At 40.3% G+C, this 121,896-nt stretch overlaps 9 protein-coding genes across 20 annotated transcripts in view; 4 read left to right on the top strand and 5 right to left on the bottom strand.

Annotated features, from left to right (window-relative positions):
• Nucleotides 1-1,585, bottom strand: part of LOC144054981 (uncharacterized) — a 4,489-nt gene extending 2,904 nt beyond the window's left edge. Inside the window, exon 1 of the mRNA XM_077570476.1 lies at nt 1,428-1,585. Coding sequence (XP_077426602.1) covers nt 1,428-1,489 — 62 coding nt within the window. The 5' untranslated portion in view covers nt 1,490-1,585. The remainder of the gene's footprint in view (nt 1-1,427) is intronic.
• Nucleotides 1,586-1,692: 107 nt separating this feature from the next.
• LOC144054982 (uncharacterized) lies at nt 1,693-4,913 on the bottom strand. The gene is made up of 6 exons (XM_077570477.1): nt 4,709-4,913; nt 3,699-3,841; nt 3,578-3,639; nt 3,369-3,482; nt 2,042-2,140; nt 1,693-1,954 (listed from the first exon to the last, which is right to left on the bottom strand). Exons 1-6 carry the CDS (start codon nt 4,820-4,822, stop codon nt 1,830-1,832), a joined length of 657 nt encoding a protein of 218 aa, XP_077426603.1. The 5' UTR covers nt 4,823-4,913; the 3' UTR covers nt 1,693-1,829.
• An 856-nt stretch (nt 4,914-5,769) lies between these two features.
• fip1l1b (FIP1 like 1b (S. cerevisiae)) lies at nt 5,770-11,172 on the bottom strand. Of its 7 annotated transcripts, none has more exons than XM_077570474.1 (16): nt 10,901-11,172; nt 10,497-10,557; nt 10,127-10,193; nt 9,926-10,038; nt 9,765-9,829; nt 9,563-9,673; nt 9,218-9,348; nt 8,973-9,091; nt 8,695-8,748; nt 8,032-8,131; nt 7,794-7,950; nt 7,620-7,701; nt 7,425-7,477; nt 7,165-7,360; nt 6,499-6,645; nt 5,770-6,286 (listed from the first exon to the last, which is right to left on the bottom strand). In XM_077570474.1, exons 1-16 carry the CDS (start codon nt 10,980-10,982, stop codon nt 6,145-6,147), a joined length of 1,680 nt encoding a protein of 559 aa, XP_077426600.1. In that variant the 5' UTR covers nt 10,983-11,172; the 3' UTR covers nt 5,770-6,144. The 7 variants fall into 7 exon arrangements, with proteins under 7 accessions (XP_077426600.1, XP_077426597.1, XP_077426596.1 ...); XM_077570471.1 differs by having other exon boundaries at nt 5,770-6,289; XM_077570470.1 differs by having other exon boundaries at nt 9,926-10,044; nt 10,901-11,171.
• A 6,072-nt stretch (nt 11,173-17,244) lies between these two features.
• Nucleotides 17,245-34,240, top strand: kitb (KIT proto-oncogene, receptor tyrosine kinase b). 2 transcript variants are annotated; one of them, XM_077571692.1, is made up of 21 exons: nt 17,245-17,446; nt 20,421-20,696; nt 21,055-21,339; nt 22,202-22,341; nt 22,996-23,164; nt 24,004-24,193; nt 24,276-24,391; nt 24,472-24,586; nt 25,999-26,186; nt 26,543-26,649; nt 27,594-27,720; nt 28,237-28,341; nt 28,442-28,552; nt 29,009-29,147; nt 29,264-29,331; nt 29,411-29,502; nt 29,646-29,768; nt 31,377-31,488; nt 31,604-31,703; nt 32,168-32,273; nt 32,456-34,240. In XM_077571692.1, the coding sequence occupies exons 1-21, from the start codon at nt 17,377-17,379 to the stop codon at nt 32,597-32,599; spliced, it is 2,883 nt and encodes a 960-aa protein (XP_077427818.1). In that variant the 5' UTR covers nt 17,245-17,376; the 3' UTR covers nt 32,600-34,240. The 2 variants fall into 2 exon arrangements, with proteins under 2 accessions (XP_077427818.1, XP_077427820.1); XM_077571694.1 differs by having other exon boundaries at nt 29,267-29,331.
• A 1,042-nt stretch (nt 34,241-35,282) lies between these two features.
• Nucleotides 35,283-54,580, bottom strand: clockb (clock circadian regulator b). 3 transcript variants are annotated; one of them, XM_077570407.1, is made up of 24 exons: nt 54,424-54,580; nt 52,360-52,451; nt 51,816-51,947; nt 50,633-50,721; nt 48,892-48,951; nt 48,651-48,799; nt 47,612-47,703; nt 47,388-47,477; nt 47,043-47,163; nt 46,623-46,736; nt 46,390-46,508; nt 46,209-46,291; nt 45,976-46,082; nt 45,720-45,867; nt 45,494-45,569; nt 44,993-45,131; nt 43,794-43,891; nt 43,472-43,669; nt 43,188-43,346; nt 42,035-42,217; nt 40,460-40,653; nt 40,240-40,369; nt 40,003-40,143; nt 35,283-39,063 (listed from the first exon to the last, which is right to left on the bottom strand). In XM_077570407.1, the coding sequence occupies exons 4-24, from the start codon at nt 50,647-50,649 to the stop codon at nt 38,797-38,799; spliced, it is 2,685 nt and encodes an 894-aa protein (XP_077426533.1). In that variant the 5' UTR covers nt 50,650-50,721; nt 51,816-51,947; nt 52,360-52,451; nt 54,424-54,580; the 3' UTR covers nt 35,283-38,796. The 3 variants fall into 3 exon arrangements, with proteins under 3 accessions (XP_077426533.1, XP_077426534.1, XP_077426535.1); XM_077570408.1 differs by lacking the exon at nt 54,424-54,580 and adding an exon at nt 53,257-54,333; XM_077570409.1 differs by lacking the exons at nt 50,633-50,721; nt 51,816-51,947; nt 52,360-52,451; nt 54,424-54,580 and having other exon boundaries at nt 48,892-48,983.
• Nucleotides 54,581-60,883: 6,303 nt separating this feature from the next.
• Nucleotides 60,884-63,617, top strand: exoc1l (exocyst complex component 1 like). Its single transcript, XM_077572095.1, has 3 exons — nt 60,884-61,130; nt 61,595-61,776; nt 62,511-63,617. Exons 1-3 carry the CDS (start codon nt 61,010-61,012, stop codon nt 62,778-62,780), a joined length of 573 nt encoding a protein of 190 aa, XP_077428221.1. The 5' UTR covers nt 60,884-61,009; the 3' UTR covers nt 62,781-63,617.
• A 380-nt stretch (nt 63,618-63,997) lies between these two features.
• On the top strand, nt 63,998-73,998 carry smc2 (structural maintenance of chromosomes 2). The gene is made up of 25 exons (XM_077572094.1): nt 63,998-64,417; nt 64,518-64,667; nt 64,834-64,956; nt 65,047-65,085; nt 65,167-65,277; nt 65,358-65,402; nt 65,628-65,861; nt 66,019-66,168; nt 66,257-66,490; nt 66,572-66,731; nt 66,809-66,926; nt 68,581-68,719; nt 68,801-68,920; nt 68,993-69,197; nt 70,211-70,346; nt 70,429-70,553; nt 70,637-70,830; nt 70,921-71,064; nt 71,139-71,213; nt 71,299-71,418; nt 71,490-71,690; nt 71,918-72,034; nt 73,122-73,282; nt 73,363-73,510; nt 73,578-73,998. The coding sequence occupies exons 1-25, from the start codon at nt 64,250-64,252 to the stop codon at nt 73,716-73,718; spliced, it is 3,558 nt and encodes a 1,185-aa protein (XP_077428220.1). The 5' UTR covers nt 63,998-64,249; the 3' UTR covers nt 73,719-73,998.
• A 992-nt stretch (nt 73,999-74,990) lies between these two features.
• On the bottom strand, nt 74,991-89,112 carry ecpas (Ecm29 proteasome adaptor and scaffold). Its single transcript, XM_077570046.1, has 49 exons — nt 89,001-89,112; nt 87,601-87,731; nt 86,837-86,953; nt 86,642-86,760; nt 86,047-86,196; nt 85,746-85,926; nt 85,537-85,676; nt 85,329-85,407; nt 85,120-85,239; nt 84,945-85,030; nt 84,788-84,863; nt 84,661-84,710; nt 84,445-84,511; nt 84,261-84,383; nt 83,876-83,979; nt 83,650-83,773; nt 83,487-83,567; nt 83,190-83,406; nt 83,032-83,123; nt 82,815-82,949; nt 82,577-82,736; nt 82,326-82,498; nt 82,131-82,232; nt 81,887-82,010; nt 81,550-81,695; nt 81,323-81,377; nt 81,095-81,209; nt 80,933-81,001; nt 80,714-80,831; nt 80,415-80,582; nt 80,238-80,317; nt 79,906-80,011; nt 79,762-79,809; nt 79,571-79,689; nt 79,337-79,487; nt 79,175-79,240; nt 78,856-78,945; nt 77,881-77,947; nt 77,713-77,804; nt 77,537-77,603; nt 77,272-77,469; nt 76,947-77,158; nt 76,832-76,875; nt 76,507-76,699; nt 76,293-76,440; nt 76,089-76,194; nt 75,916-76,004; nt 75,758-75,829; nt 74,991-75,598 (listed from the first exon to the last, which is right to left on the bottom strand). The coding sequence occupies exons 1-49, from the start codon at nt 89,020-89,022 to the stop codon at nt 75,459-75,461; spliced, it is 5,532 nt and encodes a 1,843-aa protein (XP_077426172.1). The 5' UTR covers nt 89,023-89,112; the 3' UTR covers nt 74,991-75,458.
• A 1,660-nt stretch (nt 89,113-90,772) lies between these two features.
• kdm4c (lysine (K)-specific demethylase 4C) lies at nt 90,773-121,505 on the top strand. 3 transcript variants are annotated; one of them, XM_077570047.1, is made up of 22 exons: nt 90,773-90,883; nt 93,434-93,600; nt 93,680-93,855; nt 94,279-94,393; nt 95,872-96,065; nt 96,721-96,770; nt 97,073-97,176; nt 97,414-97,551; nt 98,266-98,459; nt 98,608-98,846; nt 100,070-102,015; nt 102,089-102,200; nt 103,479-103,669; nt 104,800-105,031; nt 108,891-108,967; nt 109,288-109,343; nt 109,469-109,577; nt 115,236-115,430; nt 115,787-115,957; nt 117,703-117,822; nt 118,358-118,450; nt 120,507-121,505. In XM_077570047.1, exons 2-22 carry the CDS (start codon nt 93,457-93,459, stop codon nt 120,645-120,647), a joined length of 4,797 nt encoding a protein of 1,598 aa, XP_077426173.1. In that variant the 5' UTR covers nt 90,773-90,883; nt 93,434-93,456; the 3' UTR covers nt 120,648-121,505. The 3 variants fall into 3 exon arrangements, with proteins under 3 accessions (XP_077426173.1, XP_077426174.1, XP_077426175.1); XM_077570048.1 differs by having other exon boundaries at nt 118,358-118,435; XM_077570049.1 differs by lacking the exon at nt 115,236-115,430.
• The last annotated feature ends 391 nt before the right edge of the window (nt 121,506-121,896 follow it).

A 121,896-nucleotide genomic window follows, 5' to 3' on the forward strand; every position in this document is an offset into this window, starting at 1 on the left:
CATGTTTTGTATTTGAGCCAAAACATATAAACAAGTGGTGTCAAACAAACGGCCAGGGGGCCAGAACCGGCCCACCGGGGGGTCCAATCTGGCCCGTGAGGACACAATACAAACAGCATTTTTTTTCATTACAATTAAATGTTGTTGCTAATTTTGTCCACTGGAGGGCGCACTGACGTCACTTAAATGACATTGTGACATTTGGCTGTTAATCGGATTTGATGCAAATATTTTGCCCTCTTTTAAAAAAAAATAAAAATCTGAATATTCTGCAATAAGATACCGGTAATGATAAATGTGAATATTTTTAAGAATGTACTTGCAATTATTTGCACACACACAGCGGTTTAATTAGACAGAAGATGGATGCAGTCAGAGCAGTTGGTCGTCAGGAGAACTTGGGTAGCAACATCGCGCTCTAAAGCAGGGTTATTATAGTTTTGGAATTTCTCATTTTAGTTAGTTTTGATTTCGTTTTGGTCTTTAAATTTAGTTAGTTTTCTAATTAAGTTTCAAGGTAGTTCTGTTAGTTTTTTATTAATTTTAGTGATTCCATAAATGCTTAGTTTTAGTTACTTTCAGTATTTAGTTAAAAAAAAGTGTATTACTTGTGCGCAATATATATATATTTTTTTTTAAAAAACACCATGGGGGCAACGTCATCTGAAGTTGCTTTTCTATTGGCTGTTGCTAGAGACGTCACTTTTGTGTGACACACGTTCCAAATGTCCTTATTGCGGTTAATATCAAAATTAATCTACTTAAAATCACATCAAAAATCATCCACAAAGGTACATGCATTAAATTTATTACCAAAGACTAAAACGAAAGACATTTTTGTTATAATTAGTTAGTTATAGTTAGTTTTGTAAATATAAAATGTAGTTTCAGTTAGTTTTCGTTTTTAAAAAAGCATTTTCGTTTTTATTTTATTTCGTTAACAAAATCGTTTTTTGAATTTTTGTTTAATGTTTTCGTTACCTAAAATAACCTTGCTCTAAAGCAAACACACAAAAGAGACAATATCTGTTTGCACTTTTTGCTAGCTAGTGAAAAAGAATTAACGGGAATGTTTACAGCTCACCCATGTGAAGAGTGTTGTTTAGCAATATAAACTTATAAACATTTCACAAAAAACAATCAAGTACTGGTCATTTATAAGAGAACACATTGCCAGTCTAGTAGGTTATTTAAAATGTCTACCCAACACCAGCCATATATGCTGTACTTTTTAAAAAAAAATAAAATAAACTTGAAACACGTAGAAGGAGTCGCTCTCATTGGCTGGGTAGATTTTCCTCCACGCATTGTTTACAAAAATCATCATCAGGACATCGGCTCCTGGCTTAGCGAACGTCCACACGGCACAAACATCACTTGCTGACAATACATCACATGCATTGATTCATGGAGGGAAAGCATCTCACCTGGTCGCGACTTTGGAGTTGCACCGATTTGGACCCGTCAACGGGTCACAGGAGCCGAACATTGAGGCTCAGTGTGTCGATTTTGGATTTTGCTCTATCAAGAATGTTGACCCCACCGGCTCCCGTACATGTATCAAAGTTCAAACAATTTGTTTACACATGTTTTGTAATGTGTTTTTGTAAGGGAAGGTATAGGTTTAAAAAGTACATACGTCATAACTCTCACATTCACGTTCTCTCTCTTTTTTAAAGGAAATGACAATCATTTTTTTGTGAGTGAACTTTAATAGTAAATCAGAGTAATACACTACCGGTACTTGCAACGGGTTTGATTTGTACGCGTATGCTAGCAGATGCGGGGACTGCCGAACACTGTAAAAGTGTATCCCATGGCAATTTCAATCAGTTGATAAAGAAGTCGAAAAGTCTGTCCAGCAGCCTCGCAACTCGCTGCCCCATCTTTGCCTCTAACAAGGAGTTGAAGGCAGCAAGTCCGTCCGAGGTTGCGATGTCGTCTGGGCAGAGTTCTGTGTACAGAAACGCAAGAACTAATATATATACATAGTGTTGGAAAAAGCAGTGACCAAATGTGTGAGCGAGCTGAGGCTTCTCACCATAGCTTGGGTCCATCATGAGTGGGGAGGGCATCTGGAGACATTTTGCTTGCATCCTGAGCATTTCCACATCAGCGGGTGAAACGCTTCGTTGCTTGCCTGGAGATCAAGCAAAGCGACCATCAACCAAACAACAAGCAACCGTCAACTAAGCAACCATCAGTGAGACTACAATCAACAAAGTTAGTTACTCAACCAACCATCAACTCAACAAAAATAACAACAATCAACTACTAAGCAAGCAAAACTCAACCAAACAAAACTGTCAGCCAATCAACAACCAACAAAGCAAGCACCCCCACCCCCCCAAAAAAAATTGTTAGCCAGAACCAAGCAAAGCGCAATCGAATTAGTACAATTCAACCAGAATAATCAAAGATGCGTCCAGAACTTTCTTTTCTCCGTCTTAATCCCGACAACATCCAGAATTGGCCGGATGATTCCACTTCACAGAAATAACTTCAAATGCACCAAGCTAACAACAATCAACCAACCACTAAACATGTACCCCACCTCGCTTACAAAGTCAGTCCAAGAAAATGCTTAGCACAGTGGTGTCCAAACTCGGTCCTCGGGGGCCGGTAGTCCCGCAGGTTTTGGATATTTCTCTCCTCCAACACAGCTGAAGCTCATCAGCAAGCTCTGCATAAGCATGATAACGACCTTGTTGATTGGAACAGGTGCGTTGGAGCAGGGAAACCTCAAAAACCTGCAGGACTACCGGCCCTCGAGGACCGAGTTTGGACACCACTGGCTTAGCAGCTTAGATATATATTAAAACCCTGGAGAACCCACGGGGTCAAATTTGGCCCCTATAAATTCTGCTACTCAAATAACAAAGACCTTTTTTTTTTATTTTATTTGAATTTTTTTTTACAAATTTTACTTAAAAAGTGCCACTTCTGACCCCTGCATGGGGACATCTAGGGGATGAATATTGCACTTACATGAGCCAGAGTGGTGGTGACAAGATGGCTGGCAACATGCTGTTTTGTTGAGCTGGAAATCAATCCAAACAAAACCATCTTCTCAGCAAACCATCAGATGGTAAAATTTTGTTTTTTTGGGTTAATCTATTTCATATCATGTTGCAGAATGCCTAGGAGTATGTTTTATATATATATTTTGATAAATTAGCAACTCTGAGCTAGTTCAAAAAACAAGGGTTAAAATTGAAAAAACATATATTTTGGTGTTCAGTGAACTTATAGCAGTCATTTAATGTATAATTCATAATTTTCCAAAGAAGAAAAGGGTTCTTGGGTTCTCCAGGGTTAAAAAAATCAAAATAAAAAATCTGTCCATTTATCATTTATGTGTGTCTTACTGAAAAGCATAAGACTCCTAAAAGACTCTTGGCTGGATTTGACTTCTTCATAGACCGCCAGGCAGTCTGAGCAGTCTGTCGGGAGGTACACTTCCTTCAGGTAGAATGGATGCTCTGTAAAAACAAAACACACATGTGGAACTCCTGGAATAAAAATAATAGATGATTAAAAAAAATAAAAAATCTTATCTTGACTCGTGTCCGCTCACCGATTAGCATTGTACTGTTTTCCATGGTCACGTTGTATATCATGCCGGAACACTCGCCATAACTGGAGAGAAAGTTCCCACTTAACAATATGTACGTTATCAAATTTGCGATTGTGTTTACATTCTCTGCGTCTGCAAGATGGTGAGCACGTTGCTGAGGGAGGTGGCGCGGATGTCCAGCAGGATGCTGTTGAGCAGATGTCCCAGGGAACGACTTCCCGGGAGGTCAGAGCTTCCGCCCAGGTATAGCCAGCGCCCCAACATCTGTATCAAGCCAACAATGCAATTTCCACCACACCCCCAAAAAAAATCATGCATTCACCTGTACAGTCTGGTGTCAAACTCAAAGGCTTGACAGCGTGATCTGACCCACCACAACATTTTATAAAAGAAAATAATGTGCATTTACTTACTGGTTCTTGCTAAAATGCGTACCAAAAATTAGTTGGTTCGTAAAGTGTCATAAAATAAGCAAAAAATGTCATCATTGTTTTTCAAAGTAAAAGCCAATGTTTTATTTTGATTAAACATTTAAGTCAGTCCAACTTTACGGAGGACTGGAAAAAATAGCTCAAATTATGAGTACGTATTTGGACAATTTTAAATAAAAATAATGTATCTCAGCAATAATCAATAAAGGGTATTCAAATTCAGTCGTTTAAAAAAATACTATATAATGTGAGGCGATTATACATTTATAAGAGTTTGACATATTGTGTACTCATGAAGCGTCAAAAGTCATCTAGGTTTGAATGAACTTTTTTTTTTTTTTCAAGGAGAGCTCAGTATTGCTCTCCTTTTTAAAAAAAAAAAAAACAATTTTTTTTTATTTGTTAAATATATATACATATATATATATATATACACACACATATATATATATATATATATACACATTTTTTTTTGTATGTGGGTGAGTATGTGCGTGTGTGCGTGCGTGTATTCATCAGTTCACCTAAAGCCCATTAAAAAAAAAATCCCATACTAATAATATAATATAATAATAAATTGCCAAATGCAGAAACATCAATGTAAGTTATCACGATGTAGTGGCTCTCGCTAACAGACACAACTTATGAATGAATGAACTTAACCGCCGATTTGCAAACGAAGCAGCAGGTGTGCACTTACTTGCTCATTGCTGATACTTATTGGCTTCAGCAGAGCGTCGCAGCTCATTGGTGGAGCAGCCCGGCCCACGGAGAGAAGACCCAGCAAAAGAACGACAACACCGCCGCTCTTCATCTTCACGTCTGACGGCTCTTTGAAAATGTTTCTACGCTTCCAGCTGCGGATGTTAGTGAAGCAAAGTGAACCAGGCAGATGGGGTTTTGTGTTTTGGGAGGAGGGGGGGGGGGTGCACTTTGACCTGTATGAGGAATGGACGGAATCTCGATCTAATCGGAATATTACAGAGCAGCTTTGTTGAGGCGATTATCGCCATTAGGTCTAAACCCCCCAAAAGTAACCGAGGTGGATAAGTGTGGATCAAGTAACAGAGTAGTTTAATACGTGCATGCGCTTTGCATGGCTGCTCGTAAGTCTTTGCAACACCGTGAGGTTACTTATGATGACTAAGTGAAGACTGACTGATTAATTAATTTGCTAATTTAACGTTTAAGACAAAAAAGGCCCTTGACGGTTTGTGTTTTAGCTGCCCTTCTCTATTGCACCACATCAGGGGTGCACAACCTTCGGCCCACTGTGCAGTTGGAAAAACAAATAAGAACTCAGACCAACTGTGAAGCGGGTGGGAGGTCTAATAACATGATATAAATATGAGTCTTGTTTATCTTTATCTTGTAAATATCAATATGTATAACGAATGTGGACACTAATCCTTTCTCATTAGGTCGGAATAACATTGGTCACCAACCGCCAGGCCGAACAGATGATGAATTATTCAAATGACATTTTGCCCCTTTAATGTCACCAATTTAGTAATCACGTGAACAAACAGAAAAGTGCTTTTGTTTTCCATCTGTTTTATTGATGCTCACGTTTATACTGTTTAGATGTTATATGGTCATATTGATTTACCTATATTGATCGACAAGACAAAAATAAAGCCATTTAGCTGCTAAATTACAAAATCTGATTCATGTACAAAAACCTGGGATTCTAACCTCCACGCGTGAAACGTCGCTATTTTTAAATGTAAATAGAAATCATATTTAATCCAAGGAGACAAATTATCAAAAACGTGTTCTTTTATTCTTATTGACAAACTCTAGAACTAATGGCTGTCTTCATACATAACATGAATCATTATGACAAACAAAAGAAGAGCAAGGAAAGAAGGAGAATGTTGGGACGACAAGAAAGAGGGTAAAGGCTGAGGCAATGAGGTCATCCAGTGGTGGAGAGATGCAAAATGGCTGCCACTTCACCAACTACTCTGCTGCTACCGCTTTTCCTAACAAGCGATGGCAAAAACGTGGAACGGCCAACAGAGATTGATGTTGGGAAAAGTGACTGTGGACTCCATTTTGTTTCTCGACTTTAGTGAGCGGAACAGAGACAGAGAGAGGGATGGAGAAAAAAAAGAAAAAAGCAGGAGGTGGGGCTCACTCCATGGCCTCCTGGTTCTCTTGGTCTCCTCCCATGTCTTCGCTGGCCTCTTTGCCCTCCTTGCTCCTCTTGCTCTTCTTGTGTTTGTGCCTCCGGTGGCTGTCGGCCTCTTCACTGTCATGCCTCCTCCTGCTGCTGCTGCTAATGGGAGAGGTAGACGAGGTGGACGCCCGAGCAAGTGCAAAGTTAGCAGCACGGTTGAAGGGTACAAAAGGTGAGCAGGAGAGAGAAGAGATACGGGCGGAAATCAATCATGAGAAATGGAGAAAGAACTTGGGAGGCTAAAAGGTGGCGCCGCGACGCCAAGGCTGAAAGACGAGACGTGAGGGCGGGGGTGGTGGTGGGCATACCTGCGAGATGACTTGTGCCGTCCCTCGTCTTTCTCCCGATGCCGCCTCTCTCGGTGTCGGTCCTCCTTCTCGCGGCTCGCACGCTCACGATGGCGGTCCGCGTAACCGCGTTCCTGGTACTCGCGGTAACGATAGCGCTCCTCGTCGCTAATAATGAAATGAATATCACACAGGGGGGGCCTCAATATTTGCTATCAAGTGCAAGCAGTTGACTGAGCAAAAACTATGTTGTGGCAAAGTAGAAAAAAAAGCAAAACCACAATTGGAAAAGAGTTGTTTTACACTTTTTTATTTTATTTTTTAATTATTTAATCCTTTATTTGTTAATTATTTCAGTTTTTTTTTTAAAGTTTCGAATAATACACAGATTACGAATTTTAAGATTTGGCAACATGATTGCTCTTTCTGATAGCCTGTTTGATCACTTTTAACTTTAGCGTTATGTTGCATTTTAGGGTCCAAAGGAAAATGGAAAATCAGTAAACAGGATGCATAATTGTTCAAGCCACTGCTGAAAGATTGGAGAAAAACGTTACAGCGTATAGTCCGAACTTTATGGCAAGTCGTTCAAAAAAAAAAAAGAAAAGTTTTTTAATGTGCAAAAATTAGTTCACACCAATGAAAATCTTTGTCAAACCAGTTCGAAGAGTAAGATTTTCATCTGACCTTGTGTAGCCCATCACTGCGGGGCTGTGATCTCGTTCTCGCTCTCGTTCCCGCTCGTGCGTCCTCTCTCTGGGCCGCTCTCTGTCCTTGTCGCGCTTGTCATCCCGACGGGAATAGTAGTCCCACGGTTTGGAGTTGTCCATCAACGGGGGCCAGGGAGTAGGCACACCTCCAGTCATGGGGGGAGGGTATGCACCTGGAGTCACAGTTACAATGTTTACTGGCTATTGGTGCAGAAAACGAGATTTCAAGTGGTCTACCTTGAGGGAAGGGATACGGGGGGAGAGAGCGTCCGTCGTAACCTCCGCCATGGCTGTAGAGAAAATGCAAGAGATGTAACAATGCGAGTGTGTGTGTATGGTTTTCCACTCGCGCATCACTTGGTAATGTGGCAAAACACAACAAAAAAAAAAACACACTGCCATTAAATGCATATCATGTGATGTCATGTTAACCTGTCCATAGTAGGAATAATTGAAGGCGGTGGACCAGTAGGTGGAGGAGGAAACCCAGGGGGGGGAACAGTGATGGGCAATCCTTAGAGAGACAAAAATAGGAAGAAACCAAAAAGGTCATTAGCCTTCACATGCCATATGAGAGGCGTGTGTGCACAATAGCTTTCAACTCACGGGGCGGCGGGATGAGAGGGGGTGCCGAGCTGACGTTGGGTGGTGGGGGCAGGAAAGGAGGCGGGGGGATGTTTGGAGGCAGTGGTCCAGGGGGGAAGAAGGTGGGCATCTTTGTGGTAGGGGGATCGCCGTCAGATGTGGAGTGTTCAGAGATCACCTGTACGAAAAAAAAAGAAAAAAAGTTTGGAGTGTAAGAATGACAAATGGATGTTTGTGTGTCAGGGTGCGTCTTTACAACCTGGATGTTATTGCCCTCAAGGTTGTGCCTGCGCCGCCCTTCGACCCTGCTGATGGTGGCTGTCCCTCCACCAATTACATCTATGGTACCGCTCGTCTTCCTGGGAAAAGATTAAAAACACACCATTATTCATCAACCTTAATGCTGGCCGATATGGGAAAAAAAAATGTCAATCACGCTATTTTATATCACGATAACGATATGCCACAATATATTTTCAGTTATTCTTTAAAAAATTCTGCAACACACTATGACTGTTTACATTTTCTCATTTTATGTTGAAGTGACATTAAACAGATGTGTATCAAATGAGAAATGCATCCATTAGTAGTGCTGCTATATAAAATTATCAAATACAAACAAAAAAGGCACAGCGACATATCTTTCACAAATTTTATTCATCTAAATAAGAGGGATAAAAAAAATGTTCAGACATAAATTTAATCAAAAATAATGAGCTCTATTGTGCAATGTAATTTCGAGAACATTTATTGCGTATCCACCCTCGTATTGGATATTTCTATCAGGCACTTCCCTATTTTAGTGGAAGGTTTGGATGACAAAATATTTTACCAAAGCTGGGCGGCATGCAAAACGTGAACCGGCAGTAACCCCCTTTCTTTTTTATCATTTCCCGATTGGGACAAGGCCGTGCCCACTTACGGATAATAGGACATATCGGGGACAGGCGGGCCAGTCCACTGAGAGGAAGAGATCCTACCGGGGGTAAAGGAAATGAGAGTAACATACACCAACACACACAAAAGAAGATGTTTTTTTTTGAGACGCATTTTTTTGGATTGTGAACACATCGCTTTCACGAATAATGCATCGATGTTCACCATTTGTTCCCCGTCCCCACCCGAAAACAAAAAAAGGCGTCTACCTTTCTGTTGTCATGGAGACGGAAATATCTTGAGAGTTAAAGGTATACAGGTTACCTGGGGACTTGACTGGTGGTAGACTTGTACAGGTTGGCCGTTGAAGGGAAGTCAGATTTGGAAGTGTGAAGAGAAACATTTGATATCTCCTTTTCGTTGCCTGTCCTGCCTTGTTGGACCTTCTCAAGCAAACAAAAGACGGAAAATGCCAACAACTGATCACATTGTACTGATTCACTTCTTAAAAAGAGCAATAAAAGGACTTTGTTATAGATGGAACTTAAAACAAATAATAGCTCACTTACAGTAATTTTACTCGTCACCAAGCCTATGGTTGAGACTTCCAGGCCCATGCGCAATCGCTTTTGTTTCTCACAGTAAGCCTTCCATGTGTCTTCATTAAAGCCATAGTTGAAGTAGTCGGACAAATCCGCACCTGCAAACAAAACATAACCCTAAAATTAGTTGCAAAGAATTTATAGTGTTTTCACAACTACTTCAAATGTAGGCAGAAATACAAACATTATCACAACGTTACACAATTACTATGAAAGTTACTAAAAAGGTAGATAATCATTAATGTAATATAGTGTGAAAGTTGAACATTTCAATTCTGGCGACTACTGATAGATGAGTGCATGCAAACATACCCGGTTTCCTCCAGGGCTTCTCTTCAAATAATTCCATATCCGCTTCTAGCACCGGGACACCGTTAATGTTACCAGGAGCTTCAAGATCCACTCCTTTCAGTTTTGTGGTAACTATAGGGGAAAAAAGGTAATGGGGGTTGTGTATGGTTGTCTGTGAACAATTTTTAGATTGCTACAACAAAGCCAAAGACGGAGGTCTAACCTTGTCCATAAGGTCTGGAGCCAGGTGTTTTAATGTTGAGATTGACAGGTGGAGCACCATATGGTCTGTAGGAGAAAAACAGCAAATAACATGCATCAAGCAGGTGGGGCCAGAAGATATTCAACAATCGTCTATGTAATAACAATATTTTAAAAGCATACGCGTATTGTGGGGCCCCGGTTTTAATGTCTCCAATGGTGACGCGGACATCGTCATCATCGTCATCGCTGTCGCTGTCACTCTCCCCATCATCGCCTGCAGCGTCCTCAGTGGCCTGTGACTGAAAAAGTTGTCATTGGAGAAACAGAATGATGTGTGAATTCCTACCATCACTGTCACCAATCAATATGCAAGTGGGCTACCTCGGACGCCACGCCGTTTCCTGTGGCATGTTCGGCAGCTTCTTCAGTAGGGGCCTCAGCAGGAGCACTGTAAAAAATGAAAAGGTCTAATTTATATTGAAGACTACACCATCCTTTTAAGTTGGAAAATCTCCCAGGAGATAACTTGCATACTGCTATTACTAATTACAGGGCATCTTTGGTTTACGACGGTTCTGGTGTGTGGTCTGACCCCACACCGGACCACGATTAGCGGTACAGAAACTAGATGACAAACTACAAACTAGCTAGTGCAGTGGACCAACTAAATTTACCAACCAGCGGCTATTTGTCTTCTAGTGGACATAAAAATGCGATTTAGGAAATGCACATCACATCTGGTGTCCGTTACCTGTCAGCAGCAGCAGCCGGCTTGGCTTCTTCCTCCTCTTCTTCTTTGCTCTCATTTTCATCTGAAAACAAAGTAACACAGTGATTAAGTCAACCTCGCATGAACTTGTGCCTATTCAAATATCACAGAAAATATGAAACGTGTAAGCATAAATGCACAACTGATAATTTCGTTGAACTGTGGTAAAAACTTGGAATGAAATCCCAAAGTGTCACGCGGCTAAGCTAGTCATAGAAGCGCAGTCTAGTTAGCCGAGAAAGCTAAGTCCCGGCCTCACTATTTTAGCTTTTACCAGTGTTGTGATAACTTTACAGGGTGGTAGCCTATTACTCACTCAGTTATCACTCAAATTAACACCCGTGTGACACGAGGGCTTATGTTAGAGGCCAAAACAACCCTTTTACCTCCATAGAGCCATTCTTCCTCCTCGTCTCCAGCGCTAGCATCCGTATTGGCCGTTTTGTCCGCTTCTTCGGCGGCAGACATGTTTGCGAACCTTTAAAGCTGCTTTACTAGCGCGAGGCTTAACAATTCTTCTGTGTGGAGGTGCACGCATACGATTTTTCCTTTCAGTCAATAGGCAAGTGTGTGAGAAAAACTACGATTTCATATATTTATCTCCAACGTTGGCGAGCCAAGGGGAAACCGGAAGTAATTGAAAATGCGCTCTGTGTAATGGTCAACAACTGGTTGGCTTTTAGTGTAGGTCAGATAAGACAGCGCCCCTAGCGGCCAATACGCGTTAAGCTCTGTACTTGAACGGTTTGTTGAGTGTTTTTATTAGAGAGAGAGAGAGCGAGAGAGGAGGGTGGTGGGGGGTGTACAGTATTATGTGTCTCCTGTACGTCTTCTAATCTGTACTGTACATTGTGTTCCCCTTTTTTTAACTGCAAAATAAAAACAATTCATAAAAAAGAGAGTGAAAGTGAAATACAGGGGTGACTTATACCTTGATTTACCAGTTTAATTCGTTTCACAACCACGCTCGTAACTCAGAACATTCCTATCACAAATCATCTTTCCCCATTGAATTGAATGGAAATGTATGCCATTCATCAGCCACCCATTAAAACACTCTTAAAAAAACTGTCAGTATTTTGAGAGTTTACGGAGCAATCTTGAGTCTTGTCAACAATAAAGTGGTTTCACGAGTTTGCTGTTGTGGTTGTGGAACTTGTCCGAGTAATGCAACACGCATTGTAAATGCATTTATGGCTTGTGACCAGTTAAGAGGGGCCACTTTAGCAAGTCACTAATTGACAAGGGAAATCTGTGGATTCTCTCACTGTTGTTTTTTCCCCACCACTTTAGCTATTAGCATCTCTTTAATGTGGTGCTTACTCTGCATACAGTTACCATTCCTGCCTATGTGAATGTGGTGCTTTTTGAGATGCTAAATGTAAAGGCAACATTGTCACATAGTGCTTATCGTGTACCACATCTGAATTAACTTAAAAAGTGCAACTCTGTGTGCTTCTATGTTTACTGAGCACACATGCAGTGAAGGGAGGGAGGGGCAAGAAGGTCGCCCAGCTAAACTGATCAGTGCTTAAATTTAATTTATTTCATTCTCTTTGTCTCTCCACTCTCATCCAGCAATCGTTTGTGTTTTTTCTTCATTTCCTCTTGCTTTTTTTTTTTTTTTTAAATTCTCGTTCATATTTTTGTGTCCTCCTCCCTTCGTCTACTATTTAACACCCACTTAAATATTTTGAACAGTATTATAACATTTAAGAACGACAAACAAATGAAGTGAACGCAAGGTTTATAATTCGATGTGCGGTCATTTAGAAGGGAGGAATACACAGAAAACAAGATTATGACACTCCCCAATCTAATGATTCTCAATGAAACATTATACTGAAGTGGAAAAAGCAGATGTGAGAATATGATATACGCTCACTGGACACCACATTAGGTACACCTACACAATCTAATGAGAGAACTAACAGTCCTGCAGTTTATAATAATAGCACCCAAAAAGGAAAGTATAAACTTTTCATAACATTTTATGTTCCCCCCCCCCCCCAATTGTTTGTTAAATAAACATATATGAAATGTCATGTTTAACTAAACAACATTAACATAAACTTTGGGATGGATATGACATGCTAATAAGTACTCAAAGGAAAACTGCCATATTCTCACACGTCGATATGAGAATCTGGGTGGCGTCCAAATAAATGTTATTGTTGCTATGGATATCCACAATGACATTTCACTCTTGGATTTGAAATGCATGTGAAGAGGAAGGGGCATGGTTTACATTATAGCAATATCTGACCCCTTAACCACTAACTCTTCATTGTAAACTAAAATAAACTATAGGCACATAAAGACAACAATAATGCAGGCCTATTGGGTAAGAGTAACCAATCCCTGGTTCGAAAAACATCGTCATTATTATTTTTCAATTTCTATCCATCTATCTATCGATCTATAATTTTTTTTAAATCCATCCTTTCCCCACGCTTGCCATACTCCCTCCTCTTTGCATTCCTTTCTGCGTCCTCGCTGTACACCACGCGCCTCTCCCTGCCCGTATCCCTCTCGCTCACTTTACGCTGGATTAGAGCGCTTTGCAACCAAGTCGATGCTAATCATGTTTATCCTGACCGAGGATGATCACAGGGCTATCAGTATAATTATACACGCTGATAATAGCTTACTCCGATACGTGCGGGCCTGCCTGGCATGTTGTCAATCCACATCATCTCCCTGGATTACGCATGCGGTTATCTCAACACTGTGGTTGTAAACACGGCAGTTTCTCTTTTTGTTTTGCACTACAAAGATCCATCTGTTGAGCTGATCATAAGTGCCCGCTCGTTTCCTGCTGGCAAATTAACATGCTCATAATTTACACTTAATATTCAATATGAAATAGAGTGGAACTTGTAATCCATTGGACTACTTTTACCGTACTGTATAACCTCAAATATAGATCTCTATAGCCTCTATACTCTAATAATGGCATAGTTAGCTAGATAGATAGCTAGATCGATAGCTAGCTAGCTAGCTAGCTAGATAGATAGATAGATAGATAGATAGATAGATAGACAGATAGATAGATAGATATATAGATAGATAGATAGATAGATAGAAAGAAATTGAAATTGTTTGTTAGTTGCTCGACCTCAGGTGACTTCAGAGATTCTATTCTATTGGCCAGTAACAAAGCAAGAGAGTAGTAGATTATTTATTTATTTTTTTACCTGGTGCTCCTCTTTGTCCAGTCTATTAAGTGGGTCATAACAGGGTCATAAAACACCACAAATCAACCATAAAGTGACTCTTAACAACCACAGGGTCTGGAACGATAAAGAAAAGACAACAACATCTACTGTATCCATCCAAGCAGGGGAAGACTGAGAGCTCAAGTACTGATGGGAGAGCGTTGGATTGCATCGTAATAATAGCTTGGCTGGTCGGTGAAACACAAAACCATGAGGTATGATTAGTTTTTTTCTTTTTTTAATGTGGGTGTTTTTCTGGCAGACTCCACGTGGCCGCCCGAGGGTGTGAACTCCATTTGTAGGTGATTGAGTTAGGGTGTGTATGTGTGTGTGTCGTATCAGGAGAAGAAATGAGAGCCATAGAGGAGAGAGGAAGGTGAAAGGGAGCGGCGGGCATCTGGAGAGGAATGCTTGCCATGACGTAATCTAATCGAAGTGGCTATTTTTTCTAGTATAAAACCTCTGCTGGCCTCCACGAGGCTGTCGTCCTCATCTGTCTAAAAGCACTGAGTGACTCATACACACACGCACACACACAAATGCGCACGCTAAGTCAGAGTGAGTCAGCCCAGAGCTACTGCTGTAGACGTACACCTCACTTATGAATAATGAAATAGGCGGAGGCAAATAAACTGCTCGAGTGACATGTGAACTGAGTGGAAATGGACGCATGTGGACGGTCCTGATGAAGAACAACAAGCAGTGTCATCCTCACAGAGACAGACGCTCCGCTCAGGTGTGTGGTACTTTGACACCTTTCCTTTGTTTGGAAGCAGGTGTCTTCCAGCTGGACAATGACGAGTGTTTGACAGCAAACCATTAATGTAAAACAGGTTAATACTAAAATTCATTCTCATTTATTATTTAATTGATAATAAAAAGACTCAGTGGCATAATCCTATTAAGTTTTTGTCATGTTATAGTGTACAAAGCCTAAAAACACTGTGGGAGTGCAGAATGTCTTGCTTATGGACACATGTTCAGAAATAGGCAGATAAAAGATTTACTTGATGTTTCATTTAACACTTAATGGGTGGGTAGACACTCCACAGACCCAACTATTTGTATTCAAAAGTCCGTCCATACATTTTGAAAAACGTTATTAGCTTAGCAGGTAAGCTATAAAGCCTATACCAGCTAACCACCAATCCATTTTCCATAATGTAATACATTACAAACTATTTCAATTCAAAGTAAGCAATCCTACTGTTATCCTTATAAGTGATTATATAGCACACAAAGAAGTCAACTAAAAATAGATCTAATCTCAAGCATTATCATGTTAAAAAAAATCTTTAAAACCTGAGCATTTTAGTGTGTCAAGCCCGGCAAACAACTCAATAGTTGATTAGCATCGACGCTAATGCAAACATAAAATATGTGTCAGATAGGTTATCCGGGGTCAACACCGGATTATTTTTTTTTAACCGCATCTGCAGTAGTCATAGCTTTTGCTTGACCTTGTTGACCCCTTGTACCAGCCCCACTCACATTGCGTAGATTATATGACCATAATCCCATTGTTGCCCTGCCCACACCAAACTGTCAATTCGGCAGAAGTACTACGGAAAAAGGGTGTTATCACAGCAATGGAGTGGATACACAAAGACAATTTAGTCGATCCACTTCATTAAACTGGGCCGAGTTGTTTCACAGGAATAAGATCCACCCTTTTGAGAGGATTTTGTGGCCACACACATTAAGTGTGTCAAGATAGTGACCAAAAAGACACAAAAGCAATCACGCAAACCCTATCATAAGCTCAAAAATGCGCAAACAGCCATAGGGCGATGCAAAGAAATGAGAAATTCATCATGTGCATAAGAAAAGGGGGGCGGGGACACACACACACAACAGAGCCCCACTGTCCGCTCACATGTTTCTCAGAAGCAATCTCAGGATAAAGTGCCTGTTTCATGCCGCCGCCGGAAGGTTTGACGTATCGATAAAATCTCATTAGGCCCAAGAGACTGATGTTTTCTTTGTGAATAAGACGCAAGAGGCTCCACATGCCTTTGGCCTCTTGTGTTCATTAGTTTTTACCATCTCACCGCTTGCAGTGACCACAGATGACAACATGCAAAGCCAAAAAGTCAAAACGTGTATCTTCAATTTAGTGGATGACTATCTCTGAAAATCAACATTTGACATTTGTTTTGTTTTAAAAAAGAAGTCAACTCAATATTTCCTTTATAATTAAATGTTCAAAGCAGCCCAACTAGTCTAAACAAAGCATTCTGATTAATTTTGCGTTTGTGGAATATGAATAAAGCAGTAAAATCCACCTGTTTTTATCTATCTCAGGGAGCAGCCATTTTGTCACTTGATGTCGACTGAAAATGAGATCACAGTCGCTCAGGGCTTAAGTAGCAACCAATCACGGCTAACCTTGTGAATGTCACATGACCAAACTCAGAAAATAGGTGGGCCGTAATTGATCTTTAGCTCTGAGCAACTGTGTTGTCATTTTCAGTCAACATCAAGTGACAAAATGGCCACCCCTTGAGATGGATAAAAACAGGTGGATTTTGCTCCTTAATTCATATTCCACAAACACAACAATAATCAAAATGTTGCGTTTTACGAAGAAAGTTCTTGGGTTGACTTGCTGCTTAAAAAAAAAAAAAGGATAGAAAAATGAAAATAAATAGTATCTGATTGAGAAATTCAACAGCTATACAACAGCAAAAGTTTACTAAACTGTATTGAAATTAACCATCTAAAATCCTTATACTGTAATATTACTCAATTTTGATGGACATATTCAGGGCTGTTTTTGATATTGCTGATCTTTTGTTATTATTATTACTTCTCGAACCATAAACAGTGAGTATTCTTATCTTCGTCATGTTATACAGCTTTTGTAATGGACCTCATTACATTAGGCAAACACACAACTTTTACCCTAAAGTAAGCAAATGCAAACTTGAGAGGTAATAAATTTCTAATGCAAACATTTCCAACCACTTGCCAGTTGTCACCGTTAATTCAATTAACATAGGCCTACTACTACTAATAATAATTTTTTAAAAAAAGAAGGTAATCTAATTAACTAACAAGTATTATTAGGTTTTGACTATTATATTCATCTATTTAAAAGTGTCAAAGTATCGGAAATATCTTTCAGTACGATGCAGTCACACCCACCATAATAAACATTTTATTAAGTCAAAGGCAAAACTGAATGTTTGTGAAGGCAGAAAGTGCCTCGGTTGGCGACAGACTGAGCTCTCAGCAATCGCAGCGGGCAGCACTCAAATGTGAGAAGTGGCACATTTAACACATTAAACTCCTCAAGACAAATTAGCACAAGACAAAACAATTGGACCAGTTATTGCGTATTCTTTCCATAATAATGCGTACAGGCTGGAAATTGTCAACTAAATTTCCAGTAAATGCGCCTCTCATCACTTTTGGCGCGCCTCCAGCCAATGCGGGACTGGGGGGAGGTGCCCAAGTGAGGGAGGGGAGTAGTGAGGAGGAGAGGCTCAGGACTGTCTTTACTAGTCACTGTATCCATCACAGGGAGCTCTTCCTTATGCCCGCATTACATTAGAGTATATCTGTTCTTGCCAGGTTGGATCCAGTTTGGAGTGTTATTGTGACTGTGCAGGATGTCATGAGACACATGGAATAGAGCCAAGATGGAAAACTTCAGCATGACATGCCTGTGGATTGTTTTTGCATCACATTTGATTTTTCTACCACTGACAGGTAGGAAACACATTTCCGTTCACTTACTCTTTTAGAGTATTACAATTCTGTGTTGTGAATATGCTCAGCATGTGTTGTTCTTGTAAACTCTTGTTTGGGGGTTGAATATTTGGGGATTACTTGGACCTGATGGATATATAAGATCAAATCATCACTATTGAACATAATGTAAATAACTCTAGGTTTAAGGCCAATTAATAAATACATTTAGATTCAACTGCACACCTTTTATAGATGCCCTTTTTCTTCCATGTGCCTAAAAAGTGTCAAGAATATTGACACATTATTTATTGAGAAATTATGGAAAAGTGACAAAATATATTACTGAGCAAAGGGTAAAATGGCTTTGCGCTTCATCTGGATGCTCACCAAAATGATCCCAAATTGAAAAGGCTCTTCTCGGTCCCATGCCCCAGCCATCCACAAAGTTTAGTGGAAAGTCGTCACTCCTGCAAACTAACGAGGAACAAAACTGTCAGAGTAAATACAAAATGGAAAATTGTAATGTGATCATTGACTTGCTAACTGGTAATGTGGCCTAACTGGTAATGTGGGCCACATAAAATGACCTGGTACGCGGACCTTGAGTTGGACCATATGTGGAGAATATAGTAGTAGAATACCAAAAATATGAATTTATTAAACTAAATATCATCAACTTTTGTCGTACCGCATGTACTCTTGTATTTGTGGGCACGTTTTACAAATAGTTTTTGATTCGGAGTAGGAACATTCGAAATGTAACGTAGTGAGTAGTTTTTTTGTGATCCTGAAGGAAACATTAAACACCGCTCCTAGAAATCCGCTGGAGTTTGACGGTGCAGTTTAACTCAACCTGTGATCTTAGGTTTACAGATCGTATCAGTCCTTATTTGCATAACCACCATGAAGGAATAGGAGGAGGCAAAGGAAAGGGGGGATTGCGTCTTCTCCCGCCAGGCAACAGGTGTGTGTTGTCGGTTAGAAACCAATCAATTATTCATCAAACTGAAATAATACTCGAGTAAAGCAAACAAAGATCTCAATGCACAAGACGCCTCTTAATGCAAACAAAGCCACGGGGCATCTTCCCGTGACATTTCGCTACTCTTTCTTAAAAGGCAAAACATTTGCTTTTCACCAGAAAGAAAAGTGGATGTTGACATTTCAGAAATGCGTCCTTGGGAGCTTGGTTCGGTTGGGCCTGAAGGCACAACAGTCACGTAAGTGTTCTTGAAAAAGTGCCCAACATGCAGTGAGAAAAGTGCTCACTGGCAGTAAACTAAGATGGAAATGTTAGATTTATATGTTTATCCTAAGCGAAGGATTTTAGAGGCCTGAGGTCATGATTACTCAGCTAAATACAGCTCATACTTATTGATTATTCCATGAAGCAACGCTGGTTAGATAGCATTATATCTTCAGTGGCTGTGTGCCAATCAAAACATGCTATTTAATCATCACATTAAGCACCGTATTTACTGTACTGTACTCTGCTTTGTTCTCCCATCTTTGTTAATTTTAGCTACATGTCGGCATTAACTTAGCTACCAGGAAAACTACAGGGCTTTCTTTTACTTCCAATTTCATTATCCAATGGCAACATAAGACATCACACAGACAATGTCACAGAATTGCTTGGTTTGTTTTTCCTGATCACGTCACATGGCTCCTTGTTGCCTGGCAAATTAAAAGCTCCACATACTAAGCTCCTTCCTGGGCAACTCGAAGTAGAAAAAGAGAAAGGGCAGGTAGAGGTGGCGCGAACACAAAATCAGATCAAATAATATATACTTTTTTTAATCTTTCCACAAACAGCAAATTCTGGCCCTTCACCGCTTACCCTTATGCAAAAGCCTCACTGCTTAATATATTTTGCCAAAACTTTATTGCAACATTTACAACTTTTAGCACAAATCATCACAAACAACAATGCATCCATTTTCTAAAACACTTACTGTATCTGGTTTATGGTCCTGGCAGGGACCGGAGCCTATCTCAGCTGATTTAGGGCCAAAGGAAGACTACATCTTGGACTGAATGCTAGTCAATCACAAGAGGAATGTGAATGCCGCATTGAATGGGAATTGAGCCCACACTGGCTTTATGAAAGTCAGTTCCAGGAACCACTACAATAAACCAATGACAACGTAAATCACTCATTTTCTTATATTGACAAAAATGGCCTATAAGAGATGGTACTTGCTATGTGATTATAATACTATACTACTACTACTACTAAACTTTATTTGTATTTATTTTGTCTCAAAATTTACTTAATTGGTCTTTGTATTACTACAAATTATATATATATATACAATTAATCTGTGAAACCACCCGTTCCCATCCACACAACAGCCTAAGTCACGGCTTCCTGTATTTATATCAGCTTTGTGTTCAATTAAACAAGCCCAGATTTCATACAAAGTAAACCTGAGTAAATTGACACAAGATCACCATTATTTCATTATTCAAACATTTTGTGACGTTTTTGTTTGATGTACAGACAAAAGGTTTGAAATATTCAGATCGTGGGTGATGTTTTAATACACATCCAGCAGTTCAACGATTCAGCAATTTTTGCACAATCTGCTGTGAATTTTTCCTTTTTATTGAACAGAAAGTACGGAAACACTCAACAGTTTAGCTTGTGCATTCAAACTTTTAGAGAAACTCTAATTAAGTTCACCTTTAAAAGTTTTGGAATATTTTAGGTGCATCTTGATATTTCATCCAAAGCTAAATATCAGACCCTTTTTGGAAGTATAGTATAAAGTAAGTAAAAAAGTGATATTACATGCACTCCGTTATTCTGGATGAAAATACCCAAAATGTAAATTTTGTCGAAAGTCTTCCTTGAAGAGCGGCAGCTGTTATAGCTCCAATGTGGCGGTAACTCAATACTTTCTTCCATATTCCCGTCTTGTGGGTGTAATGGCCAGGTGTCCCAAAACTTGTGAGCATGTTAAGACTCATCCTTTGTCTTTTATTCCAGGATGGTGCAAGCCCGTCATCTCTCCCAGTGGGCCTCACATAGTTGTTCCCAAGCGAGGGAGGCTGGAGCTCTATTGCCATGACAATGCCACCACATCTGGCGCCACATCCAGGTTGAGGTGGCAGAGGGAGAACGCTCGTAGACTGGAGGGGGATGCGGAGGACGGCGGTGTGGCTGTTGTCAAGGTGCCTGCAGTGCAAGCCTACCACATGGGCCGCTACGTGTGCATCAATAACACTACACTGGAGAGCACGTCCATCTACGTATATGTGAAAGGTGGGTGTCGGAGGTGAAGGAGAGGCGTGCGAGCGGACCAGTTTTGCCATTGTTGCTGTCATTGGCTATTATTGTGCCCATTATTCTCTTGTCCCTCCCCCGGCTGCTCAACCCCTCTATCCAGCCCCAGAATAAGCTAGACAGCACACAGCAACTCAAATACTAGCACACGTGGAAGCGGAGTGTCTGTAAGTCTGTGTCCTTGGTCCTAGCCGGCACGCCAAAACACTTCGTCTCATTGTCGTGGAGACAGCCTCGTGAATCGTGACAAAGAGAGATAACTTTGAGTTTATTCAAAATAAAACTGATTTGACTTACATTCATAGACTCATGGATGTGAACTCTCCATGTTTTACAGACTCTGCCAATGCCTTCCAGCGCACTATGGTAAACGTCATCCTGGTGCGCGCGGGCGAGAACTGCACCATTCCCTGCCTCGTGACCAACCCGGAAGTCATGCTGCTGGCTTTGCAGACGTGTGATGGGCGACCTTTGCCTTCCGCTATGAGGTACTGGACCCACCACGAGCAAGGCGTCATCATCGGCAATGCAAGCAAAGAGTTTGAAGGCTGCTACGTGTGCGTGGGGAAGCTTGGGGAGGATAAAGTGACATCGAGCCAATACACCGTGGACGTGCTGCTAGGTAAACGAGCTCCAAGTTTTAATGACATCCAACGGTTGTCCTTAGAGCTGTACTAGATCTGTAATTTGGGTGCTAATGAATTGAGACTGTAGCATGGTGGCCTACTGGTTAGTATTCCAGCTTCCACCCACATTCCATGTTGGGTTCACTGAAGACTCTTAATTGTCAATAAATGTGAATGTTGCTCTGGTAACAAACATACGTAGATATACTATAAAGATATACTCAACCGACTATAAAGTACCCACTGGATACATAACTAGCATCCAAAACATCGACATTCTCAATTGTCCCAATGCTAAATGTTGCTGTTGAATGAAGGGCTGACCTTCATGTTTGTACTTATCCCTGCACAGCATCACAATGTCCAAACACAGACACGAGTTATTGGTCTCTTTTTTGAGTGATGGAGAGAGGGAGTAAAACGTGGTTGTGATGAAGGACACAGGGATTAACAGAACGCCATGCTGAACAAAGCTTTGTAACAGTGCATGAAGGTGGCATTTGGGTTAAATAGATTTATGACAACCTTTGCCAAACACAACCGCTAGTGACGTCAGTGGTATTTATTGAAAGCAGTAAATCAGGCAGTTTGTGTGTGCCTAAGGCTATGGATATGCAAATGTTATTCGATATGTGTATGCATGTGCACGTGTGTTCATTTATTTCCAATGAAAAGATGGGGAAGACACACTTGAGGCTCTTTTAGTTGATTGCAAAATTCTTCATTGCTTTTCAGATGAGTTATGTTTATCTATTCAACCAATCCATTAATTGCACGACTAAAAATAATGTTCCAAGGAAAACTAATGACTTTTTTTGAATGCCTTCTTAATATTATCTCCTTTTGCACTTTATGCAGTTCCACAGGTGCTTCCGGTCATCACATTGTCCCAGAGAGATAAGGTTATCTTGCGGAAAGGAGAGAAGTTTGAGCTTACTTGTAGCTCCTCCAATGTCAACCCAGACTTTAATGTCAAGTGGGATTATCCATCAACAGCGGTGAGTTTTATATCAACCACGTGGTTACTCTAAAGGCACACGTGGCGTGCGGAACTAATGATTTAGGTTGGAGAAGGTCAACATTCATTTTCGTTTCATTAATAGGATCCTTATGTCTATTATTTTTTATACAATGTGACACAGACTTAAATTGTGACTGAAATCTGATCATATTGTTACACAGCACAGTCAGAAAGTTTATTGGACAACCCCCAAAATGCCCAACCACATAGCATATGTTTCCTATGCCCCTACGTTGCATATTCATGTCCTAAAAAACAAAGAATGCTTGAATTTCTTCAACCAGACTCAAGGCCTTATTCAGTGTCAAGAGTGATTCGATTTTGATGATCAAAGGTCACATCCATCACATTCTCATGTAATGTGACAAGTCAGAAACGCCCAAAGGGAATTTCATTAGATCAGGCACCAAGACATCAACAAATTCAATGAACTCTGGTGGTTACCTAAAGGTCAAGTTCCATCAAAGTCCTATAAAAAGTTTTTCCCTCAAGATTTGTTAAGCTAAAACAATTACAGTGATGAAACATTATCAAGAGTTGAACTTTTTGTTTCTCAGGCTTCCGGTCTTAAAATTCATATTATGGTGTATGTAAGCGGAAGACGGAATAACACTTAACTTTGCCGTCGCAGCATCCGGAAGAAGCCCACTCCTCACACATCCTGCCCGGCTCTCGTGGTTATCAACGGGCCTCCCGGCTCTCAATTGGATCCGTAAAGCGAACAGACTCGGGGACGTACCGCTGCTCGGCCCACAACGAGAGAGGCAGAAGCTCCACGGCACTGCACCTGGATGTCTGCGGTAAGTATTAAAGCAAATATACAGTACTGAGTCCATTGAGATGGTATTACATCATTGCATCTCGTTATGGAATTTCCAATAAAAGCATGATTGATACAATACACCATCACATATTGTACGGTATGGAACCTTTAAACCACTCTGAAGCAATTTGTCCTCTTCAGCAACCCTATAGAAAGGTTAATGTCACGGTGCTAAAGGAGCTGTTAAAACAAGTATCAATATGATGTCATCCACTTGAATTGTGCATCAGCCAACACTTCTTCTCCATGGGTTCCATATATGTAGACTGTAGACTTCTTACCTACCAAAAATAACTAAAGCCAATGCCTTAAAAGTTAGCCTTCATTTGCATACTATGCAAATCAGGGGCCCTAAAGAAACATCCAAGCCCATATTTCAAAGTTTCTTTGAGGAGCACCCATAACAGCCTATATGGACATGTTAGGACATGACTGGTTGACAAGACCAAGGCAAGGTGGTGCCATGTTTTAGAAGCAAATAAAACGACAGAACAAACACTAAAAAACGGTCTCCTAATACAGCAGGAGCGGCTTTTCTGGTACACCACTAACTGGACTCATAAGCCTGATAACAAAAGGCACATTTAAAATTGTATTGAAGAAGCTAACGGCTCTTTTATTTAATCCATTAAACCTGTCTGGATATGATTGCAGTGTGGTTTATTTTATATGCCCAGTGATATGCAACTGTAAGACCAGAAATTGAAATTGCTTTATAAATTGCATGTGAATTCTTAGTAGTTAGCTTACAAAATAATTTAAGAACCTATAATAGCATTTACCACATATCATTAAAATCCCCCATATGTTGTACAGACAGGGGTTTCATTACCATGTTAAGCCGCCCAAGTCCCATCCAGGCTGGCGTCCGTGAAGGGGAGAGCCTGAATCTCAGAGTGGACTTAGAGGCGTATCCATCTCCCAGTGTTCTGTCTTGGTCTTACAATGACAAACGACTGCTGAACACCACAGAGCATGTCATCACTATCCACCAACACAAATACAGGTATCATCGTAGCATGTAGTGAGACTCCAGAGTGAGAGCACTCGCCCACACGCAATAATAAATCTCGTGACTTTACATTTAGGTTCATTAGTGAGCTGAAACTGGTGAGGGTTCTTGGCTCGGAAGGTGGCGTCTATAAATTCTCAGCCAGTCATGAAGACGCATCCGTCGACCATCTATTTCACGTATATGTCAATAGTAAGTGAATTCTTCTACATTAACACAGTTCCTCAAGGTTTGGGGAGCATCTGATTTATGTTGTCTACTCACTGTACAAGGTAAGCCGGTCATCATCGCCCAGGAAGGGCCAGTCGATGGTCAGGTGCGGTGCGTCGCCGCTGGTCACCCAGTTCCAAAAATCAGCTGGTACATCTGTGACGTTCCCCACACAAGGTATCACTTGCATCCACTTGCATCAATATTTTCTGTATAGCGCAAGAATGTCATATTCTGCCTGTCCACAATAATCTTAGCGTACTTCTTTATGTTATTCTTAATCAATGTTTTCACCCTGAAAATGCAACAAAAATGGAATTTGGTGAGATGTAACCAAGTGTTACTCAAAATTAATCATATAATTCCAAAAGCTAATGACATATTTTTTATGTCTAATGCTAACCAATAAGTTGTTTTATTTAGTAAAGCTACATTTTTTTAGTCAAGAATAGTTTAGTTCCATAAAAATAACTTATTGGTTCAATTTTTTGAATTACTTTACATCCATGAAGCTAAACAAGTAAGCTAAAATGAACCAAGTAACACCTTTTGACTATGGCTAACCAAATATTCTTGTTTCAAGCTAACCAAGTTTTGTAGGTAGGCTAAACCTACAGTACAGTTATTAAACAGAGTAGCAAAATATGTTAATTGCGAAATTAAGTTAAAATACAGTATATTACATGGGTGGGTATTGTATGGCCTGCAGGCAACATACGGTCTGTTCCGTTCTGTAACCCCTTCAGACCCGCGTATATTGTTGTTGATTTTGACTCTTTTCCCACATAACAACAACATGGGAAATTTTTTTGGGGGGGTGGGGGGTTATCTCATGTTTTTAGTTGTTATAGTGGACGCCAGGATAATATGGCTGTAAAGTGTTGTAAACTTACCAACTTCTATACAACATTTTTAACATGAACATCATGCAAATCAACTTGCGATTGTGATTGGTTAGTTATGATCCAATCATGAACCTGACGTGTTGACATCATCCAAATTATGCGTTTTATTGGTTTAGATACGCGAATATGTCATGTCCACTGCAACCATTTATGGGTCTGAAGGGGTTTTAAATCCGGCTCATCGAGCGTTTACATTATTGAGAATCTAATAACACTTGCTGCATCAATTTATTTATTTATTTATTTTAAACTAAAATTGATTAATTAAACTGTCTTCATTCATTCTTCTTCTTTAAAAATATATATTTTTTAATCTAATTTGATAACTAATTGAGTTAAACAATTTTACATGCACAGTGAATAATATATTTGTCTTTATTAATACTAATTAATAATATAACTGATTTAATCTGATTTTGATTGATTTCATAAATATTATCTTATTATTAAAATGTAATATAGTAATATAATACAAAGGATCAAGTAAAGTACGAGTAACTAGGTTAGGTAGCGTAGGTTAGGTCGAGAAACCATAGTAAATTCTAGAATTAAAATTAAAATATTAAAATGACTACATTATAAATCTCACTGCAGCCTGTCAATTGCACAAATGATCATGATTTGCTGAATAGTTGTAAGGGGTGGAATATTACAGAAATGACCTTCCACATGACCTCTCCTCAGGTGCTCACACCTACCCAATGCCACCCAATGGGAGACTGCGGATGTCGCCATGGTGACAGAGTCCACCTTCAGTAGGAGTGAGGTGGAGAGCCGATTGAACATCAGCAAGGAGCATGGCAACTATCATACACTGGAGTGTGTGGCCTCGACAGAGCGGGAGGAAGCTTATACGCTCTTCTCAATCAGTGGTACTACATCGTTAATATCTCTAAAACACACACACACACACATTTTTAGACGACTGCATGGACGTTATTTCCTAAACCCCACCACAAAGATCCACATAAACAAACTCTTTGACCCCATATGTGTGTGTCTGTGCAGGCCAGGTGTGTGGTTATTGGCTACAGATTGAATGAGATTAGCATATGCTGACAATGCAGGCTAGGATTAGATGGTGTTGACACGCTAATCCAAGACACACAAACAAACGCCACTGCTGCAGCTGCCTGTCTTAATCCTGAGGCCGGGGTCGTCTGAGGCCCTGTGTTATGTGTAAAGATGTGTGTGTAACTCCTGGGTTGCGGCTTTGTTCCTCGAACAGAGCGACTCGTCCCGCATAAACTGTTCACCCCACTTCTAACTGGCATGGTGGCCATCGGCGCCTTCCTCTGCCTCATCCTGGTGGTGCTGCTCTATAAGTACATGCAGGTAAGAAGGCAAATACACCCCAAAATGCCACATCATGATTTCGTATTTGAATGGTTTTGATCAGTCATGTTGAGTCACGAAATACAAACTGCCGTTAAAATGACTTGCAAAGGAACTGCACTCATCTCTGATGAGTCATGCCTCCTTTTTTTACGTGTGATTAAAGTCAGCATCAGCAAACGATATCCTGAATATAGCCTTTTTTAAACAATCTGAATGTGTTTTAATGAAGATGAAATGACTCAGTCAACCATTAGAGAGATTCAATTGGCACACGTCGGCAACGGCATGATGACATCTTGCTGTTTTTCCAGTGCAGTGACTCAGGTTCCAAGATAACTGGCTTACATCAGCATGTAAAGTGCACGGAGAGCAAATTATTGTACATGGGGCGGATAAAGGGACACCAAACAAACATACAACTATCAGCTACAATATTAGATACACCTGTACTGTATATAAAACAAATAATCCAATACATGATTAGTATTAAAAAAAAATATATATATATATATATATATATCATCAGATTTTCCCAGACTTTAAATGTATATATATATATAAACATTTTTATTAAGTTGCCATTTAATAAAAATGTTAAAATAAAATAAAGCACTCTCAGAAATTATCAATGAACAAATAAATTATAAACATAACCTTCTTTACAAATATATCATGAATAAAATAATGTTTTTCTCGTATTTTTACGTGAAGTAATCAAAATATGAAAAACAGTTCTCAGTATGATGCCGTCACTGCAAAATAAAACAAAAATAATGCCATTGTTTTTAATAATACCTCTCTGAGAGTGTCAATAAAAATTAAGCATCACTGTCTTTGCAAAAGGATTTTTTTGTTTTTTTGTTAAACTGTACAGGTATTTGGTGGCGGAAATAAATATGAAATAAATAACCTACCTCTTCCTTTCTTCCCCTTTCAAACAGAAACCTAAATTCCAAATCCAGTGGAAAGTCATTGAGAGTATCCATGGCAACAACTATATTTACTTTGACCCCACCCAGCTTCCCTACGACTCTAAATGGGAGTTTTCTCGACAGAAGCTCCGCTTTGGTATGACAATTAAAAGGGAAGTCAACCTTAAAAATTCCTTGACAATAATATATGTTATATGTGACCTCACTAGTCTAAGCATGACATTCTGATTAATATTACATTTGTGGAATATGAGTTATGTAGCAAAATCCAGACGTTTTATCCATCTCAGGGGGCGGCCATTTTGCCACTTGCTGTCAATTGAACATGACATCACAGTTGCTCAAGGCTCAGGTAACGACCAATCACTGCTCACCTGTTTTCTGCAGCTGAGTTGTGATTGGTTGTTACCTGAGGCCTGAGCAACTGTGATGTAATATTTACTTGACAGCAAGTGGCAAAATGGCCGCCCCCTGAGATGGATACAACGGCTGGATTTTGCTTCATAACTCATATTCCACAAACGCAAAAATAACCAAAATGCCATATTTTGACTAGTGGGGCTACATGGAGTTGACTTCCTCTTTAATAATTGTGTTTACACTTTTTATAAAATCTGGATGATGTTAAATGGTCATCTGTGTGAATACACAGGTAAAACTCTGGGTTCTGGAGCTTTTGGAAAGGTGGTGAGGGCCACCGCGTATGGCCTGTGCTCAGCTGACACAGTCACGACTGTTGCCGTCAAGATGCTCAAACGTAAGTTGTCTTATTTTTATTTTATTTTTTTTACCTTGGTTTGCAACATGATATGCAACGTGTGGAGGCCTCAATATCCCCCATGATGATGTCATCGCAGCCAACGCTCACGCCACGGAGAAGGAGGCACTGATGTCAGAGCTGAAGGTGCTCAGTTACCTCGGCAACCACATGAACATCGTCAACCTGCTGGGAGCCTGCACGGTCGGAGGTGAGAGGAACCTAAAAATAAGAGAGTTGAATCAAACTTTCATCGTCTTTCCTTTGCTTTTGCTCGGCTTAATTATTGATTTCTTTATCTTAGTCTTTCAGTTATTATGCTTTTAATAGAAATCAGATATTGGACAGTCAAGTCAATGGCAGCCAGCCCTGACAAGAAGCTTTAGCTGTCTGGGCCTTGGAATTGACCACTCTGCAGCATCTTGATGGATATCAAATAAGTAGAAAGACACTTGGCATCAAAAGTCCTCATTTGAAGCTATTGAATACTGACTAGACTAAATATATTGCTGTTTAGTCACACAGCTTTCATATTATCCCAATTTGTCCATGCAAATGTCTATTGAGTCGACTGATGCGATAATGAACTACTTATAATCACCAACAGCATCTCCATATTTGAGTGTTGCAGTCCAATTGATTTTATGAAATCTCTGCATCCTCCCAGGTCCAATTTTAGTGATCACTGAATACTGTTGCTATGGCGACCTCCTCAACTTCTTGCGCAGAAAAAGAGAGTCCTTCCTAATTTCCCAAACGGGAGACGGTTACTATCGCAACGTCTCCAAGCAAGCAGATCCTGCAGGGTAATCTCGCACTCACTGTAAAATTACATGTTATGTAACATTTCATAACAAATCATGTGATGAACTTTTTTTTCTTCTTCTTCTTCTTATTATTATTAATATGTGTATGTGTGCAGCAGAGAAGTGACGGGTACAGAATATATGCCCATGCGTTCCTCAGACAAAGAAAGGTCCTCACAGTCAGGTAAACTTTTTCCCATCATGCACTGCACACCATGACTTGCTTGCATAATTAATACTGTATAGTTTCTGGTCTCTTTTAGAAGATGCAGATGAGCTTTCTTTGGCAGCTGAAGACCTCTTGAGCTTCTCCTACCAGGCGGCCAAAGGGATGGAGTACATCACATCTAAGAATGTAAGTCAGCTAGTTCACATAATTAAGGATTTAATCACTGGCCACAATATTAGGTACACTTGCACAAGCTAATGATTCATCACTACCAGAACCAGTTCCAAAGTCAATATACACACATCCGTGTTTGTGTTGTGTTCGTGCAGTGCATCCACAGGGACCTCGCAGCCAGAAATGTTCTCTTGACTCACGGCAGGGTAGCCAAGATTTGTGACTTTGGCTTGGCACGGGACATCACTACCGATTCCAGCTACGTGCTTCGCGGCAATGTGAGTTCAGCACGTCCTAATCTTTCAATCCTTCTTTCTATTCTTCCATCTCAGGACATGGAATTCTTTGTTGTTGTTGTTGATACCGGTAGTTTTTGGTTTTTGTGCAACACAGGTCATAGTTATATTTGTACTACATCACAGTGACATGTGTGTCTGTAACGTGACATCTCAACATGGAGCAGAAATTGCATCTCTTTCCTTGAACCTGGAACCTGATTTTATGCCACAGTACTATTCATATATTCTGCACGTACAGGACAATACGGAAGCGTATTGCATTCACTTGAAAAAAAAAAAGTCCTGTTTTTCTGACAAATTTTTGGGGGGAGCTTTGTTTTTTGGGAGTATTTTTTTCTGTTTTATTGAATATTTGTTTCCCTGTTTTTTGGAATATTTTTTTTCTGTCTTAAAAAAAAATCCTCTTTTTTTCCAGAATAATTGTTTTTCAGTTTTTCTGAGTAATTTTTCTCTGTTTTATAAATAATTATTTTTCTGTTTTTCAGAATATTTTTTTACGTTTTTTTCTGAATATTTTTTTAAAAAGGGTTTTCCTTCAGAGATTAGAGAACAAACCACAATACAGTATACACATTCATTTATTTATTGAGAGCTAGTAAGTAAACATGACCATCTTATTGAATATGGAGGTATGCGGGAAAGTGTCTGATTCCGCTATTAGCGAGTCTGCAACAAGTCACTTGGAGTTCAGAGGTTAAAAAAAAAAAAAAATTACTCCGAAAAAAAGACCAGCTCTGTTTTTTAAAATATATTTTTTCTGTTTTTTCTAAGTAATTTTTCATCCTGTTTTTCTGAATATTTTTTTGACAGAAAGAATATATACAGTAAAATAGAAAAAAATATTCAGAAAAACAGAAAATAAAAAAAAATACTCAAAAAACAAAGTCAGAAAAACAGGAGTTTTTTTTTTTTTCAAGTGAATGCAATACGCTTCCGTAGGACAACATGTTAGTAAGCACATCTCTCTAACAGTTCTAAATGTTTGAATCTTGCTTCCGGCCTGTTCACCCTGTGCTTGTGTGGGTTTTCTCCAGATACTCTGGTTTCCTCCCACTTTCCAAAACACAAACATGTTAGGTTCACTGAAGATTCTAAATTCTCCATAGGTGTAAATGTGAGCGTGAACATTTGTCTGTTTGTGCCCTGTGATTGGCTCAGGATCAGTCCAGTGCAAAAGGCAGCTGGGATAAGCTCCAGCTTGACCGTGACCTTAAATAGTATACAGGAAATGAGTAGATGAATGATATTTATTTTGTCTCCAAACTTTAGTGACACCCTGTATTTCACATTAACTTGCTAAAATATTGAGAGAATGCCATCTCCAGTCACTTCTTTCCATAATCCTTCCTCCTCTACTTTCTTCATAAATGATCCCTCCTACTATTATTTTTCTTGATTCTCTGTCCACATTTTATTGAAATAAGAAAGAAAAATAGGCATGTCTTCTGTTGTTTTGGTGTAATCCGTATGAAAAATGGGAACCCTTCCATTCTGCAATTCAAAAATCCGTTTCACTAGCTATGGAATTTTTTTTTCTTTTCAAAAGTTACTCACACTCCATATTGTGACGGCCTATCATCCATGCAGGCGCGTCTTCCAGTCAAGTGGATGTCTCCTGAGAGCATCTTTGATTGTGTCTACACATATGAGAGTGACGTGTGGTCCTACGGCATCTTACTGTGGGAAATCTTCTCACTTGGTAAACAATTTAAAACTGCGGCTCAGTTGTAGAACGTCTGAGAAGCGACTGTATTATTAACCAAGTGAATAGACAGATATGTTTCATGCCATGTAAAAAATACTGTATGATACAGGTAACAGTCCATATCCCGGGATGCAGGTGGGCTCGGCATTTTATCGACTGATTCAAGAGGGCCACAGGATGAGCAAGCCTGTGTTTGCTCCCATTGAGATGTAAGTACTGTATTGACAGGCAGCCATTCACACTCAAATTTACATCGTCGCTGACGTAGATTGAAAGAAACCAGGGAACTGTACAAACAAACTGACGAGGAACACCTTGACAAGACACGAGTGGCTGAGGGAGCTGATTAGACACACAGAAAAAAAAAAAGACAGACATGAAAAAAGGGACACGGGAGAATGATTAAACAAAATCTAATCAAAACTAAATCAACAAGAGCACAGATCATGACAGCTATCAGGACAAATGTCAGGCGAGTGAATCCCTACTCCATCAGCGACTAACTTTTTCTGTGTTTGGTTATGCATACAAAATATGGTTATGCATACAAAATATCATACCAAAGCGACACACTTTTTTTTAATTTCGTAAAAGTAAACAGATTTTAGAATTAGTTAATTTTTAGGATTTGGTTGGTTACATTTCTAATGAAAGGGAATGCGTGCCCCTCCAGGTATGACATGATGCTCTCATGCTGGAATCAGGACCCTTTGAAAAGACCCTCTTTCAGAAAACTGGTCGAGAGGACTGAGCTTCTTCTGTCAGAAAATACCCGGAATGTAAGTAGAGCAAACCATGAATGATTTGGATTGTCTTATAATACCACATGCCTTTCCCTCGTGATGCTTTGTTCATTATAATTCAACTTATTCAGAATGTTGAGATGCGGAATGGAAGTGTTTGCTTGTTGGGGGATGTCAGAAAAAAAAAAAAAATCAAGCTTATGTCTGTCATCTGGCAGGTTTACCTGAGGCTGAGCAACGCTGCAGGTCCCTCAGACCATCAGAGGGCACCGTCGCGGAGGCTGAGCTCTGTGTGCAGCACCACGGCCCCCAACCAGCCTTTACTGCAGAATACCGCGGATGTCTTCATGGACTATGTCTGAAACGCTCCTCACAAGAAGAAAATCATACTAAAAGGTTACACATTACGGTTGAGCTGGAGTAATCTTCAGATGCATGTACGCAGCGAGTCCCGCAGAATCATATCCCACAAACATGGCCGATATGCTGTGTTATATTTTGCCACGGAAATTCTAGATTCTGCCATCATTTCAAAACGTTTCATGCCTTCCTATATGTTTCATCAAGAGAAATACTTAGGTTTTATAATAGTAACAGAACTTATGTACCGAATTCTACTAAATTCTCATAGGAATAGGCTGCATTGATGAACATACCTGTGTTATTTAAATCAAAGGTGTCAAACTCAAGGCCCAGGGGCCAGATTCAGCCCACTGTATCTTTTTATGGGGCCCACTAAAGCAAATAGTGTCTACTTTGTTTCTTGCTTAATAGGAACAAATACTTACGTGCCACAAATTTCACAATTAAACTTTTAATTTCAAATTCAATCTGTTATTAACGTATGTAACAATCAATTGCCAGAGCCATTAATATGATGAGGTGACTATGGTTTTCATAATCATAAGAGTCCTCTATGGGAAACCATAATTATGATATGGCCCATGACAAAAATGAGCTTGACACCCCTAAATGTTCTTAAGTGTATCATTTCCAAAGAGACAAATGCCAAATGTTGCTGAAAAATAAATGTAACAGGCCTTATGAATATGTACCATAAACACTGGATATGACCTGCACTGCTCTCAGTAATGTCCTATTGATCGGTGCGATCCGACTTTCAGCACTTAAAGCACTAACGACCCATCATGTACAACAGCATCAGGGAGGCGTCCAGCCTGTGATCATATCTTAAACTTGCATTTGGGAGTTTGGGATTTATTTCTGTCAGACTACTAAACCATCTTTGAATAGGCATGAGCCAGCAGTTTGACACTATCTATCTTAGCTTAGCATCATGACAAGAAAGACACATTCTGTTGGTTCAATTAACAACTCCCTAGCTAACTTATTTTAGCATCCAATCTTGAAACACACAGCGATCTCTCAAACTATCTTGGTTTAATCCAAAAAGTAGTTTGGTAGCTACCTTAGTTTTGCATACAGAAAACTCTATAATTTTTGTTACTGATGATGAATCTCACCCTGTTGGTTACCTTAGGACCAGCACTAGAAATGTTTTTGTCCTCAGTGTCTTCTTGGTAGCTACTTTAGCATAGCATCAAAACTGTAAATACAGAGGTCGCCAATTTTGTTTATATTTTTCCAATTCTACTGTTGTTTGAAGCCAGTTGCCAAGCTATATTAGCTTAGCAACCAAAAATCTCAGACTATTGGTTTCAATTAAAGAGTCACTTGGTAGTTTACTAGTTACCTTACCTTAGTATCAAGGCTGGGCATATTATTTCCTCTTTAATCACCAATGTGGCTTCTTAGCAAACTTAGCATGAAAAATTAAAACGTGTGTCCCACACCCGCAGCGATAGGTTAGCATCAAAACAGGAAACATTTAACCCTGGAGAACCCAAGAACCCCTTTGTTCTTTGGAAAATTATGAATTATACATTAAATGACTGCTCTAAGTTCACTGAACACCAAAATATATGTTTTTTCAATTTTAACCCTTGTTTTTTGAACTAACTCAGAGTTGCTAATTTATCAAATATACAGTATATATAAAACATACTCCTAGGCATTCTGCAACATGATATGAAATAGATTAACAAAAAAAAACACAATTTTACCATCTGATGGTTTGCTGAGAAGATGGTTTTGTTTGGATTCATTTCCAGCTCAACAAAACAGCATGTTGCCAGCCATCTTGTCACCACCACTCTGGCTCATGTAAGTGCAATATTCATCCACTAGATGGCCCCATGCAGGGGTCAGAAGTGGCACTCTGGACTTTTGAAGTTAAATTTGTAAAAAATAAAATAAAATAAAAAATAGGTCTTTGTTATTTGAGTAGCAGAATTTATAGGAGCCAAATTTGACCCCGTGGGTTCTCCAGGGTTAAATCCTTAAGATAGCTGCTTTTTGGGTACTAAATGTTCTGCTTGATGCACCGTTATGGTTAATGTGCAACTTTTATATTAGCTACAAATGTTCTGTTCATTGTGACAACAATCATCAAACTGGCCTTAAATAAATCAGAGCCACTATGTGATGTGTCCAAGCGGCATGTAAGCATTAACTCCTTATAAAGACAAAAAAAATAATAAGTTAAAAGAAGAAGCTGTATGTTACCAATTCTTACATGTGAGTTGTATATTTGACTAGTATAACTGGCCAAGTGGGAGGAAAAATGTATGTATTTGTGGAGTAGGCCTGGGCCTAATCTTAGTTTAGTGTTCAGGACTGAGTGATGGATTGTTTTGTATGTGTGTGCTCTTCGTTTGATGTGTCACGTCACGTGTATGCATTGTAAATACAATAGAGATGTGCCTTTAGGTTTTGACTGGCTATGTCTGGTTGTCATGAGGGCACACATCTGGTTAGGAGGTCCCTACAGTTTTGATACAGTTTGTTGACTTGTTGTAATAATAAAGAAAGTACCAGTAATGGTAGAGGGAACTACGTGTCCATTTTATGTGTCAGAAATTACACTATAGCTAGTTTTCTAAATAGAATATTTGATTTTAAAATGTGACCAGATATGCTGATGAATCTGTTTTGTTTTAAATGAAGGGAAAGTCATTCACAATGTCACATATTCGCAGCTGTGTTTATTTTCAAATTGACCAAGAGGAGAGAGGGGTTTATAATAACAATAGCATTTTTGCTTCAAAATATTGATTATTATTACATTTGACTTTGGGGTAGATAAAAGGAGCACAGAAATATACATACAGGGTACATACAGTACAAGAAAGCATAGCACCGTTTTACACAAAATACGGTTGTCTTTTGTGTACAGTATTACACAAGCTTTTAAACCAATTTGTGTTTCGGTGGGTCATCTGTGAGGAGGGGGCGCCCATTGTCTTGTCCGTCAAATATTAAATATCATACACCTCAATTTGATTGGGGGTAGTAAAAAAAATAATATTCAGAGCTTCTTTTATAATGTTAAACCTGTCCATTGTTATAATCTAGATTTTTATTTTTTTTGCAACATATTTTGCTTTGTCTTCTCGTGTTTTCCTTCTTTCACATAATCAACAACATCCATTAGTCTCTTTTAAAAATAGGGAAAACACCTATAGGCCTACTGTACATTCTTTGGGCTGGCTCATCAGTGACACACACTCAAGAAAGTAACAGATCAGCATCACGCCTCAGAGTGATGCCTCACACACAAACACTAAAGATGGTCTACAGTATTTCTACTATGTGGTGGGTGGTCAATGTTTGCAAGTAGAATATGTTCTGAGATGAGTTGGATGTGTTACTGTGGTAAGTGTTGAGCTGTCAGTCATTTAACAACAACCCTGCAAGGTGGGTGGGGGGGGAGGTGACTCGTGCTGCACGTCTAAAAACATCCTCTCTTTTTTTCCACTCACACATCTACTTCCATTTGAAAATAATATGGTTTGACAGTGACATGTTTAGCATGCTTGCACAAATACACACATTCTCCCTCACATACACAAACACACACAAACACACTTATTCAAGTTCAGCAGTCCCACACACGGGCTTCCAGAATACTGAGCCCAACCGGTAAGGAAAGTTTCTTGAATATTACAATTTTCTTTATACTGCAACGCAAGAACTGATTGGCTATCGCCAGGGGCAACCAATACTGTTCCCCCTGAGAAATACAAGAACCACTCAGGAATAGGAGACGCGCACACACATAGACGCACACACATAGACACACACACACACACACACTCAAGGATGTACAGTGCAACCTCCAAAGTCAAGCATCCCAGGAAAAGTAAATACCACAAAATATACTCTGGAAAAATGTCATATCAATTGCATAAATGTTAACTTTACTACTTTCTTTTCCTATTCCATGTTATGGTGGAAGACTTTCAATTCTGAGTAAAACAACTGTATTAGTTTTATTATATAGATAACTAGGAATGTTAGTTTAAAAAAAGGCTTGTAGATACAGTTAACGTTTTATCGTGGCAACAGTTTGAGCAAATCCATTTGGTTTGCATTTTTTTTATATGTCGGGGGAGAAAAAGTTTTGAAATTAGGACAACTTGGAAGACGGGGTTCGACTTTTGAAGGTTACACTGAAAGACATCCCCGGAAGAAAAAGAGAGAGAGAGAAAAAAAGACTCCTTTACCAAACGTCAACACTTCCTTCTAACCGAGGCTTTTGCGTTTGATATGGCTTAGTGTAGTGAGGAGGTTCCTATTGACCTGGTCCTGCTTTTTTTTTTTTGTTTACTGCTGCTTGAGAACTGAGGAACAATTGTAGTGAACTGCATGATTATTGTCTGAGGCCCAAAGAAGAAGACAAGGGTTAAACTGTGATGAACCAAGAGACCAGGAGACAAATGTCCTATGTTGAGGTTTACAGGTCCAAATGAGGACCCCTGCCTGTTGAAGAATGTGGGTCATATCATCATCATCATCATCATCAGTCACCACACTCCTTGTGACCGTTTACCTCTAGCCTCTGGTCTTTACAACAGCACAGTTTAACCCTTCCTGGTCTGGTTCCAGACTGAGGCAGAAGCAAAACTTTCCACATTCCTGAGAGTACAAGTACCATCCGGCAATTTCAAACCCTTACTAAGTCAATTACTGTAAGACACACACACACACACACACATACGCACAACCGCACACTCACAAACAAACTTGCTCTCGCGCACACAAGGTAGAATTCTCACACAGAGTCATGCCACAGTTGACAAGCGACTAGGTCTCGGACAGTGATTTACTGTACACAACCACATCAAGTGCTTAAGTTTTATGAGGATATACTGTTTGTTACGTATAGGGCTCTCTGACTGTTCAAAAATAATCCATTCTACATATATATATACACACACACGCGTGAGCATTGTTAGGGGTTAGCTCTTGTTGGAAAATATAGATTTGTGTATGTATGCCTTTACTGTTGGGAATTAAAACAAACAGGACTACGTAATTGGCACTTGGAATCACAAAACCTCTTAAACGCGCAGTGATCATCCCGCAAAAAAATTCAGTTGGACTGTAATCAATATTTTTTGTGTCAAAGAGTTAAAAAAAACAAAAACAAAAACTGACATTTCTGTCAACAGCCTCTTTTACACGGAGATCCTGCAAAATTGCCAGATCAGAGACGTAACAGAAGGCTAGCAGTTGCCTTTTACTGTATCCACTTTCACACGGCGACCCTGCATCTCGCATTATTATAATTAAATGTGTGACATCGACGCACGGTGTGACGTATGAAATACTTTGTCCAACAGCAACAACACACAAGATGGCATTGCAGAATTCCCTTACACACAGGTCGCATACTGCCTCTGTTACGGCTCTGATACTACTTCGAAGACAGAAAACTGGCGGGGGTCGACTTTGTCCTTCCCCCCCGCCATTCCGTGCCTTGCCCTTTATACAGAAAAGTGACTCGGGGGGGGGGGGGAAAGTGACTTTAACAGGCAGTGTAAAAGGGCTAATGTCACAGTGCTTAAAAACACTTGAGTTGCACAATAAAACCTCACTTCACCTTTTATCCCCCAACCAGACTTTTATAAGCTAATTGTGGACTTTTGTGAAAAAATGTGAGGAGGAGGAAGGTTCATTTGAGGGGGGTTTGTCAACACGCCAGGAAACACTTTGAACAAAGTAAAAAAATTTAAAAGCGACTAATAAAAGCTTACACAGTTATTCTTTCCATGCAATCATATAAAATACTACATTTCCATTTCCTGTTAGGCTATATTGGATATTTACACTTTTTCTTAATATCATACAGGAAATTTGTACAAGGTTAGTCCACGTTGACACACCTCCAACAGTCTTCTGTTACCATGGCCATGAGGTGTTTTTTTTTTTGTTGTGTTATATTCCACAGACGCACTAGCCCCCTTCCAAGGGAAAACAGGGAGCTTGCCGGGGGGTTCATTTGTCCAGCTGTTACTGGTGATGCTCTTTCATGAGATCCGCGTGAAGTCGCAGATTTCCTCATTCCCGCCTGATCACACCTTCCAGCTGGAAAGGTTTGCCAACCACACGACTAAAACAAATGTATGTGGCAAGCCCTTGGACTTTTCTTTTTTTCTTTTCCATCAGATCTAAGTGCTGTGATGCGCTCCAGGCCTTACTGCGGTTGGCTGCTGACACTGTCAGTCCTGTGCGACGACGGCGCTTTCTGCTGTTTCTGGGGCTGAGGTTTGAGCTGCTGTGGATGCCTCTGATGGTGGGATTGTTGCTGTTGTTGCCTTTGCTGGGATTGTTGTTGTTGTTGTTGCTGCTGTTGTTGTTGTTGTTGATGAGTTGTCTGGGTAAAGGTACCCTGCTGCTGAAGAGGGAAAGCTGCCTGCAGAATCAGCTGGGTGGAGGGGTTACTATGGAGAAGACGAGTGCCCTAAAAAATAAAAAAAAATAAAAAGGGGACGAATATTAGCACATTTGTGTGATGAAGAAGTTAGTGGGTAGACAAATGTAAATTGAAATAGATGCATAGAAAAATGCAAAAAGAGAAATTCATATAAACACTCAAGGAAAAACAAGGACAATTCCTACCCACTTTCCATTTAAAAAGTAGTAAGAGATTACATAAGTCTGTAAACAAAATAAAATCTAGCAAACATACAGGGAAAAAAAGGCAGATTCTAATATCAGGGATGTGATTTGACCAAAGTGAAATTATCTGAAAATTTAGCCGGGGGTCTGGGGGCCGCTGGCACCCAGCTAGGCTAGCTAGCGAAGCCCCCCGGAGCTCATGGGTTTTCCGTGTTTTAAAGTACTTTCAATGCACTCAACATGACAAAGAAATAGACAAAACAACAGCATAAATTTTCAATGTATATTGAACTATCCCATATAAAATGGCAGTTTTAGTCAACTCAAAATCAGTCACATTCAAAAACATTGGACTGCCTTTGCTTTTAAAAACTATCACTGAGAATATCATCATATCTAACTAATGTGATTACTAAGTTAACACATAAATAATGTTGAAGAGTTCAAATTTCATGAACAAATAATTGTATCATGACCAAATGAAAAGTAACTCATATTAGAGCATACCACAAATGTCTTTGTTATAGCAGAAGATGTTATCTGTCGGAGTCATGTGCATACACAATGAACTACTAAAAAAAAAAATAAAAAATAAAAAAAATAAATAAAATAAAAAATCGGATTTTTTTTTTTTGGGGGGGGGGGGAATAAAAAAAAGAGGAATTCTGCCAATTAGCGGAAAAATCACATCCCTGTAATATGCAGAGCAACAAAACATTTTTTAATTAAATGACAAACAACACCATTTAACTCATGCGCTTTTGCTGCCATCTCATGGTACCTGTAGGAATTGCTGCTGCTGTTGCTGTTGCTGCCCCTGTTGGCCGCTTTGCGCCACCACAGCCGCCTGGTTGGAGGCATCAGTCTGACCCTGGGAAGGTTGAGCTGGTTGGAGAGTCAGTGTCTGCGTTTGTCCTCCCTGCTGAAGAATGGGAAAGTAGAGGAAGATCTTCAAATAAACTAGACGAGTAAAACAGCCTATGCCACAATATGAATCATATGGCAACTTTGTCCTTACCTGCTGCCCACCAAATGGGTTGTATGCAGTGACCACCTGGCCCATGAACATGGAGGTGGGCACCATGACAGCACCACATGCCATTGGAGCGGTTACAAGTTTGGTCACCAGCTGCTGCCCTGCTGGAAAACTGATGAGGACAACGCAGAAAAACAAAATAAGAACGCTTCCATTCCCACACAAATCTACGTTAACATCTTGACTGAATCGACAAATGTACCGGATCTGACGGTCCTGCGTGAAAGTGGCCACAGCTGTGCCTTGCTGCGTGTTGTTCTGCGGCAGACTGGTGCTGATCTGTAGCACGTTGTGCTGCCCCGGCTGGGAGATCATCATGGTATTGTACAGTTGGGCTGGCACAGAGTTTTGGGTCTGTGGCTGAGCTTGAGGGGGTTGCTGTGACTGTCGTTGGCTCTGGAGAGGGGAAAAAGCCAAGAGGGAAACAATAGTCCAGGATCTATTTTAGAGTTTGGGAATTTATTTCTCCATTTTGGAATGTCTTATTTAGCTTCCTCTAGAATATGCAGACAGTATAAAACACAATCAACAAATTATATGCGACAGCTCAAAGCCACAGAATGAGAAAATGACTTACAGCTGCAACATTGAAATGGTTTTATGCAGGGCCAGATATTCGATTGAATTCTAAACTGAAATAAAATCTACAAAGATCCATTTTGGGAATATAAAAATCCGAAACATGCTTCGTTTCATTTTTGTAGCCCAAACACAGACTGCGTGTTGTATACTCAAATTACAGAGCAAACAATAGAAACACAGTGTTTTCCGAAATGACGTCCCGATCTGATCATCAGGGATGTGATTTGACCAAAGTGAAATTATCTGAAAATTTGGCCGGGGGTCTGGGGGTGTATTTAAGTACTTTCAATGCACTCACATGACAAAGAAATAGACAAAACAACAGCATAAATTTTCAATGTATATTGAACTATCCCATATAAAATGGCAGTTTTAGTCAACCCAAAATCAGTCACATTCAAAAACATTGGACTGCCTTTGCTTTTAAAAACTATCACTGAGAATATCATCATATCTAACCAATGTGATTACTAAGTTAACACATAAATAATGTTGAAGAGTTCAAATTTCATGAACAAATAATTGTATCATGACCAAATGAAAAGTAACTCATATTAGAGCATACCACAAATGTCTTTGTTATAGCAGAAGATGTTATCTGTCGGAGTCATGTGCATACACATGAACTACTAAAAAAAAAAAAAAAAAAATCTGATTTTTTTTTTTGGGGGGGTCGATAAAAAAAAAAGCGGAATTCCGCGAATTAGCGGAAAAATCACATCCCTGGATCATGGACAAATGAAAGTCAAAACATCAAAATCTATGTCCACACATTTTTTAAATTTTTTACATGAACCAAAGTAAAGACCACAAATTATCTTATTAATTCAAGAAAAAATCACATCTACAGTCCAACATTATTAATTCTGGCAAAATGCCACTTGGTGACAGTATTGCACTGCTAAAGTGAGACGTGAGTGGCTGCGCCCAGTTTCATTTCACTTTTCTACACATCTCTTTACCTTTGCATGAGTGTTCAAATGTTACAGAATGTTACTTAAAATATTGCCTATGCCGTTAATTAAGGTTTTATGATAGTGGCAGTTTGAGCCTGGAACTAATTAATTCCATTTACATGATTCCCAATGGGAAACATTGAAACGAGAACAACTCAGAAGTCAACATGAGTCACAGTAAGCTATAGAGCTTCCACTGTACATGTGTTGTATTTGTGTGCAAAATGCTTGTGTCCCACCTGCTGCTGAAGGCTCTGCTGAGGAGGAGGAGGCTGCTGCTGGATGGTGAGCTGCTGTGTTCCCGAATGGACTGGGTTGATTGCCGTTTGTGGGACCTGATTGCTCAGAGCGCTCGCCTGCTGGACCGGCGCCACCTGGGGAAGCTGCATGTTCATCGCTCCACCCTGCTGCTGCAACAACATCTGCAATGAGCACACATTTATTTAGTGTAAGCACATTAGTAGATTAAAGAAGAAGAAAAAAACATGATTTAGTGAGAAGTCTCAACTGTTGTCTGTGATGATGGTTTCCGTGATAACTAACAGATAAGGAATGATTCTGCTCCAAGGTCAGACGAAGACAGCTTGCAACTGCACAAATGAGTTTTGGCTTTGTTCAAGTAAGTGTGTGTAATTGCCCAAATTTGGAATATTGGGCCAGAAAATTTCTCCGAGTTACATTTTGTCTGTGTACATTTGACTTTTCTGCAATATGAACAGCAGTTTAACGCATACTGAAGAGGGTATAACCACTGAATTGAAATCAATCGCTTATCTTATTATGGAAAAGTTAAAATGCTGAATGAGGCATTTCAATGGGCTGCTGCCAGTTGAAACTGGGCCAGTTTTGTCACCTGACCTTTCAGTGATAAACAGTAGCTCCTCTCAAGCACATGACAATACGTCAGTGGAGAAACTAGGGTGAAGACGACATTCCGGTTGTGGCTGTATCATTTTAGCTGGCATCACTATTGCCAGTTGTGGTAAACTACTTACTGGCCACAGTCCAGCTGTCACAGATTAAAACTAGTTCCAGGAATCACTTAACAGGCCTAAATGATACATGGCTATTGCCTAGTTGTGACTGTGTGAGTGTGTGTACTAACGCATGATCTGAAGAGTGTGTCACTTTCTGCAGTGTGTGAGTAAGATACATGCAGTGTAATATCGGCCATTCTGAACATGAGCTGCGGCGGTCAGCAGTTCCTGCATTAGTGTGTTCATTGTATTTATATTTTACTGTTCACAGTAAGTAAGCATACTGTAAAAAAAACATAAAAAATGATTGCTTACAAATCTCTGTTATAGCCCAGGCGTGAATGATAAACTGTGTTATAGTGGAAATCCTCTTTCTTAAAAACTACATTATACAGGTATACTGTATTGGTTTTACCTGGATACCCTGGCCCTGCACCCTCTGCAGCTGTTCCTGGATGTTTCTTAGCTCATCCTGCTGCCGCTGAATGTTGACCTGTATCATTCTGGTCCTTTGCTCCAGCTGCTCCTTCAGATGCTGCATAGCATTCACCTGTGCTGAGAACTCCATCACGGGCTGCAGCGGAAGTAAAAAGAAACAGTTCCGTCAAAAAAAGAGTTTTGATGATAGCGTGTACCGTATGCATGCACGATCCATCATTGATTTTCGACAAAAGTGCACAGAATGCAATAGTGAATTACCTGTACGTTTGACTGCAATTGCTGTGGTTGTTGTTGTTGTTGCAGCTGTGGCTGCTGTTGCTGTTGTTGTTGCAGCTGCGGCTGCTGTTGTTGTTGTTGCTGCTGCTGCTGTTGTTGTTGCTGTTGTTGTTGCTGCTGCTGTTGCTGACTGATCATACTTGGAGTAACACTCTGGCCAGTAGTCTGAGAGCTCATGGACTGCAGATACAGACAGACAATTACAACAGAAATCATAATAATGTTGTATTAAAAAACATCTTATAAGTTTAATTATGTAGCGTAGTTTGCTACATTGTTGCTGTCTCAGTTTATTTGGTCTCACCTGGCTGCTAATGGATGAGCGACGCTGTGACGTCACCTCCATGGTTGAAGCCAGAGACTGTCGCGGAGGCGTTGCTGTATCCATATGCAGTTTGGAGGCTGTTGGTGCACAAACAGAATGACTGATTAACTAAACAACGAAAACCAAATGGGGAGATCTTGGTTACATTATTGGAATCAGAGACGATAGATTACGCTGGCTATTATAATGAATAAGGTTGAACACAATAAATGTAAAAAAAAATAAAAATAAAACTGAAAGCCTTAGTTAAACATATGAAAGCGTATTACATTCACGTGGGGAAAAAAACCCTACTATTTTAAAAAAAAATTGGAGGGGAGCTTTGTTTTTTTATTTATTTTTATTTATTTATTTAATTTTCTGTATTTCTGAATATGCCATGTGATTGGCTGTCAACCAGTTCAGGGTGTACCCCGCCGACTGCCCGAAGCCAGCTGGGATTAGGCTCCAGCGCCCCCCGCGACCCTTGTGAGGACAAGCGGTTTAAGAAAATGGATGGATGTATTTCTAAATATTATTTTCTGAATTCAGAAAAACCGGAGGAAAAATTACTCCGAACAACAACCCAAAAAAAAAACAATTCTGAAAAACAGAAAAATATTGCTCCGAAAAACAGAAGCTGGTGCTGTTTTTTTATTATTATTTTTTTAACCTCTAAACTCCAAGTGACTTGTTGCAGACATGCTAATGGCGCATACCTCCAACGTACATTCAACTATACCACTTACTGACTCAGTTAAGGTAAGTATACAAACATGTCAATCGATTAGCATGATACAACAAGTCACTTGGAGTTCAGAGGTAAAAAAAAATTTAATTATTCAGAAAAACAAACGTTTTTCGGAATATTTTTTTATTTTATTTCTTTGGGGAATATTTTTTCCCCCTGTTTTTCTGGAAAAAAAATTATGACAGAAAAAAGGTAATAAAACAGAAAAAAATATGTTCAGAAAAATTGAAAATTAAAAAAAGAAAATTCACAAAAAAAACAAAGCTCCCCCAAAAAATTATTCAGAAAAACAGGAGGGTTTTTTTCCCTTCAAGTGAAGGCAATATGCTTCCGTTTTATGGATATAAACGTGAGTTATACTCCAACATATAAATTGCAGGTGGACATCTTTCATCGCAAAAGCCAATGTTTATACAATGCGGTTTGCAAAAACTAGTGATTCACTTACAAGTGCAAGTGTTGTCCGATACATGCGATGAAGACTTGCGGGAACTTCGTGACGAGGTTGACGCTGTTCGGCTGCGGTCAAACCTTTCTAATGCCTCCTTCAGGCTGGATGTGTTCAGCTCTGAGCCAGAGTCCTGGCTCTGTGTCAGGGACATAAAATAAGAATAAATGATGTGTGATTTTAAGTCACAAAAACATAGTTTCATTTTATATTAACTGAAAATGTTGTATCCACTGGAATCCATGTTATGTAGCCAAATGTTGCTCTCGAAACATGAGTAGACAGTGTATCAGTTAGATGTACAGTATTAATAAAAAAGTAAATAAGATTTGTATTTATAATGTATTTGTTGTGTTGCTGCAATATATTGTTTGTGAACTTGTCAAACATGTGAGTGTTTCTCACTGAATTAAGTAATGCTTTTATTTAATTTATTGTATGTGCTTGAATGAGATGCCATGATTTTTTTTTTTAGAGTGCAAAATAAAAATATCATTTCACCTTATCCACAATGACTTCTGGTTTGGACTCTTCAATGCCCAGCTCCCGCCGCTGTTCTGCCCTCACTTCTGCATAGCTACAGAGACGTTTTTTGTTTGTTTTTTAAGAGAGTAAAGAACAGATTTCTGAGTCAATATGCAGACATTTTTAGTTGTTAGAGTGACCTCATTAAAGTGAAATTTAGTGAAAAGATAGACAGGAAAGAGATACTTTTTGCTCATAATACCTTACTACTGTGTGTGTGCAGACAATAAACTCAGGCCTTGAGTTCCACTGGTGATAGGTGATGTAGTAGTGCGTCTGCAGCCATATCCACTGTTGACCTTTAGTCAGGAAACGGTAGTAACAAGACTTCCCTTTACCGTACTGCATCACTGAGCAGAGGAAAGAAAAAGGGGCCAACAACAGAGCTGTGAGAAGAACCATAAGGAAAGATTTTTTTTAGCAGAGCAGTCAAAGTGAATGTGAGTGTGAGCCCTCACAGTGTTCATGGCACTTAGCAAGCGTCTCCAGGTCGTCCACATGATAATAGTCGTACCCTGAAGTTCCCAGAACCTCAAATGGTAAGTAGCCGATGATTGGTGGTGCTCTGAGAAAAAGAAATTAAATGCATAAATGACAGTACAAGAGTGGTGTTGTGTTAATATAATGTAATTGGAGTATCTGATGAGAGAAGAATCATAGACACATACAGTAATGTTTTTTGTTTTTATACCTGTGGTCTAAAAAGAGGAACTTCCATTCCAAACTGTGCCTCGAGGTGAATTCTTCATTGGGCTCTTCCACTGTACACATCTCCTAATGAGCAAAATAAAAATAATATTTTAGCATTCTTACATATGCTGCAGATTTAATAAAATGTCATTGTGACTGTGAGTGAACATGTCTGAGACTACCTTGATAAACTGAGGTTTAGTGAGCCGTACAGTAGCCACGAAGCACACTTGGTCATCAAAAGCTGGCTGTAGAGAGCGCTGTAACACCCCCGCCAGACCATTCCTTGTCACGTTAGGAACTACAAGAGAACAGCAAATTCTGAGCATGACAAATCATCTGAAAACAGCTGCTTCAAGCTCATTCGGACAAAAGTGCTTCTGTTTTAATTCAAGTCTACTAATATATGTCATACCATTGTTGAGCGACTTGAAATTTCCAATGAAGCTCACGTATTCGTAGATAGGAGGTTCTTTTGGGTCAATTGACCCACGGAGCATATGACAACAAAATTCCATGTAGTTTTTACCTGTAGGAAAAAAAAATTGTTCCTATCAACTAAGTTCTCAAACAATATAATATGATTAATACTAATATTTAGGGGACAAGTTTTTGATATGACGTACAATGTGTACATCCATTTTCTGTATAGCTGTGCTAATCAGTCGGCCACTGTGCCGCCTGACGTACAAATTACAAATATTCTTCAGGTAAAATTAAAATTTCACATTATATTCCAAATTTCTATATTTCTTATGAAGTTGTATGGTATGTATAAAACCTGAAGCCGATCAAGCTAAAAACATTACACATAAATTAGTTCTGTGTTACTTACTCTTTAAATAATCTGACGCAAGGGTCTCTGGGTCGTTGGGGTGTGTGGACAAGGCTTTATACACTTCTGAGTGCTCTCCAACTGGCAGGAAGTTTAACAAGTTCTGGTCCACCAGGTCCGCCTGCCAAGCCAAGAAAGAAAAAAAAAAGAAGCTAAAAAAATCTTTTTATACTGCGCATTCTGGCAACATAAAAACTGTCAAATGTTCTGTGTGTGCTATGGTAAGTCATATATGCAAATGCTGATCTTCCATGCTAGTTACTGGTTGCTAACAGAGGCTGCTAGTGCACAAGTGTAAAAAGATTCTAAATGACTTTAGGATACAGTATAGCCTAGGATACTCACAGGAAGGTGTTCCAGTAATGAGGTGACACTTTCTGACACATAAAGGATATTCCCGTCAGTCATTATTGCTATGAAGAAGCCATCCAGTGCCTGATAATGTCAAAGAAAGACAATACCACACTCTTTACTATTAATCTACAGCTGTGGCAGTACTAGGTAGGTTAAGTTGTGTCCTGTTAACTTGACAAGTATATTTAGAATAAAACTGAAGTTAGATATCTGACCTCCAACATGAGCTGGGTGAACTCCTCATTGCTAAGAAATGGCGGCTTCCAGTCTTGTCTGATCTCACTGGACTCAGACTGAGCAGCGATTTCTAATAAGGAGAAAATATATTATTATAATTTTTGAGAAGGTAAACCCAGTGTATGAACATACAATAAAGATACAGGGAAATATGTGTGTGTGTGTGTGTGTGTTGGTGGTGGTGTGTGGGAGGGGCGGGGTGGGGGGTTGTTGAACAAAACAAAACAAAAAAACAACAGTGTCACAAGACACATCTTTAGAAAATGTATTGATTGTGCAAAGCTCAGAATGGACACAATAATGTATGTAGAATGGTAGCTAGCGCTGTGCAAAGATAACACTAAATAATGTGAGAGTAAGGTTCATCACAGCTAAAGCAGAAATTTCTTTAAAAAAGTGCAGTGGAACCTCCAAATCAAACATCCAAAAGTTTCTCCAAAATATTTTGCTTCAAAAGTCAAAACGTTGGGAGTTCTAAACGTTAACATGCAGGACAAAAGAGAGGCTAGTAAATCTTTCTGAGCATCAAAAGGATCAACTGACCAAGTAATGTACGTTTTGCTTTTTCTTTGGATTGTTTTGTGATGTATACATTATGAGAGAAAATGGGTATTAATAACGGTAGAATCATAAAATGAACTTTCTGTGAGGTCTGGCCGCTCAGTGCATTATGAATATACAGTACTATCAACCAACCACCAATTACAGCACATACACAAATTAATTTTAACAACATGCTATTTTGAACATATTTCCTGTCTGTCAGGAGACTTTCCAAAGATGAGATTTGCTTTTTCTTAGCTTGTCTTTATGCTTTTCTAACAGAAATGTTAAAACTTGCACAACAAAACGGACTAATGTTCTAATGTTCTCTCTGTTTACTTCCATTTTAACAAACTTGAGCGAGACCTGTTCTTATTACAGTGGAAGCTCCAGAATCATAGAGAACATTAATTAAGAAGCAGGAACACATTGCCCTGTCATAGTGCACAGAAACAGGAAGTGAGGCGACCTGACCTTTGTGTTTGCAGAGGAAGTCGATACTTTTCTGCAGGATAGTGGACTTGTCCATCTTCCTGGTGTTGCCAGGCAACATGGTGCCAAGTTCCTTGATGAGGACATTGAACTGGTCTCTCCGTTTCTTTTCAGACTTGTTACGGGACACGCTACAATTCAAAGGAAGGGTTAGTTAAACAGGTGAATAACTCAGGGTGGGAATCTGATTTAGTGCCTAACCTAATATTTTGCGTCAAATTACCGTTTTGCTTTGTCCTTTTCATCTTCTTCCATCAACCCATCAAAGATGCTACAATCATCCCTGTGTGAGGTCAACATGTTTTCATGTTATGAACATGTTATACATTACTTTTGCACTTTTTTGTTTTCCTGCACATTCAGACACTTGTGGGTGGCTTGAAAGCAGATATGCATTGGTAATAATAGCTAATGGAGGATGTTGGCTAATGAGAATTCCTACATGCCAGCAACTGGTTTATTTTTGGGTCAGGCAGAAAGCGAGGCAGACAGAGAAAGATCGAAGGAATGTGTTGTGCTCGCCAAAAAGGTTACCAGAACATTTGTAAAAAAAAAAGAAAAAAAATGAAAAAAGCATTTGTCTTGGGCTTTCTGGCTTCCTTTCTTATAATCGAAGTCAAATTGAATTTTTTAGTTTCTGCTCTTTTAGTTACTGTAATCATAATTTGACACATAAGAAGTGGTGCAGTTTCTTCAGGGGCTTGCATTTGAAAGCGGGAAAGTTTTCATAAACCACACAAAGAATCAAACACAGATGTCAGGAACTACCGTAATTTCTCCAGTATAAAACTTTTTTGTGTTAAAGTACACATAAGATTAGGGAAAAATGGACTCTAAGCATCCACCATTTCCTCGTTTGGGGAATGGTGGCGTGCTAACTTCTGGTCGCTAGGCTGACGCTTGTGATAAGCAACAACAGCGTCCAGTTTTTCAAAGTATCCAAGCCCCACCCAAGCAATCAAAGCATCCACATCTGATATAATGATCTTCAACTCCCCATAAAATATGTTTTGCTGCTCAGTAAGCATGATAGACTGGACTAGAGAGTTAGCACCAGCTAAACGCTCCACACGCATCACATCAGCTGCAAGCTCGTAACTACATTTGAGTGCATTGTTTTTGTCAAATAAGGAAGTAAATAAATGGCCATAAATAGAAACAAACATGTCTTACCTGTTGTTGTGTTTAGTATAAAATAGGGTTCCTCAGACTACAAAAATAATCAGTATTTCCCCCTCAGGCATTTTTACAATGCTCAGTCGCTTCTAGAACACATTTGTGCGTTTGCGGGTCTTTTTCCCCCCTCTTCGTGTTGATTCATGTTGAATGATGATAGAATGCTTGATACGTTAGCACTTTGGCAGCCGGCTAGCGACATGCCTACGTGGCAGCCATGTTGTGGAGGTCGACGTTTCAATCAAATGCAATGCATGGACATTGAAATTAAGTCAGGACTTGCTCATTTCGACCAATTTCTTTTTCTTTTTTTTTGTGTGTCAACACCAAAGCGTGCGCTTTTCACATTTATGAGATACACTGACGACTTAGACCTAGTACTGCTACTAGGTACCGTTACCAGTGTTCGTATTTGTGGGCTCGAGTGTTGACAGTCAAAACTGTAAGCAGTTTAGCAAGGTAAGAGGATTTCTCTCGTCACAAAATAATATTTGTCTGAACATAAGAAATCCTAACCTAACAAATTACTTTGCAGATAATAGTTCAAATTCGAAGCATGAATACCATCAAATTGGGGTAGCACATCAGCTTTTGAAGAACCATTTTGGGGGCGGGGGAAAGAGATATTATATCCGAGCGCATATTATGCTCAAGAAATTACACTTAAGTGGGGAAACTGCAAACAAATAAGAATTTGAGACGAGGGCAAATACTTTTCATGGCTGTTGTGTTTTGCAACATATAAAATATAGCACAGTGTCACAAAGTATATGTATGTTGCAACATACCCTATGCTTGATGTCATGGTGGCTGCTGCTCAGGGCTGTGGTTGTGGTGACTTGCTCTTAAGGCGTGAGGTAGGCATTTGGAAGTCCACCTTGAAGGGAATGGAGGGAAACATGCATCTAACTACTATGACATAACTTTTAGAATATAATTCAGATGATTAAAAAACAGTAACAAGTGCAGTCAAATATATATTGGACCAATTTAGGGGTTTTAGTTATGTACATAACAACAACATCAACAACAACACAGTAAGTGTAGAGCAGTCTCAACTTGGGCAGCCTGCCCAGAATAAACCCAGACGGATAAAATTCTTCACAGAATAAAGTAATGACATGTCAAGTTGCTAGTTAAAAAAAATAATACTTGTTCAAGTCGAGAAACATTCTTATTGGTCAAAAAAGCATAACAAGAAGTTAATTATTGTTAATAGTAAAACATAACTTTTATTTCCTTTATTTTATTTAACGTCGACGTCGATAGACTAAGGTATAGCGCCGAGTGAATATTGATGTATTGTTTTGGGGGGATTATAGCGATATAAATTTGAAGAATCCAAACAAAATGAATTTTCCCACTTACGGCGTAGGTAGCCTGCTGACGTGCACTCTTTACATTGAAGACATGCTACTAAACAGAAATAAGCTCGTTTACTAAAGACGCACTGATTCGTCAGTCAATTGGAATTTGTTCGTGTTTGCAGCATCAAACAATAAGCGGTAAGCAATAACGGTCCATTGCAAAGTATGTTGAAAGTTGAAAGTTCAACCGTAACTCCCACTAACAAACAGACAACATTAGGCAATCATAAAGTCAATCACACTGAATATTGTCTGAGCTATAGACTTGTCTTTCTGTTGGAATAAGTGTCACCCAAAAAAGCTCCAAAAGCCATAGGAAACTGAAACACTTGCAGAGATAATTGTTGATGCTCGCTCTAAGATTTGTGTGACTGTAAAGTATCATTTTTTCCCCCCTGAAAACCTCAAATTACTGATCCTAAATGTGTTTGATTAATAGCATAAGTATACTTTGAAAGGAGACTGATATTTTTCTCAATTTTGACAAATACCACTGTGTAATTATATTTATTTAGCCTGATGTGATCTTCCTAAGTTGCAAACTACTAGTTATTATCAATGAATGACAGTGCGGCATTTTGTGTGTGTCTTTGTGTTCACTTACCCCACTGCAGTTCATGCACGGTGTGAGTTAATGTCTTTTTTCAGGGGCTTAAAGAGGATAGGGTTAGGGGTCAGTGTCAGGGGGTCATCACGGGTCACCAGACCATGGGAAAGCCATGGTGGTCATCCAAACCTGTAGGAAAAATCAGAGCAGGACACTGAAGGTCAGTCTGGGGTCAGCTTTCATCTGATTGTTCAAATGTCAGGATATAGTACCTAAAACATTGGGGAAAAAATGTATACACCATGTAAAAATGAGGTTACCGGTAAACATAAAAACATGAAAAACCTGCCTGGCAAGAAAACTTTTTCCATCTAATTTTGTGTTTGTATCTTATTTTTTCTTCCTATAAAAACAAAATGAATAGACCATAAGTGAGGGAAAAAATATCCGAAATGCCTTTAGGTGCACTACAGTACAAACTGTACATAAAAGCTGGAAATGAATAATTTGTCATGCTTCTATACAGTGCTCTTGAGAAAGTGTTTTGGAGCACAGTGACCTAGTTATGAAAAAAAAGGATGATTCAAAACTGTCAACTTACTCAGTCGCTGGAATGCCCCTTTGAGGCAGAGCCTGTTGTTTTAGAGGCTATCCTGAGAGCTTACAGATCTTTTTGTGTGAGCCACACCTTGCCTGCAATATACACACACACAAACAAACAAAGCCGGTCAAATAAACAAACCATGAGACCCGTGCTCACTGTTTAACATGCATGCAAATGGTACAGGCCAGCATTGGGCTCATTCAAACACACAAACAACAAAGAAACATAAAAAGCTCTGAACATGCAACACGGTTCACATTTTTTTGGGCTAAATGTGACATAAAAATGTTGTATTTTTGAAAATAAACTCAAATTGTGACACCTTTTAAGAATGAAAAGGCCTTCTCATATTCAACCTAGAGATAGAGTGTGTAAACAAGCCCAAAGCGAAACAAACATTCATATTATTAATAGTAGTTTAGAGCGATTCGCAGGACTTAACAAAATCTGAAATGGCCTAATAGGGGGGAAAAATCCCCCAAATCTTCAAACATATTCTCTGATTGAACTATAACGCAAACCTTATGGCTTAATCACCCAAGTCATTTATTTTTAATTTTCAATTTAAAAAATTACCCCCAGAAGCAATTGAAGGCACATAGAGCAGCAGGTACAGTATGAAAATATGATCAGTAATTGAACACACACAATAAGGCTAATAATGCTCAAAATTCTAAAATACAGAAGTTAGCACTACTATTTTCCCCAGAAACTAAGAAAAACAACAAAACTCACAGTGAAGTCCAATTGCCTGGACATAAGGAATATCATTTTTTTTTAGCAAGCACATTGGTGTTTTATTGATATTACGCTAGTAAGTTAAGAAATGACTTGGGTGATGCAAAAATTACGCTAACAAAAATGCATTTCATGACAAAATAATCAAATGCTCACATGTTAAAAGTTGGTTATGCAGAAAACTTGCTGGTAGAAAAACTTTTCCTGCATGATTAAAATCTTTCATTTTGCAGTCAATCACACCATATACATTACTACTGTACAGTAAGTATTAAGCAAGGCCATAGCTTAATTAAAAACCTGACTTCGATAACAATGCAGCAGTCCTATGGAAGGTCAAATTGTGCATACAGTGGCAACAAATAAGATCTTTCAAGCAACGATTTCAACTTCATTGTTGAAATACTGGACGTTTTAGAGCAACCATCTTGACCCTGTAGTGGCTCCACTTTGGGAAGCGCTACCATGACCTACTGTACAGTAATCCTCATGGCTTAGCTTTTATTTCATTGAGCCATTATTTACAACGAACACACACTCAAGAAAAACAGTAGGGCCCAATGGAATACCGCATTAATACCGCAATGAATTTCTCGAAATCGAGTGAATAAAAGCATAAGCATATGTGCCACAGGTGTTCGTTATACAACGGGGAGAGCAACCCACATAGTGTAGCTAGCTAACATGCTAACTAAGCTTTGCTATCGAAACCTGCCAATTTAGCTAACTCGATTCTTCCTCCCGTTATCCCCGCGTACACCTAATGACACCAACGCGACAAATGACGCATTCGATTTAAATGGAGGGGAGGGGGACAATATTGACAGCATATCACAGCAAAAATGGGCTTTGAGCTCCTAGCTGTCACGCAACAACTGAGCACCAAATAATTCCGTAAAATACCACTGCGTCTCATCAAACACTACCCCGCGCCAAGCTCTGCGCTTAATACATTTTTAAACGCCTGGGGAACAACACATACATCCGTTAAAATGCAAATATGGCAATGGTGGAAACATTTACGCGGCAGATATATGTACACACACATCTACATACATTACATACAAACACGCGCACGCGCCAGCGAGCGACCACGCACGTACACACACACGGCAACGAACGCGCGCATAGACACACATCCACAAGGCTGCTGAGAATGTGGGTCACTGGGCCTTGCTCGCCCTCCAGCGTGCGGAAACAGTCCCCGAGCCTCCGCTGCAGTCCGACCGCTTCCGTGCCTCTCTCGCTCTCACTCACACACACGCACGCGCACGCATACGCCGAATAAAACAACATTTATCCGCCGCACCAAAAGAGCCTCACCTCGCAGAGCGTTCGACAGCGAAGCCTTCGGTTGCGCGGTTCGCTCGTAGCCTTGCATCGAGAGGAGGCGGCGGGTGCCAAGAGGACTCCGGCTTGGGGAGAAAAACAGGAGGCCTACTTCATACTACGCCGTACAGTCATGCGCAATAGAGACAGTAGGGCGCACTATTTGGCAAGTACAGTACGCAAGGCAGCAGCCAAGCCGGAGACCACTGAGGATCTTCACTGCGAGAAATGACTGCGTGTTTTTCCGCTCCAATCATTTGTATATGTGTAATTACAGTAACGAACTTAAACCTTAATATATTTTTTACAGAAATATATATGTTTTTTTAAATAAAGAAATACAGCGACATATTCCCTGCAACATTGACAACGGGGACAAATAGGTTCTAAAGGTTAATATTTTTAACGTGACGTTATGTCTCCAGTGTGCTGTGCAAGGCGGGGTTGGGGTGGCCCTGCCGGAGAGAGAGGGGTTTCCCCTTTTAATCGACATCCAATCAAAAGCTCTATAGGGTGTGACGTTGCACCCGTTCTTGTATCGAGGTTCCCCTCACATTATTGATTGATTTGAGTCACCCCCACAGAGAGACAACATTTATAAACACACCATCGACCCATCAATAAGGTACATTTGCACACTTAAAAGCCAATACAAGAGCGGTATCATAATGCTATCTATTGATTGGCACTTCACAGAGGTACGTGTTACTTTATTGGTGTGGTTGGCGTTTTCAATGATGGAAAAGAGCAGCGCACATACCCTCTCCATATATTTGAGCGTCTCAAATACAGCAAGTAATAAGTAAATACCTTATTAGAAACATCTTATAGTCGTAACCTACTGTAAACTGCACTGCTCTTTGAAAATAAGTATCTTAGTATAATCTTATCTTTGTAAAGTCAATGTTTCCATTTAATGATTATATTTGGAAGAGATATTGTAGAGCATAGGCGAACTCGGCGGTCGCCTAGGGCGCCATTTAGTGGAGGGGGCGCCAAATTGCAGGGCAAAAAAAAAAGAAGAAGAAGATAATAAAATATTTTTCCCCTCAGGTTTTCAAGAATAAAATATGTTATATAGCATATATATTTTATATAATAATTCGTTTTTTTGTTTTATTTTGGTGTGGTTTATTGAACATATACATGCAATACAAAATAAAAGTTAAAAAGGAAAATAATTATTAGTAAAGTCAGTATTTACATGTTTAAAGGGAGTAGGAAGAAGTACAAGAACTTATCTAATCCTCCCCCCACTGACTTATATCATGTACAATAAGTTATTATATTTAATAATAAATCATTAAAACAGGAAATAAAGCAAATTAAGAAAAATAAATAAATAATGGATTTAAAATAAAGCAGTCAGTTCAGTCCAGATACCTGCAAATAGATTTGCATAAATCATTGTTTCACATAACCACGTTAATTTATGCAAGATAAGAATTGTGTGCTGGTTTAATGTAAATAAATACATTAAAAAGGCATACTAAAGTTTTTTTGCGCACTATTTGTGTTATCTGTGAATCATCTTGTTTCCACCAAAGTTTTGCTTTATCTAAATTTGTATATATATATATACAGAGATGGGCGCATCAATAAATAGAATCTATACTTTCGCCTAGGAAAAAGTGTTGTAGAGATAGCATGTTTTTATTGGTTTGGTGAAATTGTATGTGGTATCATGGTCCAAGAATATATTATCTTAAAGCAAAGCAAAATGAGCAGATTTTGTAAAATCTGTCTACAGTTCTGTCTGTCCCTATTAATCAATACAGTATACCATGTGAGGATTTTTATATCGACACTGTTGGCAAACAAAAGAAAAGAGAGAGAGAAATCTTTTTTTACTATGTTATGTATACAATTTAATCATCTAAACTGAGACTAGCATGTAGGTGAGTCATACTGAACAAATATTGATGTAGTAAAAATTGAGTCATCTATTAAACATCCTGCCCTTCCCTTGTGAGAATATAGGTAAATGGCTTTGCAGACAGGTGACCTTCCAAATGAACTCAGCAGAGCTCGTTTGGGTGTCTAATTTTATACTAAGGCAGTCATTCACTACCATTGACGGCTATAGACGTCAAAAAATCATTTAAACTATTTCTATTAGTTTAACATTTTTCCTACTTTTGTTAACAAGCGTATGAAAAGCTAGAATGTTGTTTATTGTATTAGAACAGATATAAAATGTTTGATTAATTGTGAGTTAACTAGTGAAGTCATGTGATTAATTACGATTAAAAATGGTAATCGCCTGACGCCCCTAATTTTTAATAATCTTTTTTTTTATAAATAAAGATTATTAAAAATTTGAAAAAAATAATTATAAATATTTTAATATATTTTTTAAAGAAAATATTATTTTTTAATATAATATATTTTTTAAAGAAAATATTATTAAAAATTAGGGGTGTAAGGTGATTATTTTTTTAAATTGTAATTAATTGCATGACTTTACTAGTTAACTCACGATTAATCACAAATTTTATATCTGTTCTAAATTTACCCCAAAAAATTATAGGTTTTCATATTCTTGTTAACAAAAGTGGAAAAAATGTTAAACTAACAGAAATAGTTAAAATGAATTTATGACGTCTAAAGCCGTCAATGGCAGTTAATGAGTTTAACATGGGGGCACGGTGCGATGCCCAGAGGGGTGCAGGGTGGACAGTGGTGGGTAGGGTGGGGCCATGTGACCACAGGGGGCATGCTCTGTTTTTTTTTTTTCTCCGAAATAGAATTGTGTGTAATATTACACATCTACTACAGTAGGTGGCAGAGTGTGCGTAGGGAGTATTAGCTATAATTCAGTATTCAGAATATTTATTGTCATTGTCACAAAGGAACAACAAAACTTTGTTTGGAGCATCCATACAGCAGAGTTGGCAAAGTGCAAAATCTCACAAAATAAATACCCATAAAATAACCCAGTGTAAACATTGGACAGAGTATAGGACATAGTACTTGTCATTAATAAAGTGCAGAGCAGAAATATTCAGATACCTGAGAATGACCTCGCGCATCAGTGCAAAACCTGATCATTTAATCAAATATTATAGTTGTCAAACATTGAGTAAGAAGGGTAAATGAAAAAAGGGAGTAGTGACAAATCATCAGCAATGCAAACCGGTTCAAAGTTATTGTTGTTGTTGGATGCTATTATTGTCTATAAAGGAGGGGGGGGGGGCAGAGAGGGAAAATGGGCAGAATTCAGTAGCCTCACAGCCTGTTGGCCAGTCTTGATGTTCTGTCCCGTATGGACCTGTACCTTCTCCCTGAGGGCAGCAAGTGGAAAAGCTGGTGAGCCGGATAGTGCTGGCCCCGTAGGATGTTGCGCACTCTACTCAAACAGCGAGTGGAGTAGATGGTGCTCATCTCAAGGAGAGTCATTCCAATGATTCTCCCAGCAGCTTTCACCACCCGCTGGAGAGCCTGCTGGTCAGCCTTAGTGCAGCTGGAAGCTTCTCACCCTCTCCACCACATTGTTGCCTATAGAGAGGGGTTCATGGTTGATTTGTTTTTTCCTACAGAAATCCATCACAATCTCCTTGGTCTTTTTTATGTTTAGAGCCAAGTTGTTGTTGTGGTCGAAGTTCAAACCACTAGGCGCTATCCGTCTTGCACAATAGTGCATCAAAGGTCATGTCTTTGTTTCCCGTTACTTCCGGCATACAACTGCCATCTGCGATTTTTTTTTTCTTCAGAAATTGTTCTTACTGCATAACAACCTTCACAGTAAAGATAGACTTTCAAATACAGTTTCCTAATCAGAAAATGTGTCAAGTTTGGGTTGGTTATGTGGGCCCAAGTGCAGGAAAGTAGGGCGCGTGGAAGGCGCTCCAAAAAAGTTTTTTATTTAACAAGCACAGGTGGACGTGATAAAACTTGACAAAGGGAGACAAAAGGAAAACATGACAAAATCCAACAAAACAGACAAAACTTAGATCATGACCAAATGAAGGCGTTCTTTCATTGATTACGTTTTTTAAGCATGCCATTAATAAATCACATCTCTGAATTTTCATAAGTTATGTTTGTGACATATCGAACAGTGTTCGCAGAGGAATTGTTCTATCCGTTAGATCTTTGAGATGCAATTAATCAATTTCATTCTAGTCACAGAATTTTTAACAATCAATGAATTGATTAACTACTTCATAGCAGATGTTTCCATTTAACACAAGTCAAGTCATTGCAGCGGCTATTATTGTGGAGCGTATACCTCCATACCCCTATGCAACTAATAATGACAGGATGAATTGATGGGGTTAAATGTCCTGATAAGTAAGTACAATAAACCTCATGTGTTATTCATGAGAATCAACACATGTTTCCTTCTCTGGCTATACTTCCTGCCTGTACCCGCTCATCTTTCCATCTCAGACGCAAAAAGCCTTTCAAACAAAAACCATCAGGACCAACAACAATAATAAAAGCACTTAGCGGTGGAGCGACTCGTCTTTGTTTTCACAAATGTGACAAATCCGATGGAGCCGCATTGTTTTAAGGCCACAAATCAAATCAGTCCTTTGGTCTGCTTCATTCCAATGGGACTCGCTCTCGTCCAATTCAGGATCATATTTCTCAGAAAGTGGAACTAAAGAAATGATCAATGTGTACTGTTGCGTTCTCTGATTATCGAGCAACATCTCTTGTCCTCGTCAATAAGCATAGCATCATTTATATGCTTGTAAAGGGAGTGCTTCACCCCACACCTGTGCTCAAAGAGAGAGCCAATGACTCGTGAGGTTAATGGGAAGCGTGCAGAGTGCTGTGGGACATCCATTTCCCACACAACAAGCGTTTAATCACAGAGAAACACTGGGCAATCTGCCACATCATGCAGCAACATCGATATGGGAGTGAGCCGAGGGGAGACAGAAAGACCGGGGGAGGAACTTTACAGTGAGTGCTTGCTTGAAAAGGATGGGGCTTAGAGTATTACGTGATACTGTACAGTTCCAATCAGTGTGGGCAGGGTCCGACATTAAGTCTTTTTTGAGTAGTAGCCCGAAGAGCCACTAGGAGCCAAGTTATTGTGGCCCTATCAGAACCGGTACTCGCCCCCATAAATTCATAATACAATACGATAAGCTTCAGTGATTATATAGTATCTTTATTCTGTACAATTGTGTTCATGACCATGACTCTTTACTAACCTCTCTCAAATCTCACCATTGTAATTGCACAAATTAATACTAAAGTGACGTTTCAAATAATAATAATCACAAAATTATTAAAATGCAGTATTGACGTAGCACTTACATTCCAAATGTTTTTCGTTTGTTATTGTTGTTGTTTTTTTTTTTTTTAAATAAAGGTTTGAGCATTGAAGGACTGGTTTGGAAACAAATAAAACAAATTATTTGATGACAAGTGTTACGACAGTAACGACACAGTGTCGTAAACTGTCTTAGTGTGCGTTTTCTATAAAGAATAAAGTTGTCAACCACGCATTACTGCACATATTAATCGCTGCTCTTGTTCCTCGCTGCTAGTATGAATCTATTAAGGCTTGCGGTGATTGAGCTAGCTGAAGCTAGTGACTTGAGGCTAACACCAATTCATGCCCCTATTTTTCTTGCATCATCACATGTTTTGGTCAGGTTGTTTCTGAGATAGAAATATTTTAGTCAGAAACAAGAAACGTTCATTTGGCCCACTTTTGGTGAGTGATTTTCGGAGACTTCGAAATGTACTGGCTCATACGGGCCACCTTCTAAAAGTAGCTGGTGGCCCGACACAGTGTCGCACAAGCCTTGGGCCACTGGGCCAAAATTAATGTTGAACCCGGGATAAACCGTTACCTTCAGTGCAGTCCAACAGAAAGACAAACAGTAATAATATACATCTAGTGCATCATTGTCCTCTTAGTATTATTTTCTCCATGTTTTTCATTCTCTAAACAAAATCATCACAATTTTGTACCACTGATAAAACTGCACTTTTTGTATTTTAAGTAATCTATTTTTATTTTCTATGGGGTTGTTTATTCCATATTTCCTTTAAATTATATTGTTTTATTTCATATAGTGCGTGACATTTTCCTCATGTAATTTTTATTTTATATTAATATTTAGTACTAGTATTTAGAATAGTTTTTCCTTTGTATATTAAATTGTTAGAAAAGTAAAACTTTCCACTGTGTTTCTAAATGTGCATTGGGAATTAACTACTGAATATTTGTAGGAAAACCTAATGATTGTGAGTATGATCAACCTAATGGAGCTTAAGAGACACGATAAAAAGTTAAAGTTATTACTCCCCTTTCTGCTCAGTCCCTCCCACGTTTTTTATGAAGACAGTAGAATAGTAAAGTAGCACGACCTGGACAATCACACCTGATTAGTGCAGAGTGGAGCAGTATGTGTGTGTTTGTGTTTGTGTGCGTATACGTGTGTGTGTGTGTGCGCGTGTGTTCTCAAGGAAGCACTCATTTCACACACCAACCAGAAAGGAAAAAACATCCTGCCGTTCCCACCATCTGCTATCAGGTGTTGTCATTTCATCTTTCTACATTTGTTGCCCACATTTGTTCATTCAGCCTTGCCTGCGGTCCGCTCTCTACGTGATGTCGTCTCTTCTGAGGGAGGAGATGCAAAGGGTTTTATTCCGACCTGCAAAACAAAGACTGATGGAATTTATTGAGATTGAAGAACCGGAGATTGGAAGACATTTTCTCTGCGTCTCAAGTAAGTAACTTTATTTGCTGTTGCATGTAATTGTAGCAGCATCTTTGGACATTATACTCTGTTGTCTCAAAAACATTTCAATGATGAATAAATGCACATATTTATGTCTCCCCAGCCTTTAGGCAAGGCAAGACAAGGCAGCTTTATTTATATATAACACATTTCATACACAAAATAACTCAATGTGTTCCAAATAATTAAAAGAATACATCACTTATAAGCATTTAAAAACAATAGAAGTGGAGACACTTGAAAACAAAGCAATAAATAATGATAATAATAATAATAATAAATGAATAAAAGTAGCTCCTTAAAAAAAAGTTTTAAAATGCTAATAATGTTCAGATTTGTCTGTCAGGGCTATTTATTTAGGACTACAGTATCTTTATACACTGCATTACACTTTGGCTTTTTTTTTTTTTACGAACTCATGTCAACCAAAATGTGTTAACATGTTTCTGCAGTTGAAAACAGCAAAAGGCTTGTGCAGTTATGCATAGTGCGGTGCCAGATGACACAGACCTCCATCAAATCTGGATCCAAAAGGGGTCACACCAAACGCTCCAGCATCCAGGAGTGCTACAGGAGGACAGAAATCTGGTCCCTGAAAGACCTGACTCTGGTAGATGGACGAGACCCTGATGTGGTAATCTATATAATGACTAATACTGCTTCAATTAGCAGCATAACTAAAGTTATATATCTGAGGACATTTTTGCACAGAGGACAAGAATGGCTTGATTAATTGTTTAAAATTTGAAATAAATTTGGTTGTATTTTTTTATTGGTGAATTACTCATTCTCATGTTTGATGATTTAATCCAAACTGTGGAAGATCCATAAAAAAAATCAAACATTTTTGGCAGATTTTTCAGTGTCATAACAATACAGACAGAATAGATTCTACAGAAACACTTTCAATCAAAATGGCATTACTGCATTAAAGCATAGACTATTCTATGCTATCCACTGTTTAGCATGGATTACTCCACAAATTAATTTATGTTATCAGTTAAGCATTTATTTTCCTGTCACAATATTATATTGGCTTGTCGTACAGTATGTGGATGCTATTGTTTTTGCTATGATGCTTTACTCCCAGTGGCAAACAATGATTCTAATCAGCTTGTTAAAGTTCTTTATAAGAGGAGATAAGTTTAGCAAGGCAAGGGCTTCACATCAGAATATTGTACAAGTTAGTCTATGGTGTCAAGTTAGATTTTTCTTTCCAATGTAATTAAAGCTCCAGCCTCAGCCCTACTCAACATAATGCAAAATTTAAAAAAAAGAAAAGCCCAATAAATAAATTACAAATCTGCTTAAATTCTTTAAAATGTCACATGACACTTGAGTCTTAAACTGTATCTCTCTCTCACTCAGGATGACCCGTGTTTCTTGCTCCACTTTGGCAAGGTGCGTACAGTGCGTGCAGTGAGCTGCTCCGCCAAATACGCTTTTGTGCGTGCTCTAGTTGCTGTCAGTGAACAGTACGGTCAGAGGTCACTAAACCTGGACAACTTTGACTGGGCCTACATCAAACCCACGTCCTTCTACTCCAACAGAGGAGACTGTGTGGTGCTATCACAGATATGTTTTTATGCATTCAACTTGGTATGTCTGTCCATGTGTCCTGTGCCCCTGGAAGCATAACAGAGATCCACAATGCTGTATGTGTGTGTGTGTCATTGAGTGATTTTGTGTGTGTGTGTTTAGGTCACAATTATTAAACATGTTTACCACACATAACATGCATTGAGATAGAAGATTTCATTGAATGGAGCCTGTTTTGCATTACTGAGGCTTGGGCAGGGTGATATATTACTACAACCCATTTGCATTCAAACTGAATGCATGCTCATGGTGAATGCAAGTTGTTACTACCTATTTTTTATCAATTGTGTCATATATATATTGTTTTATGTTTATTGCTGTGTTTTCAGACAAGCCAGAGTAATGTGTTTTATTTTATCAGCATGGAATATGTACAGGTACTGTCTAGCCATGCTTTTTTATTTTTTTTTAAATCCCCATTAGGGGCGTGGGTAGATGTCGAGCCAATGATATACCAAGCTGAGTCAGGGAGCACCCTGAGCTGGTCACCAGCCAATCACAGGACACATATAGACAAACGAAACGACCATTCAAAACTACAGTACATAGAATTTAGAATTATTTATTAGCCTATTATACAAGGAGGCCAAAGCCGAGGTTCAAATTCCAACCCTCAGGACTGTGAGGCAGACGTCCTAACCATGAGGCCTACGTGCTGCACTATTTACTGCATTGGCTACAGTACTGTATAGTTTTACACTACAATTTATTTGTATTCTTAGACATTCTTAGTAAGTAACTCGAGAGTTGTAACTGTTTTGTTTATCTATTGTTATTATGTATGACATGATGAATTGTGCTTAAATAACTCACTTTATTGGGGTGGGGCGATTAAAGGTTCCATTATTTTGAGGCCAGAATGAGATTTATTATTATTATTGTTTTCTCTGTTTTTGACATCATGTAACAAAAAATACAAAAAAACAACAAACATTTAAAGTAGTTATAATGCATAACACAGCACAGTGCATTCATTATCACGCATGTTGAATAAACGCCACACATATGAACACAGTTTTGAGCAAGTTACGACTGAATTTCAATGTGAATTTGCCTTTGGGTGAGGACGTTGTCCTTTCCAACATGGCCGCTGCGTAGGCACGTCGGTTAGCAGGCTGCCACAGCGCCCAGGCGTAGCCCTATTAGAAGTCCTAAGATGTGCCTGAAAAATCAAGTTTAAAAAAAAAAAAACACACACACATCGAAGTAAATGAGTCGAAGAGTTTTCTTCTCATACATCTAAGATTTCATTTTAAAAGTGTCAATAATTTTAGCTGTTGTAATCTGAACGGTAAAACGTAATTACTTTTCTTCTTTTTTTTTACTGGCGCAAAGAGGGTGTCTAGTGGCTCTGTTTATACCGCCAAAATTCAAGTTACAAGAGCGCAGTCACAACGGCGTTGTTGTAACTTGATACACATTCGAAACCTCTATTTTGTAGTTAACAATTACGAGTAATCTTAAAAATACACTAACTAACTTTGTGAGGACGCTTCGGAGGCTTTGCGATGCACATCAAGTCAATTATCATCGATGGGTTCAAATCCTACGCACACCGAACTGAGATAAACGGCTTCGACCCGCTCTTCAACGCCATCACAGGGCTGAACGGGAGCGGCAAGTCAAACATTTTGGACTCCATATGCTTTCTCTTGGGCATTACCAATCTTTCTCACGTAAGTGGCATTTGGCTTACTTCTGCACGTCGACCATGTGGCATTTTATGCGTTTTTTCTTTGGCTAATAAATAAATAAATATGTGGTTTCGTTGAAAAGGTTCGAGCTTCCAACCTTCAGGACTTGGTCTACAAAAACGGACAAGGAGGTATCACCAAGGCCACAGTGTCTATCACTTTTGACAACGCCAACAAAAGCCAGAGTCCTTTGGGCTTTGAAACACATGATGAGATCACAGTCACCAGACAGGTGGGTGAAATGAGTACAGTTGTAAGTGCTATATGGGGATATTCAGCTTTGCACTATAATACCCGTAGTGGCGAACTTGATGTAAATTTCTCTAAACTTTAGAATCCAAAAGCCGAATACCCCCCGCTTTGTGGTGAGTAGTGTATAACCGTGTTTTTACTTTCAGGTTGTAATTGGTGGCAGAAACAAGTATCTCATCAATGGAGTCAATGCTAACAATACCAGAGTGCAGGACTTATTCTGTTCTGTTGGTCTCAATGTCAACAACCCCCATTTTCTCATCATGCAGGTCCGTCTTCTGTGCACTTTTTTCTTTGATTCTCTTTATTTTGTTTTGACACAATATAATCAATGGTGTTTTGGTTTTTTTTATCTCTAGGGAAGGATCACCAAAGTTCTAAATATGAAGCCACCAGAGGTAATGTCTGAACATATCCAAACAGTTGCTGCTTTGCCTTTATGGCATAAAGCAAGGAGTGACAATGTTGTGCACTTTCAGATCCTTGCCATGATCGAGGAAGCCGCAGGGACCAGGATGTATGAGTGCAAAAAGATTAGCGCCCAAAAGACCATTGAGAAGAAAGAGGCAAAGCTGAATGAGATCCACACTGTATGTCTGCTCCCAAAACTTTACACCAGTGTGCTGTGAGACACAAACAAGATGTGTCATTTACACTTTTAAATTTTCAGATTTTGGATGAAGAAATTACTCCAACCATGCAGAAACTACTAGAGGTACTGTATGTTGACCCATATGATGCACTCACAAGTTAGACCTCAAATCCTCGGGTTGAAAGTGTTGAATTACCTAATTGGTGTTTGCTTCTTATTTAAGGGTATTCAAACTATTTGTTTACGGTATATCCTTGGCGTATTCATGTGAATTCATTTACCCAGATATGTGCTAAAAGCTTGAACAATTGCATAGATCTGACTGAACAAGATGTATGAACCCCGCAGGAGCGATCGTCATACCTGGAGTACCAGAAACTGATGCGTGAGATTGAGCACTTGTCGCGCCTGTACGTGGCCTGGCAGTTCTTGTGTGCCGAGGAGACCAAACAGAAGTCCGCCGAGAATCTGAAAGTGATGCAGGACAACATCGCTCAGATGCAAGCCGCCCTGGCTGAGAACGAGAGCAAAGTTCGTGAGCTCTCAGTGCAGATTCAGGAACTGACAGAGAAAAGAGACCAGGTATGCGCAGGGCAAATTTGTCATTTTAGAAATATGGCCCAGAAAAAGGAATACATTCTGGGCATTTTTCTTCTCTCTTTTGGCTTTTTGTAGCTTTTGTTTCCCAACACTTCAAAAATAGCGCCATAAACGTCATTCCTGTTTTGCTAATGTTTAGGAAATGCACAATGTATTATCATCTCTGGAGAAAGCGCTGGCCGACGCGCAGCGTGTGGATGCGAAAGCTCAGAGTGCTCTCGATCTGAAAAAACAGAACTTGAAGGATGAAACCAAGAAGCGGGCGGAGCTTGTCAAAAGTATGCAGGAGGTGAGTATCAAGGCGCCGTTTGAAATGTTCCCTATCCACATTATACTAAAAATAATCTAACAAAGCTGTTGCCATCTTTTTTTTTTAGGACAAGAAGATGCTGGTGGTGAAAGAAAAAGAGGTGTCCAAGTTGACAGATCAGCTTCAGGCTCTAAAGGAGGAAGGCCAGAATGACGGCGCGGCCCTTAAGGCTGCCGAGCAGCATTTTAAGGCGGTGTCTGCTGGCCTGTCCACCAATGAGGATGGAGAGGAGGCCACGCTGGCCGGTCAGATGATGGCCTGTAAGAATGACACGAGCAAGGCCGACACTGAAGCCAAGCAGGTGGGGAGACCTCATCACTATTAAGGATTCCTCTTGTTGCCTAGTCAAAGACATCTTACGCGCCCTGTTATTTCCTCTCAGGCCCAAATGACACTGAAGCACGCCCAGGCTGAACTGAAGACGAAGCAGGCCGAGGTGAAAAAGATGGACAGCGGCTACAAGAAGGATCAGGATGGTCTGCAAGCTATCAAAAGCAGCAAGGAGAAATTGGAGGCCGAGCTAGCTAAACTCAAATATGAAGGTACTGCATCTTTGACAAAGCATCTGATGGCCCTTGGCAGCTCTTGTTCTTTTAAACAATGTGATTTGTTTGTCCAGATGGGAAAGAGGAGAGTCTTCTGGAGACGAAAAGACAACTGTCCAGAGAGGTAGCAAGGCTGAAAGAGACATATGAGCGGCTTGTGTCACGCTTCCCAAACCTTCGCTTTGACTACAAGTAAGTCACATGAATATCACTACGTGTATACAACTTGCGTGTCAAATGTCGTCAGTTCTTTTATTTCATTTCTATAATAGAGTGCTGTCACTGTCAAATCTTTTTATAATTGATTATCCTCTCCGATTCCATCGGGTAATCAGACCCAAAATGGGGAGGGGGTTTGAAATTTGTTTCCCTTCCTTTTGTTTTTATTTTATTTTGTTAATCCACTAAAGTTGCACGTAAATTGAATTGAGTGGCTGTATGTACCTTTTTTTTCTTCTTCTATACATATGCATTACAGTAATTGCTGGACTATGAGCCGCTACTTTTTTCACTAGCATTCGACCCTGCAGGTGCAGCTTATCCATCAGATCACAAGGGGGCGCATTATAAAGGAAGCGCAAGAGCGTCAGGCAGAGCAAAACAAGCTAAGTAAGCCCAAATATTAGTAGGAGAGCGAGACAATTTGCGCCCTCATTATGGAAAAGAAAGTAGCGGGAACCCGATAACATTAAAACGCCTACGGTTTATAGTCGGGTGCGGCTTATATGTTTAACAAACTCGAGTATTCCCCAAATTTAGCTAGCGCGGCTTATAGACAGGTATGCCTTATAGTCCAGAAATTACTGTATTTCTCACCAACAAAATGAGCCAATGCTAAATGGTTAGCAATCATACTTAGCATTAGTGCGCTGGCCATTACTGCTTAAGATAAACAAACACTAAACATTTATTTCGCACATATATCATATCTACATAACACCTGGCTCAAATTGAGGCAGAGGGTGCTATCATCCTTACTTACTTATTTTAAGGTATCGGTACTCACGGCGGTGACCGATACCATTATCGCAGGAGGGCGGCCGTTTTACGATCAGGGACAAGAAATTAGAAATTATATGAATACAAAGATGCCATTAATTTCATACAATTTTAAGGAAAAATAATACAGTATATTAGGATATATAGGTCTTTCTTTAAAATCAACTGTCATTTATGGGTGATGAATTTTATTTACTAGTGGTATCAGTAGCGGTGACTACTCAAGAGTTGCGTATCGGTCGGAGAAAAAGTACTATCGAACATCCCTAATCTTGACCATGCGCCATGATGTGCACAAATTCAACTGAGTCGCTTTCATTTTTTACATGCAATGTATAATAACTCCAATAAGAATATGACTATTATCATGTTACAGCATTCATTCATTATCAGTCACTTAGGTTGGAGGTGCTGAGCAAAAAAAGGTGGAGGTGGCCGCCTTTGATTTTTGTACACAGGAAAAACGCTGTAATAGTGTCTTAAAAGTCACTTACACATCATGCTTCAAGTTCAACAATAATCCACGGGTAAGGGTTTTAGGGGAAGCTCAATGTGCTATGTAATGTCTTGAATAAAAAAAAACAGTAACTAAGTATTTAATGTCAGTGAGCGTTTTTTTTTTAAGCAGACCAATAACATCCCCCATTCGGCCACTGCCATGGTTTTGCCCCCCCCCCCCCCCAAAAAAAAAAAAGTCAGTGTATAAAAAAAACATGGATGGCCCAAGCATGGTTCCGGTGGAGCTTCAAGGCAGAAAATAAGATAATAATAAGTCGACCTATTTTTAAAGTCGACTTATCCGATTTGGTTTTTCCCAGCCCTTCTATAATGTTCAAATGTGTTTCAGAGACCCCGAACGCGGATGGGACCGTAGTAAAGTGAAGGGACTGCTGGCCAACTTGATTTCAGTGCGCGACGTCTCCTACGCGACTGCGCTGGAGGTGGTCGCCGGCGGACGACTTTATAACATTGTGGTTGACACAGAGGTGAGCGTGCAATGTGCCGCTTGACTTGAGCCCGTGTCGCCTCTCATTTGATATTAAACTCTTTGTGGCGGATGTTTGTAGGTGACAGGTAAGAAGCTGCTGGAGAAGGGAGAGCTGCAGCGGAGGTACACCATCATTCCCCTGAACAAGATCTCTGCCAAGACGCTGAATGACAGAGTGGTCCATGCTGCCAAAAGCCTGGTGAGCAAACCTGATCTTTGTTGTGTGTCATCATCTAGTCCGGACTTAGAGACTGTCCATCTCCTCTCTCAGGTGGGCGAAGACAACGTCCACGCGGCTCTATCCCTGGTGGGCTATGAGGCTGACCTGCGCAAGGCCATGGAGTACGTGTTTGGCTCCACGCTGGTGTGTGACACTCTGGACAACGCCAAGAAAGTGGCTTTTGATAAACAGGTGACGACCAAGACCGTCACTCTTGGAGGGGACATCTTCGACCCGCAAGGAACTCTGAGTGGAGGTGAGACCAAGGAGGAAGCGCACAGGTTCTTGCTCAGCTACGTGCGCCTTGTTTGGGACTAACCATTATTTTAATAATTGATTAATTAGCCAATTAGCTTGTTGATTAATCACGGAAAAAAAAAAAATTCTATCCGTTTATTTAAAAATGGGACATTATTTCACAATGCACAAACAGTTGTTTGTTTGGCCGATAACAAGAACCTAGGTAAAAATGTTGGTCATCGTTTTCCAAAGTAAAAGTGAATGTTTGTAAAAACAACAAAGGAACAATTTGGAGGGAAAAGATTGTGTTGGGTTAGGTTTTTAGGTTGATTAAGAGTAAAATTGGCATGCCCGATTCCAAAGTTGTTGTCGGTGTTCTCCAAAGCTTACCCTCTAGATCAGCAAAATTAGGCTGATTAGCTGTAGTTAGTATAGTAAGAGGAGCACTTGTAACCGTTTTTTCCCCGTATGTGCACATTTATTTAATATATTTTTTACCAAAAAAAATGGCATCCTATTGGTAAAAAATGTTAAGATACTGTCCGACATGTTTCCATTGTTGTTTGTTTGTAAACAACAATCAAAACTGATGCTCAAGGAAGCCGAGAACACCAGCCAATCAGGAATGAGCAAGAAACCAGTCCACCAATCAGGAGCGGGGGTTCGCACAGTGATAATTTGCATATGCCACTAATAGTAGCTTGCCTCCCCGGCTTGGCTGGGAGGAAAACGTTGAGTCTCTGCCCAGAAACGGGCCAAAACAAATCCTTTAACGCGATAGAGAAAGATTGAGATCAGTTTTGGATTTCGCACCCAAGGATTTGTTAAAAACAGCTGTCAGTCCCAACTGAGTTAAGCAGCTAATCATATTTTTCACATGGTCTTAGTCTAGACAACCATTGTTGAACCCAACCCAAAGGCAGGTGTTTGCCCCAGTTTGTAAAGGCAGACCCATTGATCCAACCCTTGCATTGGAGCCGATTGGATGATGCGGGCGTTCCAAATCTTTTGTTCCTCCCTCTCTCCCAGGTGCTCGTTCCCAGTCCGCATCAGTCCTCAGCAGCCTGCAGGAGGTGAAGGAGGTTCAGAGCAACTTGAATGAAAAAGAAGCCCAGTTGAGGGAAACTGAGCAACAATTGGCCAGCTTGAAGGGAATCGCTGAGAAGTAACGACGCTCCAAATTAGATGAGTCATTTGAAATGGCTTTAAGTTCTCACAATGTTCTGTCACGCGCCCGCTTCCTCCAGATACCGCCAGCTGAAACAGCAGCACGAGTTGAAGGTGGAGGAGGAGCAGATTTTGCAGGCCAAGCTGCAGCAGAGCTCCTTCCACCAGCAACAAGAAGAGCTTGAGAGGCTGCGCAAAGCCATCGGTCAGAAGCATTTCGCCAGATGTACCTTCTCCAGGTGCCGCTACTTGTCGCCTCAACCGTGCACGTACGTCTTGCGTACCCAGAGGAGAGCGAGGAGACGCTGCGTGTCACCAAGGAGGTGCAGAAGCGGGCGGAGGAGAAGTACAAGGTGCTGGAGAACAAGATGAAGAATGCAGAAGCGGAGAGGGAGAAAGAGCTGAACGCCGCCCAGCAGCAGCTCAACGCGGCCAAGGCCAAAGCGGACGCCTTCAACGAGAAGCTCAAGCAGAAGCAGCAGGTGCGTCAACACGCCACTTTTAGGATTTGTCCGCCGGAACGTCCAAAATCCATTTCTCAGCGGCGGGTTGTTTTGTCCGTGCGTCAACAGGAGTCGGACGCCGTGGCGTTAGAGCTGGAGGAGCTGCAGCGCGAGCAGGCGGGTTATGAGCAGCAGATTCAAGCCGTGGACGAGGCCGCCAAGCTCATCCAGGAGCAGATCGACAGCATGGCCGGCACCATGTCGCAGAACAAGGTTCCTTTGATTGCACTCCGGTCATTCTATACTGTGCTCGCACACAACATGCCCATATCGTGTATGTTGTGCAGGAGGCGGTCCGAAAGGCTCAGGAGGACGTTACCAAGAAGAAGGATGCCATCGAGGCTCAGTTCAAGGAAATCAAGGTGGACATTTTGGGTTTGGACCACCAGCCTCCATCGCTGCGTTCCCGTCTTGAATGGGGTTGTTTCTGTGTCATGAATGTTTTAGGGCAAAACCACAGAAGTGAACAAGATACGAGAGCAGAACAATGAAGGCCAGCTGAAGATTAAGGAGCTAGAACACAACATCAATAAGCACCTCAAAGACAGCCAGGATGCAGCAGGCGCGGTAAACAAGCATTCACCTGTCATTTGTTTCAACACACACACTCATGATTGCTCCTCATCCTTCCTAACAAGGTTGCTCGGATGCTGGAGGAGCACGACTGGATCCAGTCCGAGCGTCACCACTTTGGGAGGCCCAACTCCTCCTACGACTTCAAGACCAACAACCCCCGCGAGGCCGGCCAGCGCCTGAAGAAGCTGAAGGAGACCACCAGCAAGCTGGAGCGGAACGTCAACAAGCGGGCCATGAACATGCTCAACGAGACGGAGGAACGGGTGAGACCCGCCACAAGGGAAAATCTATATAAGGTTTCGTTGCAAAAAGTGGAACCCATCTTCATTGTGGGTGGCACATTTCAGACCCGCCTTACATCTAACATTTTGAACATGGAGTTGGGTATTTCTTTTCTGTACCACTAGAGGGAGCGCTCCAGCCACTACTGGTGCTCGCAGCACATTTTCAGAATCACTTCTTTATTGACGTATTCCTCCCTGCGTTGCAGTACAATGACCTGATGAAGAAGAAGAGGATTGTGGAGAACGACAAGGCCAAGATCCTGAAGACCATTGAGGAGCTGGACCAGAAGAAGAACGAGGCGCTCAATGTGGCCTGGCAGAAGGTTTGGCAACCAACACAAATTTGGGCCTAACACGCCGTAGTAGCTAATCTACGCTAACACAGTAATTCAGTGGTGCTTTTATTTAATTAACTCATTCACTGCCATTGACGGCTATATATGTCAAAAATTCATTTTAACTATTTCTATTAGTTTAAATTTTTTCCCCACTTTTGTTAACAAGAGTATGAAAACCTAGCGAAAAAAATAGTGCACATTTAGAACAGATATCAAATTTGTGATTAATCGTGAGTTAACTAGTGAAGTCATGCGATTGATTATGATTAAAAAAAAAAATAATCGCCTGATGCCCCTAATTTTTAATGAACTTTTTTTTTTTAAGAAAAGATTATTAATAATAAAAATAATTAAAATTGCTACTTTTGTTAAAGAAGATGAAGAAAATATAAGAAATTACGGGCGTCAGGCGATTACATTTTTTTCGTAATTAATCACATGACTTCACTAGTTAACTCACGATTAATCACAAATTTTATATCTGTTCTAAATGTGCAATATTTTTTTCTAGGTTGTCATACTCTTGTTAACAAAAGTGGGAAAAAAATGTTAAAGTAATCGAAATAGTTCAAATGAATTTTTGACGTCAATGGCAGTGAATGAGTTAAAAGGAAAGTCAACCTTAAACATTTCTTGACAATATGTTATGTGACCTCACTAGTCTAAACCTGACATTATTACATTTTTTGAATGAGTTATGCGGCAAAATCCAGCTGTTTTTATCCATCTCAGGGGGCGGCCATTTTGCCACTTGCTGTCGACTGAAGATGACGTCACAGTTGCTCAGGGCTCAGGCAACGGCCAATCACAGCTCCCCTGTTTTCTGAAGCTGAGCTGTAATTGGTTGTTACCTGAGCAACTGTGATGTAATTTTCATTTGACAGCAACTGGCAAAATGGCTGCCTTCTGATATTGATAAAAACTGACAATGTTGTTAATTTTTTGGGGTGGGGTGGGTGACTTGCCATTTATTTTTTCTTTGGGCTTGCAACAAATTTGGCAGATTAGTGAAATAAGGCTTCAAGCTGTTTATTGCAACTATCAGAACAAAGAATTCCATTTGCTTCCTCAGGTCAACAAGGACTTCGGTTCCATTTTCTCCAGCCTGCTGCCAGGAGCCTCGGCGAAGCTCGCTCCCCCGCAGGGCTGCGGCGTCCTGGACGGTCTGGAGTTCAAAGTAGCCCTGGGCAACATCTGGAAGGAGAACCTGTCTGAGCTGAGCGGGGGGCAACGGTAAGCACGGGAACTCAAATCTCACAAATGATTAGTAGTTGTTTTTGTTTTCTAATAACGTTAAAACATTTGTCCTTCAGGTCTCTGGTGGCCTTGTCGCTCATCCTTGCCATGCTGCTCTTCAAGCCCGCTCCCATCTACATCTTGGACGAGGTGGACGCCGCGCTGGACCTCTCGCACACGCAAAACATCGGGCAGATGCTGCGAAGCCATTTTACACACTCGCAGGTCTGCAACGTTTTAAAAACGACTCGCTGGTCAAGTTGCATTTGCAAACATCGTTCTCTTCCAACAGTTTGTGGTGGTGTCGCTCAAGGACGGCATGTTCACCAACGCCAACGTCCTCTTCAAGACCAAGTTTGTGGACGGCATGTCCGCAGTGTCTCGCACAGCCCTCAGCCAGAGCGATACCAACCTGCCCCACAAAGGTCGCTGACGACAAGGCGGGGCTAAAAGATTAGGGGGGGCAACATTGTACATTGGTCATTTCCTGTCATGAATGATGCAACCAAACATCCCCATTTTATTATCACAGTTACTGTTTATACATTTTCATGAGCTCTTTGTTGCATTTGACACTTTTACTTCAAAAGTTGTGAATATGTTTAAACCTTTCTTTTCTTCTATTTTTGTGTTCTTTGGCTATCTGTGTTACATGTCTTTTTTTATGCAAATGCATGCATGTAGTTTAGTAAATAAAATTTTTTACGCTATTGCTTGGGACTCCCTATTTAAAGACTGCATTTGATTTTTAAAAGGGAGCGATGGGCCTTGTCATTCTTAGATAAGCAAAGTTAAAATGTATTTACTATGTTATAATATATTTTAATAGATTATGTTTGTATTTATAATTTAATCAAATCAAGCGTGCAATAGTTTAATAATTAATTTGATTTTTATTAAACTGATTTTTAGAAATTATAGTAGCCTATATGAAAACTTAATTTTACTATAGTTGCAATAAATAAGTGATTTTATAAAAAATAATCACAAAAAATAGTACATTAATCATACATTAACGCAGCATAATCATACTATTAATTTTGACCACAGCGGATGGTTACGTTGAAGGTAGCACAGGACTACATACATTAAAGTGAAGCATTTAATATGTTTGTGTATATGACATTAAGAATATTTATGTCAAAATATTGGGAGTAATTTTTTATGAGCATGTGCATTGGATCAAAAAATGTTGACGTCCTCATAACATTAAATGTCGAAAGAATTAACTCATACTATAACAGATGCTCTTCAAATTTGGCAGGCAATTTTTTCTAATTATAAAAAAAGCCTTTTAATTAAACGATTAATCATGATTAATCAAAGTTCTGTGTGATTAATTTGATTTAAAAAAGTAATCGTTTGACAGCTCTTCCAATTTGATAAATTAAAGAAAACATGGAACCACAATCAAGGAGAAGGTGCTAAGCTAGTGCAATAAAGATTACAGAATTAACATGTGAATGCAACACTGTGCACCTTCCTCTTCTCCTCCTGGGCAAAATGTGAATTAAGAGCTTTCTAAGTGAGGCGATTCACATGTAAAGTCCACTTTGCTTTAAAAGTGGCACCACTAGGACACGTTTACCAAATGACTGCATTGTCTGCAGTTTGTTGCCAACTTTCAACATGAATGATACACCAAAAACACAAGATCGATGCAAATGGAGAAAATTATGAAGACATTTCAAGTAAGTCAAAAAAATCACTGTTGGGACAAGGTTGTTTTTATTTCATTTGTGACAAACAAACAACTGAAGCATATCACTTAAACAGGGTTGTAACTTAGTTTCAGGACCTGACAGAAAGTGTCGCCTCATTCATCTTACGAACAAGAGCCGACCAAAGTTTTCTCCTCCACAAGGTAATAAGTCAAGAATAATAGAAGCGTTGTCATCTTTCAACATTCTGGCAAGTCTGCCAAGGTAAAAGAGTTGTCGATATTTAACAAGTAGACAAAACATAAAACAGTAGTAAAAGCCCCTCTTTGGGGCTATAGTTAGACAGTGTCAACCACTCTGGTTCATCACATTTACATGTAGAATTAGAATAACTGTCCAAAGAGCCAAATAGAAAGGACACTACAAAAGACAACTTTCACACAAGTTGTGTGATTATTACTTTAACCACAAAGTATGTGTGGCTGGCTTGTGGTTTATGTGTGTGTGTGTTTTCAAGGCTGGCTCTGGATGTGCCTGCGCAGCTCTTGGGCTTTGTCCCTCAGGTCTGGTCTGCTGTCTGACTGAAGCGTAGACAGAGAACGCTGCAGCTGCTCTCGACTCTTCACCGACACGCAATCCCATTGTTCGCTCTCTGGAACACACACACACACACACACACACACACACACACACACACACATGCGAGTAAAACTACCAGTCGTATAAACAATCAATCACCAACCGGATGACACCCTTAACAAGATGATGTCAAACATAAAAATCAAAAGTTGGGATTGGAAGCTCCCTTTACCTCCAGTTCTCTTCACAATCAGCTCCACTACGGACAAGGCCTCCGTCCTCACAGATGAATAACTTTTGTTTTCTGGTAAGAGAGGAAAACCGCACACGCGCGCAGGTGAAGAGGAAGCATATCCGGTCAGTGTTATGATAGTGACGTGAAATATTTACCTAAAGGATGAGTGAGAGCAGCACAGGTGTCGGTTAAGATACGCGACAGCGTGCTGACGTCGGCGCTGTTCTTTTCGAACAACAATAATCTGCGGAGGGGGGGAAAAAAGAAAAGCAATATTCATGTTATGCAACACCATGAAAGTAATTTGAGGTGTTTTGTATTTACTTACCCCTGTAAATAGGCCTTCATGCAGCGGAGAACGGCAAGCTGCACCTTCCATGTGCTCAATTGCAGCTTCTCGCACATGAGGCTACAAACCTCGACCTGGAAATGAGCTGTCAAAAAAAATAAAAAACACACACATTGCACATCCAGTAAAAAAAAACAAAAACGTTTTCAGATATCAGAACTTTGCAACGTGACGACAACTCACATTGAGTCTGGGGGTTTTTAGGCCAAGTCTTTCCCATGGTGTCAAACGCACAAAGCAAGACTTCAGTCTGCAGTTCTTTCTCTTTGCTGGTGAGGTCAACCTCCTCCTCTCGTGACCTCGGTGACGCTGCGCCGCTCTCTGGACAGCTCTGCCAACGAGGTTCAAATGCCCAAAAAGTCGGCCATAAATGCTGCTAAAAGACATCCCCTTTTACCTTCTTTATCAGAGGGACGAGGATGTCGGTCATGTCGCTGAAGCGGTCCTCCTGGCAGCTGTTCAGCACGTCGCCGGCGCAGCACAGGGCGGCCATTTTGTACAGCGGACTCTCCTTGCGACATTCCTTGAGGACCACCTCCAGCACCTCGGAGGTGGTGGGCTGGCCGGCGCAAGGCTTCTGTAGCTCTGTGCTGCAAACCGTACGTGGAGGGAAACAAAAGCAGGCGTTTTTACAGTGACTATTAAAAGTCTACACACCCCTGTTCAAATGCCAGGTTTTTGTGATATAAATAAACGGGACCGAGATAAACCATTTTAGAGACCTGCATTTGGAGACAACTGATCCAATGGCCTTCAGTAGTTCCTCCTAGGACAAAAAAACAAAAAGCATCATTTTTTTGGGGGTCCTAACTCTCCAATTCTGTTGACGGCCATTACCTTGCCCGCCCACGTGCGTCCCGCCAGGCCCTGCATTAAAGCCGTCAGCACCAAGCCCAGGTGTGGCGCCACCAGCGAGCCGGTCTGTTCCTTGGCAACGGTTGCCATGGCAGCTGCGCCCTGAGCTTTCATCTTCCAAGACTGGGACTGCAGTGCCTTCTGGGTAATGGCGATGAGCTCAGTCAAGTAGAGTCGGATGCCGCCGAAACTTCCTGGGACCCAAGAAGTACTTCATAGTTAGGTTATATTTACTACCAACTATAAAGTGTTACTAAAGGCTAGGACTGAGCTGGCTCGTTTAGCAAAAGATGCTAACGTTTCTCACCGGGGACATTCTCCTGCCACACTTCAGCCCACAGGGTGGCGTCCTGACTCTCTCCTTTCTCCTCGTCGGCGCCGGGCGCCTGATGCATGCCCAGGAAAGCCAGCGGCAGAGCCACCCCGGCGTGGGCCTTCAGCACGTCGGGGCTATAGTGGCTGATGGCGTGCGCGGTCATGGCGCAAGAGGACTTGTACACGGGCTCTGGGAAGAAATCGCAAGGATTGGTTAGTTCGGAAAATGCAACTTGGGTTTTTTACTGCTGCCTCACCTTCTTTCTCCAGGTACCAGGTGTTAAGCTTCACGAGGAGCTTCTCCACGCTGCTGTCTTTAGCGGTCTGATGGGAGCAAAACAAAAGGGCTTGTTAACACATAACTACAAGAGAGATCAATGTGTTTTTTCCAAATAATTAAAAATTAGATGAACGCGGAATTCAAGGTCCCCACCCTGACTAGATGGCCCAGAGCATAGGCGAAGGCTTTCTGAACCACGGCGCTTCTGTCATGGATGCCACTGAGCAGAGCGCTCATCAGTTTACCTGACAACACCAACAAAGCGTTAGTATCGTGCTTGGAGAAGAGGAAACTGGACGAAAGGAGCGGGCAGGGCGGCACCTGAGTATGGCGTGAGGTCCTGGGGACACTGCACTGTGAGGGACACAATAACACTGGCACAACCTCCCTGCAAAAAAAAAAAAAAAGACTCAAGTAGTACATAGCTCATCTAATCCGTAATTTTGTGTAATGCCACAAGATGGCGCCAAAGTAGTGATATGTGCCAAGGAAGTATGTTGGAAGTATTCTGGGTGGGAATCTTTGAATGTCTCACGATTTGATTTGATTCAGAATAGATTTTCGATTAAAACTGCTTTGATTGACAATGATTTTTGCTTCAATTTAAAGATGTTCAAGGAATCGTAATGATTTACTCCAGTCTGACTTGCTCATGCTAATTAGCATATAACTTTTATTGGAATAACTTGATTGGGACTTTTTCCTTCTACTCTCTAATGTGGCTACAACTTAACAGTGTATCCAGACCGCGTGGAACCACACTGCCCCCAAGTGGCCAAATCGGGTACAACATGAACAGCGCTCCCAATCAAAGGCACACACAAACAAAGGGAAGACAATATAAAATAATTTAAATAAAATCGATTTGGGGACATTTATAATAGATTCTGAATCGTATTAAATCAGAATCAATTTTTTTTTTTTTGCACAACCCTAGGAAGTATGTTGCTTTAAAACGGGCCTGAAAACATTTTATTTAGAAAGGTCCATCACTTTTAATTATTAGATTTTAACCCTGTCTTTTTTTTAAATAAAGTGTAGCAATTTGAGATCATGTTGATGAAAAGCACATTATAAATTGAATCTATTATTAAGCGATACATCTTGAGACTGATATTTTCGAGTCAATAACATTGTCGTACATTTACACCTATTAAAATAGCCAATTAAAATTCTTATTGGAGTGGTGGTGGGGGGCGTTTCTTACTTGGGGTTTTTCAATGTTCTCATCAAGGCTCAGTTTCAACCCCCTCAGTATTCAAAAACGTAAGGATTGCATCTGTGAAGGTCCATTACCTTGGTGCCAAGCCCGACTCCACTCTTCAGCAGCTCACACAGCCTTGGAACCAGCTCCCCCAGTACGGTAACGTCAAGGTGCTGCAAACACTGAACACAACACGCATACGCAAACACACTAAGAAAAATGTGACGTGAATATGTGGTGTGTTTGAAAATTTAGGGGTTTGTCCTGCCACAATTGTCACATTCAATAAAGCCAAGGCAGCAGGATCTCTTTATACATAGTTGATCATCTGGTGGACATTGGCGGGCGAAACTCATATTTTGGCCTTGAAAGCTATTTTCTGTAACATACAACATCTCAAAATGTTCTTACCATGTTAATGGTTTCCATCATTGGCGAGGACTTGGCAGCGCTGAGCCTGGCAGCATCCATGGCACTCTATCAAAAATGGAATAAACAACTATTAAAAAAAAAAAAAAAGAGTTTTTAAGCTGCCACACCTGCATGAGGATTCTTCACGACAACCGCTGTTACCTTCTCCTGCTCTGTGGCTCTGAGGCTGAGGTAGTTGAGGACCTGAGGTTCCATGGTGCTCAGGGCCTCCAGGAGGGCCGGGATGAGTTTGGAAGCGTGAGGCTTGAATCGGGCGCCGGCTGTCTTACTGATCTTTACGAGGGTCTGGATGCTGGCACCAAAACAAAAGGACAAACCATTTAGAAAGGAAAGAAAGGCACACTTACACGATGAGAACGCAATACAAGATGTTACCTCAGCGAGCGAACCTCAGAGACATTGCTGACTATACCCTTCTCCAGCAAGGTGGGCAAAAGTGCTGCCACGGTTCTCTGGGCAGTTGAGCCGGTAGACTCGCACATACGACTGCACACCTGCACAGAGAGTCAAGTCACAATGGGTTCACCTTCCATTCATTCGGGAAGGGAGCGATTAAAAGCTTTTACCTTACTGAGCGTTTTCAGTGTTAGATCCGCAGCCTTCCTCACAGATTCCTGAAAAGGCGATAAATAATTGCAGGCTCCAGAATACAGCGGCACGTGTGATGATCTCTCATAAATGACATATTTTGGTGTCTTTTTTTTACTCACCTTGATATCATCAAGGACTCTGAACAGAGTCTCCCACATTTCAGCCAAGTGATCGATGAGGTCATCGGCTTGACGGCCTCGAACCAAGTCGTTGAGGGCCAGACAGCTGTGAGGAAATCAACACACAGGGAGGGATTGACTAAGATTGCAAACAGCGGGCGCTAAACTGCATGATTACTCACGCTAACAGATAACGCTAACTATTAGCATTGAACCACACTGCTTAGCAATTTAGTCGGTTTGGCCGTGCACAAGCAAACCTTTACTAATTCGGGCCCAAATTGAGGACATATTTCAAAATATAAACCAAATAAGACAGACGAGGAACCGACCTGGACTCCCGCACTCTCCAGGTGTTACTGGTGAGGTTGGAAATGACATCATGCAGAATCTCCTTCAGGTGTTTGTCCACCTGAAATCCACCAGAATAAACAAGAATACATTTGAATGAATGTAGCCACATTTCTGAGGATGTTTCACATTTAGGATTGACACGAGGCTTCTCCTACCAGGGTCTTATCAGTAACTAGAGCATCCCAGATGCTGGTCATGGCCTGGCGAATGCTGGGGTTGGGGTCAAACTGGTAGCGGTACAGTCGTGGCACCAGCTGAGGGAGGAATGGAGCCAGCTGCTCTCCGGCTTTGGTGGCGATCATGTGAAAGCCAAATGCAGCGCCCTGAAAAGGAAAGGGCGCAAAACGCGGCCGGTATTGTATTCTGCTCTGTATAAAACGGCAATGCTAAACTCATTTTCAATTGGTTGGTTGTGACCGTCTTAATAGGAGAGGAGAGGGGAGGAGCCAGTCACCTTTCGGGAGTTCCACATGGCGTGATGGTTGGCCAGGTTCATGAATTTGTACACGAGATCGGGCTGGTTCAGGTCACTTGCCAATGAGCAGAGCTCTTTGTAGGTAGACAAGTTGTGGCTGTTAAGCATAACAAACATTACGCAATACATACATCATGAAATTGGCGACATCACAGAATCAAGTGACAGAAAATACGTCCGACATATTGGAATGTTTACCCATCGGGTGTTTTGCCAATTCCCTCTCCTTGGAACACCTGCGTGTCTTCTGAAACTGCGTGCTTTACTCTGTTTGGAAAGACAAACGTAACGTTAATGTAGAGTGAACGTTAGCTCTCATACCTGGAGCAGGAATGGTTATTTTAGTTTGAATCCTCTCACCTTTTGCCAGTCATGAGTGTTTCCACTAGGGTGGACACCAGTTCCTGCTGGTCGACCTCTCCACCCATCTCATAGACCAAGCCGAGGCCTTTCGATGCCACATCCTGACTCAACTCTAAATCAAATAAGAGATTTTTTTTTTTTTTTTAGGTATTTAAAAGCGTACAAAAGGTGCAACAATGCCTGGCTGTTGTTATAAACAGCAGATTTGGGTTAATTGTCTCTCACCATCTGGGTCTGAAAGAACTGAGATGAATGCCACCTGGATCTCTTTCAAATGGGACTGGAAGGGAAAAGAACACCAGAAAATGGAACTTTGGTTTGATTAAGGAGTGATTTGAACTATGTTTCATACAAGAAACATGGACTATTGGTTATGGGAAAAATAATCTGTCTATTTTCCATATCCTGTTTTGACTGTAAAGAGGGGGGGGGGAAGGAAAAAGAACACATGCCTTGATTTCTTTGTGTTGGCTGAGTTTCTTAACCAGGGAGAGAAGCCAGATGCAGGCTGCCTGCCGGACATGAGGGTTCTGGCTAGGAATGTACTTCGCCAACACAGAGTTGAGGACCCAAGGAACCACGTCATTGTTTTTGACATCTGACAATGAAAGCAAACCATTCAATTCATATTTATTTATTTTTTTAATCTCTGCATTGTCTGCTGATTGTCAATGCAATGCACCATTTGTGTGTGCTTGCCTATATTATACACTACTAGTACATATGAAGATGATATGAAAAATCCTTCAAAGTCTGAAAGTGTGACTATATGCCAGCTACACTTCTTACTTGATGGTGGGCTGTACTGGTCTTCAGTGCAGGTCCATGGATCTCTCATAGCTCCGGAACTGGTGCCTATCGCAGCAGTGGTAATTGCTTCTCCCACCGTGAACTGCAACTCCACTTGCTTGGCCTTGGTTTAAAAAAACAAACAAAAAAAACATTAAGTTAACTTATGGATCACTGTGATCCCTGTAAAGGGGATGATAGTCAAAGCCGTAAACTTGCAGTCCCAACAATCTACGTGGCACACCTCTACTGAATCCATAAGTCCTTGTAGCAGCTTCTTTTGATGAGGGAAGTCTCCGTCTCCCACTGGCAGGTAGCCCAAAGTCTGGACTGACCGCTCCTTTATCTAGATCAAGTGAAGAAGATAAACACAAAAAGTGGGTAAGCCAAGTGTTGATGACATCAAGAAGAGTGATTTTGGCAAGTTCCGAAACGTTACCTTTGCACTCTCCTTGCCAGAGGGGATGCGAGCAAGCAGGTTTTCTACAATGGACAGTTTGGTGAGGCCTTCACCGTCCGCTGGAATCAGCAGAGCTCCATTCCTACCAATTTCTCCAAGAGCTGTACATGCTGCTATTGGCAACAATGGACTACTGTTCTCCAGGAAAGAACCTGAATTGCAACACACAAACACTTCACGATAAAGAGCCGGAATGGAAAGAGACGCAAAATACAAAATCACGTACGCACCAACTGTCTTTGTCGCCATGGCGACAATGTCATCCTCTTCCTGAGAGGGGACGCTGTGCTTGTGGGCAGGCTCACTGGATGCAGCAGCTTTCTTTTTGCTCATGTACCTTCCCACCATGTAGCCAAGAGCCAAGATAGCGCCATGTTGGGTCTCAGGACTCTTTTGAGTGGTAAACAAAATGCATTCACAGTTAAGCAAGGGAGACTTCAGGATATCAAATAGTGAAAAGTGGCTTACGCGGTTGTCTTTGGTAATTTTGACCAAGTTGTGCACGGCGGCCTGCAGATCATTGCCCGTCATGGTGGAGACCACCACAGCGTACAGCTGGGCTGCAAGTTCCCTCATGTCCTCCTTATTTGTGTTCATCAGACTCTGGAGAGGAAAACATTATAAGATGAATGGATGAATATATGCAACCGTGTCATATAATTGTATTCATATGAATAACGCTGACCTTAATCCATTCAATTTTATCAACAAACTTGGGAGCCAGTTTCTCTGGGCAAACGGACACCACCTCCAAGAGATAGTACATTACCGGAATTCCTGTTTAGAGAAATCATTTGTAACACATACACAATACAAAGATATTTGATGACTAAGTCTGGCTACCTCCAACGGCAGACAGAAGCTGCTGCAGCAATTCCAAGTAGATGTGAATAGGATTCGTTTCAGCGCCCTTGGATCCTGAAGATGGAGGCTCAGAAGACAAAAGTGTGCGGACGTAGTGGCCGATGGCTGGCGCGTCATCCTGCATGTCTGTAAGTCGCGAGGACTGTGGCGTGGTGCCCGCGCTGTACGCCAGACACATCCTCAGGTAGCGCATAATCTGAGGATAGACGGGAGCAAAAATATGTGAACACTGCACTACAGGTGCAGGTTGAGGTCAAGATCAGTTATGGGGATTACCTCCGCAAAGGCAGATGGATTGAAAGGAATGGCTGAGGTTCCAACAATATATTTAGCTGGAGTCTTGATTCTCTGAGATGCCTGGAAAAACACAAATGTATTCAAAATATATTACAAGATATGAATCTTAAAATAAAAAATAAAAAAAAGACAAGAGTCTCACCTTGTCTTGAATGTAGGCCACCATGTCAGGAAAGGAGGGAATCGCCTTAGGCCCCTCCTTCTCAGCACTTTTAGTCGGAAACGTCCTCAACACCTTCTGAGCCTCCCCAGACACCTCCTCGCGCCTAAAAACACAAAACAGAACCACGTTGTAGTTAGAAAAATGCCTTGAATCATTAAATATATGCACATGGAACATGCCATGACAGTGGGTGGTTGGTACTTACGGGTCTCCAGCAGCAAGCAGCAGCAGGTATCTTGATGGCACATGATCAGGTCCGAACACTGTACTGGCAAACTTCATGGCAACCTGGCGAACTTGGACCTCAGGCTTGAAAACAAATTAATAATAAACATTAGTTGACAATTAATTACTGTGCTTCCTCAAACAAAGTTCTAGATGCCATGCGCAATATATTTGCTGAGTGAATAAATAAATGCTGCACTTTAATTAGCCTCTTATTGTCCCTTATAAAAGATGGTGCTGGTAGGCTGTTTTAATTAAGTGACATAATTATTTGAACACTGATAAAAAATTTATGAATTCATCTTATCACTGTGGAAATACAATCGACTTTAACCAAGCCAAGAGATTCGCCTGCTCACACTCACCTTTGCAATATACGCTGCCACCAATGCCTCCATCAGGTTTAATAGCGCCCCCTGTAGGTTGGCATAAGCTCCAACCATCATAGACAAAGCTTCCTGGATGGCAAGGCGAACATCAGGCTCCTCCTGAAAACATACAAGCAAGACTTTTACAATGTGCTCCCATATGCATAGTTGAAAAACTCACCTTGCACATAGACTCGAAAAATTGCTGCACTAGTGCAATATCCTTTGTGAAGAGCTGTGGCATACGGCTAAGGGGGAAAAAAATGTGAAATTAGAAAACCTGATAGCTGTGTTTATATATATATATATATATATATATATATATATATATATATATATATATATATATATATATATATATATATATTTTTTTTTTTAAAAAGTGTGTTATTATTACCTTGAAAGTTTTCCAACGGCAGAATATGCAACACATAGTAATTTCGGATCCTGTGAACAAATTTTCTATATTTAGTAGGAGCATTAAAACAACAACAACAGTAAATGTTAAAAATTGTTGTATTTACCTCTTTGTATTCATTAATAAGCTTAGTAAGGCCATTCAGCAGCATTAGGCCTAAAGGCTTATTAGTGTCAGGGCACCTGAAAACAAAAGGAAACTCAATTTGTTTACATTTGTTCATCGAATGTAGTCGGTCGACTGAGAGGAAAATGTTTTCTTACACCATACAGATGTGATGGACAAACTGCAGGGTGAGCGAAAGCAACTTGTTGTTGGTGTTGGCTCCAAACAAACCGTCATAAACAACCTATGAAAAACAGGAACAGACAAATTGTATGCATACAAATCTAGCAAAAAATTATAATTTTGTGCAATAAGGTGCCCAATCGAACCCACCTGAATATTAGCTGGGAAGCACTCGGCAGCAAGACGCGAGCGTAAAAGATGCGGCAGGATCTTTAACTTGACTCTTGTGCTTACTGGTTCATGTTTCAGCTCTTGCTTCATAGTGCCACCCTGAAAAATCATCCCACACCAGTTTCAAATACCGCATATGATTCTGAGACCCAATCGCTGCTGGTGAGCATTTCAGCAAGCTCGCAAACCTTTGTTTTCAGAGGAACATCTCCCAGGTACACCTTGTACATCTTGTTAATTATCAAAGGATTATTCCAATCAATAATGCTGAAAGACAAAACAAGACAAAAACAATTGAGTGGACAAATCTTTTGACCTGTTACACAATTAAAATGTGAAATGTTGCATTTTAAAAGTATACATCTGACTTATTCAGTAACATCTCAAATCACTGACCTCTGTTTACTTTTGAGCTCCAGATCAGCTGCAGTGGCCACACTGTGTCGGGTGTCGCTGGACGCCACCACTAGGTGCACCACCGTCTCCACTTCTGGAACTTGCTTTGCCTCAATGAACTTCACTATGCCCAGCTTACACTGTAGAAACAAAAAAAAACACAATGAAGCCTTATACAACGGACAGGCAGCAACCATAAGTGACTGTACCTGCTCGAGCTGTTCAGATGTCCACTGGGCTTCTCCAATGACCCTCTTGGCGGCATAGATATTCATCCCTGGGGGAGCCTGGGGGAGACTCTGCCCGGGCGCAGCCGCGGCCGCCCCATCAGCAGAACCTCCTTGAGAGGAGGGCGGTGAAGGACGAGTAGGAGACTCGTTCAGCACAAACCTAAACAGACAGAAAATCAATAGTGTTGATACATTGCCAACGATTACCTTCACTATATTACATAAGTGGAACTAATGTGCCACGTTCTTTAAAAGTCAGACCCCTGGGACACTAACTCACCCATACGGCATCAGCAAGACGTCCAACATGAACTCCAGCAAGAGCTGTACTGTCTTTGGCCGCTCACTTAAGTTAAAAGGAGAGGCGCTCTTGGAGGCGTCTGCTGGATATTTCATATGGTAAAGAGTAGGAATCAGCAGGTGCATTAGGCTAAGAGAGGATGGAGAAGAGATGCCAAATAATAATTCAGTCAGGAGAGGGGAGGAAACAAAAAGGCTGAAGTCAAATAAAGAGGATTGGTGGGCTTCGTGATCTGGTGGAAAACTTCATGCGAATACTGTACAGTGGAAGCTCCGGGTTCAAATGCCCCTGAAGGTTTGGGAAGTTGAAATTCATTGCAATCTCATGATCACATATTAGCTGAGGTGTCAGCAAGTGATTGTTACATGTAAACAAACAAGTGCAGTTTTCTAGCAGTTGTTAGTTCGTCCATTGAAAAAAAAAAAAAAAAGAGAAAAAAAAAAAGAGAAAAAAAAAAAGAATTCATAAACACATAGTAGCACATCCAGCACCCTCGAACAAATCATGTTCCACCTCAGAAGTTCCACTGTAGAAGTTAAGAAAAAAAATATATAATAAAAACGGGATGTCTTACCTGTCCTGCTGAGGTTGTGGTTTGCCTTCCATAGCGGTTAGCAGGGTGGGGGCCAACTCGCACTGCTTTCCCACCTCCAGGCGAGGGTAGCCCATTTTTATGTAGATGATTGTGAAATTCTGAAGGGGAGAAAAACATTAAATCTGCACCACCACCTGCAGCACAATGTCTTTATTTGAAAATGTGACACCACACCGTAACAAAGGAGGCTGCTGCAGGGTCTTGGTACTGAACCAGCAAAGTTTCTACTGGTAGCTGAATCTTAGGTCTGCTTTTTATCCTCTTGTTCAGGTGGACTAGAAGCTCCATCACCTAGCGCGAGAGACAGATAGTACCCAAAATGATGTTACTTTAAATCAGACGCTCACAAGTTGTAACATTTGGCGCACCTTCATAATTTGTTGAAAACCCCAATGCATCTCACCAAGTTGTTCTACACCACTGCAAGGTCAATGCAAACATCCAATTTCTATAGCACTTGTCCTTTTCAGAGTCACAGGTGTGCTTGGCATATATTGGATGACTTCAAGGCTTCTAAAAAAATTACCACTGTTTCGACACCTCTGATTTAAGCCATACCACTTTTTACACCCTAAAATAAGCGGAACTGAAAATGTTAAAATTCAAACGATGCCCAACTCTAATAATCACCGCTGCGCCGTTTGACAAAAATGACTTTGATGATTTTCAAGAAGGAAGAAATTTGATAGGTAGAGAATATTTGGCATTTATCTATACATTTCCTGATGTCCTAGGAGTCATATATATATACACCGGTAAAGACATACACAAATGGTGCTAATCCAGGTAATGGATCTCATTAGATTACGCCGCATGTGTACCTAATATTGTAAAAATAATGTGCCTTTCAGAATCTGTCTTGATTTAACGGTTTTGACTTTGGAAAAGCATAAAGCAAGGATGCAATATTCAGGCACGAAAACTTAAAGCCTTCTTACTTTCTTCCGCACACCCTCCTGAACACTGGAGAGTTTGAGGAGAACAGGGGGGAGGAATTTGGAGATAATGTCCTGAAGTTGATCATCTGTCTCTGCATGGCCCAGGCGCAGAAACACCCGCTCCAGTTGATCTGTCAAAAACAACTTCATTAATTATTTTTGTTCATGTTATCAGCAGTGAAAAAGATTAGCTATCTTTACTTTAAATTGCGACAGGTGTGTGCTGACTCCCATTTAAGACAATTTTGTGTCCACTGTATGCCCGTAACATAAAGCAACAGGCAAAACAATTAAATGCTCTTGATTATGTCAGAAGGTACAATTTACCAGTTTATACATAAAATGTTTGTGTTTGTTCAACTAAATGGGCCAATAGTTTACTCTTAGTAATTATGTTGTAGTATATTAAGACCAGATCATCATTATTTCCGCCCGGTATGAGTTCACATAAACAGTGGCGATTGTTTTGAAATGATATATCTAGATGTCATTTTTTGTATCACAAAAAGATGACATTTAAACATGGTTTATTAGACCAAGGATAACAAACGTGGTGGCCCACAGGAACCAGAAAACCCCCCCAAGGACCTCATGAGTAGTCTTCAGGCTTGTTCTATAAATAGCTCTCCAGTGATAGGACGTTGTGATTTTCTAGTAATGTAGAAGTTCTCATTTGAAATGTGAACATAAATAAAAACAACATCATTAAACGTTATTTGAGCAAATTTGCTATTTCGTAGTAGGTATCTCCTCGCATTAATCACTATCAGAATTTTGACATCAGCACAGTACTTCAATGCTGAATAAGATTTGGGTGTAACCAGCCAACGGGACTTCAACCTCCAGCTTCCTACAGAGTCGACGAAAACAAAAATATTTTATCCAGCAATAAAATGCATGTTATCCAAGTTTGTTTGATAATCTGGTCCTGTCAGCTGCTTTGTATATGAGTCCATTTCCCAGCCCTGCCTGCTGTTTCTTGGCATGGTTCCCCGAGCGGCGACAGCTCACACTAACCACGCATTTCCCTATTTCTCTCACATAAAACGACGCTTATGCACTTACGACACCGTGCAAGAATACGCTTAAATGTCACACACTTCCATTTGTTAAAGCCCCATCCCGTTATATCACTTGAGCAATGTGTACTAAAAACCGTTTGTGGCACATTCATTTTTGACCATGACTGGGCAAACGGCCTTGTGACGATAGTTAGCTAGCAAGTGCTACTTAGCATGCTTACAATTTTGCATTGATCTCTAAACGCGCTGTTACCTAAATCGTCAAAATCAGACCGGAGGATAACTTGAAGCGTGTTTACACTTAAGTACACCTTACACAGCCAAAAAAAAGTCAATGAAATGTGATGTGAATCACTGTTAACGTGCACAGAAACTTACTGAGTTCATCCTGGGCAGCCATGTTTGCAAAGGGTCATGGGCGACCCCTACAGATCGTCGAGTGTCACTGCAGGAACAGCTGCGTATGAGTTACCTCAAGCAGATCACAGCACAAACGTAAGTAGCGTAAATAAAAGTAGGCCAATTCTCAAATCAGCTGTCATGCTGTTTAATTTACAACCCCAAAAATATATTCCATTAATATGTGTATTAGCGTGGTTGTAACTTGTAGTAGCGTACAACTGCATTGCATCATTCTGTGTGTTATGTCTAAAATTTAAATTTTGTACATAATGTAAGAACATAAAATCAACACTTAATATCAGTGCAGTTCTAAACTACTGCAAACCATAATAGTGAACAAACACATAGCATGTCAATATGTATTAATCGGGCAGAACTGAGCATTTCAGTACACATACTCGTCCTAGGTCAGCGGGTGGGCAAACTTTTGCTAAATGGACACATTATTATTATTATTTTAACGAACAGATACGCTAGGTCATTCGTAGATGCGGTTAAAATTTGTTGTTAATTGTATTATTTATAATTAACTTCATCATAACTTATCAACCAATTATTATTAAAATTAAAATGTTTGAGAACTAATTCTCATTTACAAACATGATCTAGACAAGAAGCCCAAACAGAGCACATACTTCACAATACAACTAAAACAACAAAGCACAACATAATTATAAAAAAAGAGGAGAAGGGCACTTATGCTGTTCGATCCCCCGCTCTCCCCAAGTCATGTGTCGTTGTGTCCTTGGGCAAGGCACTTCACACACATTGCCTCCAGTGCTACTCACACTATATTTACTGTATGGAAAGTGCAATGGTTTTGGTGGTGGTCGGGGGTGTCGTAGGCGCACACTGGCAACCCAGGGCAGCTGTGACTACTTAAGTAGCTTACCGCCACCACAGTGAGGATGTGTGAGTGCATGAATAATGTATCAATTCAATTGTGAAGCATCTTTGAGTGTCTGGACAAGCGCTATATCAATCCAATGCATTATTATTATTATGTACAAAATGGATTTATTTTATAAACATGTATTTTCTTATTTTCTCGAATTATTTACTAAAAATAAATAAATAATTTAAAATATAAGTTGCTGTAGAAAAATGAATACAAGCACGATTAACTGACTGATACTGTATTAGGAAAAATGTCTACATTAATACCACAAAATATAACAGGATTTATGATATAAAGTAAGACGCGCCATGCTATGTGGCTTATAGGGCCTAAATTTGCCCATCAGCTGGACGTACACAGCAATATTGGCTCACACTAAATTTTCAGGTTAATGGTGTGATTCGTGTAAAAATAAATATGCATAGTATTTTAATTATTCCAACACGTTGCCATTTTGAAAATGTAGCGTTAAACGGTCCCAAAATTTGGTTACTTTGAATATTTTAAGAAAATACTTAAATACACGTTTTATGAGTGTAGGGTATTTGACAAAGAAACATTAATATGATGCAGTTGTATTTCACTGTGCAAACACAATAGGCAAACACACGCCAGGTTTGTCTCCGTCCATATCAGTTAAATTGGAGGATAAAATGATTATCACGTGCGCCTGTTCTAAACGCATTGTGATTTCCTGGGATTACAGGAAATTACAAATGATCTGATCATTTGAAAATGTAAACGCATATAAAAGTTTACATACACAAGTGTTGGATATGGTTCTGGGGGTTTCGGCTTACGTGCGCGCTCCCGCGAGGCTTCGACTTTTGACCATTGTCGACGTAACACCGGAATACTGTGCACGCGCAGCACCGAGAAGCAGGAGCAGTTGTCATGTGAATCAGCTGGGCCGAACTAGGAAGGGGATAACAACATCGCGGCTCACTTTTTCGAATTCAAGGTAATGCATATTCTTGACATTTCTTCTTAGGCCTCGCAGATGATCGTGCTTGGCGGCTTAAGTGTGTGCATCTCCGCAGGCTTTGTGCGTTTCGTGACTCATTTGCTCCAAACAGCTAATAGCTAGCATTGCTAGCTAGATAAGTTGGCACGCGCTGATGCCAGTGGACAACTCGCATTGTGAGCCCTCCTTTGTTTGCTCATATACCAGACAACTTTGCCGATAATTGCAATAGTGTTTATGTCAGGAGGATTTAAAACAGGACCACTTACAGTTCACCCAGTTGCAAATAGTAGTAGTTTGTGGGCCCGTGTGTGTAGCCTCCTTGCGTGGTGGGACATTTAAACCCCTGCTCGGTTGTGCACTCACAAGTTAGCAAATCGAGTGGCTTGCTCGTGGTTGACTGTTTTAGTTTCTTTATTAACAGTCACGCGATACCCGCTGATTCTTTGCTAGCAAACCCGTATTTTAACATGAAGCCAAAAGATTTATGAGCTAGCGAGCTGGGCTATTTTTCTTAGCCATTGCTAGGAATCAAAACAAAACGTAGGCTAGTCAGTTAGCCGAGCAGACAAAAAATATGGACCGCGTCGATTACACTTGGTTAATGGTTACAAAAATAAGCAAGTTTATTGGAAAATGTACTTAAGTTACGTGCCATGTTGTTAACTTAATTGGCATTTTAATTACTGATGTGTCGACTGACGTAATGCACGCTTTATAAAGGATAACACGCTATGGCCGGGACAATGGCGAGCAATGTAAACAAAATGTAGCAACAGTTAATCTTACTCAGGACAGATCGTTCGTTTCAGTATGAATATGTGTTACGTAAGCACGTCTCAAGGCATTGCAATGAGACGCAAGTGGACGTACGTTTAAAAACCACATAAGTTGCAAACAGGGGCAACGTGTTTCTTTGTTTGTGGTGGAACTGAACTCACTTTTGGGAGTGGGGTGGGCGGATGGGGCAAATCCGAGAGGGTCCCGTTTGGCATCATGAAAGGATTTGAGGCATCAATCTAATTTATTGGGATCTCTACTACCACCCGGTGGTGAAAATGCATATTGCATATATACCTCATTTTGTGAAATCTTACTCTTATCAATCCATGTGCGAAAAGCTAAGTGCAAATGTTTTTTATATTGCAACATTTCTGAGAATATCAGGACGTGTGCTCGGGCATTTGAAAGTAAATCCAAACAAAATTAATTAAACATAAGATGGTGTAATTAAGGGATTTTGGTTAACATGTCTGCCTCACAGACATGTGGTTTGGGGTTTGAATCTCAACCTTACAGTGTGAAGTTTGCATTTTCTCCCCCCATACTTACATAGGTTTTCTCCAGAGTGTTGCGGTTTTCTCTTCCCGCAGTCCAAAAATATGCATGCTAGTTTAATGGAATGGTTGTTTGTAGAAATTTGCCATGTGGCTGGCGACTAGCTGAGAATTTTTGGGCGAGAGGTGCTGCTCACCTGCATCACTAATGAGGAAAAGCGCTCTAAAATATAAATCAATTAATATTTATTATGAGAAAAACATAGCTCCTTCTTTTGGTCAATTTTTCAGGGGGGTTTCCAGCCATTTACACCGAGTACTACTTAAAAAAATACTTGGCCCTCCTATTACCACCACAAGTTAGTTGATTTGCGTGTAAAAAATACGTTTTCATAAATCTACTATTCATGAAATTTCTGCTGGCGGGTTAGGTCAGTGTTTATAACAGGTGTGGGCGTCTGTGGTCCTTGAGGGCAGGAGTCAAGCATATTTAGATCAGGATTGTTATCAGGCTTCTACAGCGCTTGCTGATGTGCTGATCATTTGATTCAAGTGTGTTGGAAGAGGGAAGCGAATAAAACATGCAGGACTCAGGACCGGATTTGCCCACCCCTGATGTATAAGGCACGTGGTGGTCTGGACGGTGCCATACTGGCCCAGGGCCCTGTTAATGATTCAAGTAATATGTATTGCATATAGAAGTTAAATCACTTTGTTTACTTAAATACATGTTTGAACACAAATAGCTGTTTAAGATTAAATGTAATTGTATTGAACTTCCAAAATTAAAAATAGAACAAATGTTTTATGCTGGATAAAAAAAAAAGTCAATACAATTTTATGCTCCGTTGGATCATTATGTTCCACGTTGTACCACTAGAGGGAGCCCGTGTACCACAGTACTAGTATAAGTTCATGGTACCTACCACTTTGAGAATTCCAATGATGCAATCAAATACAACTGTGTAAATAGAACATTTTTAAATCAATCCCTCTCTGGCACACTCTTTAATTTCAACATTATTACCTTTTTAAAGGCTACACAATTCCTGTATTGGATCTTGTAGCAGTTAATGTTGTGGCTGGTGACTTAATTAGATTTTTTTCTAATGGTTTTTCATCCAGTATGACAGCTAAATTCACACGTGATGTGCCATCTTTAATGATTATGGGAACTCCTAACTTTGTTTGACTTTGAGATACCCCTAATATAATGCTTTGGAGCATTCCACCTGTAATATCTTAAGTATTATCCCCCGCCTCCCCCCAGGTTCCAGCTGATGAGGCGACAGGATGGCGGGAGCAGAGGTGTGCACCCCTGCAAACCCCACCTGCAAGATTATGACCTTCAGGCCCACAATGGAAGAATTCAAGGACTTCAACAAATATTTAGTTTATATGGAGTCTCAGGGTGCACAGCGCGCAGGTCTGGCCAAGGTATGAAGTCTTGCCCATTTCCTGTTGCTCTTCCCAAAAGCAACAAGTCCATCATTGCTCTCTTCTTTTTTTTCTGCAGGTGATTCCTCCTAAAGGCTGGAAGCCTCGTCGTACCTATGACGACATAGACGATTTGATGATTGACGCTCCCATTCAGCAGATGGTGGCTGGCCAGTCAGGCCTTTTCACTCAGTATAACATTCAGAAGAAACCACTCAGTGTGCAGGAGTTCAGGCGACTAGCTAACAGTGACACGTGAGTATACAGGACAATAGTCAACTTGGCGTCCTAAGGCATTGGGCCATTGTCTCACAAGACAATACCTGCGGTTGGCTGGTAACCAGTCAAGGGCGTGCACCACTCCTCACCCAACGTCAGCTTGGACAGGCTCCAGATCACTATACTAAAATAATAGTACTTGAGAGGGTTGGGTTGTTGCTTTTTTTTTTTTTATATATATATACTTTTGATGACATTTTATGTCAAAAAGTTACGTTATTTTTACCTGCTGACATTTCTTGGCAGACTAAGATTACCTACAGTTTTAATGGTCTTATCAACATGTCATCAATAGCATAAGTAAATGCATGGAGTTGATTTATCAGAGTATTTCCAACAATGCTGCCAGAGGTTTTACTGAATGATCATATTGTTCAATTAAAGTTCTCTTTTCCACAGGTACTGTACGCCTCGATACCTGAACTATGAAGATCTCGAGCGGAAGTATTGGAAGAACCTAACGTTCGTGTCGCCCATATATGGTGCTGATGTCGGCGGCAGCCTCTATGACGAGGTTGGTTGAATTATTTAGAAAGAGAAATGTAGTATTCCCTGTTTTTTCGTGTCTTTTCTTTGGAGCCAATCCCATGCTGTTTGTGGTTTTTGTGTTGTTTTTTTCTGAGACACCCTATCATGCCACAAAATACTGCCACAACCCTATCTAAACAGTAATTTGTGTCAAGGAAATATAGTGTTACCATGACTTACAAGTGACCCGGCTTCTGGGTTATTCAAGAGCCGTTGCTCAGCCAGTATTTTGCTTTGATTTGGGAGCATAAATATGAGATATAAGTGCTAAATGGTGGTTGCAATTGCAACTGACTTTTCAATTAGAAGAAGTTTACCAGATCATGGAATAATTCTTCAAAAAAGGGGCTTCATGATGTTTATTGCTACACCAGCTGAAGTTTATTTTTAAACTAATCATAAAGCAAAGAGAATGACACATTGTGTATTTAAAACTGCCTCATAACTTGATAATGTTTTAGAAAAGTCTGATAGCTTAATGCTAACACTATGCAGAACACCATAGACAGGTTAGCAAATAGCATCAACTTGCCGGTGTTTTAAGCAATGAATAGAAAAGGTACATTAATGCATGTAGAAAGACAGTATAACAATACTCCAGCCTTTATCCTCTGCGAAGAACAGCTAATACTACAGTTTACTAAGTCTGTTGGGAAACTCTTCTTCGTGTTTGTCTGTATTCTACTGAGCCTGGTGGCCAAGGCGTCCACACCGAAAGATTACAATTTCATTTTCATTTCATTTTATTTAAAATAGACAATGCACATTGATGAACAACAAATTAAGTTGTAAAAATGCCAGATTCTAGCAGCAGTTGCTAATTTGCATCCGTAGTCCCCTATACATATATACATTAAAATACACATCACAAAGCAATACAAAGTCAAGATAAAACAAATGCGGAACTGGAATGAATTAATGGCATTTTAATTCATTTCAATGGTTAAAGATGATTTGAGTTACGAGTGGTCACTGAATGAATTAAATTTGTAAGCCAAGGCACCAATGTATGTTGAAGTGATTCAACATGGGTTCAAACCGAACAAACCATGAGCCATGACATTTGCAATGCGAGCCCGAAGGCACTTTACATCAATTTCAGTCAACAGCAGATGGCGATAAAGGACAAAATGGCAACATCCTGAGATTGATGAGAATGAACGGATTAAATGCAATATGAATTAGACTGCTGTGTTTAAACTAGTGGGATAATATACTATTGCAAGAAATTGCAAGAAAATTGTTGCCTTTTTGTGAGGCTAAGAACCACATTTTACCTGAAAATTCTGAATGTACAACTGTAAGGAAATCCTAGAGGTTTCACTGTGATTTTATAAAACAGAATCAGCACATATTGGAAATATTGGTCCCTCATCTAGTAGGTGACATTATTACTTCTGTAGACTTGAACATGTTTAACTTTGAATCTTGTAAAATCAGTCTCCCTGTGTTTTAATTCTTAAGGATGTGGAAGAATGGAACGTTGGGCACCTGAACTCAATATTGGACGTCATCGAGGAGGACTGCGGTGTGTCCATCCAGGGTGTCAACACTCCATATCTGTACTTTGGCATGTGGAAAACAACCTTCTCCTGGCACACAGAAGATATGGACCTGTACAGCATCAACTACCTTCACTTTGGAGAGCCAAAGTCGTGGTTAGTGTGTGCTTTATGTGCCGTGGACGGACAAATGAAAAAGCACTTTGTACAAAAGATTGCCATCTAGTTCAGCACTAATTATTTTACAACCAAGTGGCCACCATTCCAACCTTCACAACAATGTGTAACCCACTTCAATTTCCCAACCACCTACTTATTAACCCAGGGGTAGCCACAATGCTCGTTTTTTTTACGCTTGTTTAATTCTGTCAAATAAATAAAATTAGGCCATTACATTCAAATAGTGCCACTAATCAAAATAAAAAAGGCCAATGCATCTTAGATTAAGTTGATTCAATGTTATAAATAACTATTGATCAGGCTGCTGCTCTTTGCTCAGGCAGAAACATTGGGTCAATGTGTGTCGGAAGGTTTATATAAAGACTAAATATTTTGACCCGTGGATTGAGAAAAGTAGGTAAAATGACATTGAAACATTGCTGTTGTGTCCTTTAGCATTCAATATCTACTTCAAATTAAAATTGGTGGCGAAGGTGAGGTAATTCTCCTGCGTTTTTGTATTTATTTTCCACTAGATGGCAGTCTTGCATTAACAATGCTTCTTTCTCCTGTCTACTCTGTAACATACACAAATTCTCAGTATTGAGAGTTTTGTGAAAGCCACGATAATTTTCTGTCTTTTGCCTAATAGGTATGCCATCCCCCCTGAGCATGGGAAGAGACTGGAACGTTTGGCTACTGGTACATTTTCATTTGGATTCTACTTATAGATTAAGTGTCTGAAGTCATTAAGTGAAGATTGAATAACAGTTTCAGTACGTTTAAACAATGCAAAAAAAGTTTGAATTAGCATGCCAGTATTTTGGGTAATTTTGGAAAGAAAGTGATTTATTCTCGTTTAAACAACATTCAAAAGGTCATTGCTCTGAAATCCAAGTGTCAATTTAAATTGTATGTGTTTAAATCTGGTACAGCATTCCAAAGTAAAGCTCTTTCTTCAGTAAAGTGTGTTAATTTTATGCGTGTTTCATGTGTGTTATCAGGTTTCTTTCCTAATAGCTTCAAGGGATGTGAGGCGTTTCTCCGTCACAAGATGACTCTAATCTCACCCTTTGTGCTGAAGAAGTATGGCATTCCTTTTAATAAGGTGAAAATTACTCTCCATACCACTCCTTTCTTGCCATTAAAATTCATACTTCGGAACTTTAGAAAGCAGCTTTTCCTGCCACTGAAAGGAGCCATGCCTATTTTGAGTGCATATATCAGCAGTGGCTTATTTTCATGTCATGTATTTATTTCCTTTCATTTGTCTTTAAAAAGAAATAGCACTATGTTTTCTTGCACCCCTCTTACTATTTCCCCACTCTCAAATTCCAACTTTCAGATTACGCAGGAGGCTGGAGAGTTCATGATCACCTTCCCTTATGGCTATCACGCTGGCTTCAATCATGGTTTCAATTGTGCCGAGTCAACCAACTTTGCAACCATACGGTGGATAGAATATGGCAAAAATGCCACACAGGTATCAAATCAGTTGTGATTGCCATAGAACAGCAGTAATTGTAGCTCACAGTTTTTAGGCTGGTTTCTTTAATGCCCCAAGATGCTACAAAATGGCACCCAAAGCCTGACTTGTAGAAAAGCAGTAATTGTGTTAAGGATGTATGTTTAAGTAATATATTCACCATTGGGAGGAGCTAAGTTTAGCGCCGTGTTTTTAAGGTAACATTCCAGGGTGTTTTTGCTCTGTTACGTGGCTATTAAAAAGCTGAAGCATGTGTAAGCCAGTTATTTTTAAGAGTAATGTTTTAGAATGAGTTTAAAATTGGATTATAGTATTTAGTATTATAGTACAGAGTTTGTGATATATTTACAGTTTCACCCTTTAATATATACAAATGTTTTTTGGGGGTGGTGCTTTTTTGTTTTGTTTTTTCTTATCAGCATCCGTTTATGAAATTTTTCATTTTTATAGTGCACAATGCATTAGTTGGGGTAGAAAAAAAAACAATCTTGCCATTATTTTATTTAGGTCAAGTGAAATGGAGTTTTAAAAAAAAAAGAGCTATGGAGCAATAGAAAGAAATGCTAAAGGCATTTGAGAGAGGCTTCTATTTGTTTTAAGTGGATGGCACACTCACTATTTGAGGAGTATAATTGTTTCAGGGTTTTTTTTAAAATGCCAATTGAATTTTATGTTAAGCCAAATTGTGTGTATTCCCTTTTCCACCTGTAGTGTACTTGCAGTAAGGATATGGTCAAAATATCCATGGAGCCTTTTGTAAAGAGGTTTCAGCCTGACCGCTATGCCAACTGGATGTTGGGCAAAGATTCAGCGCCCATTGACCACACACTGTCCACCCCCAGTACAACACCTGAGTTGCAAAGCTGGTTGCAGGGGCGCTGCAAGGCAAAGTCTTCTAATCAAAGGTATTGTTCTGTTTTTCACTGTTACTTTTGGTATTTGTGTGGCGAGGGCTTTTAAATTATTTCTGTTAAGTTTCAGAGCATTGTAGAACTTGTATGTTATTTGTTTTCTTGTATTTCCTGTTGAATGTTGTTTTCATTGCTCATACAGTGGCAACCACTCTCGAATGCGCTTAAAACGTCTCAGAACCACAGAGGAACCTGTTGGCCTTGATGGCAGTTCTCTGTGCAGCAGCAAGAGGAAAGGCCTGTGTGGTCCGCCTGGGCCCAAAGTGCGGCGGTCTGTCGAAGAAACGCCCTGCACATCAGAAAAGACAGAGGAGGAGCAAGAGGAGGAGAACCACGGAAAAAGGGAGTCGAGACGCAACCAGAACTCTCTTCAGCTTTCTGGTAAGGGCTGTGGCTCTGGAGCCACATGTGGCTCTTTAGTCCCTCTCCTGTGGCTACCTTTGGATCCCTAAAAAAAGAAGTTCTTATTCATCTTTATTTTTTCAGATGAAATAATATTTAAATGAATTAATGATGAAAAAAAGAATAATTAAATAAAAAAAATTGCCAAACTCTTAAGATTTTTTTTTATTACCTAAAACTGTCAAAAAAGTGATCATAAAATGTCCAAAAAGGAAAAGCAGAACATTAAAATCTCATAGGATATTTCAGAATAACATAAAATGTCCATGAAATTGCTAAAAATGTCAAAGAATTGAATAAAAAAGGCAGAAAAGAAAATGTTCAAAAAGTAGAGTAATTTCTGGACTATAAGCCGCTACTTTTTTCACATGCATTCGACCTTGCGGCTAATACAAAGGTGTGGCTTATCCATCAGATCACAAGGGGGCGCACTATAAAGGGGGCACACTATAAAGGAAGCGCAAGAGCGCCAGGCAGAGCAAACCAAACCAAGTGAGCCCAAATACAGTAGGAGACACAGAGCGAGAGCAAAACAATTTGCGCCCTCATTGTGGAAAAGAAAGTAGCGGGAACCTGGTGCGGTAACATTAAAACACCTGCGGCTTACAGTTGGGTGCGGCTTATATGTGTAACAAACTTGAGTATTCCCCAAATTTAGCTAGCACGGTTTATAGTATGTGTGGCCTTATAGTCCAGAAATGACTGTACCCGTAAAATGCCCAAAAACAAAGAAGAAACCCCGAAAATTACCATAAAATGTTCACAAAATTGCCATAAAAAGGTCTGAAAATTTATTTAAGAAGACAGGAAAGAAGATGTTCAAAAAGTTACTATAAAAATACCCAAAAACAAAAGAAGAAATCCCTCGAATTACCATAAACTGTTCACAAAATTGCCAAAACAGAAAACTGACAGCATAAAAGACAAAAAATAACCATAAAACGTCCAAAATAGGAAAAGCGGCAGAACATTATTTTATTTCCATAAAATTGCCCAAAATGTCAGAAATTTTACATGCAAAAACATTAGAGGAAAGATAGAAAAACAGAAGTTGTTTTAAATTTTGGGTATCACAGTAATATGTTTTCTAGGTACGTTTACGTCTACGTTTTCTTTCTTCGTTTTCCTTTATATTGATAAAGTGTGTCTGTTCACATCATAATTGCAAATTCATTTTATGTAACTTACTTATCCATCTACAGGTCGCTGCAGGCAGATGTGTGTGGTCAAGGTCAATCGAGTCGAGGGCAACACTTTGGGTTTCTCTAACATTGAACTCCCGCACTCTCAGTCTAGTTCCAGTCCGTCTGCACCCTCCTCAGTAAAGCACGATTTGAAGGCAGAGACTGACTCTCAAGACCCCTCAAGGCCTCAGATCAATGACAGGACTTCTGAAGGACTCAGAGATTGCTCTGAGCCATCTGAAAAGCATCTAAGAATGAGCACGTCAGCTCGTTGCCCTTCTGAACCTCAAGACCTCTTAAATTCTCAGGACTGTTCTCCCATGGACCCTCCCATGGAGACCACCACGCTCACCTCCTCTTCCCACACAACAAGCACCTCCACTGAGACAGAGATAGACTTGTGTCCTCTTGATTCTGATGCTCAGACAACAAATCTATTGTGTATAGGAAACACTTCGAGCCCGGAACCAAACACTAACAGCAGCATGGACAAAGCATCTGGAATTGTTAAACCAGAGTTACCAATCACATCTGACCAAAAACACATCCACTCACAATGCACTACAGAAGTCGATTATGATACAGAACCTAAGCCAGCAGAGGGAGGTAGTTGCACGTCATGTGTTGCTCCTGCCTCTCCAAGCCATGACTGTGTGTTAGAAAACAGCAGTTGTGAGCAACGTCTTTTCCCCCCTTTGCTACAAAGGAGTGCAGTGGACATGCCACACCTCACTCCAGAGCCAGTAGATTCTTACGGAATCGGCTTTCTACCCCCTGTACTGACCCAAGAGATGCCATCCCTTACCCCAGCTGACGATGGGCTACCTGCCATCTCAAAATCTTGCACCTACTCCCACCAGTTTGCACCTGTGCTCCAGCGGGAGCTGTCAGGAGATACTCGGCCCTCCCATGGAGTTCAACAGGAGGAGACCGATTCAAGGATTCTCAAAGAATCTTCCCACACAGAACAAATCGATGACTGGCATTTACATTCGTCTGATAATTTTCACAGCACAGCAATGCCAAGGTTAGAAACCGATGTGACTCATCCATCTGGTAACGACGTCCACAAAGCATCTGATGGCATTCACGAAGGTGTTTTAATGTCTGAAATAGGTGCAGAAAAGAATGAAGTGGTTGGGAATATTGGACAGAATGAGGCCTCCTACCAACTAGCTCAGAGCGTTGCACCCCTAATAGATCAACATTCCAGCTTAGCAGAGTTAGCAGCAAATGATATCTCCACAAACCAAGATCAAACAGATATTGCATTAAGTCAGAGTAATGTTGGCCCTTATGGGCCTGGTACCTCAACTGATAATGTCTCATCCCCTTCTATCCCAAAGCACCGTTGCTCAGAAGCAGAAAACGACTCTCAGTCACACTGCACGTCGCAGAGCTCACACGTCGAGGGTAATTGTGACTCCAGCAACATTTGGAGGAACTTCAACTCTCAGACCCCAGCTGTGCTCATCCAAAGCCTCCAACCAGAACCTTCCTGTGATTTCACCCATGACCCCATACCATACACCGTGTGGACCCAACCCCAGTGCAAGGAGGTCACACATCTGGAGGACCCTGAAGAAGAATTGCGCGAGAGCCAAGAGGGCGACGCCGGACCTCTTACTTGGGCTCAGCTTGAGCCCACCTCACTACTCTCAGTCACTGCTGCTGAGGATGCGGAGTTCTGTAGCGACGAAGCGGAATCCGACGGAGCCCTCTCTCCAAGCAGGGAGCTCGAAGGACGGCTGCACTCCTCCGTAGGTGCCGTTTCACCTTTGGTAATGGGAGGAGGCGAGCAAGGCGGGATGTCGGATACGGATGAAGACGAGTCCGATGAGGATGAAGAGCAGCAAAGCAGCGCCAGTGGGGAGAGTAGCAGTGACTCATCTGATGAGGTGGAAAGTGATCCAAGTAACTACGAGTGTGATGAATCGGGCTTGGAACCAGGGGAGGTTTGTGCTGTGAGTATTTTATCAAAACAGTCTTGCACAAAATGTCTATACTGATTACCATCCACCATCCTGTTCATGCCAGTACCCAGGTCTGTCAGTAAAGAGGACTACTAAAAGCTGGCGTCACCCACTCAGGAAACCCACTGCCAGGGCTGTACCCACTGCGGTCAAACACCAGGCTGCCAGTGATGATGGTCAGTACGCACACACTTAAATCATTTTGAGGTACTGTTGAGGTTTTGCTTTCAAAAGAGTCAGAAACCATGTAAGCCAAGAAGTTGGGCTCATTCTTTATGTGCGGTTTGTGTTGCGTAGCAGGTGGTACCAAGCCAGAAACAATCATCATTTGGCTTCTTTGGTTCATTGCAGTGAGCCGGAAGACAAGTTGGATTTGATGACCAAAAATCATTATTCAACATCAGCAACATAATAGCGCACACCATTCCCTTTGTTTAGGTAGTGAGGCTATCAAGGAAATTACCTCAGTTGTGAACAGACTTTTTCTTAATGCTGTGAACAAGAAATCAAAGTAATGCCAGGTAGCATTTGTGTGTGGCTTTTTACAACCACCGAACCATTTGCCTTCTCGCCTTAGCCCATTTTTCACGTTTTATGTCTCCCCAAATGATCCCTCTGACGTCAATGTGTGCATTAAGCAAAAAAGATTTACCTCTACGTCCCATTATAATAAAATACCCTTGTGATATATACTCCATTTGTTTTCATGGTTTGGAAGCCGAAGCCTAGATGATCAACTGTGGATGCACATATGCACACACAATCACATCCTTCATCTCCATGCTAATGTTGAAGGATCAATCATTTAGCCGCCGTCTTCACTGTTTATCCCTGCGCAACATTTTTACCATGAAATTACCACACCTGACAAAGCCTGTTTTATGATGACAGTGGAAGCCTTTTGTCATTTACTTTGTCATACAGGGTCATGTCGGGAAAGATTTCTGAGCATAACTAATGGATTGAATGTGATTTAGCGACAAAACTGTTTAGACTTTTTTTTTTTTAAACATTTCTTGACAATAATGTTATATCTGACCTCACTATTCTAAACACGACATTCTTATCAATATTACATTTGTGGAATAAGAGATATGATGCAAAATCCAGCTATTTTTATCCATCTCGGGGACATCAATGTTGCTCAGGGCTCAGGCAACAATCAGATCAGAGATCATCTGTTTTCTGAAGCTGCGCTGTGATTGGTTGAGACCTGACCAACATTGATGATGACATCAATCCGCTTCGGTCGACAGCAAGTGGCGAAATGGCTGCACCCTGACATGGATAAAAACAGATGGATTTTGCTGCTTAACTCATATTCCACTAATGCATATTAAGAATAGTGAGACTGCATAGAACATTATTTTCCCAAAAATATTTTGGGGTTGACTTCTACTGGCTGAACCCGAATAGATAAATCCTCACACAATGATCAATGTCCACATGCCCAGACTTCGAGCCCCCAGAAGCAAGCCTCGTAGATGAGGACGATGAGCCTGAGATTGAAGCGTGGGCGAGGCCGCTGATCTACCTGTGGCAAAACAGGAAGAACTGCTTTACGGCGGAGAGGGAATACAATGCTCATGCCGCCACCATGGAGCCATATTGTGCTGTATGCACACTCTTTATGCCCTACTATCAGGTGAGCTGATGGCGCCCTCTTGATACACGCGTGTGTCCGACGTGTCCGTTATCATGTGCATTGATTGCAAGATGGTCACTATGCATTAGCGCACCTTTAAATATAGCTCTTCTCTGACTTGTAGTCACTTAGCTGATAATAGAGAAATCAATACGCACAGATCACTTTGTGTCGGACTTAATGGTCCCCTCCCAAAATCCCATTGAGAGTTTTATTTCATACAGGAAGATATTACCTTCAATAGATTTTAGCCCTTTTAAAGCATGGGTGGATTTTTTTCCTGTAATGTCTATATTATTCATAATCAACACACAGTCTATTGGAGCCCATATGAAACTGTTTTAATACTATTTTATGAACCAAAATAAAATGTTTGCCTCCTTTCCTGGGACTGGAACTTGAATTAAATATCACACTGGATGACAGTAAAATATTTCTCAGTGACCTTAGGGGGTTTATTTGCCCAACCTTAAAGAGTACTAGGCAAATAGTCATAATTTTTTATAGTTCCAGTATGCTAATGTATCTTTTAACACTTTTCCCACATAAATATATTCCAATACGTTATGTATTTTAATTATATACAGGGATGTGATTTTTCCGCTAATTCGCGGAATTCCGCTTTTTTTATCTCCCCCCCCCCCAAAAAAAAAATTTGATTTTATTTTTTTATTATTTTTTTTATTTTTATTTTTATTATTTTTTTTTTTTGTAGTAGTAGTTCATTGTGTATGCACATGACTCCGACAGATAACATCTTCTGCTATAACAAAGACATTTGTGGTATGCTCTAATATGAGTTACTTTTCATTTGGTCATGATACAATTATTTGTTCATGAAATTTGAACTCTTCAACATTATTTATGTGTTAACTTAGTAATCACATTAGTTAGATATGATGATATTCTCAGTGATAGTTTTTAAAAGCAAAGGCAGTCCAATGTTTTTGAATGTGACTGATTTTGAGTTGACTAAAACTGCCATTTTATATGGGATAGTTCACCCTGGACCTAGCTGGGTGCCAGCGGCCCCCAGACCCCCGGCTAAATTTTCAGATAATTTCACTTTGGTCAAATCACATCCCTGTATATAACTCTGAAGAACGTCACAAGCTGGTTTCATATCCTAGGGGGAAGACAAAGCAGAGGATGGTAGCCTAAAAACAGCAGAAGAAATGGAGTCGTCGTCTTCCAGGGAGGATTCTGCGCATTGTCCGAGGAAATCCAAGCCCCTGATACCAGAAATCTGCTTTTCCTTCCGCGAGCAAAACTGCCCTCCAACTCCCACCAATCCTCTGCTGCAGGACGATGGCACGTCCCCTCTGCTCTCCTGCCAGGGGTGCTGTCTTCAAGTACATGCAAGTATGTATCAGATATTCAGATAGTGTGATCTGACTGAGCTGTAAAGTAGACACAGGTGCTGCAAGTTAGTGTTGGGCGATATGGAAAAAAAAATTATATCACAATTTGGGCCATTTTATATCACGATAACAATATACCACAATATTAATATATTTTCAGTTCTTCCATAAAAAAAATTATGCAACGTACTTTGCTTACATTTTCACACTTTATTTGTAAGTGACATTGAACAGAACGTCACAAATGAATCCAGTAGTGCTGCAATATAAAATTATAAATGTAAACAAAGGAGGCTCAGTAGCCTACACATTTTTTATAAGGCATAAAAAAATAAAGTTCAGGCATTTTCGGTAATAAATAAAATGCAACAAAAAAAATGTTTTTCAAAGTGCAAAGTTTGGCGTTTGGTTTTCTGCTCCACGTTGGACTTTGTGAAACCAAAATGCAACCAAACAAGAAATGTACCCCCTTTTTTCGGTGCAAGTGCTTCTTTTTGTGGAGTTGAAGATGCAACGTCTTCCATTTCAGGGGCCGCTGTTTTGCCTTCTTCTTCCCCTTCCATCATCTGACTTACGTGTGTGTGAGACTGCGCGTGTGTTAAATAACGTAAAGCAGCGTGGCGTCGCAAATCCAGGCAAAGTGCTGTTAAACGCCACATACACGATGCCTCAAAGTAAAACTAAATGACGTAAAGGTTGCGGAGACGTAAATTCTTCTGCAAAAGTCGTTCTTACTTTTGTTTGGCACTTGGATAATCTCAGTGCATGCATAATGACAAAAATAATACTTTAGCGTTCTAATACTGCATACAGCATGGACATCTTTGTCTAAAAAGAGTGCAAATGACGATAGAGACGATAGGTAAGAAAGGGCACGATAAAATGTTTCTATCGTAATGGCGATATATATTACCATATCGCCCAGCTCTACCGCAAGTACAGTTAATAGTTTCAAGACTTTAGTTTGTTTGCCACCTACTCCACTGGGACACATTGTTATTTGGTTTCTCCATCTTGTGCTTCTTAGAGGGTCAGTGGGTTTAAGCTCTGAATCATTTCTTCTCAAAATTCCACCCCCGCTCTGAGGATTAAAAGTATATTATTTCCCTAGTCAACGGAACGAGGGTGCATCCTCTGTCTGCGCCTCCCATACTTCCTGCCCAAAAGCTCCCAAGTCAGATCGAGAAGCCTTCGCACACACTGTGGGAGACCTCCAGAGTCTCTCTGTACCCGATGTTGAAACATAGACGCAAGGCACAGTGCATTATTCAAATCCTTCACTCACGCATTTTAACTGCCATCCAATTCTTCCTCAAATCCACACACATTCTTCCAAAAAATCTTAAGCCCTTATTTGGTCGGCATGCACGCGCACTCACACACGCACTTTTAAGATCCCTAAATGTTCGTCCCCGTCCTAGAATCCCCCTTACCTCAAAAAAAAATGACATAGCTTATCCTTAAGTCGCTTTCAATCCCTGCCGTGCCACTAGTGTTGATCCCTTCATGTTTTATCCTAGAGGGTGTAGGTGTTACTTATGCGGTGTGTTTGTGTGCAGCTCACCACTGCACAACTGTGTGTTCTACACATGTTAAGTTGCTCCACATGCGCGTGGTTAGTGAGTGGGACTGCATTCCGTGCCATTTGACACTGATGACAAAACCACTAGGTTGGTTTCAAGACCCATCAGTAAGGACGGGTTGAAACGTCTTTCGCTCTCCGTTGTTACGTGATCTCTGGGAAGGAAAGAGAGGTGAGACTGGACGTTATGCGTGGTTTGGTGATGGATAGGCGAGGAAAAGAAGAGAGATGTAAAGTCATACACAGACTTTGTTTATTACAAATAAAAAAACCTCCCCCATAGCTTGATTGTCCAAATCCTCTGTGGTGGTGGAATTTTAAGCAGCTTCTAGCTTTGAATGGAATCACATTTGCTTAAATTTTGTATCCAAAATATTTTTTTCTTTTAGACCACCAACACTTATGTTGTTTCATGACACATTTGTTCTGCTATGTCTAACCAAGGACATCGATCAAAAATAAAGAAAACAACATTCACACAATGTGGCCGCTTTCATATTGTTTATGTTTTTGCTGTGTCAGTCAGCCATTCCATATTGGTTACATAGTCCAAACTGTATGAATGAAAGCATATTGTCTCGCATGCTGTTGCGGCGAGGAGTTGGGGTTTGGGGGTGTAGGGTCTTGTCACGCGAAGAGCTCTGATATGTAGATCAAATATATCAGACAACCAACAAGAGCACTGTGAGGTTCCACTTTTTTTCTTCCCTGTGGTTGTTGTTTGCATACATTTTCACGTTGTCACAATGTGCGTCTTTGTTTAGTGTTTGACAGTTAACCCTCATTTACTTTTCAAAAACATTTGTGCCCATAGGAAATGAAATGAAGGAATTAAGGAAACTAAACTGCATGAATCAGTTCTTGTCTTTAGAGCTGTGCAATATGAACTTTTATATCCTGATATAAGTAATTTTATATCCTGATAACAAATTAATATATATCCCATGTTTTTCAGTACAGTATTTTTCCTTCAAATTGCATAAAATAACTGGCAATTTAGTCATATAGTTTGAAATTTTTTATTTTATGAATAAACAGAGAAAATAAGTCATTCTTTTTTTCATAATTTGGCTGGTGCTGCGATTTATACTCAGGTGCAACTTGTATTAAAAGTAGCGCTCCAACTTGCATCCAAAATCCGCGTTCCTGTATTGTGTTGACGGCAGTGAAGAAGTTCCAGTCGGATTTGAAACTTGCTCCTCTGTACTACATAAAAGCTTTTCTTACCGTAAGTATAATCTTGCATCACTTTGTAGAATTTTGTTTCGTATGATATTTGTTTTTATATCGCACTACGATATATATCGTTATATCGCACAGCACTACCTGCCACCATCCTAAAAACTTGATGTGTATAGGCACGGTTTTAAGTAACATTTTAACATTTAGTCTGCCATACACTTAATATCTTAGTATATTAAAACGACGAAAACACTTAAATGAAAAAATTAAGGACGAATGGGGAGTGTCGAACCACAGAACTGATTCCACATCCGTCACACAAATGGGAACCACTAATGTGAAAGTATAACACACTCAACCTTGGATAACAAGTGGCAATGTGTTGTACAGCAGCATAATATTATATATTCAATTTACCATCCAAATGAACATGAAGCAGTTATTTTAAAGCAAAATGTTGTTGCACATATTGTTGCCTTAACTGCACCAAAATCCTCTGAATTGGATGCCATCGATCCATGCTTCGTCTGAGGCTGCCGTGCCCTGCTTTTTATTTTTTTTATTTTTTGCATAGAGCAATACCGTTTCAAAGTCTCAGGAAACAATGTCTTATTTTCTTCTGTCAGTGGGTCTGGCAATTGATTTCCTATTCTCTATTAAGTATTCTGTTCTTTGTAAAAGACTCACACAACTAAAAAAAGATACCAGCCCCATTTTCCAATTAAAAACAGATAAGTGAGTTAGTCAGGAGTATACAAAAGCGCAAACACTGAAAAAGGAAAAGGGCCATAAGGGAATTAGAAAAGCAAAGATTATTTGGGGTTAATGCTGCATCACAATAGCCATCTTCTGAGTATCATGTTTTAAAAACATTTGAGGGAATTTCGCTCTCTGGGGGTAAGACTGTATATTCAACTTTGTGGCATGACATTGTTCTAAACCAACAGCAAATTGCGGGGGTGGACTTGCTGGAAATCCCCTGAAATTAAATATTAATAGCTGAGCAGCCTTTCACAGGAACACTGAATCAGTGAGTCAATATCAGATGAATTGTATATTTCGGAGCTCAAGTTTGAATAATTCCAACGTCCTTTAGGTTGCTATGGTGTTCCAGCGGATGACTCAAGTGACCAGTGGTCCTGCGATCGCTGCGCTGAGGGCATCTTCACAGCAGTAAGCATATTTAACATGAACACTTTGGTGACAATTGATGTTTTTTTTTGTTTTTCAATCGACATTTTTAAACCCTATGTCAATACTCACCTCTCCTTTCACAAATATGTTGCATGTTGTTTATTCTGTGTGCTACCTGACAAAATAAGCCTTAAATCACGGCGAGCGCACCTTTTTGATATAACGCTTTAAACCTTTTGAAAGCGAATCCCTTTCAGCATGAAATTATTTTCCATGAACCAGACTCCGAGAGCCACACATGAAAGCAGCCGAGTTAATACCTTCTTTTGCTTTCTCGTCTTCTCTTAATGTTTCCTCAGGAATGCTGTTTGTGTAACCTCAGAGGCGGGGCGCTGAAGAAAACCCAAAATGACAAGTGAGACCAGCTTCGGTTGTGTGATTAGCTCAGCAAACTCATCTCTGATCCCCAGAGCACGGGCACAATAAGTGTTCAAGTGTCTTAATCACACCAGTGTAATAATCTGTGTGTCTTGTGTGTAGATGGGCCCACATCATGTGCGCAGTAGCACTGCCAGAGGCGAGGTTCAGCAACGAAGCCATGCGGGGTCCCATTGACACGAGTAGGATCCCCATGCAGCGATACAAACTGGTGAGGAGCTTTCACCGGCATACACAGACCGAGCGCTGGAATTCCCCAGGTCCTTAAGGGACAGGCTTGGTCTAATTAATGAAGTGTTCACAGCTCCAATTAACGGCGTGAGACGAACATGCCCGCAATCAAAGCGAGATAATTAACCACTGGTGGGTGCGAGCGGGGGTTGTGTTAGTGCAAATGTCCGTAAGTGTGTGTTGGTGTGCTTGCATCTGCCCGTGCACGTGTGTTTGCTTAATGAGAGAGCTGCAGTGTGTCTCAGCAGAGTTGACATGTTGCCACCATAGTTAGCCCTTTGCTCCGGGCGGCATGATAGCTCAACACAAAGAAAAGGTACTGGCGAGGTCCTTCCTCAGTTCAAGTGGATAACCAAGATGAACCCTGCTTGCTCATTTCAGCTTGAAGTCTCTAAAGGAAGTCTTATCGTATATAAAGATCAGTTTAAGGTTTTTAAGTACAATTGAACAATGATAGAGAAACAAAAAGAAGTGAATGCTGAAGCTGTTTGCATCTAAACAGATTTGCATTCATTAATCACACAAAATGAAATTGCCTCAGCGTAAGGCAGTAACGTCGTTTATGTGTAGATAACCTGAAATAGAGTGATCATTTTTTCAGCCCAGCCTGGCCTTCAGATATTTAAATGATACTCAAAGTTTTCTCAAAGATGACATACATTATGTTTTCTTCAATTTATTATTATTTTTTAAATGTATGCCTCCTTTTGTATGTGTAGAAAATAAAACAAAAAACAGAACTCTCTTTGGGGGTAGGAGATTGTCGATCCAGAGGCAATGACCACGTTGCCGGTTTAGGAGCGCAGAGGTGCTACCGGTGAGCTGAAAAAAACGTACACAGTGATGTACATACATACATACTGCTGACCTACTTTTTTCCTTAAACAACTTTTTAATATTTACACCAATAACATGCACACACAAATCTCTCCTTTTTATTTTTCCCAAACACCCCTCACGATCAATTTGGGAGCAGCCCGCCTCCCATTTGTCGCGCGATGAAAACCAGACATTTTCATAAATTTATAAAAACCCTCCGGGCGCCTGGACGGGATGTAAAAAAAAAAAAAAGTGTCACCCTACCTGAAACTACAGCAGTGAACCAGTTTTTATTTATTTATTCACATTTTAGTTAGTATAAATACTGACACATTTGCATACTCAGTTTTTTTTCTCAACATTATAAAATGTCTTCAATTAGCAATTTAATTCAGCATTGGCTGATCATTTTAGGTGCTAGCTATAAGTCTGCCCAAGTACTGTTTACAAGTGGACACTCATGTTAGCACTGACGCTCATCCTAGAAGGACAAAATAAGAACTAAATCTGCTTAATTCCCTGACATACTGTACAGTGGTTCGACCATATTATAATGAACAAACAACAACAAAAGAGCTGCAATGTTAGCGCCATTGCTTATGTAAAGACAAGGGGTGTAGTTGGCGGTCTTGAGGTCCCCATGGCGATGACTGCTCATAAGTGACTAATGTAATCATCTCAATGTGCAAATCTGCATTTGTTTTGTTAGTGTGCACTTCGGAAATACCAATGTCCTGTTTTGACCGCAAATGCCAAGACAAGCCTGTTAACATGAACATAAAGATGATACTTTACGGCCATATCCCTGCATATTACTTCATTAAGTGCAGTGAAATTATGGATGTTATACCTTTCTTTTGTTTAGTCTTGTTCATTCTAAATCCTCCATGAGCCAAGTGTTTTGAGGCCAGCACTGGACCCGTTGCCCCCGTAGCGCCCCACCACATTCATAATTTACTGTAACACAACACACACACACAGGAGCGCACCCGCACACATCCATAATTTACTGTGGGAATGTTCTTAACGCATGGCTCAACACAACCACCCGAATACACCCTAGAGATGGCACAAGCATCGCACAAAGTGGGTTAGGCTCCTATGCCAATGCTCAAACATAAGACCACGTTAATGTTTCTCACACTACTTTGAGGTCTCATGCACATTGTTTTTCCAACATTTACTTCACGCTGATACACATCTGCTCATAGACAATTATGGCCTCTTCCAGACACGCCATTGGTCGCACGCCAGTCACAATCTTGTCACGCTGGCTTCAATAGGTAGACGAGACGCTCTGGCCAGCACTTGAGCGCGGCAGCGGCGGCGCACAGCCGTCCATAATGGAGGAGGTGTGGGAAAAGGCCTCGGGAAATGTAGGCCAACTTGGTCATCAAGCAAGCACGCAGCGGACGTCCTGTTTAGAAATAGATGTGCAAAGGAGACCACATTAATAAGACAAAACGCATGAAGGTCAACATTTTATAAAAAGTAAGCATTTATGTGATGTTTTGGGCAACCTTTACAAAAAGCAAAAAAAAAAAGACTTTTTAGAGTCGTCTGTCTGGTTTTAGGACCTTCTGATCCTTGCATCAACACACTTGAGTTTGACTACCGGTAATTTAAATCAGCAATTGGATTGCGACAAGATGAATATTATTATTCATAGAAGAAAAATCTTTTCAACTGCCAGAACCTCCTAATTTGGTACAGTTCAGATTTTTGGGCTTTTATGCGGTTGCAGACTTCCTCAAAATAATTGAAATCGATTTGTTATGTGTAACTCAGTAATATTTGTTTTTGCCTCTTCCACTAGCACTTCCAATTCCATCACTTCAAGCTTCATTTTGTGCTTGCTGTGCTCTCCCAAATATTTCATGGTGAAAACATCAGTGCCACCCTAAGCGTAAAACCATCTTATAAACATGGCTGTCGCCACCATTTTTAATACATTTTGCCAGCGCACACAGTCTGTTACAATGAACACACAATTTAGTTCTTGCTATTTGGGATGTTGGATTTTAAGTGACTTTTAAAGGGGAAGTCAACCTTAAGCATTTCTTGACAATAATATTGTATGTGTGACCTCACTAGTCTACTCTAAACATGACATTCTGATTAATGTTACATTTGTGGAATATGAGTTATGAAGCAAAATCCAGCCGTTTTTATCCATCTCAGGGGGCGGCCATTTTGCCACTTGCCACTGAAGATGACAACACAGTTGTTCAGGTCTCAGGCAAAGACCAATCACAGCTCACCTGTTTTCTGAAGCTGAGCAACTACGATGTCATTTTCACTCGGCAGCAAGTGGCAAAATGGCCGCCTTCTGATATTGATAAAAACGACTGCATTTTGCGGTTTAACTCAAATTCGACGAATGTAATATTAATCAGAATGTCGTGTTACTCATGTGGGGCTGCATAGAACATATTAAGAATTATTTTGGGGGGTAGACTTCCTCTTAAGTTATCTTAGTGTATATTGGTTAACTACGCCCGTACAGTTAATTAAGGTTATACTGTTGACAGTTTGACCCTTTAACTGGATGAATCCTTTCATCCGTACATTTTCTAGAGTGCTTGTCTTCATTAGTTTGAGCAGTGTTGTGTAACGTGTTGAGAGATTTGCGTTTCCACGTCCTTTTTAAAAAGATGTATTTGCGGAACATTCTGGACTGATCGCATAGTGCCATGAATTTGATTAAGTGACGTGATGCGTCATTAGGGAAGCCACATTTACATATTTACTAGCCAGCTAATTCCCATTTGGCTCATCAACTCCACTGACTTCATCGTGGTCTATATAGGTTATCTTTAATTTATTGTCAACACATGCATATTTATATAAGTGTTCCTTAGAAATGAGTTAATGAGTAATATCAAGGGATGTGAAACAGCACCTTGAGACACGGCAGCTATGGCTTAAAGAAGTAGTTGGTTGTGAAGGAAATGGACTGAGAAGGGATGCATTCTAACAGAGGTAGCCAGCAGGGCTATAATGGCAGGATGTCGTCATTTTTTCCCCCTTAGTGGGAGAGCGGATGATTTGAGGAGAGCGGAAACTACCACAGTGACGGGTTTGGACTTGATGGGCTGTTTAGCCCACGAACGTGGCCAGTAGGTGCGAGTGTGTTTGTGCACATGTTGCATGGTGGTAGCATTTGTGTGTGTAAACACTGCTGCGCCGGATGGTTGTGGTCACCTCAGATGATGTCATCTGATTGCTCTTATTTGGGGCTTTTCCTTGGATTGTAACGCTGGAACAAGACATTTGTGCGGACAGCATTTCCGCTCGATTCTCATCCATTTGTTTATGTATAGTGTGGTTTAAAATGACGTTAGAGACTCTAGGCACGACCGCAAGCTGACTCACTTTATTGTCTTTTAATTTGTTATTTCTGTTGCTCATTCTCGAGCACTCGCAAATGAAATGCAAAGCAGGCGTTGAGCCCAATCCAAAGACCACACTGTTGATGATGTTTTAGGTGCATCACAAGGACTCCGTAACATGACGGGTTTAAGATGCAGTCTTCTTGTAAACTGAATTAAATTTAAGTACAAGTTGACTGTCAATCAGATTTGTACAAACCCAATTTCAATGATGGCGGGACATTGTGTTAAACAGAAAAACAGAATACTGTACCATGATTTGCAAATCACGTTCATTATATATTTTTTATAATATATTTTTGAATACACTACGACAAAATATTTAATGTTCAAACTGAAACTTTTTTGGTTTTGGCTAATAATATTTAACTTTTGAATTTTACGGCTGCAATGTTCCAAAAGGACTGGGACAGGTGGCATAAAACGACTGAGAACTTGAGGAATGCTCATCAAACATCCCACAAGTGAGCATGCCTTGATTGGGTATAAAAATAGCTTCTCTGAATTGTTCAGTCATTCACAAGCAAAGATGAGGTGAGGTTCAATAGCCGTTTAACAGTTCAAGGTCAATGTTCCTCAATGTACAATTACAAGGAATTTATGGATTTCATCATCTATGGTCCATATCATCATCAAAAGGTTTAGAGAATCTGAAGAAATCACTGCATGTAGGCCGAAAACCAACAATGAATACCCGTGGTCTTCGATCCCTCAGGCAACACTGTATCAAAAACCGACGTCAATGTGCAAAGGATATCACCACATGGGCTCAAGAACACTTCAGAAAACCAATGTCAGTAAAATATAGTTTGATGCTACATCCGTAAGTGCAATTTAAAACTCTACTACGCAAAGCAAAAGCCATTTATCAACAACACCTAAAACGCTGACGGCTTCTCTGGGCTCCAGCTCATCTAAGCTGGAGTGATGCAATGTGGAAGTGTTCTGTGGTCTGACGAGTCCACATTTCAAACTGTTTTTGGAAATTGTGGATGTCGTGTCCTCCGGGTCAAAGAAGAAAAGAACCATCTGGAATGTTGTGGATGCAAAATTCAAAAGCCAGCATCTGTGATGGTATATACGGTCTACTAGACCGGCTTGCCTGCAGTCCAGACCTGTCTCTCATTGTAAATGTGTGGAGCATTATGAAGTGTTGCAGCCATAAAATTCTAAGGTGATGATTATTTGCGAAAAACTATCACGTTTGAACATTAAATATCTGGTCTTTGTAGTTTATTCAATTAAATATAATTTGAACATGATTTGTAAATAACATCCCAACATCATTGGGATTGGCTTTACATTTTGATTGGCTGACCTAATGAATTTTTTTTCTTGGTATATAAGATAAATACGACGGAATGAGCTGGTCGGCCTCAGTCACTGCCTGGTGTTGACGGCGTGCTGTGCTCTGTGTGTGTTCACAGAAGTGCATCTATTGTCGTAAGCGCTGGGCGGGGAAGCGGCAGGCGGGTCCGTGCATCCAGTGCTCGTGTGGCCGCTGCCCCACCTCTTTTCATGTGACCTGTGGCCATGCCGCCGGGGTTGTCATGGAGCCTGACGATTGGCCGTATGTGGTGTCAATCACCTGCCATAGACACCTATCGCGGAGCTCTTCGGCTGTAAGTTGTAGGACAGCTGTTACCTGCTGCTCATTTAGCACAGGCGTGACAACACAAACATCATTCAAATGGACAAAAGTATTGGGACATGTGTCCTTTCTAACTAAAAAGAGTGAAATTGTAAGAAATTGTTAGAAATTTTGTTCGAATGATGAATTTATTTTATTTTATCTCGAAAGGTCAGTTCATAGAAACGAACACAGAAACAAACCTCTATTTATGGTTGACTGAAATTTGAATGTAACCTAGTATTGACCCCTCAAATACAAATTAATTGCACAATAGCAGAGTTAACTTTTCAAGATACTATAATGGTCCATTTATTCACTATTCTTTTGGCTTCCCCTCTTGATTAGAAACACCGGGCGTCTCAAGCGTCCATCACGCTGGGTCAGACGGTCATCTCCAAGCACAAGAACCTGCGCTACTACAGCTCCAAGGTCACGCAGATCACCTCCCAGATGTTCTACGAGGTCATGTTTGATGATGGCTCCTTCTCCAATGATACCTACCCCGAGGACATAGTGGTGAGGATGTGTTTTAATGAAGTCCACGTTTGGAACGATTGACTCCTTCTAGAAACTACATACGATTCTGTCCATCTTTTATCTGAACTGAACTGGTTGCCAGCCAATCGCAGGGCTCACATAGATGAACAACCATTCACATTCACAATCATACCTAGGGACAAATTAAAGTGTTCAATTAACCTACAATGCATGTTTTTTTTTTGGAATGCGGGTGGAAACCGGGGTACCCGTAGAGAACCCACGTAGGCTTAAGGAGAACATACAAGCTCCATACAGGGAGAAAGTGAGACTTCAGCCAGAAAAGCTCTCCAGTTACGTATAGTTTTGTGAGGGGATGTAATCAGCGGATAGTCCAAAATAGGCTTCCACAAATCTGTTTAAGCAAACACCGTTATAACCTTACTTAACTCTTAATGCAATTTTCAAGTAACTTTATAACATTCTTAATCTTACCATTCACTAAAGGAGAAGTCGCCACACCCCAAAATTATTGACAATAATGTGTTCTACGCAGCCCCACTGGTCTAAATACAATATTCTGGTTAATATTGCATTAGTGGAATATGAGTTGAGAAGCAAAATTCAGCACGTTTTATCAGTCGTATCAGAAGGTGGCCATTTTGTCACTTGCTATGAAAATGACATGACAGTTGCTCAGGTCTTGGGTAAAAACCAATCACAGCTCAGCTTCAGAAAACAGTTGAGCTGCTATTGGTTGTTACCTGAGCCCTCAGTAACTCTGATGTCATCTTCAGTCGACAGCAAGTGGCAAAATGGCCGCCCCCTAAAATGGATAAAAATGGCTGCATTTTGCTTCACAACTCATATTCAACAAATGTAATATTAATCAGAATGTCATGTTTAGACTTGTGAGGTGACATATAACATATTATTCTCAAGAAATGTTAAAGTTTGACTTCCCCTTAAGTGAAAATACATCCAACCCAGTTAATAAAATGTACAATGTAAAACAAACAACAACAAAACTTCAACTATGAATGCAAAAGGCGTAATGAGAAGGTGATTCACGGTCACAGCTGCACCTCACACTTTATTTTGTCTAATTTCGTATATATAGGTTATATAGAGTAGCTGGGTATCGGTTTCAGTCACTACTGAAGAGTTGGTTACTGGTATTGGTCTGAACAAAAAAGTGTTATTGAACATCCCTAAACATTGTAAATTGTGACAAATTGTCAAAAGAAGTTCCCCACCATATTTCTGCTCTCTGCTCACCATGCATACCACCACCCTCAATTTCAATTCAAACACTTTTATTAACCTCTTTGTTCAGAGTCCACGTTCCTTTTGGTTGGTTTTCTTTTTAATTTTCTGCTCCAAAGAGCATTACAATAGAGGCATTCGTCCCAATATAAATTATTTCATAAACCAGTGAGGGATATTGTATGTTATTTCTGTATTTGGTTTTATCCTGTTGCATGTTCTATGATGTACATAAAGATAGACAAAAATTGGCATGAAATCTGAAATAGGCACTTAGCCCGGCTTTGTAAATACATCCTTAGGGATTGTGAGGTCTCGGCCCTTTAGGAAGGTGATTTAACTTAAATTGTGTGTGACTTTAAAAAAATTATTCAACTGACAAGTTGTCCCAAAGTGGCAAATTCTCATTCCCATCTAACCCAGAACATCTCACGGAATAAATGTCTAGTCAGAATGTTCCAGCATATTATTACAAGCACTCGCAGGTACTGACTGTTAACTTGTGTCCGTACTTTTAGAGCAGAGATTGTGCCAACTTGGGTCCTCCCGAAGTCGGAGAAGCCGTTCAAGTGAAATGGCCCGACGGGCTCTTCTACGGTGCCAAATATTTGGGATCCAACGTGTCCTATATGTGCCAGGTATGACGCGCCCAAGTGACCCACTAACACACTTACCTTCCCCCTCTTACTTCCTCTGCAAATGCGAAAGTTGTGTCTCGCTCGGAGTCGAGGGAGTGCCTGCGAACTAGTCGAACTCCCTCGACATCGCAGCCATCGTGACTCCGTCGGCACGTTCACGTCCGTGTGAGCGAAAAGACAGCAGACGCCGAAGCTCGGAATGAAAGCGCCAACGCCGCGAAGGCTAGCGAGCGCTGATGGGAAGAGAAAAGCCGAGGATGAGAAGGATGTGACGATGTGCATTATTCAGACTCTCTGAAATATTCACCAGGCTCCGAGTCGTGCGGCCCCCCACTTAAAGCTTTATTTAGTCCAGCTGGGCGTCAAACGTTAGTTATGCGCTAATGCATCCGTGACGCACTCGCTCGCATAAGTTGAGATTCCTTTAAAGAAGTTAGTTTAAGGACTTCTTTTCAGCGTCGCATAGTTTCACATTTTTCTTTTTCACTTCTCACTTGGTGACCACGACCACTTCTGTTATCTGTGTGTGTGTCAGGTGGAATTTGAGGACGGCTCTCAGGTGCTGGCAAAACGGGACGACGTCTATACATTGGACGAAGACCTGCCGAAAAAGGTGAAGCGCCGACTTGTAAGTATTACAATTCCACGGTGTGACATAATGCAGTGGAACCTATGGCATCAAACATAATACAGTGGAACCTCGGAGTTTGAACGTCTCGGAACTCGTACAAATCAGACTTCAACCCAAAAATCGGAGTAAAAAATGCCTCAGAACTCATTTTTGGAGTTTGAACACCCAAGCAAAGCAAGCTAAGCCGAACGTACCTTGAAAACGGATAAACGAGTGAAGCCAGGCGAAGCCGAATGCTCACGTTGCGGTAGTTGAGACGATGCGCTGCTCATTTCCATTCAGAGCGTGAATACTCCCGGAGGTGCTCCATAATGCGAGTGCATTTTGATTTTTCCTCGATAATTTTCTTCTGCCAAAGAAAGACAACAGTGCCAGTGGCAGCAAAGAAAAACATACAGTGCTACGAACCACAGTGGAATTAGGAAGGAGATTATCGCACAGTTGTAACTAACGTGACTACTTCTGTAAATACTGGCACGAGGACCCCCTCTTAGCTGTTTAACAACGTACCTGACGTTAAACAACGCGCGCAAGGACCGCTTAGTAGTTTAACAATATGCACAATGTAAAATACACAAACTCAGCACTGAACTAAAGCAAGCATTAACATAGCATTTATCATCACCTGATGCCATCATACCGCAACAAAAAAGGTAAGGTATTTTTTTATTGTTTAAATACTGTACAGGAGGTAAATGTAAAAAACATAAATGGAAATTAAGAAAGGAATTTTCTGTTTTTGGTGCTTGGGAACGGATTAATTGCATTTACATTATTTCCTATGAGAAAAAATGTTTCGGAGGTTGAACAATACGGACTTTGAACACTTCGCAGGAACGAATTATGTTCAAACTCCGAAGTACCACCGTACAAAGTTTTAGTGGTACAGTTCCAAATGGAACTATATTTAATATTTAGTGCAATGGATCATCATTGATCAGTGATTGGTTTGGATAGGCCCCATGGTTTGAATCGCGCACGGTCCGCGTATTGGTTGGTGAAAAAAACAGAACAAAACAAAGTGCGCATTCACACGAAAGCAACATCCACGGTCCACATTCACTATAATAGCAGCAGCAGAGGAAGTTGAAAGCCCTTGTGGATCACGTAAGTCGCATGTATGGGAGCATTTTGGCAACTTGGGGTGAAATTAGTCTTCAAATTAATGATACAGGATTTTTTTTTTTGTCCTGACAACGTCATTCAGACTCGTCAAGGAAGCTGGAAACATGCTCAACGTAACATGCTAAGACTTACTTAAAATAAATAAAGTTAATAAATAATAATAAAAGATTAGACAATAAAGTTTATCAAATACAATGACGGTAATACAAATAGCCTTAGTAGACTTTTACTAGTTAATTACGATGTCATTGTAAGGTACGGCCCAAACTCAGATGCTAGTGGCTAGCAGCTAGCTGTTAGCATTAGCAATGGGTGCCTGTCTGGTAAAGTGGCCTATCCCACTGAAGATTGCCGACCCACACAACAGATTAAAATGATTATTTTTTGCTTCCTTTTTATCTCTTTGACTGCCAGACGTTTTCAGAAAAGGGATGCCGTGGGTGCCAGCCGATTTTAAGCATTTTGACTGATCTTTCAAGGTCCATAGAAAATTATGTGTTTGGACTATGGAAACACACATACTACCAAATGAAAGATTGGACTCTCATCTTTCATCAGAAAAAAAAAGTTTGTTTCTACCTTATTCCGTTTTTGAGTAATCCACAATAGAAAATGGTTAGTTTCACCTCTGTTTTGAAACAAACGTCTTTTCACGTCTTTGGCACTCCTCCATAGGATTTTACTAAACGTTATTTAACGTTTTTGGCAGTCAAAGAGCTATTAGAAGATGTAATTACTGGACATTTCTGTCCAGTCATGCGCGCAAGCCACCCCTCTTCATGTGTGGAAATGTTATTTCTGTTAGGGAAAATGGGTTGTTGCCCTAGAACAAAACAACTTGACCTCAGAGGTTCCACTGTATTTTTATTTATTTTTTGAAAACATGACAGGTTAATTAAAGCTTCCCTTCCATATCCGCCATTCCCAGTCCACAGCCTCTAGCATGCGTTTCCAGGACGCCTTTTTCACCACACAAGGGGAGAGGAAACGGCAGCGAACTCCCAATTCCCGCTTCCAGAAAGACTACGTGGCCCTGCCGGACCTCCGTGCCACTGCCAAGAGCACGTAGGAGCAACACAAAGGGAAAGAAAGGCGATGAGGGGCTGACAGAGACAAATTAATGCACTGAGGTCACCATCGATGCATAGGTTTGTGTGTGAGTGTGTGTGAGTGTGTGTGCGTGCTTGAGATTATATTTTTGGGACTGTAAACTATTTCCCAGATTTGCTTGTGACCAGCAAAGTGGACAGAAAGAGATGCTTCAAATGCATTTGTAAATTCTACATGGATTGTTGGAGGAGCATTGCGATTGGCCTGCTGGACTTTAAGGAAGAGGTTACTAGAGGACGTCGTCTCCTCCGTTGCCTCCATCTGCTTTCACATCCGTCAGGGAGAAAAAAAAAAAGAAGAAGCAAACTGTGACTTGACATTTGTCACAAGTTTTTCTTTTTCATAAGAAATGTAAAGTGGTTTTCCTAAACAGCTTGCCCATGGTAGGTTTTTGGAGGTCTGTTATTTCTAAATTTTGGTTTTTGAACAGTTCTACACCTTGCCTGTAGTGTTTCCCTCGTGTGTCACCGTCTTCCCTCGCATGTTTAACACTGTCGCTTAGCTGCGCCACCATGGCTTTCTCTCTGCTCTTATTGTTTGTCACTTCAATATTTTTTTTTTTATTAATCCGTTCTGATTTGATCTTGACAAAAATACGTGCACATTGAGATTAAGAATTCTGCAAAACATAGTGATTGTTTTTGACAGACAGGGAGCCATGGCCGTGTGCACCTGATTTTACGTGAAATGCTACTCTGTTGAATGAAATTTACTGTTGAAATTATTTAAATTTGTATTTATTTTTGTGCTTGCTATAGTTGAACTATTGCTAACTGCTGTAAGGAAAGCAAAATAAAATGTTTTTTTTAATTGACAAGAAATGTGCCTTTTTTTAAAATTTATTATTATTATTTTTATTTAGACTGGACACCGGGTTTACTTTCTTGATCACTTGCCCAATAATCCCATTTATCTAAATCCACACAGTCAGTGAGAATATGGGTCGGTTAGATACACACATCATACTATAGCAGTAAATTACTTTCAGTAACATCGCGATCCATCAGTGAAGCTGCTGTGATTGACACATGAGGACTGCATGAAGTGATTGCAAAGCCAGCTAATCACAGTACAGCCTCTTTTGATGCTGACATCCCTCAAGGTAAATCTCACCAGAGCCTTAACAGACGATTATTTATTCACCTTTGCCTTTTACACAGAACCCAGTGAAGCGGGATATTGCCCTTCACATTTGCAGAGAAAATAAA

The sequence above is a fragment of the Vanacampus margaritifer genome, chromosome 7 (assembly GCF_051991255.1).
Source record: "Vanacampus margaritifer isolate UIUO_Vmar chromosome 7, RoL_Vmar_1.0, whole genome shotgun sequence".
Lineage (NCBI taxonomy): Eukaryota > Metazoa > Chordata > Actinopteri > Syngnathiformes > Syngnathidae > Vanacampus > Vanacampus margaritifer.

Bases quoted from the DNA above. Each gene is read 5' to 3' on its own strand.
- exoc1l (XM_077572095.1), top strand. From the start codon at position 61,010: ATGTCGTCTCTTCTGAGGGAGGAGATGCAAAGGGTTTTATTCCGACCT. The intron at 61,131-61,594 runs GTAAGTAACTTT...ATGTTTCTGCAG, and splicing joins ACATTTTCTCTGCGTCTCAA to TTGAAAACAGCAAAAGGCTT. The intron at 61,777-62,510 runs GTAATCTATATA...TCTCTCACTCAG, and splicing joins ATGGACGAGACCCTGATGTG to GATGACCCGTGTTTCTTGCT.
- kitb (XM_077571692.1), top strand. From the start codon at position 17,377: ATGGAAAACTTCAGCATGACATGCCTGTGGATTGTTTTTGCATCACAT. The intron at 29,332-29,410 runs GTAAACTTTTTC...GGTCTCTTTTAG, and splicing joins AGAAAGGTCCTCACAGTCAG to AAGATGCAGATGAGCTTTCT. The intron at 32,274-32,455 runs GTAAGTAGAGCA...GTCATCTGGCAG, and splicing joins TGTCAGAAAATACCCGGAAT to GTTTACCTGAGGCTGAGCAA.
- kdm4c (XM_077570047.1), top strand. From the start codon at position 93,457: ATGGCGGGAGCAGAGGTGTGCACCCCTGCAAACCCCACCTGCAAGATT. The intron at 98,460-98,607 runs GTATTGTTCTGT...TTGCTCATACAG, and splicing joins GCAAAGTCTTCTAATCAAAG to TGGCAACCACTCTCGAATGC. The intron at 109,344-109,468 runs GTGAGACCAGCT...TCTTGTGTGTAG, and splicing joins AAGAAAACCCAAAATGACAA to ATGGGCCCACATCATGTGCG.
- ecpas (XM_077570046.1), bottom strand. From the start codon at position 89,022: ATGGCTGCCCAGGATGAACTCA. The intron at 82,011-82,130 runs GTGTGCCACGTA...TTTTAAACCAAG, and splicing joins GACTTATGGATTCAGTAGAG to GCCAAGCAAGTGGAGTTGCA. The intron at 77,805-77,880 runs GTGCCGCCCTGC...TGGTGTTGTCAG, and splicing joins GGACCTCACGCCATACTCAG to GTAAACTGATGAGCGCTCTG.
- smc2 (XM_077572094.1), top strand. From the start codon at position 64,250: ATGCACATCAAGTCAATTATCATCGATGGGTTCAAATCCTACGCACAC. The intron at 66,491-66,571 runs GTGGGGAGACCT...ATTTCCTCTCAG, and splicing joins CCGACACTGAAGCCAAGCAG to GCCCAAATGACACTGAAGCA. The intron at 71,691-71,917 runs GTGAGACCCGCC...CCTGCGTTGCAG, and splicing joins TCAACGAGACGGAGGAACGG to TACAATGACCTGATGAAGAA.
- clockb (XM_077570407.1), bottom strand. The intron at 47,164-47,387 runs GTGAGTATCCTA...TTGGCTTGGCAG, and splicing joins CATTACTGGAACACCTTCCT to GCGGACCTGGTGGACCAGAA. The intron at 40,370-40,459 runs GTACATTTGTCG...TGTCCTCATCAG, and splicing joins ACGCAGGACCGTCAGATCCG to TTTTCCAGCAGGGCAGCAGC.
- fip1l1b (XM_077570469.1), bottom strand. From the start codon at position 10,982: ATGTCTGCCGCCGAAGAAGCGGACAAAACGGCCAATACGGATGCTAGC. The intron at 9,674-9,764 runs GTTAGACCTCCG...TTTCCCCTATAG, and splicing joins CTCCAGACCTTATGGACAAG to TTACCACAAAACTGAAAGGA. The intron at 6,646-7,164 runs GTCAGATGAAAA...TTTCATTATTAG, and splicing joins GCAGTGATGGGCTACACAAG to CGACGAGGAGCGCTATCGTT.
- LOC144054982 (XM_077570477.1), bottom strand. From the start codon at position 4,822: ATGAAGAGCGGCGGTGTTGTCGTTCTTTTGCTGGGTCTTCTCTCCGTG. The intron at 3,640-3,698 runs GTAAACACAATC...CTTTCTCTCCAG, and splicing joins ATCTTGCAGACGCAGAGAAT to TTATGGCGAGTGTTCCGGCA. The intron at 1,955-2,041 runs GTGAGAAGCCTC...TTCTGTACACAG, and splicing joins CATGATGGACCCAAGCTATG to AACTCTGCCCAGACGACATC.